General features: G+C 43.7%; 5 protein-coding genes across 12 annotated transcripts; 1 reads left to right on the forward strand and 4 right to left on the reverse strand.

Moving 5' to 3' along the window:
• Window positions 1–8852: 8852 nt before the first annotated feature.
• On the reverse strand, window positions 8853–35294 carry gpr184 (G protein-coupled receptor 184). Of its 2 annotated transcripts, none has more exons than XM_010872973.3 (2): window positions 35025–35294; window positions 8853–10484 (listed from the first exon to the last, which is right to left on the reverse strand). In XM_010872973.3, the coding sequence occupies exon 2, from the start codon at window positions 10463–10465 to the stop codon at window positions 9479–9481; it is 987 nt and encodes a 328-aa protein (XP_010871275.2). In that variant the 5' UTR covers window positions 10466–10484; window positions 35025–35294; the 3' UTR covers window positions 8853–9478. The 2 variants fall into 2 exon arrangements, with proteins under 2 accessions (XP_010871275.2, XP_010871268.2); XM_010872966.4 differs by lacking the exon at window positions 35025–35294 and adding an exon at window positions 27899–28220.
• Window positions 35295–38754: 3460 nt separating this feature from the next.
• prkd2 (protein kinase D2) lies at window positions 38755–73980 on the reverse strand. 6 transcript variants are annotated; one of them, XM_010872922.4, is made up of 20 exons: window positions 73702–73980; window positions 73013–73361; window positions 49459–49597; window positions 48893–49024; window positions 48406–48719; window positions 47771–47954; window positions 47570–47641; window positions 47372–47383; window positions 47066–47228; window positions 46866–46980; window positions 45986–46063; window positions 45261–45576; window positions 44851–44903; window positions 44601–44673; window positions 44395–44501; window positions 43295–43456; window positions 42969–43067; window positions 40816–41083; window positions 40423–40508; window positions 38755–40284 (listed from the first exon to the last, which is right to left on the reverse strand). In XM_010872922.4, exons 2-20 carry the CDS (start codon window positions 73337–73339, stop codon window positions 40063–40065), a joined length of 2922 nt encoding a protein of 973 aa, XP_010871224.2. In that variant the 5' UTR covers window positions 73340–73361; window positions 73702–73980; the 3' UTR covers window positions 38755–40062. The 6 variants fall into 6 exon arrangements, with proteins under 6 accessions (XP_010871224.2, XP_010871215.2, XP_034147794.1 ...); XM_010872913.5 differs by having other exon boundaries at window positions 73013–73367; XM_034291903.1 differs by having other exon boundaries at window positions 48454–48719; window positions 73013–73980.
• Window positions 73981–75908: 1928 nt separating this feature from the next.
• Window positions 75909–90769, reverse strand: strn4 (striatin, calmodulin binding protein 4). The gene is made up of 18 exons (XM_013134389.4): window positions 90331–90769; window positions 85500–85603; window positions 85310–85386; window positions 84794–84872; window positions 84508–84699; window positions 84216–84399; window positions 83571–83727; window positions 82883–82978; window positions 82588–82706; window positions 82102–82277; window positions 81611–81658; window positions 81408–81529; window positions 80368–80535; window positions 80142–80282; window positions 79949–80047; window positions 79721–79807; window positions 79298–79508; window positions 75909–78927 (listed from the first exon to the last, which is right to left on the reverse strand). The coding sequence occupies exons 1-17, from the start codon at window positions 90622–90624 to the stop codon at window positions 79339–79341; spliced, it is 2313 nt and encodes a 770-aa protein (XP_012989843.2). The 5' UTR covers window positions 90625–90769; the 3' UTR covers window positions 75909–78927; window positions 79298–79338.
• fkrp (fukutin related protein) lies at window positions 89970–94421 on the forward strand. 2 transcript variants are annotated; one of them, XM_020046959.3, is made up of 2 exons: window positions 89970–89992; window positions 91843–94421. In XM_020046959.3, exon 2 carries the CDS (start codon window positions 91977–91979, stop codon window positions 93582–93584), a length of 1608 nt encoding a protein of 535 aa, XP_019902518.2. In that variant the 5' UTR covers window positions 89970–89992; window positions 91843–91976; the 3' UTR covers window positions 93585–94421. The 2 variants fall into 2 exon arrangements, with proteins under 2 accessions (XP_019902518.2, XP_010871185.3); XM_010872883.5 differs by lacking the exon at window positions 89970–89992 and adding an exon at window positions 90927–91133.
• Window positions 94422–98368: 3947 nt separating this feature from the next.
• slc1a5 (solute carrier family 1 member 5) lies at window positions 98369–108021 on the reverse strand. Its single transcript, XM_010872872.5, has 8 exons — window positions 107383–108021; window positions 102661–102703; window positions 102460–102528; window positions 102190–102356; window positions 101630–101863; window positions 100880–101074; window positions 100622–100756; window positions 98369–100193 (listed from the first exon to the last, which is right to left on the reverse strand). The coding sequence occupies exons 1-8, from the start codon at window positions 107904–107906 to the stop codon at window positions 99965–99967; spliced, it is 1596 nt and encodes a 531-aa protein (XP_010871174.1). The 5' UTR covers window positions 107907–108021; the 3' UTR covers window positions 98369–99964.
• Between the last annotated feature and the right edge of the window lie 17293 nt (window positions 108022–125314).

Raw genomic sequence — 125314 nt, forward strand, 5'->3', positions numbered from 1 at the left:
ATGTATTTGTGTTGTACCATGCCCAGCATGCATATTTGTGGGCAATGTTGCTTTACCTACAAATGTATAAAATCTTTTTCCCATGTTTTTATTTTGTTGAATGTAGCAGGTGAAGAGTCTTGTTTTTGCTCCCAGTGACAAAGCCACAATGTTTGGTTGTTGATAATGGCATGTGAAAATGTTGTTTTATTTTACATGGACTAACCAATTGAATTTGAGGGACACTACCAAATGGTTTCTGCCTTCATTTGATCGTCAGCCAATGGCACGTGGTAGACATGTACTCCTCCCTAATCTGTCCACACTGTCTCTTTCAAAAAAGCATAAATAGCTGGTAATCTTTAAAAAGATCTGGTCCAAATTTCAAGCTATCTCTACGAGAACAGGAGGTAGAGGCAGAGGGGACTCGCAAGTGATAAGCTGCAACTTCTGCTAATTGCTAAAAAGCATTTCTCTCACACCTTTTCTATGTGCTATACAGAGTCATGGCTGAATGACTGATGTCTGTGTTTTCTAAAAGACTGTGTGTTCTTCTCAACCAGGGTTGGTGTAACAGGGTCAGTGTTCTGCTCATATATCCAGCATGGGGTTGAATCTTGAATGCAATCCTTTCTGCTCAAAATGTGGCAATATGAATGTTTGAGTATGTTAGGAAATGTCTGCACAGCTAGGACCATAAGGTTCTCGTTTCTTTTAAATTAACACAACCCCATTTCCAAAAAAGTACTGTGTAATTTGTAAATAAAAACAGAATGCAATGATGGGAAAATCATTTAAACCCTGTATTCAATGGACAATAGTAAGTCAGCATATCAAATGAATAAAAATTGGAAATCATTTTTGTGAATCATGGACAAAAAGAGGAGAGGGGCCAATCTGTCTTATCAGTGCACAGTTCAAAAGCCAGCATCCGTGATGGTATGAGGGTTCCTTAGTGCACATGGGATGGGTGACGTGCACAGCTGTGAAGGCAACATTAATGTTGAACAATTTATATTTGGTTTTGGAGCAACATATGCTGCCATCCAGATGGCATATTTTTCAGGGAAGGCGTTGCTTGTTTCAGAAAGACAATGCCGAACCACACTCTGCAATTATTACAACAGTATGGCTCCGTAGTAAAAGAGTCCAAGTGCTAAACTGGTCTGCCTGCAGTCCAGACATGTCATTCATTGAAAACATTTGGCGCATTATGAAATGAAAAATACGACAAAGGATACCCCAAACTGTTGAGTAGCTGAAATCCTGTATCAAGCAAGAATGGGAAAACATTTCACTTTCAAAATTATAGCAATTGGTCTCTTCAGTTCCCAAACACTTACAGAGTATTGTTAAAAGGAATGGTGATGCAACACAGTGGTAAACATGCCCCTCTCCCAACTTTCTTGAAACGTGTTGCTGGCATCAAATTCAACATAGACATGGTATTTTTCCAAAAACAACAACATTTCTCATTTGATATGTTTTCTTTGAACTATTTTCTATTAAATATTGGGGTTAAATGATGTGAACACCATTGCATTCTATTTTTAATTTGCATTTAATAGCAGCACAACTTTACTGAAAACGCTGCAATAAAATAATATGTAATTTTCACTAATTGACAGATATTAATGTTAGCATCACTGAATAACCTCTATAAAATGGGTTAAACAAACAGTATAATACGTTTTACAGAACTTTGACAAATACACTGCTCAACAAAATGAAGGGAACACTTACATCACACATAGGGTCTCGATGAATGAAATACATTAAGGATCAAAATCTTTACTGTAGAGAACAAAATGACGTGACAACGGTCAAAGGAAATCAAAATCACCGACCAATTGAGGGCTGGATTCAAACTCACACCGAAAATCAAAGTAAACAATTCTAATCACAGTCTGTTCCAACTTGCGTGAATTTCATCACGGCAACTCATAATGTGCCAGTAGTGTGTATGGCCCCCACATACCTCTATGCACTCGCGACAATGTCTGGGCATGCTCCTAATCAGATGGCGGGTGGTGTCCTGGGGGATATCCTCCCAGATCCTTGATCAGGGCATCAGTGACCTCCTGGACAGTCTGTGGTGCTACTTGGTGGCATCGGATTCACCGACACAAAACGTCCCAGAGGTTCTCAATTGGATTCAGGTCTGGGGAATGTAAGGGCCAGTCAATGGCATCAATGCCTTCGAGAAGGACACTATCAAAACGCAAAACTAGAGAAGAGTCAGTCAGGAAGGATAAGGAGAGAACAATTGTCTGTGGCCACCACCTGCAAAACCATTCCCTCTTTTGGTGTTGTCTTGCCTCTCCAGTGCACCTGTTTTCACTTTAATTTGCACCAAAACAGGTGACATTGATTCACAATCAATCATGCTTCCTACCTGGACAGACTGGCATCCCTGAAGTTCAGCTGACTTGGTGCTATGATTTGATGATTACCTTTTCCCTACATGTTTTGGAGCAGTGTATTTCTTTTCAAACAAACACATTTTATTTTGAAGAAGCCTCTGCGTTCCAAAGGTGGCTATGCGTTTTCTCAAGGCTGATTACACTTGCCCACACACGGACAGAATATTCTCTACATCAACACAGATCCAGGAAGAGGAGTTATAGATGCATGCTTACGTGCCTGTAAACAAAGCAGTCAGGCATTTTTTGCACCATCTGTCAACAAGCAGGGTTATTAATTTATTATTGTTAATTACATTTTCTATAAACTCCTTAACTTTCTCAATTACTGCATCAATTTTCAAAGCAAACAACCTGTTTACCTTAGCAGAATCATGATCTTTACATGTCTTCTTTAGCTGGCTTTTTGCTAAATATAATAGACTTGTCATATAATGGACTTACCTGTGTTTCTTATCTTTTTTAAATGGTTAGCAGTGTTAATTTCCAATAGCAGGTAATTTTATCAATTGTGATAAAAAAGATAAGTTATTTAAAAAATGATGAGACAATATGACAAACGTGCATATTGGAAATACTGCGACTAAGCCTATTTCTTTATCCACTGACAAATAATTGTGAGGTGAAAATGTTAGTAATTGATTATGGACATAAAAATGTAATGAATGATCTGACCTACCAGCTATTGAAAGATATAAAAGATCTAGACTTGGATAAACATATAAATGTATGTTTTCCATACAAACCACACAAGTGTGGGTAGACACTAAGGAGTTATCCTACAGTGCCCATAGGTTATCCCAGGATGCAGTGTCTATGAAACTATATCAAGCGTAACTAGTTGCGATAATGTTATCACTGACTGGTTAGATATTCAAATCAATTTCATTTTTTTATTGTTTTCATTTTTATGACGACTGATGAGTCCAACTGTTTGTACATTTGTTTTGTAATCTACTTGAGTCTTTTAAAAGGGAAATGAAAAAATATGGTAAATTGGTAAATTGTCCAGCATCGCTCAGGTTGTGAGAAGTAATTTCCTTCCTCATTGCACTCCAGAAACTTCCTCATGTGCCTTGGGTGCATGCACAGCTATCTGAACCAGCTGTGAATTCATTGAAGCAGTGAGCGTAGCATAAGGCAGAGAGATGTGAAATGGTTGGGAAGCCATTGGCTGGCCCACCGTGTATTGCCAGACAAAATGGCAAAGGCCCACTTTTGAACTGATGGTAGGTTACATTAACATGCTGACATTTGCAACCAATTATTGTATTTCCACCTTTTAATTAAAAAAGGAATCAGTCAGCCTTTAAGCCTAAGCCAAATGCAGCCAGTCACAGCATATGAATTTTCAGTCAGACTCACAATCTGTATTGGACAAGTTTGCTTGAATAAGGCAGAACAGTCCAAAGGGATAAAAGCCCATCACCTCATTTGTTAAAGGGGGGTGGGTTGATGTTCTTTAAAATTGATCCCCCACGGTCCTCAGGAGATACACACAGGACCACTGACCACAAAAAGCATAATACCAGGGTTGGAGACTTTGGACATGGACGGTCACAACACTTTTCAATAAAAAAAATGTGTTTCTACTTACTAGCTAATTACACTAAAATGGTGTCCCAGGTGTTAATTAATCCATGATTAGGTTTCCTACCACTAATGTACTGTAGCAGTTTCAGCATCTGACCAGTAACTAAAATGTTGAGCAAGCAAGGTGAAAAGGAATCAGTAAATTTGCTCTTGAGCTAGTCATTTAACACATTTCTTCCTGGGATTTAATGCACACATATTCCCAAAACCCATTGGAAGTAAATGTTAGAGAAGTGGAAAATTGGACATTTTGGTATGTGTGTACAGGACCTGTTTCATAAAAGATCAGTATCACAAACAAATTAGTGTCAAAGAAATTATGCTATGATGTTTGGCCACTGGTTGTAAAAGAGTCTCTGTCGCGAGCAAACAGGTCCTCGAAAATGTTGAACCATGTCATGTATCCAGGGTTGGGTATGCTACTTTTAAAATGTAGTCCCTTACAGTTACAAGTTACCTGTCCACATTTGTAATCCGTGATGTAACTTTTTGCTTACTTAAACTCAGTAACGTTATCTGATTACTAATTATTTTTAGATTACTTTCATATTAAGAGGCATTAGAAAACAAATAGGAACAGCCTATAACCAATTGAAGACCTTTTGCAAGATCAATCACAGTTAGAGTTTACATAGCTGGCCAGAAAGGGAATTTGTAATTTACCTTAAGGATTTTCTTATAGCGCCTTTGGAAAGGGTTTCTAAACCATTGCCTTCTACTTCAATATGATTGGGCTACATATCTACATTACACGCTAAAGGTCTATCCAACCAAAACCTATGGATGTGTTATGTTATTCTGTTATTTGTGTTTTATTTATGTTTTTAATAGCTTCAAAACATTGTTGAAAAATACATGGCAATTTCTCGAAAAGATATTGACATTATTGTAAATGAAAATCAAGATATCCGTAGATTTTTGCGCGTACACTAAATATGCAGTAGTCTGATGTTTTGCTCCACAACCACCAACATTGTCAAAACGTTGCAGAAACCCCAGGCACGCGAATGCACATTTGCAATTTTGAACACCCGCACACAAATACATTTTACAAGCGCAAAGGTAACCTGGGTTTATTAGGGCCACCAGTGATGGACCCTAACCCTAACCCTAATGCTAATTAAAGAAATAAACTGTGATTATAAACATGCAGTCTTAGTTTAAAGTCAATGCCGGCACCAGCCAAAGATAACCTATGAACCCAATTTTCTGAGATGCAAAGCAATCAGAATCACATGGCTTACCTGCATAGACGGAGTTGAGTTGGTTACATCAAATGCAATCATCCTTTAGCAGAGTGCTTCCCCACACACATTTTCTCCTCAAATATCATGATGAATTCCATATAATGTTTTATCTTGAAGGCAGCGCCATGTTAAAGCTAGCTGACAAATAGTTGCTTTATCTTAGCTATTCCTGTCAAAATTATTCAGTGCAACTCTTCCTGGCTGTGTTGTTCGGTGCATTTGACAAATGATACTTGAAAAATATATAAAAGGTAGGCCTTTCGCCTATCATTGTTCTGAGAAAGATGCATTGATAGTCGATAACTTAATCACATTTTACATGGCTCGGCTAATATTATCATTGGTGTACTCTGTTTTTTCATCCGATTACAATATTTTAGTTGGTAATGTAATGGATTACTGTTAATCTGTTACTCCACATCTCTGCATGTATCTGCTGTTAAGTGCCCTGTGTCAGCAGAACCATTTACTTTCAAACTTACAGTGTTATGGCTGATATGATATTGATTCTACTTATAGATTATACCTATGTAAACAACATATTACACATCCAGTCCAAAATGGTAGATTTAAAAATACGTATTCTATTTGAAAAACTCCTGCATCGCATTTATTTTGCTTCAGGAGAGAAAAGCAATAACTCCTATGCAAAATGTCATTAGTTTGACTGGTTTTGTGGAAATGAATAACAGGGAAAATGCTGAAACCAGCTTCTGATAATACAGTTTTTGTATAGGGCTTATAAAATGTGGTTGGATTCAAAATGACCATTTCATGTTTTCATGTCACTTCACATTATTACTAACTTACCCTAGATAACAGCCTGTGCTAAATTACAAAAATGTAAATATCTACATTACAGATGCTGTAGGTTTCAGTTACCATTCCATTTAACCCATTTAGGAAAACTCTTGACTTTTGATGGATGGAATGATACTTGGGAGCTGGAATTCAAAGGTGCATGTGTGCTCTAGCAGTCGACAAAAAAGTGAACAAGATCTGGACAACGTTAAAGCCAGACATGGCCCTCACGCTAACTCAGGCCACCCTCATCTTTCCCCTCTCCTCCTCTGTCCATCCTTTTTTTTTATCCTATGACTTTCCTCCTATCTCTATTTGCAGCTCTTCTGGCCCTCACATTTGAACACCACTCGACTGTTTATAAAGTCAACCTTGACATCCATTGAGAAACAGACAGATGCGAACAGAGATAGAGGACGCTGTAAGAGTCGGGGGAGGGCAGCGAGGAGTATTGCAGCCCTACCGCCGGTGAGCCACAGCTTTCCCAGAGCCTTCTCTTTAGTTCTCCTCATAAGCTCCTGAGAGCTCTTATCCGGACTGTGAGGACAATAAGGGCCACAGTCATCCAGCGAACCTCCTGGGTAAGCCCCTTTACCCCCATCTGGCCTGTCCCTTCCAATGAAACATTCATAGAATTGGAATTCATAGAACCACCTCCCATCCTCACCGTCTCCACAGTAGGGGCAGGGAAACCGAGTCCCATCCCCACAACTGCATAACCCTCCTCCGTTCTCTGGAAAATGTGCTGTCGTATTCAGAGTACGCACTAAAAAGGCTGCATTGAAAATGCATCTCCATTGTTGAGCCAATTCATTATTTTCCGCTGTTGTATTTTTGCTCTCTTCAGATTTAGTAAACATCTTTAAATACAGAACTGTGCAAAAGTAGTCCTTAGGTCATTTATTTGGATTGTTTTAATTGAAGAAATAAAATGAGACATTTGAACAGTACTGTATATATTTAACTGGATCGTACTTTGGGCAAATGACAGGAGACTTGATGTCCATATCTTTAGATCAGTCTTTTGTGTCAATCTGTTGCATTATGCATTTTAATAACTTCTAGTTAATAATAACAACTGAATTTCAGGTTTTACAATAAGTGTATGTAAATCTTTAATATTTGGGTAATGTCTTCAATGCGTCTTCAGTGCCCAGCAGGCTTTGGATACTTACTGTGATTTCATCTCTAATCCCATTTTATCTGTACATACTGTACTGTATGGTTATTTAGATTTATATTGAACTTGTTTTAGTTTTTCTTGTCCCTGGTGATCTACAACATAAGGGGTTCATTTGCTAACCAAATATTTACAACATCCTTTGGCCAACCTCGGGAGACACAAGTGCCCTTCAAGTGGTAGAATAGATAGTGTTTAAGAGGGTTCTCCACACCGGTAAGGACAAACACTGAAATGAAGCTCTAATTAACGAACACAACCTATATTCTGACCAACAATTTTGTGTTTCCTGTTTTGCCTTGAGTGTATTAGCTGTCACTCAGTTAGACTGTCAACTACAGAAAATGTGCTAGGGTTTAGATTTAGATAAGGTCTAAAACATAACCAATGTAAAGTTTAGATTTTCATGTTAAAGTGTTACGCTTAAGGAAAGGCTTTACTATTGCCTATCACTGGAATTGACACAGCAACCCTTTGAGGCGTATTCATCCCCAACCACATTTTATAAGAATTACGATTTGAATGTGCTAAAAGAAGTCTAGGCAAATGGAAATCAGCTCTGTATCCCTCTAATGTTCAATTTAGGATCAAATATGTATACTAACCTATTGAATTTACAGGTAATAAATGACAACTTTAATGCTGGGAGATTGGGAAACACAGTATTAAAGGGGTAATCCACCCAAAACCAAGAATTCAGCAGTGCACAACATTGTTTTAAAAGCTTTGTGAAATATGATTGTATGAGGTTTTTACATCTCCAGTCACTAGAACACTGCTGTCTCATGTTCTTTCACAATTTCCAGGTTACAATGATAGACCAATAATGATGTTGAGGAGAATATTTTTGTCTTTTACCCTTTGTCCTAGGCTTACAGCAAATTGATAGGAGTTCCATGATTTGTGTATCTGAGGGTGAATAACCCCTTTAAATAGAAATATTATGGATCACATGATCATCCATCTGAAATATCCCGTCTTGCAAAACAGTCATTGGTTTGGAAGACAAAATAAGAGTGATACATAGAGCAGTGAGTCCCCCCCCCCCAAACGGCATGATGCACACCTAAACCTCACTTTGATTGCGACTGCTATTTCTGGTGATGTGTGGGAGATACAGTGAGATCACTTTTTGAGGACAGTGAGTTTTTGGAGGAGCTCGGCAATTTCCATGGTGTGACCATGTGACCGGTTTGTACCTTGTAAATACATAACCTTTGCATTGCCCTGTAGACTAACCATAAACCGTGGTTTAATGATCTCACTAATGATGGAAATGAATTCTCCACAAAAAACATTAACAACCACAAACCCTGTAATTGACAAGAAACTGTTGCATGTCTATCTTGGGGAAAAATGTAGTTGTTAGTATCTTCTATTATCTCAGTTTACAGTTATTCATGGCCATGCCCACTCCTGGTGACTCGTTCCTTAGAAATTGCATATTCAGAAAACATTGCGTTATTTTTCGGAAACTATGTCAGACACGGTAGATTGTGAAGATACTGTATGCTCAACCTTTATAAAGGCTTTTTGGCTTAATGCATATACCACCCGTTTCTGGTTAACCAAAAATGAAACCGTATTCAATATGTCTGTTTTTATAAAACTTTTTTCAGTTCAGAAAAATCTGACAAAATATGCCAACACTTTTTATATACTGTTTGATAGATGACACAGGCAGAAAAAAATACATATTTATGTAAACATGTAACACAAGATAATGACCACATTTTGAAAATCAGATTTAACCATTGGAAGAAAGATATGAAAAATATATTGAATGTGGTGTAACGTGTAGAATGTGTAGGAATTTCCAAAACATCGATCAGGGATGGTTCTGGGACTGGTTGAAGAGGTACCTTTTGAGGGGTTGGGCGGTGTCTTGTTGAGGCACTTCACAGGTTATTTAATCTTTCCCCATGTGGAGGTTGTAGCATATACACTTAGGTCCAAAAGTAAATCTGGCACATGTAAAACGGGCCGTGTCTCTCATACTGCATTAGAGAGGGAACAGCATCTTCCTCACCAAGCAGGATATTACAAAAACTGAACAAAGGCTAGACTCTTTGTGCATACTGATTGTCCATGAAAGAGAGTTCATATGAAAGGACTTGTTATTAAAGTCACACAGAAAAACATGTTGTCATTTTTACAATGTGCCCAGGAGGGCTTTCCTGCAAATAGGTTCAGGGCATAACAACATGCTCAAGGCAGGCACACACGCCCGCGCACAAACACCCACACATACAAGATCAGATCAAGCTTGTCAAGGTTTTCATTGTCCCAGTGGTGAGGGTTTTGGTGTTATCCCTCTGATCCTGCCTAGTTCGACCGCAACACGGCATAATGTCCTCCCGGACCTCGTCACTGACAAGCACATAGAGAATCGGGTCCACCACACTGTTCAAACTGGACAGAGCCAGCGTGCAGGAGAAGGGGAAATGTACACTCCTCTCAAAGTCACAGTACCTCCTAACGTCCATGTGGTAATACGCCAGGGAGCGTGTCGCCAGGAGGAGGTGGTAGGGGGCGAAGCAGACGGAGAAGATCCCAATCACCCCGAAGGAGAGGAGCCGTACCTTCCTCTTGACCTGCTCCCTGAGCCCCTCGCTCTGCTTGACGTGACCCAGGATCTTCCAGTAACACAGCCCCATCACCAGCAGGGGCAGTAGGAAGCCGACCCCCACCCGCAGCAGGTTGAACATGGCCACGGTCCGTGGCATCGGGTAGGTCTCGTAGCAGCTTTGCGCTGTGTTGTTGCCGTCCTTGGACAGGTTGTCCTGAAACAGCACCAGGCAGTGTAAGGACATGACCACCAGGCACAACGCCAGGCACACCAGCCAGGCGAGGCGGGAGCTGCGGAACGACTTGGACCTCAGGGGGAAGGTGACCGCCAGGCAGCGGTCCACAGAGATGCAGCACAGCAGGTAGATGCTCACGTACATGTTGGAGTAGTATAAAAAGCCTGCCACACCGCAGGTGAACTTGCCCATGTCCCAGTCGTGGCCCTGGTTGTAGTACCTTATCCACAGGGGCATCGTAAGGATGTAGAGCAGGTCAGACATGGACAGGTTGAGTAGGAACACCCCCAAGATGTTCTGACTGCGGACCTGCTGGAGGATGGGGCAAAGCGTCAAGATGTTAAAGACCAGGCCCAAAATAAATGCCAGGATGTAGATGCCGGTCAAGAAGCCTGGGACAGGGCTTTCAGAGATGTCCACGCATGTGCTGTTACCCATCAGTTCTTCTGAAAGGTTTCTGAAAAAAAAGGGAAATAATTTGTTTTTTAATTTTTTATTAATTAGTTGATGTAATTAATATTATTATTATAGCACTAAACAATAACAAGGTCATTTAAGAAATATTTAGATTTTCTTTACTAGAACATTTAGCTCCAGGTTACTTTGCAATTCATCATGAGTAGGGGGCATTGTAGTCAAAAGCAGTTCTCTGTAACTCAGAGTAAGCCTGGGCTATCTCGAGGAAGAAGCCGTTGTTGAGAAGGCTTCTCATAATTTATATGTATCTTTCCAATGATTTTCCTACAGTACATCCTTAAATAAAAACATCAACAACTGTCTAGCCATTCCGAAAGTTAGGGATTCCCGGCCCACGGAACTGTAAAAGATAACAGTGTGTGCAAAGGTTTGCAGTAGCAATACTGCAGCAGCATGATAGACAGCAACATGACAGGCTGCATCCAGAGGTTTCTGATACCGAGACAGGCATCTATAGCACATCATCATGGTCCAACACCGACACTAAAGTGGCTTGCACCATTTATTTTTCTAGGCTGAGATGACACACATGATTTGTTTTTATAAAAGAAAATCAATTTTAATATTCTACTTCTTCACCAACTCATGTAATGGAACTTTCCTTTGAGGTACTGCGCCAGGGCCTCCACCAATAATGGCTGATCCCCTGGCTTTGACCCCATTCTCTCAGGGTGTCTCTAGAATAGCGTGGTATGAAAATAATACATTTTCCAGTTCAGACGTGTAATACATGTATAAAATAAGACCATTGTAGGCAACCATAATTTTTATAAACTCGTCCCTCAAAAGATGATGTAAAACTTGTAATCATAACACAAAAATGTTGTCAATATCTTACTGAAATATCACATTTTACACAAAACTCAGAAAATGTGACCTTAATGACAGGTCCTAGATTGAAAATATGAGTATACACATGCAAGAAGGGTTTCTGACATTTAGTCATCATCTTACAGATATTGTTTTCAGCGTTATTACAGTGGAATTGTCTTACTCCAAATTGCTTATGAAGCTATCTCAAAATGTTTAACTTGTGTGAAGTGTTCCCAATTGAAGGCTTTTTGACAGCATGATAGCAGTTCAGAAAGAAAACACAATTTGTTATTAAAAAGGATTCGTAATAGTCCATCTAGTTTGAAGGAGACATCATTATCAGATAAAATATGTACTGACAGTGAGAATACTAAGCTTTAAAAATCCCCTGCAAGACGGAAAGCCAAAACAACAAAGGAAATGCGATCATGTGATAATCTAAACATCAACAATACATAGTGGTAGAGGTACCACACCCAGACTTTCTCTAGAGATGTGGTTCAGGACCATAATATAGGACACGAATGAGTCAAAGAAATATTGGCTTTCACCCAATGACAAGTTTAAATGCCTATCATTAGATAAATATTTCCCAGGGTAATTGTTCTGCATTATCCTAAACTAGCTGACAATATACCTCAACACATATTGGGATTTGTGGCAGAGCATTTGTATCTCATTGTGACATTGGATACGATAGAACCAGGCTGCGACAGAAATAACTGCACGTTAGGAGGCCATAACCACAAACTGCGGATTGAGGAGCACTTTAACAACAACTCTGAACGTCGACGCATGTGGTAGGACATCCAAGCCATCACAGACCACCGGCCAAAGAACCCCACCCCCACAGTCTCCTTCACCGACGGAGCTAAATCGGTTCTACGCCGGCTTCGACCAGACGACCTCCGCTTTAGACTACCCATTGAGGTTGTGTGGTCTGCACTGGGCAGGGTGAATGCATGCAGGGCTGCTGGTGCTGATGGCGTCCCCGGGGCCGTGTGCCCAGGGCATGTGCAGGGCGGCTGGCCGAGGTCTTTACCGAAGGTTTCTACATGCCACTGGCCCAGGCGGTTGTCCCAATGCGCTACAAGACCGCAACCATTGTGCCAGTGCCGAAAGCAGGCGACTGGGTCTAGCCTGAATTGCTTCCGACCTGTTCACTCACCCACACGATAATGAAGTGCTTCGAAAGACTGGTTCTGGCCCACCTCAAGTCCTGCCTCCCCACAACACTGGATCCCTACCAGTTTGCCTACTGATTGAACCGGTCTACAGAGGACGCCATCTCCACAGCTTTACACTCTGCCCTGACCCACCTGGACAAAACCTACACCTATGTAACAATGCTGTTCATAGACTTCAGCTCAGCATTCAAAATTGGTCATCCCCTCTAGGCTGGTCAACAAATTCCATGACCTGGGGGTCAGCCCCTCTCTCTGCAACTGGACTTGGACTTCCTAACTAACAGACACCAGTCTGTCAGGTTAGACAACTTCACCTCCTCCACCCTGATCTTGAACACTGATGTTCCACAAGGATGTGTGCTGAGCCCCCTCCTGTACTCCCTCTTCACCCACGACTGTGTTCCTGTACACAGCTCCAACACCATTGTCAAGTTCACAGACGACAGCACGGTGGTAGGCCTGATCAGTGACAATGACGAGTCAGCCTACAGGGAGGAGGTCATGTGCCTGGCAGTATAGTGCACTGACAACAACCTGGCCCCTCAACGCAAAGAAAACCAAGGATTACATTGTGGATTACGGGAAGGCTGCAGTCACGCCCCAGTTCTCATTGATGACACTGAGCGTGTGCCCAGATTCAAATTCCTGGATGTCCACACCCCCGAGGACCTCTCCTGGACCCCTCAACACCTCAGCCCTGGTCCAAAAGGCGCAGCAGTGCCTGTACTTTTCGAGGAGGCTGAAGAAGGGCCACCTGTCTCCTAAGATCCTTGTGAACCTACCGTTGTACAATCGAGAGCATTCTGACTAACTGCGGCACAATGTGGTATGGTAGATCCTCCGTGGCTGACTGGAAGGCCCTGCAAAGGGTGGTGAAAACCGCCCAGCACATCACGGGTGCCCATCTTCCAGCCATCTTAGACCTCCAGCGCAAGCGAGGTCTACGTAGAGCATGCAGGATCTTCAGGGACCCTTCACATCCATGCCACAAACTGTTTGCCCTCCTACCATCAGGCAGGCGGTAGAGGTCTCTTCGTTCCCACACCAGCAGGCTCAGGAACAGTTTCTTTCTAGATTCTGTAACCCTGCTGATCTCTGTGATTCTAATTTGTTGTCTAATTATTGGCAAAACCACTCTATGTGATTGGTCAAACAACCTCAGAATAGGGCTGCCTGTGTAAACGCGGACTAAGATCAGTACTCAACAGGACATTGGGAAAACGCACCTCCAAACTCACAAACTGTTTTTTCCCCCTCGGACTCATTAGGTTCCTCAAACAGCAGCACTGATCTGTGATCATACTGATCACACATGAACATTCCAAATGCTCTGATGTCTTTCCATGGACATTCAGTGAACACAGAATATTATTTCATAGACATATGACACTCATATTGTACCTATAATATTCAATACTTGTACCCATTTTGTACATATTCCTCACATTACTCTTTTAAAAATTGCTGCTAGTTTACATGCTCATTTTGTTGTCCCCTCAAAATAACACAACACACAGCCATTAATGTCTATACCGCTGGCAACAAAAGTGGAAATGTCCGAATTGGGCCCGAAGTGTCAATATTTTGTGTGGCCACCATTATTTTCCAGCACTGCCTTAACCCTCTTGGGCATGGAGTTCACCAGAGCTTCATAGGTTGCCACTGGAGTGTTCTTCCACTCCTCTGTGACAACATCACGGAGCTGATGGATGTTAGAGACCTTGCGCTCCTCCACCTTCCATTTGAGGATACCCCACAGATGCTCAATAGGGTTTAGGTCTGGAGACATGCTTGGCCTGTCCATTCACCTTAACCCTCATCTTCTTTAACAAGGCAGTGGTCGTCTTGGAGGTGTGTTTGGGGTCGTAATCATTTTGGAATACTGCCCTGCGGCCCAGTCTCCAAAGGGAAGGGATCATGCTCTGCTTCAGTATGTCACAGTACATGTTGGCATTCATGGTTCCCTCAATGAACTGTACCTCCCCAGTGCTGGCAACACTCATGCAGCCCCAGACCATGACACTCCCACCACCATGTATGACTGTAGGCAAGACACACTTGTCTTTGTACTCCTCACCTGGTTGCAGCCACACACGCTTGTGATAACCACAGGACATGGTTCCAGTAATCCATGTCCTTAGTCTGCTTGTCTTCAGCAAACTTTTTGCGGGCTTTCTTGTGCATCATCTTTAGAAGAGACTTCCTTCTGGGACGACAGCCTGCAGACCAATTTGATGCAGTGTGTGGCATATGGTCTGAGAACTGAGAGTCTGAACCCCCACCCCTTCAAGCTCTGCAGCAATGCTGGTAGCACTCATACATTTATTTCCCAAAGACAACCTCTGGATATGACGCTGAGAATGTGCACTCATCTTCTTTGGTCGACCATGGCAAGGCCTGTTCTGAATGGAACCTGTCCTGTTAAACCGCTGTATGGTCTTGGCCACCGTGCTGCAGCTCAGTTTCAGGGTCTTGGCAAACTTATTTTAGCCTATGCCATCTTTAGGTAGAGCAATGCTACATTGAACAATTCTTTTTTTCAGATCCTCTGAGTTCTTTGCCATGAGGTACCATGTTGATCTTCCACTGACCAGTATGAAGGAGTGTCAGAGCAATAACACCAAATGTAACACACCTGCTTCCCATTCACACCTGAGACTAACGAGTCACATGACACCAGGGAGGGAAAATGGCAAATTGAGCCCAATTTGGACATTTTCACTTAGGGGTGTACTCACTTTTGTTGCGAGCAGTTTAGACATTAATGGCGGTGTGTTGAGTTATGTTGAGGGGACAGCAAATGTTATTCAGTGCATTTGATAAATAAATGTTTTAACTTTGAACTTGTGGGCCTAAATCATCTAATGACATTGTTGGGACAGACAAAGCTCTACAGAGGTGTTAGGGTATGGTCCTAGTAGGGTGAAATGTGTTGGATTCAGAAGGTTATTAGTGATCATGTTATCTTCCTAAAACCAGGTTAAGTTAAAAAATAAATAAATAACATACCACAAGCTGTTTCTGTTCCAGCAGATTATATAATAGATTTACCTGAAGTCTGAATAAACTTAATTAAATCAGTATTCGATTCTGGGCAACAAATGTCTTTTTAGTCAATACTAAACAACACCTGCAATCCTTTATTTAAAGATCACATTTACTCTGCCAAAGAGATTAAAAGTAATTATGTGATTGTAATAATCGAATCTGAGAATTAATTTTGCCATTGAAAGGAACACACTAGATATGCATCACATTCATTGGTACCATGGCTGCTTTTACATAGGCAGAACAATTCAGATTGTGAAACATGTGAAACATCATTTTCATGTTCTTTTCCTAAACTGAACAAAAAACAACAAACGTAGAGGCAGACCACAAAATGAGTGTAACCAAAACACAAACAATGAACGTCAAACTAAAGGGAAACCAGAGCAAATGAAATAGTGACCGCAATCAGGGACAAGCAGTTTATTACTGCAATCACATAGTTATTTCTTCAGCTCTCAAAAACACAACATTCGTTTTAATACCCACATATTTGTTGGAATTGAAAAGTTTTATGTACGTTCTGTTAAAAATGAAAGATAACAGGATATATTTTGCATGTTTTGTTTGTTTTTGGAGTTTATGATGACGTACAGTCTTCCCAGTCCCGGGAAGCCATACTTCCATTATCACATCATTGTCACACCTCATTTAAAGAGCCAGATATGACAGCAAAGGTCAATGAAAGAGTGTCAAATCTGGGTAATACTACATTTAAGGGCTTAATTGCATTGTGAGGCTTGTTTGATGTTGTACTGCTTTGGAAGTGTAATGATATAAGAAGTGCATGTGACAATTATAATATACTTATTGTTTAATTATTTGCATCGCTATTTGTCTTTTCTCACAAATCTGCCATGTTTGCGATTCTGCTTTTTGCAGCAAAACCACAGCAGAAGGGGAAGATTTGAAGAACAAAACACTCCACAGCAAACCTCTCCAAACCTCGCTAAACCTCACCACCCTCTGAACAGCTGCTTCATGTTGTTGCCGTCTGGCCGCAGATTCTGTCTGCCTAAATTCAGGACAAACAGACACAAAAACTCTTTTGTTCCTGCTGCTATAGGTTTTGTTAATAATTCAATGTGAGATGTGGACCTTTGTGTAGTATGTATTTACTTGTGTTCTCCTTCGATAGTGTCTGTTGTATGTATGGCTTATGTGTCGTTTATGTTGCACTTTATTTTGCTGCAAAACGAATTGCCCCTCGGGGATAATAAAGACTCCTTGAACCTTGAACCACCAAACCTCACTAAAACGGTTTTCTACTAAATATGTCGATTTAGGTATAGTGCAGCACCCCCTTAACAAGATAATAACAAAGATAATGTCAAACCACATGTTGGCTAGATAGCCAAGCTAGCTATCTGGATGTATCTCTATGTCTGGGTGCAACTACTCTCAGACACTTATCCAAAACATTTGCTCATTTGCTCAAGTACAGTATAATGCATCTTAACATAGAGACCTGCCATTTACAAAATACAACTGTCCCTGCGGCATGTTTACTTTTGCCTTCTTTCCACACGAAGACCTAACTATGGTTTTGTTATTAGGCTACAGTGTTCCATCCTCAAAATGAGGGTTCATTGTTTTTCACTGTCCAGGAATCGAAATACCTTAATTTCATAAGTGGAGGAAAGGGAGGATGTTCTGATTCCACATCCAGCCACCCTAATTGAGGAGCTATTTGGATGAAGTCACCACTCTTCACCAGTGGGACATTCTTAATTGCTTGTCCCAAGTACTTTGAAAAATGTTTAAACAATATTAAACATTTTAAAGAACATGTATTGTTTGTCATGAACAGTTAAAAATAAAGACCAATCATTAAAGCAATCTAATTGTAAAAATGTTGTGTTTATCAAGGTTAAAAGGCAAGGAACACACATTCCTGTGTTGAGAAGGGGGTCAGTGTCTTGTCTTCCCTGGTCTTATGATCATTGACCAATCTGGATCCACGGAATTTGAGTTGTTAAGACATAACAAGCAAAAGGAAACAACCTACAGTACATGAACTATGTTGTAAACAAAAATGCTTATAGTTACATAAATGATATGTGGGTCAGCATTCAGTCTCCAGTGCAAAATGTTCTCTGTAGTATTGGCTTGTATACACCCCAATGCTTTTTCAGCAACTCTCTCCTCTATCTTTTAACAGTCTGAAAAATAAGCTTACTGTGACCACTTTAGAATCTAAGGACGTAGAATTCCGTTAAAAAGACAGCAACAATCTTTGTTCACTTGAAAGGGGTCTGCAATGGTAGTTATAAAAGGTGAAGACAGAACATTGAGGTTGATAACATGCCACCTGTTGAGTAATGTAATCGTGGAAGTGTTGTTGTGTAATTGTGGTCTGAAAGTTCTACTGACTCCTCACCAACAATGCATGATAACTGCCAATATAAATGTTACCCAAATGAAGGGTTTCATCCAAAACATTATACAGCACAGTATATGCCTTAAAAGAAATAAAATTGAATTGAGAAAGATAGAGAGCTAACACTTTTTTTAAAGTAACTGATTGAAATATTTTACATGGCTATGGTTATTTAAATGAGAACATGCTTTAAAGTCAAGTAAAAAAATTATTGGACAGAGAAACTTTTAATGTAGTTTTAACCCTGTACTCCAGAACTTTGGGACAATAACGAGTATCACTTTAAAAATACTTTTCAAACCCAAATATTGTTCAGATTAATAATATTAAAACATGACAAAAAAGAAGAGCTTTACAAATCAATATTCATGGCATTAATAAATAAAATAGTAAAAGCATTAATACAATAACTGCATTTTGTTGTACTGTACTTGTATTGTTCAATGACAATAAAGTTGTATCTAATAACATTGTATAGAGCAAGAGGAGACCTCTTAATGTTGTATTTACATTTGACATTTTAGCAATTTAACTGCTCACCTCAGAGCAACTTACGTTTAGTGGTTTATAAGATGTTTGATGGAGCTATAACCTTTATACTTTACTATGCATTTATGAATCAGATATGGAAGGCTCATTATAGAATATGGAAAGGTGTTGTAAAGGAGCATTTATTGGTTATCATAATTAATATTGACAAGGCTTCAAACTTTTAAAAGTATGTGTATGCCCCATGTGGTGGTGCTGATTTTCCTGTCATACAGCACACACGATATCACGCTTAACTTGCAAGCTTCTCATTCATTTTAGTGGTGTTCGTTATAATGTTATTTAGCAATACTTTCCCCTGTTAGTAAATGTTGTATGTGTGCTAGCTAGCTAACCAAAGTATTGTGTAAATCAGTTACTGATAATTGGAATTTTCTGTAAATGTAATAAATTATTAATATTCTTAAATCTATCATTTTTTTCAGTTAAAATAAGTTAAAGCCAGACTACAGTATAGTCAATTTAATAGATAATAGTATAGTCAACCAAACAAAATGTTAATACAGAGCCTGAGAAATATATGAATCAGATTTAGAAGGCTCATTATAGAATATGGAAGGGTGTTGTAAAGGAGCATTTATTGGATATCATAATTCATAAAGCATTACTTAATGGATAGTAAACCTTAAATAAATCATTCATTATGATTATTGACAAGAAATTGTCATGGGCTTCAAACTTGATTCAAGTCAGTAAGATTGCAAATGTCTCAAACCTCTTTCATAAAAGTATATACAATGGTCCTCAGAAGTATTCACCCCCTCTTGGTCTTCTCCACATTGTGTTACACCATGAAATCAAAATTGATTTAATTACAGAGTTTTTGCCCCTGATCAAGACAAAAAGCTAAATGTCAAGTGAAAAATAGTATTTACAAATTGGTCTCAATCAAATATACAAAAGAGAAAATGACTGTTGATTCAGATTGAGCATGAGTGGAGATGCACACTGTAACTTCTTAGCTTCCACCAATTCAGCCCTGGTATGTAGCAGCATACGTAATGACTCTGGGCCTGTATTCATCAAGTGTCTCAGGGTAGGAGTGATGTTTGGCTTATAGTTTTGCATTGAACATGGCCTGCATCAACCTTTTAAAAGTACGAGTGCGGATTTAGGACCACTTTCTTTCACAGATCTAGAAAGATACATAGAAAACCTGAGTCTAGATCAGCAATCTTTTTCTTAGCTACTCGATATATACAGGCCCAGATCATACAGTGGGGAGAACAAGTATTTGATACACTGCCAATTTTGCAGGTTTTCCCACTTACAAAGCATGTAGAAGTCTGTAATTTTTATCATATGTAATTAATTAGCATTTTATTGCATGACATAAGTATTTGATACATCAGAAAAGCAGAACTTAATATTTGGTACAGAAACCTTTGTTTACAATTACAGAGATCATACGTTTCCTGTAGTTCTTGACCAGGTTTGCACACACTGCAGCAGGGATTTTGGCCCACTCCTCCATACAGACCTTCTCCAGATCCTTCAGGTTTCGGGGCTGTCGCTGGGCAATAAGGACTTTCAGCTCCCTCCAAAGATTTTCTATTGGGTTCAGGTCTGGAGACTGGCTAGGCCACTCCAGGACCTTGAGATGCTTCTTATGGGGCCACTCCTTAGTTGCCCTGGCTGTGTGTTTCGGGTCGTTGACATGCTGGAAGAACCGGCCATGACCCATCTTCAATGCTCTTACTGAGGGAAGGAGGTTGTTGGCCAAGATCTCGCGATACATGGCCCCATCCATCTTCCCCTCGATACAGTGCAGTCATCCTGTCCCCTTTGCAGAAAAGCATCCCCAAAGAATGATGTTTCCACCTCCATGTTTCACAGTTGGGATGGTGTTCTTGGGGTTGTACTCATCCTTCTTCTTCCTCCAAACACGGCGAGTGGAGTTTAGACCAAAAAGCCCTATTTTTGTCTCATCAAACCACATGACCTTCTCCCATTCCTCCTCTGGATCTTCCAGATTATCATTGGCAAACTTCAGCCGGGCCTGGACATGCGCTGGCTTGAGCAGGGGGACCTTGAGTGCGCAGCAGGATTTTAATCCATGACAGCATAGTGTGTTACTAATGGTCCAGGTCCTGCCGTGTAGTTCTGGGTTGATCCCTCACCTTCCTCATGATCATTGATGCCCCACGAGGTGAGATCTTGCATGGAGCCCCAGACCCAGGGAGATTGACCGTCATCTTGAACTTCTTCCATTTTCTAATAATTGCGCCAACAGTTGTTGCCTTCTCACCAAGCTGCTTGCCTATTGTCCTGTAGACCATCCCAGCCTTGTGCAGGTCTACAATTTTATCCCTGATGTCCTTACACAGCTCTCTGGTCTTGGCCATTGTGGAGAGGTTGGAGTCTGTTTGATTGAGTGTGCGGACAGGTGTCTTTTATACAGGTAACAAGTTCAAACAGGTGCAGTTAATACAGGTAATGACAGGAGGGCTTCTTAGAAGATAAACTAACAGGTCTGTGAGAGCCTGAATTCTTACTGGTTAGTAGGTGATGAAATATTTATGTCTTGCAATAAAATGCTAATTAAATATTTAAAAATGATACAATGTGATCTTCTTGATTTTTGTTTTAGATTCCGTCTCTCGCAGTTGAAGTGTACCTATGATAAAAATTACAGACCTCTACATGCTTTGTATGTAGGAAAACCTGCAAAATCGGCAGTGTATCAAATACTTGTTCTCCCCACTGTATATCAGAAGACACGTCTACACTAGATAAAAACAGTCCCTGAAAACAGATGTATATTTTAAACAGTCAGAGGTGCAGTTGGTGAATCAGTTCTGGCGTGAATCCCCTACAAATAATAAATGTACAGTAGCGATTTTTTGAACAACTAAGGGGTAGGCTGTGGGGTTATTTTAGGTGCTCTTTGAAAAGGTTTTCTGAAAATGGTCAGAGGCTCAACTACCTCTAACCTCAACGGAAAGATGTTTGTGGGTTGTAAGGGAAGAGAAAAGTATGAACAGGACTAAATGAGTCATTTAACATGTGCATTCTTCTTTCATTTTGAAATGAACACCATTGGTTCTTTAAATAAATGTATTTACACTAGATAGAACAAGCATGTTTGCGAAATTATTCATTTCCAATAATGTAAGAGACATGCTCCATTTCATCACAGCTACATGACAGGTTGGTCAAAGATCTGATATAACAGACACAGGTATTAAAACAAAATCAGTCCTGTGTACCGGTGGCACGATGTGTTTGCTTATCTAAGTTTATCATATTAAACTTTGTGATCATTAGAAAACCCTTTTGCAATCTTCCTATGTTTAGTGTCTGTGTTTTTTGCCAATCTTAATCATCTTTTCTTTTTATAGGCCAGTCTGAGCTATGGCTTTTTAATTACCACTCTGCCTACACTGTAAAACATTTATTTCATTTTATGGTAATTTACTTTTATACCATAAAATGTTTTATATTTAAATATTTTTTTTAATTGGACATAAAATCTTTATTCAATATTTGTCCTGGAAAATAACTGGAAAAGACTGTTATGAGAAAACAAGAAATATCTGTTTTTCCACAGACTTTGAATCGCTGTTTACAAAAATAAACTGTTTGAAAAAGGAGTATTTCATTTTTATTATCGATATCCCTGCATGCTTTGGACATGTTCATTTGGTTTATGTTTGTTGTAATTGATATGAAGGTGACAGAGCTTTGTTTTTTGTGCAGTGTTAACCTTTGGAATGTTTTATTTATGTACAGTGTTAACCTTTGGAATGTTCTTGGGGATTATGGTGGTGTTTGTGTGCCAACCATAGAGATTAAGACGATTCCATTTGGTTTTCTTTGCTGTTCTTGGCCGTTACGTGAGGTCAGACAAAGCTGAGCTCTGACTCTTGCATATTTTTGCCAACCTTGTGCCTGGTAGACTTTGATACATTGTCAAAATAGTAATAACTGGCAGATGCACCCCCTTAGCAAGATTATAACAAATATAATGTCAAACCACATGTTGGCTAAATTGCCAAGCTAGCTATCTGTATGTATCTCTATGTCTGGGTGCAATAACTCTCAGACACTACTCAAAACATTTGCTGATATGCTCAAGTACAGTATAATGCATTTTAACATAGAGACCTGCCATTTACAAAATACAACTGTCTGTCCCTGCGGTATGATTACTTTTGCCTTCTTTCCACATGAAGACCTAACTATGGTTTTGTTATTAGGCTACAGTGTTCCATCCTCAAAATGAGGGTTCATTGTTTTTCACTGTCCAGGAATCGAAATACCTTAATTTCATAAGTGGAGGAAAGGGAGGATGTTCTGATTCTACATCCAGCTACCCTAATTGAGGAGCTATTTGGATGAAGTCACCACTTTTTCACCAGTGGGACATTCTTAATTGCTTGTCCCAAGTACTTTGAAAAATGTTTCAACAATATTTTGCAGGTTAAAGAACATGTATTGTTTGTCATGAACAGTTAAAAATAAAGACCAATCATTAAAGCAATCTAATTGTAAAAATGTTGTGTTTATCAAGGTTAAAAGGCAAGGAACACACATTCCTGTGTTGAGAAGGGGGTCAGTGTCTTGTCTTCCCTGGTCTTATGTTCATTGACCAATCTGGATCCACAGAATTTGAGTTGTTAAGACATAACAAGCAAAAGGAAACAACCTACAGTACATGAACTATGTTGTAAACATGGACCCTGAAATGAGAAAAAAATGCTTATAGTTACATAAATGATACTTAGGGTGGGTCAGCATTCAGTCTCCAGTGCAAAATGTTCTCTGTAGTATTGGCTTGTATACAACCCAATGCTTTTTCATCAACTCTCTCCTCTATCTTTCACCAGTCTGAAAAATAAGCTTACTGTGACCACTTTAGATTCTACAGACGTAGAATTCAGTTTAAAAGACAGAAACAATCTTTGTTCACTTGAAAAGGGTCTGCAATGGTAGTTATAAAAGGTGAAGAAAGAACATTGAGGTTGATAACATGCCACCTTTTGAGTAATGTAATCGTGGAAGTGTTGTTGTGTAATTGTGATCTGAAAGTTCTACTGACTCCTCACCAACAATGCATGATAACTGCCAATATAAATGTTACCCAAATGAAGGATTTCATCCAAAACATTATACAGCACAGTATATGCCTTGAATTGAGAAAAATTGAATTGAGAAAGATAGAGAGCTAACACTTTTTTTAAAGTAACTGATTGAAATGTATTGCATGGCTATGGTTATTTAAATGAGAACATGCTTTAAAGTCAAGTAAAAAAATGATAGGACAGAGAAACTTTTAATGTAGTTTTAACCCTGTACTCCAGAACTTTGGGACAATAACGAGTATCACTTTAAAAATACTTTTCAAACCCAAATATTGTTCAGATTAATAATATTAAAACATGACAAAAAAGAAGAGCTTTACAAATCAATATTCATGGCATTAATAAATAAAATAGTAAAAGCATTAATACAATAACTGCATTTTGTTGTACTGTACTTGTATTGTTCAATGACAATAAAGTTGTATCTAATAACATTGTATAGAGCAAGAGGAGACCTCTTAATGTTGTATTTACATTTGACATTTTAGCAATTTAACTGCTCACCTCAGAGCAACTTACGTTTAGTGGTTTATAAGATGTTTGATGGAGCTATAACTTTTATACTTTACTATGCATTTATGAATCAGATTTGGAAGGCTCATTATAGAATATGGAAAGGTGTTGTAAAGGAGCATTTATTGGTTATCATAATTAATACTGACAAGGCTTCAAACTTTTAAAAGTATGTGTCTGCCCCATGTGGTGGTGCTGATTTTCCTGTCATACAGCACACACGATATCACACTTAACTTGCTAGCTTCTCATTTATTTTAGTGGTGTTCGTTATAATGTAATTTAGAAATACTTTCCCCTGTTAGTAAATGTTGTATGTGTGCTAGCTAGCTAACCAAAGTATTGTGTAAATCAGTTACTGATAATTGGTATTTTCTGTAAATGTAATTTTTTATTAACATTCTTAAATCTATCTTTTTTTTTCAGTTAAAATAAGTTAAAGCTAGACTATAGTATAGTCAATTTAATAGATAGTAGTATAGTCAACCAAACAAAATGTCAATACAGAGCCTAAGAAAAGCGAGGATGAAGGCAGGGTACGATATAAAGAGAAAAACACCAGAGGAAAGAGTAGAGATGCAGACAGTTGAAATGAATGCAGAAGGGTCCACCAGTAGTTGATTAGCCTACTTCACAAGCCCATTATCAGAAATTGATGCAATTACAGTGATAAGTAGCACAAATGTTGTTTAGCTTTAACTTGCAATGAGGGCAGGTCCAAGCATTTCACTCATGTAATTGCAAACAAACGGCAGATTGTTATAATAAAAATATACAGCTCTGGAAAAAGTTAAGAGACCATGGCAGCCATTCTATTCCGGTGTCTGTTAAATTCCAACACAAGCACACCTCATTTTACATAATGAGGTACTGATTAGGTGATTATCTGAACCATCTAATCTAACGAGGAAAAGTATGAAAACCACTGCTGTGGTTGTCACTATCCTCTTGCAATAGGACCCTAACCCAGTGCAAGTACTACCTCAAAAGCAATTTGAATAAAACAATAACTATTCAGCATGACAAAAGAGTAGAAAAGAGAAGCTTTGAGTGAGGAAAAGAAGGGTTCAATTCTGTCTGTACTGGCAGAGGGATACAGTGAGCGTCAGGTTGTTTCCATCCTGAAAGTTTCAAAGACGGCGGTTCATAAGAACCAGGTCAAGCAACAGACATTGGGGACAACAAAGCTACTGACTGGCAGAGGGCAAATACGACTGAGATGACCGTCAACTCATTCAAATGTCACTCAACAACCGTAGGATGACATCAAGTGACCTACAAAAAGAATGGCAAACAGCAGCTGGGGTGAAGAGAACGGTGAGGACGGTTCGAAACAGACTCCTAGAGGTAGGGCTGAAGTCGTGCCAAACTAGAAAAGCCCTTCATCAATTAGAAGCAAAGAAGAGCAAGGCTGAAGTTTGCAAAAGACCAAAGGATTGGACTGTAGAGGAATGAAGTAAGGTCATCTTTTCTGACTAGTCAAATTTTCTGTTTTGCCCAACACCTGGTCGTCTAATGGTTAAACGGAGACCTGGAGAGGCCTACAAGCAACAGTGTCTCCTCCCACTGTGAAATTTACCACCATACCACCCCCAGATCAGATATACATTTCGCTCAGCTATTCTGTTTCTAATCACACAGCTCACTCCTCCAAGATGTTCTCAAGTGAACATTCTTGCTGCCTAATTTACAAGAGGTAATGTATAGAGTTGTCTGCTTTGTTTTAGTGGATTTGAGTTGGTAAACACAGACAGAAAATTATTTATTACAGTTTTATAGCATGATGGTTAACTAAGCAAAATACTTTGAGTCAGCTTAATTGGCCATGCCAACGTGTTCTGATAATGACAGAAAAACTATGTAGTTTCCCTACATCAATCATCTTAACACTGCCATGCAAAACCAAAATTACACCGTGGCAGGACAAATGTTTGCTTCCTGTACTTGGTGGTTACCAGTTACACAAAGGAAAGATCCATTTCCTGTATGTGTATTGTGTATGTGTGTTAGCAGAATATTTCTGGTAAATAGTATGTCACAATTTTTCTTTTCTTTAGTTATTCCACTCGTTTGGTCAATCCTGTGTTCTTGGGCTATAATCTTGTGCTAAGGTTAGCAAGAGCTGTGATATTTGCTGGAATCCACAAAATGTTACTTGTTGAGCATTCTCTTCCATAGGATTTATCAGAAGTATGTCAGATTAATAGACCCACTTGACATTTCCCAGAAATGTGCTAGTGCCATTCCCTTATTGGATTGTTCATAATATTAACCTCAAATTATCATTCATTCGCACCTACTATTGTACATTTTAGAAATCCTGCATACTCCTGACAATATCCATTGTATTCTCAATCAGCACTCCGAACCACAGTTCCAGGGTTCCCACAAACACCTACTGCACGTATATAGTTTCATTGTTTTAGCACCTGTGGAGGCAATCACCATGTTTGCAAATGCAAGAGCCCAAAATCAGTCACTGGCTCCAGTCCTGGATGTCTCTAATCATCCAGGACCTTTGTAAGTACCCATATCAATCACGCCACTTCAGCCAATATCTGCATAGTGGTTTTTTTTTGGTAACGTTGCATGGAACTGTATAGGAGCCAAAAGCACAGGTATGTTAAGGCCAGTTATACAGCTGAAGACAGAACATTTCACATGTAACCAGCCACATTTGCTATAATATTTTGCGACATCTATTATGCAGATATAAATCCTTGTAATTTTGATTAATTTGTTCCTGTTTAAATGTCATTGTTTTGATATGCTTAACACCCTAAACTTTCTCATTCTAAAACTCTAATGCGTGGCTTTGTAACAAGCACACTAGCATCCCCTCGCTGATTTGACAGCTAAAACGCGGTTACACATCTGACTGCCAAATCACCAGGTTTAATTGTTTGGTTTACATGCGATTGCAATGCCTGACAAGCTGTTTCACATTGCTAATGGCAAGTTCTTCTTCTTGTTTACAGTAGTCATCCTGTGGCCAGAGTAGAAGAGAGGATGGTGTATTGGTATTAAATGAAACCGTTTTAATGAAGCTAAAAAGCACAGACCTGCTTCTTAAATCCGGAAACATATGTGAGGCGATGAGAACCGGGACTCTCTGATCAATTAGAGGGAATAAACTGCTCAAAAAAAGGAAGGGAACACTTAAACCACACATCAGATCCCAATTAACAAAATATATAAAAATCGAAATCCTTACTGATATTTGAGAACAAAATGACGTAACAACGGTGAACGGAAACCAAAATCACCAACAGACTGTGGACCGGATTCAAACTCACATCGGAAATTTGAGTAAACACTTGAAATCACAGTCTGTTCCAACATGCGTGCATTTCGTCACGGCTACTCGTAATGTGACTCAGTAGTGTGTTTGGCCCCCACGTAATTTTTTGGACCAGAGTAAATTTCAGGAGATATTGGCTTGAAATAAATGAAATAATCTGCCAATGGAAAAAGACAAATTACTTGGTATTCAAGGCATATTTTCTAAAACCAAGCAGTATTATCTAATACAACTTTAGCTTGTTAAGAAAATGTAACTTATTTTAAGGATAGTTAGATTTTTTACTTGTAAAAAATATATTTCTGTATTATTATTTCTGTAGTGGACATCCAAAATTCGCTGGGACACTGGGAAAATAATAGAAGTTTTCTGCAAAATTCTAGTCAGATCCATATTTATTTAATACTTAAATGACCTTCAAACGAATTTCAGATGACCTTCATCAGAACACATCTCCAGTCTCTATTTCTACATTCTTAACAACATCCGCGAAGGGCACAGTTAACCAAAAGTCCTTACCTGTCAATTGTGGGGGTAGTTGTTGACATTGGTTTTTCAAAAATGGGCCAAAACATTCTGTATCTGTCACAAATCCCTTAGGCCGAGAAAAGATCCAGGAAGACTGAGACGATGCGCCAGAACAGTTAACTTGCCACCAGACCAGGACAATTCCACATGGTGAAAGAAAGAGAGCTGCAACGTCCAGATTCAAAATACTCTGATGAGAGCTGAGAAGCAATAGAGTGAGGTTTCCAAACCAGTACACGTCCTCAGGGACATTCAATTGTCAGTCAACTACTCACTCTGTTTACCACTGAGTCTACTACTCACACTCACTCTAGTACAGATGTCAGTCAGATAGACATTTATACTTAGACAGACACGTTTAAGGAAGAGGAAGAGATATTTTTTTTTGGGGGGGGGGGTTTCCTACAGCAGACACATGCATCTGATAGAAACAACATAATAGCGATAGGCAAATTACTAGGAAAACTTGAAACATTCAAATAGAGGAAGGTTTTCTGAATCACTTCTCTCACACAAACTTCCCCGAAAGTACATGTGGATTGTTCTAGCTGAAATATAATTTGATATGGCTGATGAACAATGATTCCCTTTGCAAAAAGAGAGTGAATGGTGGAAACACAAGCTTTAATGAACCAGGAAAGGTGAGTCAACAAAACACAAGAACATTAGTTTCGTTCAAGTGGCTTTTCCTGTGATGTACATGTCCTCAGTACATACCACCCATGGTCTTGGATTGCTGTCAGAGTTCTGGCTTACAAGGGCTGTATGTTCGATTCTTGCTGGGGACAACAACACAAATTATACAAAAGCAATTGCAAGCTGTTAATAGTGGTACAATGTCTGCAAAATATTCTATCTACCACACAGAAACCATTCTGCTCATTAGCATCCTGTGTAACCTGGCTCACCCCACACTCTGTTTACCTTGTAAGATAAACATGTATCTTACCATTATGGTCTTGTTATATTCCAGCAATAGAACTCTTCACCGCTGTTTAAGCGGTTTTAAAGCCCTTTTCACATCAGCAGATGTCACAAAGTGTTTTTACAAAACACCTGGCCTTAAACCCCAAGGAGCGCAGTAGTGTTGAATTTTAGTGGCTAGGAAAATCTCCCTAAGAATGCCAAAATTTAGGAAGAAACCTAGAGAGGACCCAGGCTCAGAGGCGTGACCAGTCCTCTTCTGGCTGTGCCAAGTGAACATATTAAGATTACAATAGTAATAATTAATAAATGCGTGTGGGGTGAGTCTTGAGTCTATTTAAACTTACTCAAGGTTGGAAGTATGACCAGATGGACAAGGAAAGAGATAACACGGGGAGGTGTCAGAACAGTGGCAGATGAAATCGTCAGGCATCATCTCGATCTGTAACACAACCAGGAGGACTCTGGACTGGGACAGCAACGGGTCCAATGGGTCCCCCAATCCAGGTACTCTGCAGATGTGGGCCAGGACCTCATGCCCTCCTAAGTTCAAAATGGGAGGAGACTGGGAAAATTCAGAAAATGTATTCCTCATATCAACAAGGAATTATATTGGAGAAGGAGAACTGACCCTACTCCCCCAGCACAATAATATAGCAGCGTAAGACCTTGGGACTGAGACAGGGGAGGGTCTGGCGACACTGTGGACAGGGCCCAACAGGCAGGAAATCAATCCACCCACATTGCCAAGCATCAACCCAAGGTACACCCACCAACCGCAACCACCCTGAATGAGGGCAGAGTATTGCCAGCAGAGTACAGCCCAATTGCACAAGTGCGCAAAAGAGAGACAACAACAAGCCAGTGACTCCCCCCTGATAGACATTGAAGGGAGGGCAACCCAGAGGCGATGAGAGCCCACCTGGCAAGACAGCAAGGGTGGACAGTATCAAGCCTTTCTGGTCACCTTCACGCCCCTGGGCCAGGCTACACCAAATCATAGACCGTGCTGTAGAGATGAGTCTTTAATAAACACTTGAAAGTTTGCACTGTGTTTGCATTTCTAACCTTAACCTTTTCATGCATGAGTTTCAAATATTCTTTACCGACCCCCCCAAATGCTGGAACTCTCAGTACACACTCATTTGAACAGTCATCTTGCCAGGTAAGGAACACTACATACATTGTATTGCAAGCTTCTCTCGTTGACTCGAATTCTAAGAGCTGCAAAATCTGGTTGATGTATAACTGTAGCTAGCTAACAAACATCAGCTAACCACTAGCAAACGTCAGCTAACCGCTAGCAAATGTCAGCTAACCGCTAGCTAACAAAGCGTGACCTGTAATTCAGTGCAGTGAAATTAATAAACTATATAAAAAGCATAGCGGCGCCCACAACGGTTAATGTAACTTCTAGAAGGTTTTTACAATGGTTTTGATCGGTTGTCAGCTCTTCCAGGAAATGTTAAGATGCTCTATAGTAGTCGCTAATATCATTCGTTTTTGTGTATTAGTGTTGTCTGTCTGTTGGTACGTAAGTAACACTTCTTGTCCCAATTTGAATGCTTTCTACCTGGTTAATATCATAGTGTGGTCTTGAAACAATTACAATCAGGAAATAAAGTTATAAACACTGTTTGAGCTAAATGTGAGTAAATAACAGTGAGGTCTGACCAGCCATTGTTCCGTTACTTGTAGCTAGGCGTGCTAATGGTGCGTTCTAAACAATGCGTTCTAATCACACCAGTGTGATCGTACGCTTCAGGGACCACTCTAAACTGATTACACTGGTGTGATCGTACACGTCAAAGGGTTAATTGGCAAATCATTCCACAGTAGTGGAGCTCTATGAGAAAAGGCCCTGCCTCTGGCTGTTTGTTTAGAGATTCAAGGTACAATTAAAAGGCCTGCATCTTGCGATCGTAGGTTACGTGTAGATATGTATGGCTGGATCATTTCAGCGAGGTAAGTAGGAGCAAGTCCATGTATTGATTTATAGGTTAACAGTAAAACCTTAAAATCAGCCCTAACAGGCAGCCAGTGCAAAGAGGCTAGTACAGGGGTAATGTGTTCAGCACTAATTGAAGTTTATTTATTGATTTGTCAGGGTAACCGGAAAGTAGAGCATTGGAGTAATCTAGTCTAGAAGTAACAAAAGCATGGATTTTTCTGCATCAGTTTTTGATAAAATGTTTCTGATTTTTGCGATGTTTCAAAAATGAGAATGAGCAAATCTTCTAACATATTTTATATGTTCTTTAAAGGAGAGGTAAGGGTCAAGGGTAACACCGAGATTTCTTACAGATTTTTGGGATACGACCATGCAGCCGTCGAGGTTCACAGTGAGATTTTCTAACAAAGCTCTTTGTTTCCTGGGTCCTAAAATGAGCATTTCTGTTTTTCTTGAGTTTAAAAGCAAGAAGGTCTCTGTCATCCACTTCCTAATATAGGAAAAGCATAATTCCAAAATAGCTAATTTTGGGGCTTCTCCATGCTTCATTGAAATGTATATATTGATGGCATTTCTTCCCAGTGACCAAGAGAAAGTTATTGCCCCTGCTGCAGGAGCTGTGCTGGGGGGCTAACAACACTATTGTTTCTTCCTGGTGGCACAGACACAGTTTTTCTCATTCCTACACTAACATAATCCTTGCCTGGCATTTGCGTCTGAAGCCGAGCCTCTAACTCTGCTATCTTTATCTTTAGACAATAGTTTTCCTCCATGTTGTAGCTACAACAATTACAATGAAAAGGCATAGTAATGATAATTCCGTTAATTATGTCCAAAAAGAGTACCAAAATGTTGGGTAAAAGGTCAATAAATAAAAAATATTGCGTTGGTAAAACTCTTGAAGTAGAATTTGACCAATTAGTTTATATAGAGTAAATTCGAGTTTTCAGGTAGCCAGGTAGGTAACAGCAAGCAGCGTACAGCAAGTCAACAAAATGTCAGCCTTTGCCCATTTTTATAAAACCTTTTCAGGTAAAAAGTTGCTTACGGTGAGAATTGTTATTAGGATTATTTGTAAAATGTTGCGTGTAGTGCTACAGCATTTCAACTGATTTCATGCCTGGTCACGGTGTGGTCGCAATTTTTTGGACGACATCCTAGTGTACAGTACCACACGTGACCAACACGTCTCTTTAGTACGAGAGGTGCTGGGAAGACTATTGGAGCACAAACTGTATGCCAAGGCTGAAAAGTGGGAATTCTTCCAATCGACCGTCTCCTTCCTTGGGTGCCAGGTCTCCGTTGCCGGAGTGGAAATGGAGGAACAGCGAATCGAGGCATTGACGACAAATTACTTCCTATCATTCCCGTCGCGAATAGTGGCTCCTGTCCATTGGAATCTCGAAGAGGACATCCACATAGCACTGCCAGCCGACCCCACGCCTGAGTCCTGTCCCCCTGACCGTCTGTCCCCCTGACCGTCTGTCCCGCTGTCCCCCTGACCGTCTGTCCCCCTGACCGTCTGTACGTGCCCACGGTCATATAGGACCGTTTACTCACCTGGGCCCCGCTCCACACCTGCCTCAGGGCACTCTGGGATCGGCAAAACCATCACCTTGGTGGCAGAGAAATACTGGCGGCCTAACCTAGCCCGGGATGTATGTTGTATGTCACCTCATGCGCTACGTGTGCCCAGAGTAAGACCCCTAGACACCTTCCCTACGCTGCTGATCCCTCACCGACTGTGGTTGCATCTATCCGTGGACTTCATTACCGATCTGCCTCCCTCGGAGGGCCATACAACCACACTGGTAATCGTGGACCGGTTCTCAAAGGCTTGCCACCTCCTCCCTCTAAGTGGACTGCTCATTGCTCTGCAGTTCGTAGAGGCTCTCTTTATCCACGTCTTCCGGCACTATGGGACCCCGGAGGATATCGTCATGGGCCGAGGCCCTCAAGGGTTTGGAGGGCCTTTATGGAGCGCTTGGTTGTCACAGTCAGCCTCACCTCTGGGTACCGACCCCAGTCCAACGGGCAGGTGGAGAGGGCGAACCAGGAGATCGGCAGGTTCCTCCGGTGCTACTGTCAGGACTGGCAGGGGGAGTGGTCGGGTTTTCCTGCCCTGGACAGAGTATGCCCAGAACTCTCTCTGCCATTCCTCCACTAACCTAACACCCTTCCAGTGCAATTTGGGTTACCAGCCGGCCCTGGAACCCTGGCACCCGTGACAGACCCAAGCCCCGGCAGTGGACGAGTGGTTTCGGCGCACGGAAAGGGTGCGGGAGGCTGTCTACAGCATGCAATGCACCGGCACAAGTTCCAGGCCGACAATCACCGCAGTGAGGCGCCTGTTTTCCATCCGGGTGAAAGGGTCTGGCTCTCGACGAGGAACCTGCCCCTCCGCCTGCCCTGCAGGAAGATAGGGTCTTTGATTTGTCGGGCCCTTTAAGGTCCTGGGTAGAGTCACAGGAGTGACGTACAGGCTTCAGCTCCCCGCTGATTATCGAATTAACACCTCTTTCCATGTGTCTCTCCTCAGGCCGGAGGTGGCTGCCCCCCCCCCCGGACATTGCGGGGGACCCGGCATTCTTGGTCCGTTCCGTCTTGGATTCGAGACGTCGGGTGGGGCGTCTCCAGTACCTTGTCGAGTGGGAGGTGTTCGGCCCTGAGGAGCGGTGCTGGGTTCCGGCGCGGCTCTCCTTTCGGACTTCCACCGCCATCGTCCAGACTGGCCCGCACCACGTCCTAGGGGTCAGCCCCGGGGCTGGTGCCGTCCCGCTGCTGGAGCAGCACGTCATTGCGGGGTGCTGTCACGGATCCTCCCAGAACAGTGCCTCCCCTGCGCAGGTCCACGTCACCTGCCTTATTGTCACCATCGTTCCCAATCCCTCTCAACACGGCGCTCTTGAATGCCGTGTTCTGCCACACTCACCTGATTCCCATTCCCCATTAGTAGGTGTACGTATGTTCCCTCAGCTCCCCAGTTCATTGTCTAGTATTGTATCAACATCACGCTGTTCGTTAGCTGGTTAAGTGTTCATTTGTTTCTAGCCGTGTCTAGCGCTGTGCACCTGTTTAACCACAGTATTTATTTTGGCCTTATTCCCCATTCCGAGTACCAGCTTCTTTTGTCTGCTTAGGGGGGAGATCCTGTTAACCACCGTTGGTTTGGTGGTGTTTTCACAATTGCTACTCCTTGGCATTTTTGTTCCTGTATCTGCCTTCGTCCTTTTCCCTTACACTGTGACATACATTTTCGCAGGCACACATATTAAGCATAGTCTTGGATTGGATACTCTGTTGAAATTTCCATTGAGCTTGAATTGTTTTGGTCAAGCACTATGTTTAATCTGTTTCAGTCCTAACTCACAGGTGTCTACCGCCAGTTAAATGGACCCCATCGGTTTCTTGGACAGATCAGCTTTTGGTTTTTACAATCTGGAAATTGTCTTGAATGGACTCCGAAATCAGGCAACCAGATGACATGGGCTTTAGTTCTTTACAAGACAGGGTCTCATTGGTGGAATTACAAGAGGTTAGGAAGTAATTATTATTAACAGGTGAAAAATAGAAAGTCGCTAACAGTGGTGACCAACCTTGCTTCACTGATCTGTAATTGACCAGCCCAACAATAGCACACATGACTACAGTATATAGCACACATGACTATACACATGACTATAATAGCACACATGACTTAAATATATGACTATACTCATTTAATTTCAATCCGGTGTTATTGGTGAGATCCATAGTTCACCACCAGCGGAGTTGACATTTCATTTCCTGTTTATTTAACTATATTTTATATTCTTCATTTCCTGTCATATGCACACATACATTATAATGCATGGCTTGTAGACCCTTGTGTTCAGTCTTTGGACCTTAAACAGAAGCTCACACATCCACCCTTGTCATCAGGCTTTCGTAGCTTTACATCTGAGGACAGAAAGTCATCAGGAACCTGCATTTAACTCAGATTAGACTGCACAGCATGAAATGTTGCGACTATCTACTTGTCTTTGACATTTTTTCCTCCAGGGACTGGAACTGAAGGGACTTTCGAATAATGTCTTCCCTGAAATTGACCTGGCCTAACTAGAACAGTCCACTGTGCAAGCTTCCTGCCTGACAGCAGCAATTTGACCCACTAATTAATAAAATTGTTATTCATTGACAGTGATTAAATCAAGAAAGCCAGCTGATAAAATGTTTTAATGTGCAAAGGTAAAGTTTGCCTACCTTAGTGTTGAGGATTCTGGAGGAGCAGTTTTTTTTTGCAGGAAAGTCGTTTATGTGAACACAAAGGCATGCAGTGGCAGGATGGAAAAGATTTGAGCTACTTCAGTTGGAATCTGTCAGTTTTGCCATTTTTGTTTCATGTTGGTCCTTCTCTTTCTCAGAGGAATTGTCACACGGCAGAGTGTCTATGGGTTTTCACTCTATTGTAATTGATCAATTAAGGTCCTTGATTAGTTTGGAACTCTCTGACCTGGTTGTCTCTGTCTTAAATGGACAAAACAAAAAGCAGACACACTTTGTCTTGAATTGAATGAGTTACCCTCATCCCCTCCAACCCTCCCCCATGCTAAACAATTAGGATTTAATGGACAGAGGGTTGAGGCCATGTTCAGCAGAAGCCACGGTTCTCTCCCATTTGCCGCCGTATGTTGGATGTCAACAACGCTGGTTATGTAGGAGCTGATTGACAGGCTGTGAAAGGGCCTTGGTAGCAGGACATGTAAATGGGTTGATTTATTAAGCAGATATTGGACCTGTCAATCATAACAGGACTGAATCTTAGGAGAAAATAACATCCGTACTGATTATTTAGAAGAAGTGAGTCTCTCGCTCTCTCTCTCTCTCTCTCTCTCTCGCCCCCCCCCCCCCCCCCCCCCCCACCTCTTCCCCTCTGTCTCTGGCATCTGGTAAGAAGGATCGTAGGTTTCCCAACCAATGACTACAGCTATCAAATCACAGCTGAATGCTAAACAAGCCTTCGGCTCTGGAAGGGTAGGTACATCCACTATGATTACACACACTTCAGCATTGCATAGAGTATATTCCTTAAACTTTATCAACGAAAATAGTGTGGTTGGTATTTTAGTAACATAATGGTTTAAAGAGTGCAACGTTTCCCAAACATACTGTACCGTATGTATTGTTTTGTATTTACATACTGTTTTATATTTTGCCTCCTTTTTTTCTGGAAATATTCTTTTTAGGATCATTTATTATTTAACTTAATTTCTTGCATAGCCAAAGCCTTTCCATTATTCACTTTGCCAAAATAGCTGTCAACAACTTAAATTACATCTTAAGTCTTTTATTAAATATGGCTTGGACCAAAACATGTCCATTAATACGAACTCTGTAACAGATGGATAGATGTGCAGACGTGATCGCTGGCTTGGTTTATCTCTTAGCTCTAGATTGGAGAAGCTAGAATCTTTTATAACAGGGATGTCAAATACATTTTGCCACAGGGGTGAATTAAGCCTATAATGAGGTCCAGGGGATCATACTAAAAATGTCTGTCTGTTCTTAGCTTTTTCCATATTTTGTCGATAGATTCATAGGTTACTAAATATTCAAATCCGTTTTTTGTATTTATTTTAGCAGGTGACAAGTTTCATGCTGAAAATGGTCTGCTATACAAGCCATTTTCATGAATCTATATAACATTTATTTTTCTTTTATTACTCAAACCGCTAACAGGTTGGACAGGACTCCCTTCAGAGAAGGGTAATTTCCCTGCCAGACATTTTCCCTTCACTGAAATGAAGATGTAATAATGTCACTTTCAGGTCTGTTTATATGTAATGTTTGTTCACGGTTGAATGGAAGGACTTGCAGCCCTGTAACAACTGATGAGTATACAATTGTTTTTTTAAAAGTCTTTGTAGGTGTGAGTATGGTTGAGTTTGTGTGTCCCAGTCTATGAATACTGCATGACTATTCCCAGTTGCCATGGTAGTTAAGAGTCTAGCGTAGTCAATGACACCTAGTGGATGGTGTGAGATAAACTACAGCATTTGGCATGCGCATGAAAAAAAAGTTTAGGTTTGCCAAAAACTGAAAGATAATGTAATTTTCAGAGTTGTTTTCGAGTTATATAAAAATACAAAAATGTCATGGAATAAGTAATGGGTTTACAACGTACAGCTGTTCTGCAGCAGTGGACAATGGAAATGTCTAATTGAAATCTTTGGGTATTAATACTGTCGAATCAGCAAAAGACGGTTCTTCAATGTCTGACACCGACTGTGCTCTTGTGGGATCCAGCGACTTGCACAAAGGGAACCAAAACCCCAAACCAAAATGGCTACCACAGCATTTTGCAGCGTGATGCAGTACCCTCTAGTGTACGTCTAGTTGGTCAGGGGTTAGGGTTAATCCTAACCCAAAACATACCTCCAGTCTATGTCAGAATGACCTTAGAAGAAAAGAAAAAGATGGTAGGCTTCAAGTCATGGAGCAGCCAGCTCCATAAACCCTATGAAGCTGGTTTGGGATGAACTGGGCTCAGGGGTGAAAGCAACGCAACCTATGAGTGTAACACATTTGTGAGTACTACTGCAACAGGGTTGGCAGTGCCAGCTCTAGCCTCTTGTGGCCCCTAAGGAAATGTTTATTTGGTGCCCCCTCCTCCCTATCCTTCGGGGGCTCCCTAGCAGTTAGAGGCCCCCTTAGTGGTCATGGGCCCTAAGTGACCACTTATGTCGCTTATGTCTGGAGCCGGCCCTGAGTGTTGGGAAAACATTTTCAAACAAGATTTAGATTTCCACTGTAGAACGAATAACACGTGTTCCAGCGGTTAAGTCTGCAAAAGTTGGCTGGTACTTTGATGAGTCAAAAGATAACATTTTGTTAAACAAAATAATTCCATGATTTATTGTTTGTCTCCCATTGTTTATTTGTTCTATGCTTACATTTCAGAGTACATTAAGACACTAAACTTCGTGAATTTCAATTAAAAAACTGAAAAACTATGGTGAGATACTTTTGAGTAGTGTACTCACGCATATTGTTTGACTTTCCCATTGATTGACCATACTGTGTGTTTATCTCACTTTCCATTGGGCCCATTTGATCAATTAAGATAACAGATTAGTTAGAAACTCTTTTACCTGGTTGTTTAGATGTACATTGAAATTCCTGTAGACACATGACCCAATGGAATGAGGCTGCCCCCATCCTAGCCATTCTAAATCGTTTAGATTTTTCATGGACAGGACTTGTCCATCAGAATATTCTCTCCAGTCTGCCTGTATATAGGATGCCAATCATACCCATTACGGAGAGAAGATTGACAGGCTGTGAAAGGGTCTTGGAAGGAGGACATCCAAATGGGAGGATGATTTATAGTAATATTGGCCTTGTAATGGTGGTACACCTTCATTCTGATGGTCTCTCTTTCTCTCAATCTGTCCTTCAATCCATAAATATTGCTTGTCACAGGGGAGGCTCAGAACAGTTAACCCCTAATGACTCATGTCTGTCATGAAAATGGATCTGCTAAAAGGAGTCTGTGAGGTGATTTGTTACACGGAACATAGATGCATGATATTGTTTGTGAAAGAATAATATATGATGATGATTTAAGTAATTTGAGAGTGGTTGTCATACATTTATTGTTGAATAATTGATTAATTGGTATTACTCAAGGGAATTTTATGATTTCCATTAAACTTAAATATGGCATAAGTAGGCCACCAGATCCAAGTTTGCCATTGTTAAAACAGTGTTATGATACCTGTAGATGGATACTGGACCTTGCATGCATGGTACAGGCAAAAAAAAACTTTGGTACTCATTTTGTAGCCCAGAATGGTTTTCTTCTTTCTTTCCTGTTGGTTCTGCAAAGATGGCAACTTGGGAAGATTTTTTCCCCATTACTATGATTGTTGTAGTCATCAATATTTTATCCTATACACAGTCAATAACAAAGAGGCAAAAGAGATAAACGAAAGACATGAATGAAAAACTTTATGCAAAGGTACATATAAATGCCATTTGCTTCCATACTGTAGACTTAAACTCCACAAGCATGCAGAGATGGATATACATGTACATAATGAAAGTCTTCTTAACTATGTTCTTTACATTTTCTAATTGAAACTATTATAATCATAGCCATCCCACACATTAGCACTGACTCGGAGGATAGACAGCTGTCTGTCTATTGTAACTACAACAGCAATAGCATTTGCCAAACTGATTGACATTTGATAGAGGCCCTGACAAACTACAAAATGCTCATATTGTAACAGTTTTATGTCTACAGGTCTCAGAAACCCTCAAATCACCATGGCAAAGCATTTGATTCTCAACAAAAACATGAAAAATGTAGACAACAGTTGGAACAAATTATCACAAGGAAGTCCATGATGGGTCTTCATTAGGATTTGAGTCTTCAGTAAAGGATGCCGTTTAAAAGGCTAATCGACAGATGCTACATCCATTGTGTGAACTGAGGTTTTAGCTTTTGAAGACAGCAGCTTGGTTCATTAGACACCATGGAGACGATGGCATCCAACTTGCGCTGGTCGGCATCTCACCGTTATAAGACCTTTATCTATGTATTACAGACCCGGGGTGTTTTGTTCTCTAAGGGCTGCATTGCAGAGACAGGGCACTTCCATTCATTACATCCTACGGAAATCTAAATGTTGGGATTAGGATTCATTCATGGCTGTAAGTTATGCATGTTGGTCCCTCTATCTAACTCCGTGCCTTGCCGGCTGACTGCGCACTCTCTCCCTTTCTCTTTTCATCCCAAGAAGAGTGTGGGTGGTCCTCTGTGCTACGCCATGCTTCGGAGATGGGGAAAGTGTTTTGTGTCATCGCCAGGAGTTTAGTTTTACAGTTTCACCAAGACGAACCTCTGCCAGCCTGTCACATTGCAGTTCAGACTGAATGGACCCATTGAGGCGTGGCTACTCTACACACCCTCTGACCCGTTACCTCCACCATGTCCTACTGGGGCACAGGCAAGCAGTTTTCTGCACCCAAAGAGATCAAGGGTTGAAAAGCTGGACAAATAGAAGGGGGTACAAGGATGGGGCCAGGACAGTAGACAGGCTTGGGCCAGATGCCACCTCCCTAGTAGACAGGCCATGGTGGGGTGATTCTCTACCCGGTCACCCTCAACCCTCCCACTCCACAGCCTCCCATCAGCCCCTCGCTCCCTCCACACGCTCCCCCCACTCCACTCCTCTGGTCCGCTCAGTCCCCTGGACCCTCAGGGGTCATGGTTTCTTCTGGTCCTGCTGTCTTTTTAAAGGATGCTGACTCTCTCGGTGAGCCCCTGCATGTCTGTGTCCTCCCCAGCCTCGTCGTCAGAGCCGGTGGCAGGCGAAGGGGCCACAAGGTGGGCTGGGTAGGGGAGGGTGTGGTCATGGGCGAACATCTGCCAGCGGCCGTCGTCACTCTCGTGGGTGATGTAGCGCTCGCCTAGCTTGGTCTCAAGCTCCCGCAGGTCCAGCCATGTGTGGTAGTCCTGGAGGACAAGGAGACGGAGGTGGAGGGGATAAGGAGGAGGAGAAGAAACAAGGGAGGGAAGACGATGAGATTAGCGGTTTGAGCACATAGGATAAGAAGCAGGCCAGAGAGGTGCACTGTAGTGATGCTGACACACCTGTAGGTAGGAGTGGCTGAGGCTTTTGTCCACACTGTAACGTTTCCTCATCTTCACCTGCAGCAAGTTGTTTATCAGGTCGATGGCTGGACAGAAGTACAGGCAGAGAGCAGGTGAATACCACAGGCGTGCCATAATCATTGTATATTTAGCTATACTTACTGATGCTGGAATAAGACACTTGTATGAAAAGCATATATACTGTATTTGGGTTAGGGATTATAGGATAGGTTACAGGGTTAGGTTTTGGATTAAGTGTTAGGCTTAGGGTTAAAGTAAAGTGTATGTGTTTAGGAAAAACTGGATTCAGGATCTGGGGATTACCACAACGATAATAAAATGTAAAGTGTTTGTGTGTGTGTGTGTGTGTGTGTGTGTGTGTGTAAATCCTACCATCAGGTGAGATCTGTTTCCAGGGGTTGGGTGGGTACATGAAGGCAGCGTTGTGGATCTGGTCGTTGATATCCTCGTCCTCATTGAAGGGGAAGGTCCCACTGAGGCTGACGTACATGATTACCCCTACAGACCACATGTCCAGAGAGCGGTTGTAGCCCTGGTTGAGGAGAACCTCCGGGGCCAGGTAGGCCGGGGTTCCCACCACGGAACGCCGAAACGACTTCTCCCCAATGATACGGGCAAAGCCAAAATCACAAAGCTTTACCTGAAGTTATACAAAGGCAGGGAGGGATGAATTAAAGACAGGGAGCGGGAATAGAATTTCTATACATATGTACCATTTAGTAGATTGGGGACAAAGAGTCAAAGCTGGGGTTAAACCAAAAACATTTTCTGTCTCCCATTTTGAAAAAAGTTATTTGTCTCAGGTTTACAGTTATAGGTTTACAGTAAACGTTACCTTTGGAGTTAAGGTGAAAATTAAGGGGAAGGTCCCCATTAATGTATAGACAGCAGCCAGTGGTGGCCGCCCATTTCAGCATAAGGGCACCACTTTTAATTGTAAAAAAAAAATATATATATATATATATAATGGACATTTACTTTTGTTATGGATTACATTACAAATTATGATAAAACGTTTGTAGATTTGTTTAGATTTTACAGATAACAAAAATATTGTTAAAAACAAGCTTTTTAGTTAGCTACCAATCTGTCTCACAGAAGCTCTACTGCAGGGATTGGGCATAATGCCCAGTGCTAATATTGCATGTCAATTAATTGTCAATGCAGAGGGATGCACCAATGAGATACAAGGGATTTCATCACATTAATTTTACATCCCAGTGTGAATGGACCACTTAGGGTATTGAAATGAATTACCATGTATTCAATAAGATAGCGCTCTACATCAGGTTTTGCCTAGAGGGCGCCAAAGTGCAAGCAATAGTCACTGCTGGACAAGATGCATTTGAATCAAACAAGGTGCAGCATCAAATGGATAACATAAGATAGAGAAAAGAAAAATGCTCATAAGAAAAATATTGCCGTTACTGGAATGGAAGGAAGCATGGCTATGTGGCTGCACTTTTCGGGAATACTTAGCAAAGCTAAGCTAACTATAAACAAACCTGTTAGCCAAAAATAACAAAGCATACAGCTAGACTTGGCTGTAGAAGCTTTCAAACAAATTGACTATCAAGTTCTTTTGAGCTGGCAATTAATAAAGGACAAGAAAGCCAGCATTAAAGCCAGCAATTAACCTAGATTGTTCTCAGATTATGGAATATGGGATTTTGGACAGTTAGACTGTCTCGCCATAATGCCAGGAAATAACTCAATTGATAAATTTTGCGGAAATATATAGACATATTTGTTTAGCTATAGCAATCCAAAAAAGAGATCCCAACTAGCAGTGAACTATTGGTCTGCTGGAGGAGCGTTGTCAGTGGACTGACCTGGTCGGATCAGCTGCATGCTGTAATTAATAATTGTCCCGCCTGTGTTTGTTCAGTGGGACGTGGTGGACCGTCAACTAGGCAGACAATTTTTGCTATTTGGGTTGTTGTCAAATGTGTAATCATATTTAGCTAGACTAACCATGCTTAGCGTTGGGATCAGCTTGAAATTGTTATTACAAATCCACATAATTCTGTTGTCATTACTAATCACTGCTGAGATGACACCCTGGCTTTACTTAACTAGCAAGGCAACCTCAGCAACAATGTTGTATGAGGGATTATTAATCTTTTAATAACCTTAATATGTGAAGGGTTACTTCTGGTTAGGCAAGGCAAGTTGTGTGGATCAGAATCCCTGGTTGGCTAGTTATTGTTCTGGCTTTCTAACTAGATATATGTTCTGTCAAGCTGCCATTTAATTGTTTTTTTCTGTTCAGTACAGTATAGTACACAGTGTCAATTTGTGGTCAATATTTATTATATTGGAATATGTATTCCACATAATACTTTTATGTCATTATGTTGCAAACTAAATTCATGCTTGTCACTGCAAGTATTATATATTAATGCCCTTCATGTTAACAGAGCAAAACATTTTAAGTTATTTGTCACCCTTTGGAACCGGCTGTACTACATAGCTAATCAGGAGCCACCAATTACAGTAGTTAAGTTAGACATCAGTCTGTTAACCTGTGGGAAGGGTTCGGCAGAGGCCAGGAGGACATTCTCAGGCTTCAGGTCACAGTGGACGATGTTCTTAAAGTGCAAGTGCCTCAAGGCTGCCAGGATCTACAGACACATACACAAACATAACACGCACACACAGAACAAGTTCATTTACATGATATAAAAACATTAGGGGACACTCGCACACAAAATCAACTTAGTGAAAATATACAGTATAGCTATAGGAAACACAAATAGATAAATATTATATAGCACATCATTAGGAAACATAAGTATTTAGTGAACAATTGACCAAATACAGTGTCAAACAGTCACACACACAAACACACCTGGGTGATAAGGAACTTGGTAAGCCTCTCTGGAAGCCTGCCTTTCTCACTGGACAGAATCATCTCCAGCATGTCTCCGTGAAGCTTCTCCATCACCACAAACACCTTTTCTGGAGTCTCAAACATACACTCCAGATTGACTATGCCGAGGTGACGTAGACTCTGGGAGAAACAGGGGGCAGACAGTGAGGTAGACAGGAAGAGACCGGAAGAGGGTGGAAGAAGAGGGGAAAGGACAGAATATGAGGCAGGGAAAGAATGGACAGATGGAGAGGTGACAACACGGAGAGATGCCGAGTGGAGAGTATGAAAGAGTGACAGGCAGAGCGAGACAGAGCAGCTGTTACCTAGAGTGTACTGCCAAGGCTGTGTTTATTTGTCACTTAACCTTTATCTCAGGACACCGGTGGAGACGATGATTCTGTTGCAGAACCTGCCACTGTAATTAAATTCAGTTGTCATGACAACCACGCGGCGCAAAAATGGACCCTCCGTAGGTGGGAGCCTGACTTAGAATACGTTCCAAATGGCACGCCATTCCCTACATTAGGGGTGGTGCACTACGTGGAGTGCCCACACTGTAGCTAACGGACAACGATGTGGTGAAAGACCACAGAGATGGACAGAGAACGCATCCTTCGAGGCCAACTTCATTTTTCCAGAAGCCATTTTGGGCTGAACCATTTCGATGACTTGAACCGGGTCGGCGTAAAGACTTCCCCACGGTAGTCCCATCCAGTTGGCGAGTGTCACAGAGATGGATAGAAGAGGCCACCCTATCGACAACATCTCTATATTTAACGTTATGTCATCAGTAAGCACGGGCAGCAACACTGAGGGAATTTGCGCTTTTAATGTGGGTCAGCTGGGTAGAGCATCAAACCTAATTCCCCCGACTTAAACCGTGACATTAGGAAGAATAAGCGACCGGAAGCCTTTTTGAGATGTTTATCATAAACAGGGATTTGGTTCACTGGTGACTATTATCAATCTCTGTGCAGGAAGTCCTCAAGGCTAATATCCATGCTCAAATGGCCTGTGGTTCACTAGAGGCCTCTGTCATTCTGAATGTACAGTATCCCCGTGCCAGTGATAGTTACCTGCAGTATTGCCACCTCGTTCCTCAGCTGACTCTCTTGTTTGGTGGGAAAGCGCAGCTTGTCGATCACCTTCACTGCAACATCACGACCAGTCTTCCTGTGTTTCCCTGGGTGTGGATGTGAGGACGGGAGAAAAATCACTGGAGTCCAACAAACGGATATTCAACACATCAAAAAAAGAGAGTTTAACGATCAAAGACACTCACCCCCATACACCACTCCAAACTGTCCAGAACCCAAAACTTCATCTGCAAAGATCTGGTAGACCATGCCAATGTCCTGCAGGAGACATTGAGCGAAGAATAACAAACAGTAATATTAACGTAATCATCATGATCATTGTCATCAGTGTCATAGCCATCATAATCATCAACAATAGATCATCAACACCCCATGAAATCTTTGGAAATGACAGTGGACGTATGACGTGTCACGATGTTTGGTGACGCTGCTCACCACATTCTCCTGAATCACACTGTTGGACACTGAGATGCTGACAGATGCCTGTCCTGTGGATCAAAGTAAAAACATGTTGACCGTCACTGTTACAATATTTTGCTCTTCCATCTGAGTCATTTTCCCCTCTGGGTTATGCTGGGTCACCAGAGAGAAGGAGCTTAGTGGAGAGAGAGAACAAAGAGTTCTGTGAACAGCTTCTGAGTCAGTTCCCCAACCTTTGGACTGCACACCACTCATGAGCCTTTCACAGCAAATCTTACACAGCACCAACCATCCCCTGATACCAAACAGCAGTGCTGCTAATCTAGCCTCAGTCCCAGAATGAGACCAAATCCAGATCCCATGATCTTAACTGGAACTAAGGAACCTATGTGTATCATGTATTGTAATGCTACTGTAAATCTTACTGTGAGGGGTGTGCCCTTCTGCCGGTGGTGCATCCTGGAAAATGACTGGCATGAGGGCCTGGCGAATGGCACTCTCCCATGCTTTTGCCACCTCCCGCCCCACTCCGCTATTGGGAGCCACGTTGTTTGGCAAAGGAGGTGTTGGGGGGAAAGACTGGGGGGTGGTGGGGGGCAGAATTGGGATGTTGGGGTCCTCTCCTACGAAGTAGCACATGGTCCCTGTGATGATCTCAAAGCAGTGGGGGCTGGTGCCTGGGGGAACCAGGCTGAAGTCACCGGCGGGGCGTACCTCCAGAACCTCAGACAAAGGGATCTCCTGCAGAACAGGGATGAGGATGTGAGGTCAGGGGTCATAGACAATCAAGTACTTTTGTTAAGACACACCAGGACATTCCAGTGATTTTTTTTTCAAGACATTCCAGTGAATATGTAAAGACACACCATTAAATATATCTAGACATACCAGTAAATATGTCAAGTCATACAAGTGAATTTGCCAAGACATTCAGTGAATGTCAACACACAGAAGAAAATCTGAAAATGTGGAATACATTGTGTAAAATCTGAATACCATTTTAGATCGAGTAAGTGATAGACCAGGATTATGTAGCACCTCGGAAATGCGGCGTTGGGATTATTCAGTCCAAGTGGTCATGGACAATGTAGGAATGTAACTCTGGATAAGCGGATCATCTAAATTTCTAAAATGTAAATGAATACTTCACCTTATAGTACTTGTTGGTGGTGTTGTTCTGGAACAAAATGATGCACTTGCAGTCCAGGCGCCAGTAGTGCCGTTTTCTCTGTGGGGATGCAGGAGGAGTGGGAGGGGGGACAGGGAGTTAAAGGGTTCAGGGGTCAACCAGGGTTCACTCAGGGGTCAAAGGTGAGCCGGTGGTCCAGGATGAGTGGACAAGGTGAAAGATGAGGAAGGTAAGCTGAGAGGTAGAGGAGAGGAATATTAGGAAGAGAAAAGGAGAAAAGAAACAGTCACTGTTAAAGAAGTTAGCAGAAGTTTCTCAGGTGGGAGTTCAGGAAAACAGAAACACTTTCTAAGTGGAAGGAGAAAAAGTTTTGTGAATGCCATGCACGTATCTTGAGTGCTTTTTAGAGTGAAGTAGAAAGCAGGTACATGCCATCCATCACACTCACCAAGAAATACACAAACACCCTTTCACACCGATGAAAAGTAAGATAATTAATGGCAAAAGAGGTGTACATTTTACAGGTGAGAGAAAGACTCAGACTCTGATGTAGCATAGACTAGAGGGGGGGCATTCTAGTCTGGACATCAAAGCCAGTTCCATACATGTTTTATTGACCTGAGACACCGATTGGGCGGAATTATGATGAGGTAAAACAGAAAACCAGCCGGCTCTGGACCTCGTAGTGTAAGATGTGAATACCCCTAGACTGGAACCTTTGTCCATTATATTGTAAGTCAGTCAGTCAGCCCGCCAGCCAGTCAGTCAACTAGCCAGCCAGGCTGCCAGTCAGTCAGCCAGCTAGCAGGTTAGTCAGCCAGCCATTCAGCTAGGCAATCAGTAGCCAGCCATTCAACTAGCCAGCCAGTCTGCCGTTTAGTCAGTCAGCCAGTTGTATTACCAGGGTGTCCTTGTTGCTGTAGTGAACCATCCAACCCTCTTTGATGGACGTACTGGACCGCCGGGTGGTCTGCCTCATTGACTGAACCACCCTCATCAACGGGATGAAGAGGGCACTGATGAACAAAGGGACACTGTTAGCGTGTGTGTTGTGTGTGTGTGTGTGTGTTTGCGCATATCAGCGGGTGGGCGTGTGCTGACCTCTGGTCCCCACTGGTCCCGTCCTGGCTGCTCTCAGGGGAGAATGAACCTGGGATGCTGCAGGACTCGTCCGAATCGTCCATCACAGAAGACTTGTCTGAGTCGGCGTACTCACTGCTGTAGTCCATGGGCACCTCTGTGTCCACACTGGGACTCAACATGTCTGGGGGACAGAGAAGGACCCAGCCAGACACCAGACAGCCATGTTTACGGAGAGATCAGGAGACCAGAAATGAGAAACAGGATACCACCACCTTCTATTAAAAAAGCCCAGTTATAACATTTATGTCAGTAGGCAGTACTTACCGCTTCTGCTGTCTGAGAAAATACAAAACATTTGAGAAGTAGTAAGTACTATAATATGCTGTAAGTAGGTGCAAATTAGTTATGAGTATGTTGTTACTAAGTCACGCTGCATTCTAATGTGATGTGGGTTATCAAAAGTTTAGCAAACCACAGCCACCCTCCAAACAACATGATTCAACAACATGTGTAACTCTTTACCTCCCAGCGTCTCCCCCAGGCAGTCATTGGGAACCTTGTACGCACAGCGCTTGTGGCAGTTGAACTTGCAGTCTACGACAGAACGGGAACAATCAATGTAATTGTTAAACAGCTCATGTCGGTTCCTCTTCTTACAGTGAACACACACACCCTCTTGGCGTTCCCAGGAGCCCAAACAGTGACCTTTGACTCCACACTGACCTTTGCACTGCAGCCCCTGTCTGAAGAGTCCCCGAAGCAGTCTCTTGCAGTACTGACACACAGTGGGGCGCGTGTATGAGTGCACGGCGAACGTGTGCGGCACCTTGACCTTGCTCATCAGGATCTTGTCCAGGTGCACAGGTCGTCCTGTGTAGAACCGCCGCGCCTCACTGGGGGTCCGCGGCTGGGGACGGGAGGAGGCGAAGGAGGGGGAAGAGAAGTGGATGGGAGGAGATGAAGGAGGAGGGAGAGCAGCTTGATGGATCTTACTCATTTTGTTGCTATTTTTGAAGTGTTTTTGTTTTTCTCAAGTATTCTGCTGTTATTATTATTAACTTAGTTTTTCGCTGTTGTTTTTTATTATAATTCTTCTTGAGCGGGAATCTGAAAGTAAAACTATTGTTTTGTTGTTGGCCTTCAGTATCATATGCGTCTCACCATTCAAACTTCTGCTCTTTCCATTTTCTGTGTAATTCTTGACATTCCACAGTTACACAGAACCAAATTTAGATCAAGACCAATCAACCTCAGGTAATTCAGAGAAATAAATGGACATATTTCCTGAAAATAAATGAGTTATTTCCTGCATTTACTGAAATGGAGATGAGTCAACCCGGCACAGGGAAACAACACACCCAAGGAAGATACTGTTGATGAAATACCATCTGAGTGTTAGCACGGACCATGGGTCTGGTGATGGAGGAGCTGCTGGATAAGCCCAAAGATGTTGATGCGGTACAGGTGGAGTTAGGGACCATCTGGGTGGTGTGAGAGCGGACCAGACTGGCTTCCTCATTGCAGGTGCTGACTGAGACAGTCCCCACACTGCTCAAGGAATCGGTGGTGGACAGACGTAGCGACTGGCTACTGGACAGGCGACGTTTGCGAGCCCCACTGCAGTTGTTTGGGATGCTAAAGGCACAGCGCTTGTGGTAGTTCAGTCCACAACCTGCAGGGGGAGACAGGGAGAGGGAGCGAGAGAGACAGGGGGACTGAGCTCACCTAGAAGGGGAAGTACCTAAACAGCTAATAACAGCATGCACGACAAACCACAAACTCATGCATTTGCTTTTACGCTCTTGTAAATGTTAATCCAGCAGACAGAACAGCCATCTCTAATACCGTCACATTTCAGGCCCTGCCTGACCAGCCCAAACAGCATCTCTCCACAATGGTCACAGAAGGCAGGCGCGCGATACGAGTGCACGTTAAGGGCGTGAGGCCGGATCTGGAAATCCTCAAAGGTGGCCGCCGCTGCAATATGACAAAATACAGAAACACAGTCAGTCGGAAAACATAGAGAAACACCAGTCAGAAAACACAGAGAAATACCAGTCGGAAAACACAGAAACACACCAGTCAGTCAGAAAACACAGAGAAACACCAGTCAGAAAACACAGAGAAACACCAGTCAGTCAGAAATCACAGGGAAACACCAGTCAGTCAGAACACACAGAAACACACCAGTCAGTCAGAAAACACAGAAACACACCAGTGAGTCAGAAAACACAGAGAAACACCAGTCAGAAAGGTAACATAGAGAAACAGCATGTCAGTCACTTTAACAATGACACTGTATTATGTCAAAGCAAAATAAGGTAAAGGCAGAAGGAAGATGAGGATGATAGGTGGATGCATGAGTCATGAAGTATGTTAGAAGATGAGAAAGGGAGAGGAGTGCTACTGACCAGAGAGAACCACTTCCACCAGGTCTCCTTCCTGGATGTCCTGGGCTGACTTGACCAGCTGCAGGATGTTGTGAGTGCCTGTGTCATGTTTAAACAGCAGGATCTTGTCATATATGCCATAGAAGCCACACTCTGGGAACTGCATCAGAAGGAAAGATGTATGTATATATTCACTAAACATAGCCTTGTTAATGACTTGAGAGGCAGCCATTAGCAATGAGAGAAAATTAGAGGAAGCAAATACAAAATATGGTGGAAAATGAGCTGCACTTCCTAACCTGCCAAACATAAAACCACATTACAGACACTCCCTCACACAAATAATTTGACGGCACATCAAAAATGAACTCCCATGTCTGTTAGGGAAAATACCACAATGTGTACCACAGCATCCAGATCTGTTATCAGTTTCCATGAGAAAAGCGAAAAAATGAATTTAATACTGCAACATTAAAATATGTTATTTTAGTTTTGCTCACTAATTATGTATTGAACCTGTTGGAACAATATTATTATAACACTGTACTGAGCCAATAGTATAGCATAATGTCTTTATCTTTCTGCGCCCATTCTGTGTGATTGTATGTAAAGTAACTTTAACATTTCTGATTTTGAATTTTTACTTATTTTTATTTGACTTTTATTTGGAGTTTGTTTCTCTTGGTATGGCAAATGTAAGCCTGCTGTATTCTCATGCCAATGAAGCTCTTTGAATTAAATTAAATGACGTGTGGTATTGAAAAATACCTGGTTCATGTATTTACACATTTCTTTTTTTTATTTCATAAATATAATCGGCGAACGATAAACAGTATGCCGAGGTCTCTGGTAGAACCATAGATATGGTGTCATGCGGTGTTGGTGAATAAAATATTAAAAACAAGAAGTCAGGACAAACAGTGTTTTTGCATAGTGACAGGCTACAGGTGTGGGCCCAGTGGAGTACTCTCTTCACTGAAGCATTACGGAAGGAGGGGGCACGCACACGCGCGCACACACACACACACCCACACCCACACACACCCATCTGGCAGCAGGGTGGTGAGTTGGGGGTAATTCACAGTTTCCTGTTGTGTGTTGAAATACTGTATGAGTTAGTCTCTCTAATTCTCTTCACATGACACACCCACACAGACAGTCACACACAGCTGTAACATAATATATTTAATCTAATGATCCAGTAATAAAATAGTTTAATAAAATACAGTTTATATAACGAGTTTTATCAATATTAAATTGAAGCGTTGGCTTGGCAGGTGTTGACTGAACATTCAGACTGTTAGAAATTACTTGCACAACAAAACTGAGAAGCACCACAACCTCTAATCAATCATGTGTAACATTAGAACGGCATGATATGCCAATGGGAACCCACACACACACACACACACACACACACACACACACCTCTCTTTACACCTGCACACCAGGACAAAAACAGCAGTTGAGATACCAGTGACCAATGATGGGCAATGATGCTTAGCAATAAAAGCATATCTTAATTGAGCAGTGTAACAATAAATCACACAATCACACACACACTCACTCATAGACACACAGTCACAGACCCACGCTCACAGACACACGCTCACAGACCAAAACATACAACCTAACTGAGACAGAGTCGTAACCCTATCTTTATCAAAGACACACGCTTGCCAACCCACGGTCACCGACCCACAAGCCAAAAACACAAATCTTATTGAGACTCACAGACTAATGCTCAAAGACTAACACACACAGACATACGCTTACACACCAACTCTCACAGACCCATGCTCACAGACCCACACTCACAGACCAACACACACAGACATACGCTTACACACCAACTCTCACAGACCCATGCTCACGGACCCACACTCACAGACCAACACACACAGACATACGCTTACACACCAACTCTCACAGACCCATGCTCACAGACTAACACACACAGACATATGCTTACAGACCAACGCTCACAGACCCACGTTCACAGACATACGCTGTGCAGGTGTGAAGATAGGTCTGTGTGTGCATGTGTGCATGCACGTGTGGCTTCCCATTGGCATGTTGTGCTGTTTTGTTGTTAAATGTGATTATATTTGAGGTTGAGGTGCTTCTCAGTTCTGTTGTGCATTTTCTACTCCAAGACTAGGTTTAATCTATGTCCGCAATACTGACCCAACATTTGCCAATTATTATTATAATATTTTTTACTAACACACCAAAGTAACCAACAAATCTAAAAAGATTTGGATGCTTTGTAAATTTTACCTTTGTCAAGAAACAATATAGCTGTTGTCTACTTTTCTGAGAAGTTTCAGTTATAGAGGTAAAACCTTTTATTCCAACAATGAGTTTCTATTAAACAGCGGGCACAGCCCAGTGAAACGAAATCTTTGTTGGGGAATCCTATTTACTCCGTCGGTAATGTTGTTATTGGAGATAGACCTATCTGGGTCATCTCAGGGCGTGGCACAAGTACGGTCAACTCAATAACCAGCCTTGTTAAATGACTCTGAGGACAGAATATGGTTAATTATTAACTAGAAAAGTATAGAGTAGGCCAGCCTGCTGGACCTGACATAACATGACTTCAGACTACTAGATCTGATCAAAAGGATGTAGTGCCTATGACAGACCTCCTCTTCTTCTACCTCTCTACACATTTTTCATCTCTGTATCTACCCCTCTCATTCAAAACATAAATAGTACGTACAGAATATTCTTATACACAGGAAATATAATACGGCACTTTAAAGTAACTTGTAAGAAAATAAATTGGACTGTTCAGGCCAATGAAATAAAAAACAGCATACAACACATCAAGCTGTGAAATAAGGCGGTAAGAAATGTATGAGCCATTTAACATTAAACAAAGAACCTTTTCTGTGAGGTAGCGCTTCGCTTAGGAGCTGGCAGATTTTCTGTGTCAAACGAAGTGGCTACTGTGGGACTAATGAGCCTCTACACCCTAAATGACTCCATCTCCCTCAGGTTTAGGACACTTGAATGTGCAAATGAGGGTTAGGAGGATTCATGCCTTTCTGTCATCATGTTCTCTTTCAGTCACTCCATTTCACATTCTGCCTCCATCTTGTTGTTGTTTTTACCCTAACTGGGTCCTGTCGGTCCTCATATAGTCTTCAGGTCAGGTCTCTTACACTAACAGAGGAAGGGAATCCTGCGCTCTGGCTCAGAGCACGCCACATAAACACACACACACACACACGCACACACAAACACGACACACAGAAAAACACAAACACATATACACACGGACACACACACACACGGTTTTCCTCTGTGCTCCACAGAACAAATACACCCTCTCTGTTGCTCCCAGAGGGAAGTCAACTAAAACACATCTAAGGGAGGCCCAGAGCTTGGATTGCCTCCCTGCCAAAGAACACAGAAAACCACACCCAGCTGGTCCTACAGCTACTGAACACCACAAGTCAACCACATAGAGTGAGATACTCCACAGCCCTGCTAATTTACATTGACTCAACTGTTCTGCTTTACATGGACTCTACTGTGCTACATTACAATGACTCCACTGTTCTACTTCACATTGACTCTCATGTGCTAGATTACAATTACTTAATTGTTCTACTTCACATTGACTCTAAAGTGCAACTCTACATTGATCCGACTGTCCTACTTTACCCTGACACTACTGTTCTACTTTACACTGACCCTACTGTTCTACTTTTACATTAACCTAACTGTTCTACTTTACATTAACCTACTTTGCATTAACTCTGCTGTTCTACTACGGTATACACTCATTTTGCTGTTGTACTTTACATTGACCCTACTGTTCATTGATCCTAATGTTCTACTGCCTAGAGCTGCATATTGTTGGTACAGTACTGAGCTTCCCAGCAGACTGTATCTAAATGCAGGTGGTTATGTCAGTATGTATGGAAGCAGGTTTTTAGAGCGGGTGCAGTCATATCTGCTGTTAGTTTGCCTAGAGACAGGGCTGCGTCTCTAACAAGGGTCTTTGTGTTGCCATGGATCAGGTTTCCCGCCTGTTCTTTCTCAGGCCATTGCCTCCATTATGGGTGGCTGATGAATTATGCCCCCCCATCTTGCCATTCTCATTCTTTCCTTTTCCAACCCCTTTCTAAGTTCCACGGTTGCCTCCTCTCTCCCTGCTTCTCTCCTCTTCCCCTCTCCTCTCTACTCTTCCCCTCTCCTCTTCCCCTCTCCTCTCTCCCCTCTCCCCTCTCACCGCCCTCTCCTCTCCCCTCTCTCCTCTCTCCTCTCTCTTCTCTCTTCTATCTTCTCTCCTCTCTCTTCTCTCCTCTCTTCTCTTCCCATCTCTCCTCTTTTCTATCACTCTCCTTTCTTCTCTTCCACTCTCCCTTTTGTCATCTCCTATTTCCCTCTCCAGCCCTGGTTAAACACTCCATCTAGTGACTACCCCATACCTCCTCCATCTAGTGACTGTCCCATACCTCCTCCATCTAGTGACTACCCCATACCTCCTCCATCTAGTGACTACCCCATACCTCCTCCATCTAGTGACTGTCCCATACCTCCTCCATCTAGTGACTGTCCCATACCTCCTCCATCTAGTGACTGTCCCATACCTCCTCCATCTAGTGACTGTCCCATACCTCCTCCATCTAGTGACTGTCCCATACCTCCTCCATCTAGTGACTGTCCCATACCTCCTCCATCTAGTGACTGTCCCATACCTCCTCCATCTAGTGACTGTCCCATACCTCCTCCATCTAGTGACTGTCCCATACCTCCTCCATCTAGTGACTGTCCCATACCTCCTCCATCTAGTGACTGTCCCATACCTCCTCCATCTAGTGACTGTCCCATACCTCCTCCATCTAGTGACTACCCCATACCTCCTCCATCTAGTGACTACCCCATACCTCCTCCATCTAGTGACTGTCCCATACCTCCTCCATCTAGTGACTACCCCATACCTCCTCCATCTAGTGACTGTCCCAAACCCTTCAAGTCTCTAAAATCCCCTGGCCCTGTTATACAGAAGGTAAATGGGTAGATGTGTGTTTCCCAGCGAGGTGAGTTCACTATTAGCAGATGAAGTACTGCTGCCGTTTTCTGACTGTGGGGAGGGACTGACTCTAGGCAGCTCTGCGGTGTCTGAAGGGAACCTTATGTTAAAAGATACCTACCTGGATATGATTAAACTTAGAGACATAGAATGGAGCTCAGGGAAGAATGGAAAAATAATTTGACTAAGAAAAACAGAGAATGCTAGTTTTATACTATATAACTGAGTGCCATATCTCCCACTCTCCTACAGACACTCCAGGATTTGGCCATGTTGATACTGTCAGTAACTACAGCCATCTTTATCATGGGCTGAGGGTGGATTGTCCAAACATGAGTAATGAAAACACACACAAATAAAAAAAGATATAAATGTCAGCACTCCAAACAAACACAGTGAGGTCATGGGTACACACGCACACAAACAGCAGACGCAGAAGCACGCATGCATGCACACACACAGAACACACAGGCACGGTGTCAGAGTGAAATGAGAGCTCAGGGAACATTGTATTATATTCACACACAATGACGACCCGTTTCCAAAGGGGTCCATTCCACATCGCAGCTCTCAGTCTGTTTGGTTGTTTGTTTGCTTGCCTTTTCCTTTGAACAGGCCTATTACCTGACCTGCTGGCCATGTGGTCTAGGCTGCATTATATACCTTCTGGCAGTGGGTCCTTTGTCCTACTGCACATGCTAAGAATATTTGGAAGTTTGTACTTTCTCAGAATATTGGGAGTTACTGCATATAGTACAGTAGAAAGGCAGACATTATTTTGGAGAGTGGCCTTGGGTTTTCCAGTGGTCTAAGGTGTTCTGGGTTGGTTTGTCTAAGTGGTCTTGGGTGGACAAAGGTGATCTGCAAATCTCAGGTGATCTAGGCTGGCCCAGTCATCTCAGGTGGTCTAGGCTGGCCCAGTGATGTCAGGTGGTCTAGGCTGGCCCAGTGATGTCAGGTGGTCTAGGCTGGCCCAGTGATGTCAGGTGGTCTAGGCTGGCCCAGTGATCTCAGGTGGTCTAGGCTGGCCCAGTGATCTCAGGTGGTCTAGGCTGGCCCAGTGATCTCAGGTGGTCTAGGCTGGCCCAGTGATCTCAGGTGGTCTAGGCTGGCCCAGTGATCTCAGGTGGTCTAGGCTGGCCCAGTGATCTCAGGTGATCTAGGCTGGCCCAGTGATCTCAGGTGATCTAGGCTGGCCCAGTGATCTCAGGTGGTCTAGGCTGGCCCAGTGATCTCAGGTGGTCTAGGATGAGAGCTGTACCATCTACAGTGTGCTCCTTAATACAGTACAGTTGTGCTCAAAAGTTTGCATACCCTTGGAGAATTGGTAATATATGTACCATTTGTAAAGATTTTTTAATTTCTTATGGGATTCACATTCAACTGTAGGTCATAACAGAATGGCACAATTATAAAACTGTTCAAAAGTTTGCATACCCTTAGTTCATAATACTGTGTATAGCCCCCTTTAGCATCAATGACAGTGTGTAGTCTTTTGTAATAGTTTTCTAAGAGGCCCCGAATTCATGCAAGTGGTATAGCTGCCCATTCGTCTTGGGACCTCCAGGTCATGCAAATTCTTTGGTCGTATTGCATGAACCTCACGTTTGAGATCTCCCCAGAGTGGCTCGATGATATTAAGGTCAGGAGACTGTGATGGCCACTCCAGAACCTTCTCCTTTTTCTGCTGTAACCACTTGTGCTTAGGATCATTGTCATGCTGGAAAGTCCAAGAGAGTCCCATGCGCAGCTTTCGTGCAGAAGAATGTAAATTGTCGGCCAGTATTTTCTGATAACATGCAGCATTCATCTTAACATCAATTTTCACAAGATTCCCTGTGCCTTTAGATCTCACACACCCCCAAAAAATCAGTGAGCCACCACCTTGCTTCACAGTGGGGATGGTATTCTGTTCACTATAGGCCTTGTTGACCCCTCGCCAAACAAATGGTTGTGACCATGAAGCTCTATTTTCATCTCGTCACCCCAAATTAGTGTGCCAGAAGCTGTGAGGCATGTCAACGTGTAGTCAAGCATATTTTAAACATGCTTTTTTGTGGCATTGGCGCAGTAAAGGCTTCTTTTTGCCAACTCGACCATGCAGCTCATTTTTGTCCAAGTATTGTAATATTGTGCTCCTTGAAACAACCACACCGTCTTTTTCCAGAGCTGCCTGTATTTCTCCTGATGTTACCTGTGGGTTTTTCTTTGTATCCAGAACAATTCTTATGGCAGTTTTGGCTGAAATCTTTCTTGATCTACCAGACCTTGGCTTGGCATCAAGAGATCCCTGCATTTTCCACTTCTTAATATGTGATTGAACAGTACGGACTGGCATTTGTAAGGCTTTGGACGTTCCATTACCTTGTTACGCTGGTCTTTTGACAGTTCTTTTCTGCTCCCCATGGCTCAGTATCTAGCTTGCTCAGTGCATCCACGTGAGAGCTAACAAACTCATTGACTATTTATACAGACACTAATTGCAATTCAAAAGCCACAGGTCTGGGAAATCCACCTTTAATTGCCATTTTCACCTGTGTGTGTCACCTTGTGTGTATGTAACAAGGCCAAACATTCAAGGGTATGGAAATCTTTGATCAGGGCCATTTGGGTGATTTCTGTTATTATCATGATGGCTTCATACGAATACTATCCACAAATAAAAGGATAGTATTTTCCTATTTTCAAAATCCTTACCAAAACACAATTTCAGCCAGGGTACGCAAACTTATGAGCACAACTGTACATCACGCTTGATAACTTAACTTCCCTTTCACTACACGCTAAACAGGTTACAAGGCTACACATCAAAATACAATAAAACCTGCTAACCGCCACCTCAGAGTCCAACATCCGACTCCATCCTGCGTTTAGACCTGCGATCGGTTTATAGACACACCAGCAGCCTTCAGTTATAAATAGCCTGTCTAGGTGTGAAGCGCAGAGCAGAGGCAGTGGGCCTACCAAGGGGTTCAGCTTTTCAGCCTCGCCACCACTTCCTTCCTGCTGCTCAACACGGTCCACTCATGACCAACAACCGGCAATGCCGAAGGGGACGGGGGAAGATGAGCTGCAAGCCACAGCCTCGCCGACAGCCTAGTCGCAGAGCGGAGTCTCTGCGCGCCGAGACCGGGAGGAGGGAGGCCCGCGCGTGAACTCTGATTGGGGGGGGACTTGTAATTCATAGTCTTTGTGGTGTTTAGTAGGCTCGTTAAAGCACGGCTTTGAGCTCACGGCAAAACAGAGCATCTGTCTCTGACCCACATAGAGGGCAGGGGGAGAGAGACGAAGAACATGGCGCGTTGGAAAGAAAGATCTGTCGACGGCTTCACAGAGAGTTGGAGCGCTGTCTGTTTCATCAGCCGAGAGGACGCTGTGTGTCTGTGACCTCACAGACGGAGGGGAAGTTCCTGAGCAGGAGGGAGGACAGCAAATCACACAGTAGCAAATCATACAGGGGGAAGTGTATCGTCAAGGGAGATAAGAGCTCATTCACAGAGCCACATTCAGAGATTGTCATGTAAAAAACCCAGAAGGAAATCGACAATGTGGGATTATTCCCTGAGCAAGATCTCCAGTCATTCTGACACTTAGATGGCCTCAGTGATGATTCTCTGACATATGATCAATGATAGCATGGACTAAGTGTCTTCATCCTTCCTCAATATTATGCAACTGTGATCTAAAGTATTTTTTATCTATAACATCACAACGTAAGACTGGGGTTGTGAACAGGCTAAGAACAATAGTTTGAGAAATAAACACGGCTTTCCGACTGTCAGAAGGGTTATCCCAACGAGCGCGTGCCCATGTCGTCTGAAGGTAAAAAGATCACAGAATTCTCTAACAGCCACCATTGTCTAGCTCTAGGGTTAAACACATTGTACAGCTCCAGTACCACCTGTTCTCGTCACTGGGAACCTTGCTAAGGATCATGACGCTTGACGCTTGCAACACACGTCTTCCTGGTTTTGAATCCCATACCCTGGATTAGAGTGCTTCAGTGGAAATTGAGAATGGAGCAGAATTCAAGCCCAAAGAACACAGTCTTGTTAAGGGACCCAGGTCCTGAACAGAGGGGCCATGTGAAAGACTGCTATGTTGCCTCTCTAACGGGAGGAGGTGTTAAATGAAGAGTTGCCACAGTGATCAAGGAGTGAGAGACGTCAGCACGCCGTCCCTGTTCGCACATGGCAACGGCTCAGCTATTCGCAGGAATTTTTGCTTTTGTGTTGTTTTGGCAGCATGGCGGAACTAATGTGTAAGCTATATTTAACCTGGTGAGGTCACTGTGACGGTTGGATGGAACAAACAACAGGAATGTCCCCATTCTGCCCAATATAGTCACCCAGACGGGGATCACGACAGCATGGCCTCTGACGTTAGAGTTCACAGAGAGAGGGAAAGAATGCAGCATGAACGAAAGACAAAGTGCAGGGTGGATTCAGGAATTGGACCCATTGTTATTGGCCTCACATGTGTGTAAGTGAGAGTGACAGAGTGTTGTCAATGGGGAGTCTACAGCATAGCTGGGAGAGAGAGTGGAAGAAAGAGAGAAAGGAGGGGCTTCCTTGGATCAACTTGAATTCAAATAATATCAGTCTGCATGAAAACCTCCAACTGGCCCTGAGTTTATGCAGTTCTGCACAGAACAGTGGCCTATGTCCTCCCACAGCGCTGTGATCATCAACCACAGAACAATTTGGTTTCTGTGAAAACCAGGTGCTGTAATGTATTCACAGCGGGGACAGTGTGTTACAAAAAACTTTGTTTATAAAATGAAATTAAATAACTATTCAAACATGATGTTAATTGCCCACTCAGGTTCCCATTACTAATTATTACATTTCAGTTGAAAAGCTCACAACCAAGACAAAAATATGCAAAAACAGAGACAAAAATCCGAAGGGGGGACTGATACTTTTTCCATGGAACACAGACAGTCAAACAAACGCAAACACAGAGAGAGAGAGAGAGAGAGAGACACACACAGAAAGAGACAGACAGACACCGAGAGACAGAAAGACACAGAGAGACAGAGGGACGGACAGACACAGGTAGTCAAACAAACACAGACAAAGAGAGACAGATGGACACAGACAGAGACTGACAGACAGACACAGAGAGACAGACAGACACCAAGAGACAGACAGAGACACAGAGGGACGGACAGACACAGGCAGTCAAACAAACACAGACAAAGAGAGACAGACGGACACAGACAGAGAGACAGACAAACACACAGTCAGACAGACAAACACACAGGCAGACAGTCAAACAAACACAGACAAAGAGAAATAGACAGACACAGACAGACAGACACAGACAAAAACATGCCCCTTTCATATAAATGATTCTGTGTTCTTTGTTAGATATGTAAGGTATGCTAAGAGAAACAAATCTACAAATCCAATACATATCTTTCTTGCAACGGAGGTAGGCTATTTTACCGATTTCATTCGGCCTCTGCTTTGTATGAATGGGGCAGTATAGCGCTGGTGGTTTTCTGATGCACTGCGCTTTTTCACGCTGTGACTAGAGTGACCTGGAGTAATTCTTGCGTGGCTAAAACAAACAACATTTTGGAGAGACGTTCTGTCTCAAACTTTTATTTAATCTCAATCATAGCCCGTTCACTGGCCTTTATTTTTCGTGACAGACGAATGTGTCTGTTGGCCAGAAATAACCAGAACATAGGCACCATCCATGCTTGGTCCCTGACCTCCATCTCTGCAGAAAACGGCACGCTGGAAGGTGATGCCCATCGGACACACCCTTTCACGTCATTCCCACTTCTCCTTTTCGAAAAATCCCGTCCGCCACGGTACACTGCAGATAACCCGTGACGCCAACACTGCGTTAAACGTTTCTCAGTATAAATGCCGACCACCTAAAACATTGGCGCTTTATTCCCTGTAACAATGCCGAAACATTCCTGCATTTTTCTGCGTCACAGCAACACCGGAAAGACGAGCCTCGGTCTGGCTGCAGTAGAACCGGTTTCGGAGGGAAATCCTGCATTTGCGCCATCAGGGTCTCACGTGAAGCAACAATGGGGAGAATACACCACTGACACACTAACAGCGCACAGTAATGTGACCTACATGGAACAAACGATGACGTAATCAATTATAATAATAATAATAATGCCTGTTATTTATATGGCGCTTTTCAAGGACCCAAAGACGCTTTACAAAATGAACATGAAACAGACAACAAATACCGTGAGAAGACCAAAAGAAAACAGAGTGGGATTGGGCATGGCCATGGGTAGGTGATTTTGAACAGATGAGCCTTAACGCGTTGCTGGAAGACGGGGATAGTCTCAGAGTCACGGATGGTTTTGGGGAGAGTTCCAGAGCCTGGGAGCCACCCTACGGCATGCCCTGTCCCCAAAGCCGTTGACCTTTGACTTGGGGATTATGAGGTAGCCCTCAGTACCGGAACGGACTGAGTGTGTAGGTTTATATGGAAGAAGAAGGTCGGAGAAGTAGGCAGGGGCGGTATTGTTCAGGGGACATGTTAATGTTTGCACAGCAGCATAATGGTATATAAAGATGCGTTCCAGTGGTCAGGGAAGGTAGGAGACATTAATCTGACTGAGATCTGGGGACGGGAAGACTCACAGGTTGACATTCCTGACATGGCCGCCACTGCCAGAACACGCTTGTAAACCAGCAGGACAAAAGAAGGTGAGGAATGGAAACACAGATGGCACACACACGCACACACACACACACACACACATGCTTCCGCAGAAAAAAGCAAATATGCACACGTACTGATTACGCATGGACCGACACTGACGCAAACACAGAGGACGTAGAAGCACCCAGAAAACACTAACGCAAAGGAGAAACACCCACGTGTTTCTGTAGCCTAAACCTCCTGTGAACATTCTGGTCACCGACTACAGCTCAGAGACAACCCTTGCTAACTACCTGTAGGTTGATAGCCTCTCTGTCTTCTGGCCAGTTGATTCTTGGGAGATCTCTAACAGATGCACCAGGTAATCACAGGTAAATACATTGCCAATTCAACCACATCTAATACACATCTGACTTCTTACTCGTACTGGAGGCTGTTAACCCATTCTCGCAAATGCACACACAGCCTGTTTGCAGTGTATTACAAGGCCAGTCAAAATCTACTGCCAGCTGGTTTGGTGAATCTGGGGTGGGGGGGATTTCTAGTAGCTACAGGTTAGTGATGTGTAGTAAAGGGATAACACCAGGTTAATGATATCTAGTAGATAGGGATAACTACAGGTTAATGATATCCAGTAGAGAGGGATAACACCAGGTTAATGATATCCAGTAGAGAGGGATAACACCAGGTTAATGATATCCAGTAGAGAGGGATAACACCAGGTTAATGATATCTAGTAGAGAGGGATAACACCAGGTTAATGATATCTAGTAGAGAGGGATAACACCAGGTTAATGATATCCAGTAGAGAGGGATAACACCAGGTTAATGATATCTAGTAGAGAGGGATAACACCAGGTTAATGATATCTAGTAGAGAGGGATAACACCAGGTTAATGATATCTAGTAGAGAGGGATAACACCAGGTTAATGATATCTAGTAGAGAGGGATAACACCAGGTTAATGATATCTAGTAGAGAGGGATAACACCAGGTTAATGATATCTAGTAGAGAGGGATAACACCAGGTTAATGATATCTAGTAGAGAGGGATAACACCAGGTTAATGATATCTAATAGAGAGGGATAACACCAGGTTAATGATATCTAGTAGAGAGGGATAACTACTGGACATTAACGGCCAGGAGGGAGTTAGGGTTGTGTTCATTCTGTGTGAGTATGTTTGTGTGCATTTTATTGGATTAGTGTGTAGAGATGGATGGGGTTGGGTGGGGGCTCCAACACAAAGCATCTCATTCTGCTCCGAGTGAGCGGGTCGGTAATGTGAGCGTGCTGGCAGGCCGGGGAGGGTGAGGGGCGTCCGGGGATAAAGAGGCAGCACTCAAAAGGGCTTTTGTGGGCGCGACTCTCTCTTTCTCTGCCTCACCCACTGCCTGGCTGGGCAGGTAAGCCTAAAGAAACCTGTCCCTGATCCCCAGGGCCTCCCTCCACACACTCACACAGATTTTGTTCGTCTTAACCAGACAGGAGAAAAGAGAGAAGGTGGAGGAGGAGGGGATATGATAGCTCAAGCATGGCGACAGGGGAGAAGTGGGAAGAAAGAGACAGAGGGCCACCAGATGGACAACATTCAGAAGACAGATAAAGAGGGCCATAACGGATGTCAGAGCTGTTTACTTCTCAGCGGGTGTCTATTTCAGAGAGATATTACAAGAATACAGCACAGCATGAAATTGCTAAACAGTCCCAATGTGTGCTGAAGTTTGTCACACATGCAACTCCTCAGTCACCATCCACCCAGGGAGGCACCGTGCCCTCCTCACCGGGCCACCCCCTTCTCTGTTCCTTCTCTCCTTCCTCCCAACCATAACCAGGTCTGGTCTCTATTTTGCCCTCTCAGAACAGAAAAGAGGGTTCTTTTCTGATCTGTTTTATAGGGGGAGAGGCATTGGAAAACAACAGAGAAAAAGAGAGAAGGTGAGAGAGAAAAAGAGAGAAGGTGAGAGAGAGAGAGAGAGAGAGAGAGAGAGAAGGTGAGGGAGAGAGAGAGAGAAGGTGAGGGAGAGAGAGAGAAAGAGAGAGAGAAGGTGAGAGAGAGAGGTGAGAGAGAGAGAAGGTGAGAGTGAGAGAGAGAAGGTGAGAGAGAGAGAGAGAGAGAGAGAGAAGGTGAGAGAGAGAGAGAGAGAAGGTGAGGGAGAGAGAGAGAGAGAGAAAGAGAGAGAGAAGGTGAGAGAGAGAGAGAGAGAGAGAGAGAGAGGTTTAGTCCCACAGTTCCAGTCACCAGACTATTCTATGTGCACTGCTCTCAATAAACTCCACCTCTAGAAAGAGTTTGGCTTAAATCCTACAAGGACCGACCGACTGACAGACAGAGCATTGCTGAATAGCGTAGTGGTGAGAGACAAGGACTGCCATGCAGGCGACCGGTGTTCAATCCCCGATTCATGACGAAAAAGTCAGGTATCGTCACCCATATTGATAGTTACTGCATTAAAGTAATTCACGAATGAAAGAAAAACGAACGTTGTTGTGTCATGAAATTAAATAGCTTTGGCAGTGTAAAGGTCATCTTCAGTCTCACTAGCGATTGCGCAGTTCTTATGACTATTCCAAGTACTAAGCAGATGCTATTAAGCCGATTACTGTCTAAAAAGCTGTTAAAATGGCCAGTGGCAAAAGCCATACAGTTCATAGATGCTATTTGTGGTGGAAGTAAACTTAATAAGAAACCTTAGTCAGTTTAACACAATGCTTAATTGCTAAATATTCAAATTTGGCGTGATGTTAATGCATGAAAAAATGACCTAATGTTGAGATGCAATTTTATGATGAGGTAGTTTGTCCCAATCAGTCCCAATACTGGCATGCTAGCTTATTATATATAAAACCGTACTTCACCATCACCTGCGAAGTATGTACTTTTAGTACATAGTATGTAATATGCAATGTGAGATTCAGCCATTGCATTGGATTTACATAGTAGTTCACATAGCGTAGAGGTTGGCTGTTCAAATGTTCAATTGTTTTCTAAAGAAACAAACCCGCCATGTCTCGACAAATCGGTTACAAACAATGGAGAAGTATACCAACACTCTGCACATGTGTAGCTTAGGGGCGTTGTGGTTAAAGACAGCCTGTCACATAGGAAACTCCAGTTTGAATCCAGCAACACCCTTCATCTCTTCTAATCGCAGGCTGGCTGGCTGAACTAGGCTTGCCAGGTTCCTTTTCTGGTTTTCTACAATACCAGAACTTCTTAAATTCTCACTTCACGTCGGATTATTTTCTCCCCAACCTCTCCAGCTCCCTCACAGGTTCCCTTCAGTCTTTCCATACCGAGTGTTGTGTCCACAGCCCTGAGGTCATTTGTTTACCTACTGAGGTAGCACCGTAACACGCCTCCTTTCCTGCCCACCTCCTCACCCCATCCCCCCAGGAAGAGCAGGGTGAACCCACCCAGCCATCCCTCACACTGACCCATTATCCTCAGTTCTGCCCGAAAACAGCCCAGTACTAAAACACCAGAACTCCAACAAACACTTCTTGTCCTGTGGCAGTCATTAGGGGTTACTTCACTTTGGATTATAATGTGGATATGAAACTACTAGCATTTCGGTAGAATTGATGACCTGAAGTTCCTGTAATAAATGTGATTTCCACTCAAACCACATGGTAACAGTAAACAGAAGAGTGGAAGTACTAGCTGAGATTAAACATATTTGTCAGCCCGAGGTAATTTGTTTGGGTTCTACAGCTTTTCAATGTGAGGTCAGTTGGATTAAAGCACAACACACAATAATCAGTTCCCACTGCTGCCCCTGGCAAAATACAGCTGCCACTTGTGACCCCATAAAAACGCCATTCTAAACTGTGATGATGGGAGAACACAGGACTCTACCCACCTGTCACCTGAAATTCAACACTACTCTTGTTTGCTCCTTGGGGTTTAAGGCCGGGTGTCTCTGTAAAAGCACTTTGTGACAACTGCTGTTGTAAAAAGGGTTTATAAATACATTTGAGTGATTGATTGACAAATCTCAAATTTTACCCCCAAAAAAATGGGAAGATGGAAGTCATGATCAGTTTTATATTTTACTTGAAAACACTGATACGCAAAATTGACTATTGTAAGGTTAGTTTTAAGTTATTAGTTTGATGTTGGGAAAAAAACTCGACTTTTCCCATTCAAAGTGCCCAGTTCCCAAAGATGTTACCCTAATTAGGACACAATTAGTTGAAAACCGTTGAAGTTGATGTTACATTTTCTGGATTAAACGGGACTGTTGAATGGTAGACTGTGAATCTGATGGAAAATAAAGACCAGAGAACATTCTATATTAATGTGTATTAACAGAAGTGTATAAGTGTAGATTAGGAAAATACCCAAATATTTGATATCCCAAGAAGCACAGTTCAAACAATAATCAGGAAGTGGAAAATGCATCACACCAACCAGGCACACCCAAGAAAGGGACTTCCAATGAAAGCACAGCCAAGAAACATCTGTGCCGCAAAACTTAGAAATAAAAAAAGAAGGACACTTATAACAGAACCCACAGAGGTAATCAATCACTTTGAAGGAGCTACATAGTTCAGTGGCAGGGTGTAGAGTAATCGCATGCGCATTGATTAACTGCATCAAGAGCTAATTGGTAAATACACAGAAATGCAGCAAGGTTTCAGGTTGCTAAAAATGAATTTACAGTTTACCAGGACAATGATATAGCACATGGCCAAAGCTATACTGATGTGGCTTTAAAACAAAAGTACAATATCTAGAATGTCCTAGAGTAGACCAGTCAATGTCCTGATCCATTTGAGAATATGTGGCACTATTGTAAAATTGTGGTCTACAAGCGTCGTCCAAGGAACATGTACAAACTAGAGTAAATCTAACAAAGAAATGACACTATGGGCAAGGCTAGAACATAATCAAAAAACTTGGAATAATTTTTTTCCACCAAACATTTGTGTGAGGGTTGAATACTTATGCCAGGCAATATAGCATTTTCAGTTTACATTTTTCAAATAGATTTATAGTGTCAGTGTTTTAAAATAAAATATCATCATATTTGAAAGTAGTATGGGCTATGCAGTGAAATTAGAGAACTGTTGAGAGGTTTGAAAGAGTTTCAAGGCAATGTAAATGATAAAAACAAATAGATTCCCGAGCAGTAAAATTCAAATATAAACTGTACACTGTCATCCTTTAATGCTGCCATTGCATAATGTTTGTACCACAGTATCACCACAAAGAGATTCAAACAACACAGCCGCTATCCAGGCAGGGTCCATAAAACACACAGCTTCTAAGTGAGGAGCCGCTCTACAGGGCTGAAAGTCTACCAACAGGGTAGTTGTCTAAAGACATGAGAGCAGAGAAAATCCACAGGGTCTGTTGGCCCGACGTGGGAACAATTCCCCAGCCTTGTAAACCTGCTCGGAGGGTTCTGGGCTGTCACATGCAGAGGCGTTGCTAGGCATAGGCAACCTAGGCGGTTGCCTAGGGCGCCACCTGCATGAGGGGTGCCAATTGGGCGCCCCACCCGCCCTTAAAAAATATGATAAAATGTTTTAAATAAATAATATATATTTAAATATATGGGGGAAATCAATCGATATGTAGTTTTAGTTATTATAAAAATAAAACAAATCATAGATTAAGTCAAGACTTATTTATTTGTTATGAGTGAGATGATATTGACGTCCAGGTGTGGACGGTGGGTGAGTAAGTGAGGCAGGGCGGGGCCAGGTGTGGACGGTGGGTGAGTAAGTGAGGCAGGGCGGGGCCAGGTGTGGACGGTGGGTGAGTAAGTGAGGCAGGGCGGGGCCAGGTGTGGACGGTGGGTGAGTAAGTGAGGCAGGGCGGGGCCAGGTGTGGACGGTGGGTGAGTAAGTGAGGCAGGGCGGGGCCAGGTGTGGACGGTGGGTGAGTAAGTGAGGCAGGGCGGGGCCAGGTGTGGACGGTGGATGAGTAAGTGAGGCAGGGCGGGGCTAGGTGTGGACGTTGGGTGAGTAAGTGAGGCAGGGTGGGGCCAGGTGTGGACGGTGGATGAGTAAGTGAGGCAGGGCGGGGCCAGGTGTGGACGGTGGGTGAGTATGTAAAGCATCTGTCTCTGGGTTAAGCTATTTGAAATGTAGCCAACTAAGCTAGCTAACTAGCTAAGCTAGTAACGAGCTAAGTTAGAACTACAAGGAGTAGCAGTACATACATAGCATTTGCTCAGGCAGTAGGCAAAGGGTGGAAGTGGAACCCTAAAGGTCAGATCATAATTCGGACTGGTTTTAGAATTTGGCAGAGAAAATTGCAGCAGTGAACTGGTTAGTTGCAGAGTGTTTGAAACCGCTGGGAATCAAGTGCAATAGTGGTTTTAGAACCTCTGGGATTCATTCGTAAGTTGCATCTAATCTCGTTCCAAATCATTGATCTGAACTGGCAGTCAGATGTATCTTTGTTGTTCTGAACATTTGAACTTTAGAATGTATTATTTTGCAGTCAAATACGACAGATGCTCTCAAGATATCCTATGACGAGATCATTGTTTTGCAGCAAGGAAATGGAGGAGTGTCCAGTTTTAAGACAGAAACTGCCCTTCATCTGCTGTAATTGCACAGAGAATACGATTTTGAGTGTCTTTTTTGATTACCCAGTTCATGCACCAGTCGTTAAACATTTGTTTGAACATTAGTAAATAGTTTTTATTTTGTCTTTATTTATTTATATTTTTTCTAACAGCACACTATGTTCATTCTCCTTTGTTTAAAAGGAGAATCAACATAACTGCTATCGCACTTATAAAAGTAAAATTAAGAAGTGTTATTTTCCCTGAAGTTGGCTTATTTTTTGGGGGTGGCAACATTTAGAGATCTCGCCAAGGGCACTAGATTTCCCAGAAACGCCTCTGGTCACATGCCACCGAATGGTACTGCTGCTTATCCTCCTTTAAAGATCCTTCTATTGTTGAACTGAACTTTTTTCTACACAGCTCAAAGACATCGAACCTGTACAAAAAATGTAAAACACATTTAGACCTAATTTCCCCAGAAGACAATGCATCCACTCCTATTAAAAATGTCATCATGCAATTGGTTACTACCTACACCCTACCTGAGCAGTAGGTCTTGCTAAGTGGATTGGTCAACTACAACCTTGACTTCAAACTCAGCATAAATGGATTGACACACACATAGTATATTCTAGCAGCAAACAACAAGAACCTTATCTTATGCTTCCTGACTCTCTCTCTCTCTCACACACTTTCTCCCACTCTTCGTCTCTCCATCACCTCTCTTCCTCTCTTCTCTTTCTCTCCATTCTTAATTTTTTGATTCTCTACCTCTTTCCTCTCTGCCACATTGTCTCCTCTATTTCTCTCTCTGCCTAAGCAGTGTTTTAAATAACATATTCAAATGGAGTAATAGACTGACTGCTAATGGAAGACAGGAAGCGTATCCATGCAAAGCTGCCCTGAACTGCTCCGCTACGATGCAAATAAACAGCAAAGAAGAGAAGAAGAGAGGGAAGTACGCAGTGTTTGGTTGACTTCATTGGCGGCAGCTGACGTTTTGATATGAGATGCTATTTCCTCTGGACGCCTCAGGGTTAATACTGAGGTTCCCCACCTGTTTGTCAGACAACACCAACTATATGTTATAATGCTCAAAACACACCCTGAAATAAGCCTTTCTGTGCATTTTACCAGTAGGTATATTGCCTCATTTGCCTTCTCCTGCACCAGGTGGCCCTAGGCTGGGAACCAGTCAGATGTGCAGGGCGTGTGGCCTAGTCAAGCTGTGTTAAGATAAATGTGTGGCTCAGAACATTGTTAGCATGCTGAGTCACTGGGCTGTAAATCTGCATGACGGGTTTAACTAATTAATTAACTAACAAATCTTTGGTGTGATTGGCAGGGTAATAGGTATTAGTAACCCAAAACACACACACACACATACAACTACACACTGTACGCACAAGAATAAATGCAATGTGTCAGCTGTCTTTCAGAGTGCTGGACTGGTTGATAGAAAAGCCCAGATTAGACTAAACACAAGAACAAAATATCATTGTGTGTGTGTGTGTGTGTGTGTGTGTGTGCTTGACTTAACTCTATATTGGGGCCAAAAAAGTCCCCAAACTGGTTAAATCAGAAAAACTAGACTAATGGTGACAATTTTCCTGCCCCCATTTTGAAAAAGCATGAATAGGTTTAGGTTAATGAAAATATGCTTTGGTGTCCCCATTTAGGCAGCTAAGTAAACGTGTGTGTGATTGCATGAGTTTGTCATCCCTCCCAATGTGAAGTCATCTGATCAGCAACACTCAGTAAGACAATTGTTTGTTGAGGCTAGCACTTGAATGTTCCGGTAAGGGAGAAGTGAGGATATGTTGGCATGCTAGGCTGAGAATCATAGACACATATTTGAAACCCTAAATAGCAAGCAAACATCGTTGATTTACAGTAGCAATCTGTAATCCTGGTTGAGCCTGCGAGACTATTTTCTCTGCGTATTACCGGAAAAAACAATTAAGGCCGGGTTTGTCAGTTTATTTTTGATTTACTACCCACCCCTGTCCCAAGGACCTTCAAGCCTGTCCGCAGTCACACAACACACCCACACAGCTGGGCTATGAAGGCGTTATCTACTACAGGATTCACACACTTTCATCTGGTGTTACAATTTTCAACTCCAGCGCACAGCATGGTTCAACTTCCCACCTGGCACAGACAGCCAAGTCAGGCCTGGGACTCAACGTTTGATCCTGTAGGTTTACAGTCTGGCCAAATAAAATAGGAGAACACCATATGTAGCAACTGACCAATGGGAAGGTGGGATCTCGGTGAGTCATGGCTAGCGCATGGGCCTGGGCAACACACAGGAAGTGGAGGCTCTATAAACTTTCATTGTCCTGAAACAATGAGCGAGAACTACCAAATTCCCCCAACTCTACCTCTTCTTCCTCCAACCGCAGAGATAGGGAAGACGCCCTGGTGGGGAGGAGGAGGAGAGGAGGAAGAGGCGGAGCAGAACGTGGATCGCCCCCGGGTGCAGAGGACTCCGAGAGGAAACAGGTCTCATTTCCTCCTCTTTATCCCTCAGACAATGGACAGCTGACGTGCCTGATAGCACTAGCACGGGATGGATGGAGAGAGACCACAATGCACTGGGGAGGGGCGAGAGGAGTGGGGAGGAAGTGGGAGACGGACAGGATAGGAAATAGTGGGAAGAGGAGAGAGGAGGTAACTGGAGGAGTAAAATGCCTCCCCACAAATTTAACGAATGAACCATCAAGTGTTCTGTTGTGTCAGGGTGGAGCAGACACACCACCCATGTCTCTGGGGAGCAGGTAGTGGAGGGTCTATAGGGGTGGGGGCAGAAAGTGTATTTCTTATGTACTGTAGGGTCTGAAGTGAATGGAAAAACGTGTCAATGGAACACAGAGATTTTGGCAGCCTGGTGAAAAAAAACCCACAGAGAGAGAGAGAGAGAGGCAGAGAGTGAGAGAGGCAGAGAGAGAGAGAGAGGCAGAGAGAGAGAGAGAGAGAGAGAGAGGAGCGTGGCCATGGTGACTCAGAGGGAAGAGGAGAGCTGATGGGAATTATGGGGGAAAAGGTGACAACATTCCTTAAACTCATACATGACTGTAAGCCACCATACACAAACACGCGTTAACCCAGGCACAAAAACACACACACACACACACACACACACATACATACCCACACCCATTCAGTGGATATTAACTAACTGACTGAGCGATTGACTGACAAACGGAATAACAGACAGACAGACTGACTGACTGACTGACAAACCCACTGAATGACTGGATTACTATTTGACTGACTGACTAAATGACAGGTGGGTTGTCCAGACTGTTCTGACCGCCCCATCATGACTGACTGGCTATACCTTGCTGGAGTTGATCAGGAGAACAACATTTTGTCTGTTTGTCTGCCTGGTGCCTGCTGGCCAGTGTTGGGGAACTTTCAAAAGTAACTAATTACAGTTAGTAGTCATAGTTCCCATAAAGTAACTGGTTACATTACTATGCTACTTTCTGTAGAAAGTAAGGCGTTAAGTAACGTAGTTATTCCCGTGTTGGTTACTGATGCCCGGAAGGCAGACATTTAATGGGCTGTCGTATAATTACACAGTCAGGCATTGCAGTCATTGTCAGTCACCGGCATATAACATTATCAAACATTCATTATCACACAGCAAGAGTGACCAACCCCATTACCTCAAGTAATCATATACCATAACGAGAAGCAATATTAATCTCTTAAATCAATAAATGATTTTGTATTGCTAGGGGCCTCCACATTTCCAGGCCAGGCTTATTCAACCGCCTATATGTACAGGCTTCAAAACTAAATAGATCCATTGCAGTGAAAAATGAAATAACAGCTCTAGCATTGTACACTGATAAACAGTACAGTAAACAAAACTACAGAAACTCTACAGTACACCACAATACAGTAACTCCCTCCCTGACAACCTCAGATATGCACAGATAGTCATGGCTTTCAAAAGCAGGCCTTAAGACACACCTCTACACACACACACACACACACACACACACACACACACACACACACACACACACACACACACACACACACACACACACACACACACACACACACACACATATATGTATACATATATATTTCATATTCCTGTCTGATAGTCGTTTTATTTATTTAATATTTTTATTTTATTATTTATTATTTAATTACATTTTTCATGCACTTTGAGATGATTCATCATTTTACAAATGTAATGAATTCATATTATTAGTAGTGATGTGCCATACGCTAAAGTACAGAAAATTACACTACAGTACACTACCACAGATCCGCAAACTGTTTTCTGTAAGTGTAGTACAATGCATTTCAGTACAATAGAATACAGGAATCTAAAGAGTATATGGAGAGTCCTAGCATAAAATCTACAACTGACAGGGGCTGAGAAAACTGTCACATGGCTGGGAGATTTGTTTCGACAACAAAATCAGATGGGGGTGAAGAGTGATGGAGGCTGAGAGAGTTCTTAGACTGCAATATTCCCTGAAACTATTTGCTGTGGCAAAACAATTTAAACCATTGTTAGCCAACATCTTGTGACTGTCTTTGGATATTTGGTTACCTAATCATTTTACAGATTAGTTAATCTTACAGATTCAAAAAAACACCTCTCACACTAAATTATTTCAAAATTAAAAAGAGAAGAATTGAACTAAGCACAAACATTTCGTCATGAGTTCATTAGATATAAGAAGTCTGTTGAATGCAGATATTGTGGGAAATTAGGTTTTTAATTGAATGTCAGATATGATATAGTCTTTCACACAATATATGACAAATGACACCTGTTTTTAGATCATTTAGCTATGTATTTCATCAATAGTAATGTTTGGAGAAAAAAAAACGAATTACCATCTATATATGGGTATGGTTTATTAAATTAGCAGGAACTTACTCTACCCAGAGAATGTGTTAAAGCTCTATCAAATTTAAAGATCATTTGTTCACCGCCTTACAGTCTCCAGTCACCTGCCACCATTGCGTGTTCTCGAAGACGCGCAGCATTTTTAGTCACAGCATTACGACATCAAATGAAACATTGCCGGCACTGTGAAATACCCCTGATGCTCAATCAAAATAGATTACAGACACATTTGGTGAAAGCTCCCTAACATTCGGCCCTCTTCCGTGCTTGTGTTAAACCGTGACTCTCCTACGCCTCACGTATGTAGGCATAGCACGTGAGAGAGAGACACAGTTGGTGAGAAATACGGGTGGCTCACATACAAGCTCTTGGGCTCATGCATGCGCATGCGCACGCGCGAACACACACACACACATACACACACACACACACACACACACACACACACACAGCATGTGCTCTCACCTTAGTGTCGACGATGGAGCAGGCCATCTGCTTGACGTAGGCCAGGTCGTAGTTCTGGGGCAGCAGCACGGACTCCCTGCTCAGGCCGATCTGGATGATGAAGGAGACGCCCGCCGGGGTGGGCGGTACCGGGGACATGGCAGCACCCACCGGGCCCGGCCCGACCCCCAGGTCTACAGGGGGGAAGCCGCCGTACACGGGGGTGGCCGGCACTGCCATGGGGGGGCCCGGCTGTATCACCACGGAGCTCGGGGGAGATGGGCCCCCCGGAGGGAAGAAGACCTGGGACATGGGTCCCGCGGGCAGGCAGGGGCTGGCGTTGGCCATCGCTCACTGCACACCGGCCTGCCTGGACCTCAACACACACACACACACACACACACACAGACACAAGCTCAAGCTCTGTCAAGACAGCAAGTGTGAGGGTGTAGACACGCGCACACACACACATACACAATCCGACTGCCGCAAGGAGTCGTGAGGCTCTTCACTGTCCTGTTTCTGTCCCCTGACAGAGAAGTTCAGAAAATATCTGTATCCAGGAAGGCCTCTCTTTACTTCCCTTGGACCTCTTGCTTTTTGTGATCGTTGTCACGCTTCTTTAATGACGCCGGTAGAGCTAGGGTTTGCAATGTATGTGAGAGCCTCATAAAAGAGTGGCAGAATGAGAAAGACTGCTACCCTCCTACCTTTCCTGTCCTGTCCTTCACTCCACCTCTTCTCTGGCAAAGAAGTAGTTCTGCAGGGGAAACTGTCAACTTTTGCAGGAAACACTCAGAAGAAAGAGAAAAAGACTAAAAATCCAAAGGTTTGTTGTTCTAAACTCCAGGTTGTACAAAATGGCCTCCTTGAGCAGGAAACTGCGAGAATGAAGGAGAATGAGAGCCTGGTGTGGCTTTTCTTTTTACGAGTCCTGCCCCGTTTCAGTTTCAGCCTGAGTTAACTCTTTTTTTTTTGTTGAAAAGCAACACAGAGAGAGAGGGAGAGAGAGCTGTATGAGGGATGGTTACCTCCCCCTCCTTGCAGCCCAATCATTTCTGAACTAGCAACAGCCAAGCAGGAAGTGAGATGACTGACAGGCTCTCGGCCAATGGAGGAAGAGAGTAATGCATAAGCTTTGGGTTAAGTTTGGGTGATGTCATGGCAGCCCATCCCACTCCTTGGGCTCCTCCCAAGATAAACCCCTCCCTCTTTCTCTATCCACCCTCTTCCTCTCATCATGCTCTCTCTCTCTCTCTCTCTCTCTCTCTCTCTCTCTCTCTCTCTCTCTCTCTCTCTCTCTCTCTCTCTCTCTCTCTCTCTCTCTCTCTCTCTCTCTCTCTCTCTCTCTCTCTCTCTCTCTCTCTCTCTCTCTCTCTCTCTCTCTTTCTTTCTTTCTTTCTCCCTCTGTGGGGAAATAAGTCTTGTTTCTCAAAAAGACCAACTTTTTTTTTTTTGTTTAGCCTGCAGGGAACTGTTCACAAATCTTTTTCTGTCTTCTTTCTCTCTCTCTCCCTCTCCTTTACCTCTCCCTGTGGTCGGGTGGACTGGCGGCTGAAAGCTTGGCATAGGAACGCGTGAAGGGGACCTCCGCTGTCAGGGCCCGGTACTTGGTTGGCCCCCTTTGATTTGGGTGCCTGGGAGGGGGTTTTGGTGTAATACCTGAGACGGTCTCCTCAGTGCCAGGGTAGTGTCATTAGTTGTGGAAAGTGTGTGTCAAGTTGGGGGGGGGGGGGGTCTTCGCTGTATTGATTTTTTGAAAAGTTATTCTTAAGGTGAAGGAACCAAATGTGCTGAAGTGTTTGTTTCTCTCCCTCTTCACAGGGACCTGGCTCTCTTTACCCATGCTCAACAATTTCACTCTTCTCTGTGGTTTGGGCTTTTTGGTTGTCTGCTCTGCATTTCGGCAGACCGTGTCTCTGTCTGTCTGTCAGTCTGTTATGTAGGACCACACCTACAGTACAATTCCACTCAGTGAAGTAGAGCACTTTAGGGCAACAGACTGGGGAATGTCTGTCTTATGTGTAACACTACATCTAGGGTTCAGACATTAGCTGGCCGCAACAATGAACCTGATTTAGATCAGTTAATCCTCACGGCCCCATTGCACCTCATTAGTGTTGCAAACCATCTGCCATGATGGATATGTGCATTGTTTTTGCTACGGCAAAAACAGCACTGCTCGCTCTCTTTCTCTGCTATTCAAAATAGCTTGACCAAGTCAGGGAATTAAACTTTGTTAGGTAACTCACTATATTTAAAAGATTGCGGGTGTTCCTGGACACCTACGCTTACTTTAAATAATCTAGCTGAAGACGACGCAGCTCAACATTACTTTACTTCCCAATAAGGGTAGGGACCACAAAACAGGCCCAACCTTAAATACAGTGGCTTCTGAACTGTTGCATCTAGCATGACCACCAGAGGGCAGAGACCGTATTGGGGTCAGCTAAATTATTATCATAAAACTGGACTGACCCAAGGGTAGTTTGATTCTTATCAAAGCATGAATAAAGCTGAATAAACTAGATCTGCTCTACAGAAGGCAACAGAAGTATAAGTGGTGGCCATGGTCATGTAAATGTGCTCATTAGAAATGCCACTTGCTTGTTGTGGGTCATTCATCTTGTGATCCCAAACACTTAACCGAGACCTGTAAAACCTGTCTAGCTGCAGAACCGGGGATACATTCCGGGGGCGTGTTCTGCATTTTGGAACGCTCAGAACAAGCATCTTGAAGATGCTATATAAAAAAAATTATGTAGGCTGTGAAAAAATCCAACAATATCCAATTTTTTTTGCAACTGAATGTGTCTCTAGTCAGGGCTAAGAGCAGCTGAGGGAAGAAGACGATATTGTGATGTCCATTAACACTCACAGTTCATCATATATAACAACAGAGTGGACAAGACACAGCTTCTGAATTCACTGTACAAAATTGTTATTTTATTTTTTTGTTTTGTTTTCTTCTTTATACAACACGAGAGCCGCAAAGTAAACAAAACCAAAAGAAAGGAAAGAAAATCTGTAATTTGATACAAGCTAGAATGCAGTTCAAAAAATATATATAATAAAACAAACTCAATAAAAAGCAAGTCTCTTATCCCTTGTCGTTACAGGAAATTGTTTGAATACAGCCTTAATATGATGTACAAAATATCACACGGTGATAAGTTGCTATTAAAAAAATAAAAACACAAAGAAACAAGAGTCCTTTACCTTGGCCTCGGACTGATCACCTTCAATGTTTTTAGGTCTTTTGTAATTTTTCCTCTTTTTTTTTCCTTTTTCCCCAACATGGTATACATTGTCAATATCAATCACAAGCAAGTTCTATGCAAAGAAGAATTATTTCACTTATGATACTACAGTATTCTTACATCTTTACAACCATAATAATAATAATAATAAAAGCAACAAAAACAAAAACAATGAATGTGGACATAATGGGCGCTCTTATGATTTACAGACATTTCTTTCCTGATGTCATGTTGAGTTTTCTATCCTCAGTAGGACTGATGAATCTATTCCTCAAGACTACAAACCTACATGTGTACAGACTCACATAGGGTGTAGAGTTCTTCCAACACAGTCCTGCAATCTCATGTTGATGTGACACTTAACTACAGGGACGCTCTGGGTCTAGTGCTGTATACAGCCAACCAACCGTTACTTTGTTAGTCTAGTTAGGCCGCAGTTCGTGCGACTGTCACTCAAAACATTACCGTACAGTAGCTCCGAGGCATTCTCTGCACCTCACTCAATTCAACATACTGTGGCAGTAACAAATCAATGAAGCGAAAGCAACCACGGAACGCTGTTGTTTACTCAACCGAGCCAACAGACCAAAGTGTTTTCTCATGAGGTTTTTCGGTGGAGCGGGGAAAACTTTGATCTGTCTTGGTCATTCTGACCAGTAACGTCTGGTGCTTTGACCACGTTGCATGGAGAACTTTAGGCCAAACGTATCCCTGGTCACAGACCCAGTGTCCGACCCCCCTAACCCAAACGGGGGCCAAACCATTCAGGTAGGCAATGCCATGTGGTCACGCGCCGGAAGGGACCCGTTACTCATTGACATGCTGCTATTGGACCATTCAGTCTTTACTGTCCGTGTGGTGGAACAATGTCGAACCATGTTTCCACAGCTAAACAGCAGCCTGCCGGGCTCCCGCCTCTGATACACCCTGGAAAGTACAAATATAGACCAGGAGCCCAGCCACCCAACGACATCACCTCTGACCTAGACCGTCGGCTTCGGCGGTCGCCCGCGGCTCCCAACAGCTCCGCACTACGATCGCCCACGTTGGTTTTCCCTTGCCGGAAAAGAAAACCGGTCCACAAACATTGACGAACCAAGTGACCCCGGATGGGAAACGGTCAGTGACCCTGTCCAGTTTGGTCTTTGAAGGAGGCTGAGGATTTGTGGGTTAGGTAGTGTTTGTTCCTCTCCATAGGGGAAGAGAGGAAAGGAGGGGTGAAGGCTCTTCTTCTGGCTGCTGTTCCAATGTCCTGGGGCCTCATTTTCTCTGCTGGCTCCATTAATGCAGGAAGAGATGCCAGTTTCCGACTATGGGACAGCTGGACCATGCAGTGTAGTCAAACTGACACACGCCCGGCTCCAGCAACCTCATCAACACCATTCTTTTCAATGGCTTGTCTACAAATTGCCTAAATAAATAATAAGCACAAAGCCCATACTGACTAGATGCTATGGAATGGAGAGAACACTGGACGCCATCTAGAGGCTAAAGTGGGGCCACTAATTATGTCCACATACTCCTTCACAGACCAGCCATCCTGATGTCAATGGCCAACACACACACACACACACACACACACACACACAAAACCAACGGATAAGTGTTTGCTTAGAATGTTAGTCTTCCTGTGAAATAATAACGACCAACACACAACCTGGCCTGGAGAGACGCCTGATAACACACTGGACAAACAAGACACACTCAGCTCCAACGGGCTCTCGACGGACGAGGTCATAGCACCAAGATTATACAAGTGCAACATACACAGTGCAAAAACTGAATCGGTGTCCGCATCTTGGGCCCGGTGTCAGAGCCAGTAAACGGCGACAACCAGGAACCAGTACCAGGTGGGATGGAGACAGGTGATATCGTGCCACATGACGACATTGTTACTTCTCTCATAGGAGAGGGACTTAGTGAGCCATTGTGGGTAGTGTAATAAACTATCACACGCACGCACGTACTCGCACGCACGCACGCAGGATACCTGTGGAATGGAGGACCATAAAACACCGGACACGGAGCTCTCTGACTTTAGAGTCTTAACGACGAGGCTGAAATTAAAGCGGTCTGTTCCGACAGTGACTGGAGGGTGTCTCCAAAGCACACAAACTAAAATACCGGGAAGTCTTTGGAATGAAATGCGTCGTTCCCACTCTGGCTACCGCCATCACTGGGCGGAGACGGGGCTTTGCAGCTGTTATGTACTTACAGTGGAAGTGTTAGCAACAAGTGAGCTAAGCATTTTTATAAAAACATAAAAATAAAAGAAACAAGCTTCAAAGTGAACGTCAGCCGGTTTGTGGGTGTGGTTGTAGTAGGCGACGCATGGACATGCACAGTCATTAAAGTCAACAGACATTGAGTCCACACAGTGAGTAGAAGGAGAAATGAATAGAGGATCGTAGTGCAGTAAACTGACCAGTTATAAACCCAGCAGTGCTTAGAAAAACAGAATGGTTAGTATCACAAAAGGTTACTGAGGCATTCTTGGACAGCTAGAGAACTCTGGGTAATGTAGTCCTGTGACATTAACCCAGCCAGTGGGGTGCAGGACAGTTGTGTGTGTGTGTGTGTGTGTGTGTGTGTGTGTGTGTGTGTGTGTGTGTGTGGGCAGATGAGGTCTGTCCATTAGAGTCATCAATCTCTTCTGGTCAAGTTGTGTTTGTCGGGCTGTAAAGAAAAGAAGGGAAATGTTGTCAATATACTGAACGGTCCCAAATAATTAACTGGATCAAATACCGAGTTCAAATACTGAGCTAGATTTTAGTAGGAAATTGTGTGCAGACAAAACTACACAATTGTTCTAATAGAATGAGACATGGATCTCTACACAGAAAAGTCCAGTGACCGGCAGTACCACGGTTTTAAGTCTGTGCTAGGAGCCACGGAAAACACTAAAATCAATACGCTTATCACAACCCTGTCATGAGACAGGACTTTGCCCACATCATTAACTGTAACATTGCGTGAGAACGGCAAAATGCCACAGAAACACACACTCTCTCTCCCTCTCTCTACTCTACTGTCTTTGCATCTTCACCAGTGAGGATGACGATTGGCAGGCCCTCTCTGTGAAAACTGTCAGACGAAGATCTTGGCGAGCGCGTCTGCTCCGGCCGAGGCGATGAAGGGCTGCGAGGGGTGGAATGCCACGTCGTGGATGGCCTCGTCATGCTTCTTCCTGTGGGCTGTGATCTCCTGCACACACGTCCGGTTGTCCAGCATCCACAGGCGCACCGAGCAGTCGTGGCCTGCAGGGGGAGACGGAGAGCTCGGTAATAGGACCGCTGAATCATTAGCATTACGTGGTCCAACCAGTGTTTCAAAACTCCTAGTTCTGAGCACTTTTCTCCCCCCTCCGAGCATCAGAAACACTTGGATTACTGGAATTCAGATGACTAGTGGGAGACAAAAATCAGGAGTCTGACTTCCAGAAGACAACCGGAAAGGACAGGATACGTACTGCCAGAGATGAGGTAAGTGCCTTTGGGGTCCGTGGTCAGACAGGTGACAGCATCCAGGTGGGCTACCATAGAATGGATCACTTTACCTAGAAACACGCACACACACACGGCAACGGTTAAACCAGGGGTTTGGACCAAGTGATTGGGCCAGGTGATTGGGCCATGTTGACCCTGATAAGACACCCGTTGCTGGTTCAGTTAAAGACATCACCCAGCAGTGGACTGACCTGTCTTGTTGTCCAGATAGCGGATAGTGCGGTTCTCGTGTGCAGTGATGGAGATGGGCTCTGAGGGGTGGCTCACCACGCAGTTAATCAACTCACTGCCTGCAGGGGGCGACAGAGACACTCATCAACACACCACACAAACACACATTCCCCACACACACACCGGAGAATTGGGACGTGATCCGGGACTCACCGTCCTTGGTCCCGGTCTCGAGGGCCATAACGATCTGCTCTGTGTTCAGGTCGTAAAGCAGCGTCTCGCCTCTGTCAAACGACACCACGGCCCGGTCAGGGTCGGAGTTGACAAAGGCCACTGAGGTGGGTGTGCCATGCTCTGAAGGAGAGAGCGAGGAGACGGAACTAGGTTATAAAACCCCCACACACACAAAAAAGGCAAACATTGGGACGGACGCGCGCACCTTTCTCCTTGTTGAAGACGGACAGACATGGGGAGGAGTTCTGGGGGTCCCAGATGCGGACGGTGCCGTCAGCAGAGCAGGAAGCCAGACGGTGATGGGAGGCAGAGTATGTCAAACCCCACACAGAGTCGTCATGACCCGACAACACACTGCTCTCTATGCCCGGGTCTACACACACACACACACACACACACACACACACACACACACACACATTGAGCAACGTGTGGATTAAACACGTTGCTAAATGCAATTCTATATATTTAGACAAGTATTTCATTCAACTATAAAGACCAGGAAGACGCTTGTAAAAGCATAACGATGTTTTAGAATCATCTCTTTAAGCATAACCAAGTTAATAAGTAACCAGTGGAAACGTAATGAACCACTGAGACACGTTTAAGATTCATTCGGAGCTGCACCCTAAGGCCACTGGTGATTTAAAACCAGAGTTCAGTGGTTTTGATGTGGGAAAACTGAGTAAGGATTAACCACATTGAAGTGCCTTCATAATAATGGCCTAAAAGACAAGCGAGAAGAATGAAAATATAGAGAACATACATTTTACAAAACACGCATTCGATATGCCACAAGGCAATGTTTGGGACAAATCCAAAACCAAAGGTGCCAGTGGTTTCACATAGGAAAAGGCTGGGGGGTTTTAAGAGAAACTGGAAGCAGATAGGCAGAAACATAGGCAAAGCCCTAGAGGAAAACTTGCTTGAGACGTGACAACGGCACAGGATTTCACCTTTCACTAGCACAATACAAAAACACAAGGCCAAATCTACACTGGAGTGGTTTACCAAAAGAGGGAATGTTACTGAAGTTTTGACTGAAATTTGTTTAAAAATCAATGTCCACCCTTAATTACTGTCTGGCTAAGATCTCAAACACCTTGACAGAGCCTGAAGAATTTTGGGAAGAAAAAAGGAAAACAACGTAACATCCAGATGTAAAAAGTCCCAATAGACTAACCCCAGTAGACCACCTGGCTGGAAACATTTGGTAACCCAACACAATGTGAGTCCTGCACTGACCGTAATTGTCATAGGGGTCCACGTTCAGGTCCGGGATCTTCCAGCAGCGCACCGTCCCATCTAGACCTCCACTGAAGCATGAGTCTCCATCCACACCCATGGCCAACGATAGGACTGCACCACTGCAGGGATAGATCACAGGCTAGCTATTAAAACCAGAGATGATGAGGTCGAAGGTCACCGTGTGCATGGCCTGTGGTCACCTGTGGGCTCTGAAGGTGTAGATGGGCTCAACATCCAGAGCTGCGTTCCTGAGGAGGAAGACACGAACATCTGTTTACAAACACATCCACACACTACTAACACACCATTAACGCATAACAGAACAGTCCTATAGAACGCCAAAGACCGTAAACGATAGCATAGGACAGCAATCGTTCCATTGTGAAGAATCAATAGAGCACGTAAAAAAGATTCCTGGTTAAAATGGGGTCTTATAATTACATTTAAATTAGGGTAGCAGCTGACAGTGCAGGCGAGCTCAGAGATGTTCTCTATGGGTGAGGTGAATGCCGAAGGGACAACATCAGGCAGCCATTGGTAACTAAACAATTGTAATATTCTGAGACTTGTGGCCGTTTTTCCCCCTAATCAGTCTAAGGACATATATCTGACGTGACAGGGAAATGATTGGCACCATAATTTCAGCACACCTGTTCTCATTAAGCTCAACGAACATTTCTAAGGTTCTTACTTCTTAGAGTGCATGGCCTTGTTCAGGTTCCACAGCTTCAGGGTTCCGTCTTCAGAGGCTGTGAGAAGAACCGCCTGGCTGGGGTGGAACGTCAACCCTCTGATGGCATCAAAATGGCTGCGCAGCGTGAAGCGAGGGTTCCATGTCTTCTTAAACTCCTCTTGGTTATCTTGCAGCTACATTCAGACAGACACACACACACACACACACACACACACACACACACACACACACACAGGATTGTATGAAGAGTTTTGGCAGGTCAATCAACTGTATTTATAAAGCCCTTTTTACAACAGCAGTTGTCACAAAGTGCTTTTACAGAGACACCCGGCCTTAAACCCCAAGGAGCAAACAACAGTAGTGTTGAATTTCAGTGGCTAGGAAAAACTCCCTGAGAAGGCCGAATTTTAGGCAGAAACCTAGAGAGGACCCAGGCTCAGAGGGGTGACGTGTGTGTTCGTATGCACGTGTGTTTGTACTTACATCCACAGTGAGGTCGTTGTCGTTCGCAACCGTGAGGTCAGCCAGCTCTCCTAGGTTCATGTCGCTGCCCCCAACGGCGTCCAGGATGAAGACGTCAGAGGAAAAACCCAGAGCGCCACCTTGAGGAGTGCATTGAGAAGAGCACTGAATAATGAACCACCAGGATTCCTCATAGTGAAAGACGCTAGCTTCCTTTGCCACTCCTAACACAGCTATCTTTTCATAGCAGTATCCCATTACATGATGGACAGGGGGAGGGGGGGGGGGCGGGGTTTTGCCAGGGGTGTTCTCTTACCTTCCCCAGAGCGAGACTGTCCTGACACAGAGGGGGGCGGGGAGGGTTTGGGGGGGAAGTCCGACATCATTCCCTGTAACTTGTTCCTGCGGTTCTCTGAACCAAGCCAGAGGAGAAAGACACAACACACCCAGTCATGCATAGAGAAGGAGGGAGGTGACAGAGGGAGAGAAGGAGAACACAGCCATGCATAGAGAAGGAGGGAGGTGACAGAGGGAGAGAAGGAGAACACAGCCATGCATAGAGAAGAGACGATGAGGGAATAGAAACAAAGACACGGCTGGACAGGCCAACAGCTGGCGGGCACACAAAGAGGAGAGCTATGAGGAGACGCTGAGGAGGAGGCTGACACCAAACATCTGCACACTAAAGAAGACAGCTCCAGATGGACAGAAGGGAACGATACATCGAGAGAGAAGAGAGAGAGAGACGGAGAAAGACATGGATAAAAAAAAAAGTCACACATCCACACACAAGAAATGTGATAGCGAGAGACCCAGACGATGTTTTGACAAAGGCAATGTTTTATTGGCAGTAGAGGTGAAAATACAGAACAGAGAACTCCCTGGAAAGACAGATAGGGAGAGACCAAAGACATGTACAGAGAGACAGGGACAGACAGATACAAAGGAAAGACAGACAGGCAGAAAGACAGGTGGTTGAGGTGGGTGTTATGACGAAGGCGTACCTAACTCCCGGCCGTCCCCTGAGATACGGGCCTCTCCCGCCCCCTCCCCCTCCTCCCCTGAACCCAGGAAGTCAAACTCGCTCAGGGCATCCTCTGAGTCGTCTTCATCCTCCTCATCATCAGGGTCCAGGTCTGTCGTCATAGGCTCAGTTCCCATCTACATACACAGAAAAGTGCTTTAGTAGAGAAGGTCTTTAACACAGACACACACACACACACACACACACCCACACAGACACACACACCCACACAGAAAAGTGCTTTAGTAGATAAGGTCTTTAACACAGACACACAGACACACCCACACAGACACACCCACACACACACACAAACACAAACACACACAGACAGAAAAGTGCTTTAGTAGAGTCTTTAACACACACACACACAGACAGACACACACACAGACAGACAGACACACACACAGACAGACAGACACACACACAGACAGACACACACACACAGACAGACACACACACACAGATAGACACACACACACAGATAGACACACACACACAGATAGACAGACACACACACACAGACAGACACACACACACAGACAGACAGAAAAGTACTTTAGTAGAGAAGGTCTTTAACACACACACACACACACACACACACGCGGGCCTGTTGTTCAACTCTGACCTTAATGCGGGGCTTTTTGTTCTTGTTACGTTGGCCGTCTATACAGTCCGTGCCCATGCCCTGGAAGTCATCTTCCTCATCACTGTCATCCTCATCATCATCCTCACAGCCGTGCAGGAAGGGGATCTTATCTAGCATGGAGCCGCCCATACGCTCCTTAGAACCATCTTTCCCTGCTGCATTCCTACACACACACACACACACACACACACAGGGTCAAGAAACAAACACAACTTACAGTAAAAACGTAATTAGATTTGGGATTTGAGCAGACAGATGGGGGGGCTCACACCTCTTGATCTGCTCTTCTATCTGCCGGACCAGCAAAGACTTCCCCCCGGACAGGGGCTCTGGGTCGGGGCTGGGCTGCTGCTCTCCGGCTGGGGGTCCGTTGGCCTCGGGGCTGCTGCGACCCAAGAGGGAGCGCACGCGCTTCGAACGCATGTCCAGGATGGTGTCTGAGTAGCCAACCTCCTCCAGGTACCTTCGTACACACACACACACACACACACAGTCTTCATTTAGACTCAACAGCTCATTACTCATCCAGGTCGGTTGCTAAGTGCAGCAGGCCTTACTTGCGGAGTAGCTGACGGCCCTCCTTCCACGACATCTGATTGGCTGGCTCAGAGTCAGACTCTGCCGGCCCATTGGGCACTGCAGGGTAAAGAAAGAGTCAGCCTGAGGAGGAACGCATGATGTAACACAAGGCAGGAAAACCTAGTAACCTGTGTCAACCTAATCTCACACACACACAGTTAAATGAGGCAAATGTGGAAACAGAAGCCTAGGGACGTTACTCTATCTGCTTCAGCATTAGCTGGATGTAGGTTACCTAGTCAACCAATCAATGGTCCAATCTTTGGACCCTCCAGTCATTATCCAACCCAAAACAGTGGCACTAAATGAGCTGACCATGCATTCAATCCCCTCACACCATTTCCAAACCTAGACTGAATCACGCAGGGCCAGTATTGCATACACAGCCTAGTCCTAGACTATAAAATCCAGAACAACAAAGATTCTCCATTGAGCTTGATTTGTTAGTCCAGGACTAGGCTTAGTCCGTTTCCGTGGAGATAAGGACAGCGCACCTAGTTCTGCCTCCGTGTCGGGTTTCTTCTCCCCAGGACTCAGGTCACAGCCTGTCTTCAGCTTCTGATGTTTAGACCTACAGGGACAGAAACAACCTCTGGATGGAAGAGTCCCTTCAATATACTGCCGGCGCGTAGGCGTGCGTTTTGTCAGTGCGTTGTGTGTGTGTGTGTGTTGGGTTTGTCTCACCTCTCCTGTTTGAGGGCGAATTCCAGCATCTTGATCCGTCTTACCAGGTCCTGCTTCATGTTCTCCTGGCCCTTTCTCTCACCCTGGAGGAACGCCACCTGAGCCTGCACGCACACGCACACAGACACACACAGACAGACACACAAACACAGACACACAGACACACACCTGCTTAATATTGAACCTGACAAGCAAGCACCACAGCTGAATTCAGTAAACCAGTTAGGCAGAGGACAGTGGTTTGTTTTGACCATAGACAAATATAAAGTACAGCGCATGAATTCTGTTTGTTTGGTTTCAACCAATGTGCCAGGCTAAGTGGTAGGTTGTGGAGGGAACAGCCTTCTGTATTTAGAACTAGACCAAACCCTGACATCTGGAGTGAAAAACAACAGGAGGAAAAGAGGATAAACAAAAAAGACATCTTACAGTGTTTACAGTTTGTTTTTCCCTTCAGGCCTCCTTCTGCTAAATCACTCATCCACCAGTGATCAAGTAATGTATGCTAATGTTTACCACTCACAGATTGCCCTTTCAAAGATTACAGACAGAAAACGGTTCTTAATGTGGCATCTGAATTACTTTAGCACCACCTTTTGGACTGAGGAGAGAATTGTACAACATTGGAATTCAGAGCATATAAAGTTTTGATCTAGCGCTGTCGAAAAAACATCCTTTAATCTCTCAATAGTTCTCTTTCTCTCCAGACTCTCCCTCTCTCTCCCTCTCCCTCCCACACCCACTCCCCTCCCACCACGCACACACTCATGTCAAAGACGGCCTTTGATGTGCATGCTCCCATTCCATTGCTATTCTGAGACAGAAAAACACACTCGCTCACACACAGAGTCTCAGTAAAGCAGAGCAGTGTCAGAACGCCGTCTCGCGGGACCGCCGCTGCTTGGCCATCCTTCAGTCTGCACACGCCAGGACAGTCGGCCCTGTTACCATGTACTAAAGGTTGCCGGGCGGAGGAAGCATGTTCAGTCAGATCACTGGGACTGATTGGCTCCATTGGCTGCGTCCTTAAGCTACGACGGCCCATCTACGATGATTCCATCTACAGACATGCAGCACTGACACCAGGTCTGCATGCCACAGAACAACCCATTCCCCATGTAGCACACTAGGTTTGCAGGGGGGCCACGGCACCACATAGGGAATAGGGTGGGGTTTGGGACGGCTCCCAGGTGTCGAACTAGAAGGGATACATGCTTAGGGCTGTGTCTGTCTGGGCTAGCTGGGGAGCCGTGGGAGGAATCAGACACACTGTGTTGTACTGAGGGAGGGAGATCTGGAATGTATCATCCACGTTGTTCTGTTGCTTCTCTGACTGAGGGACAAGCTGTGACCTGTCATTCTATCAGTCTTCACACACACACACACACACACACACACCAGTAGGGTTCAGTATTAAGGTGTGGACGGGTAATTTTAGTACCAATAGAAATAACTATTTAACTTATCCTGTAACCCTAAACCTAATCCTAACCTTAATCTCGAGAACCAAAATGTTATGCATAAACCTATCAACACCAAAGGTTAACCACAATCTGAGTGTAATTTTAACCCTAACCATAACCCAGAGTTAGATAAAGCTTCTTGTCAGTGAGGACCACAGGAACACACACACAAACAAACTTCTTTCCCAGATAAGCCATTATAATTACTGTGGTGCTCTGTTCCTATTGTTCCTGGAACAAGACAAGTTCCTACTGGCCTTTGCCAGAGAACATCACACTCGCAGGTCATGTCAGGAGGACCAGCCTGTGTCTGTGTGTGAGTGTGTGTCCAACCGCTCAGCCCACACTGGGCGACAACATGTGACAGTGATGAAATGTCACTTCCTAAAAGACATTTTGCTAAGAAAAATACGATTCTCCATGTTCTGAGTTGTTCGGTGGAGTCTTCTTCTAACAAACCCTTAGCACTTTGTCCAAAAGTTCATGAGGTTAAAACGTTACACGTTTGTAAAAAGCACTGAGGTCTGTCAGCAGAGCGGGGCAGGTTTCTCACAGCCACTTTGGATCATTTTCAGGTGGGAGACCCTACTATGTGTCAGAGAGTTTCCTACATCGGAATGATAAACCATGAAAATCCTATCCGCACCCTGCCTGAACAATTCTGTCCAATCAAGGACCCCATTCCAGCCCATCAGAATGCTTCCTTCCTTCCTCACTGGGCTGAAGTGCTGACAGAAATAACAATTACCACAGAGGAGTGAGGTAAGGTGGCATTTAAAATATCAGAGTGAATGCTAATTCTGAGACTGTTGCCAGTAGAGATGAGGAAGGGCAAGAGAGAGACTGAGAAAGACAGGCAGACACAGAGAGACTGAGAAAGACAGGCAGACACAGAGAGACTGAGAAAGACAGGCAGACACAGAGAGACTGAGAAAGACAGGCAGACACGGAGAGACTGAGAAAGACAGGCAGACACGGAGAGACTGAGAAAGACAGGCAGACACGGAGAGATTGAGAAAGACAGGCAGACACGGAGAGACTGAGAAAGACAGGCAGACACAGAGAGACTGAGAAAGACAGGCAGACATAGAGCGTAGACAGACATAGACATACAGAGCGGAGTAGTATTCTGCAGGGCATTAGTTTACTCTGAGATCATGCTACCCTACAGACCAATGACAGTTCAACCACACCAAGAACCATATCCATGAGTACGGTTTACATTTACCTAAACAAACAGCAGCATGTCTGTCCAATGTCCCCCAGTGAAAAGAGCAAGGCTACAGAACAACCTTTCTAAACATAAAGCCCCACAGCGACTTCAGCACTTCCCATGTCCCTCAAACTCAACCCTGGACATCCAGGACAGTTCCACTACGTTTTCTCATTTCAACCCTCTAATCAGAGACTGCAGACCTGGGATCCCCAGAATCAACCAGTCAAGTGCTTAACAATTAGTAGAGCGGCGGATTCTGGGTGTGCAAGCTCTGGAATACATCTTATACATGGATCTCCCAGGAAGAGGTTGGAGAACCAGGGATGTATGGTCACCACTGCTCTGAGGGCCACGGGTTCCTGAGTGTCCATTGCTTTAATGCAGTAGCTTCTTGCTCAACAGACTGTATACCCATCATAGACTAAGTAACAGGACAAGAGCCAAGACAGCTGTATGTCTACCTACTCAGCCATAGACGGTATTGATGTGTCCTTCCTCTACAGTCACACAGCTGGACCAGAGCTCACCACACTACACTACACCCCCCCCCGATCTCATCTGATTGGATGGACATAGGCAGGGGTTACCAACACATGGCTTGGTAATCCCCAGTGATGAATAGCAGAGCCCAGAGGATGCAGGCCCACCCGTCTGTCTGTTCCCCAGACCCGTCTGTCTGTTCCCCAGACCCGTCTGTCTGTTCCCTAGACCCGTCTGTCTGTTCCCTAGACCCGTCTGTCTGTTCCCTAGACCCGTCTGTCTGTTCTGTGGCCAGTGGACTCAAGGGACCTGGCTACCTGACCCGCCAGGCACAGAGGGGGGCTTGTTTCAAGGAGCCACTGGGATTCTTATGTGGGTGGCTGGGCCACTGTTTGAGCAGATTGTCCTCCTGCTCCTCTGTCTTTTTCTCCTGCCCAAGTCCTACTTTTAATTGGGCCTGTGAAAACCAGACCACACTCACAAACGCATCCACATTAACGCATGCTCACAAACACACACACACACACACACACACACACACACACACACACACACAGAGACATCCTTCCAAGTAAGAGACTAGCAGTGGTGACATACTTCTGACTTTCATTCCCGCTATAACAAGATCAACACTGCCATTAAAAAAAAAAAAAAAAGTATTAATATTTCATCGAGTTCCTATTAATAAATCTGTTCACCACATGAAGAGGGTGCATAGTGAGAGACAGCCGAAAACACTGACAGCAGTGGAATGGTACTGTTTTAGAAATAATCAAGCAAGAGCCTATATCAAACAGCCCATGTTAATTCAACAAGGTTGAGAAATTCGTGCTGACGGGAGAGGCCGCGTATGGGAAGAGCAACACACAAAAAAAAGTATTGTGTTCCCCAGGTAGCAGAGGGAAAATGCGAATGTGTGTAAATGACAGAGACCCCATTACGTCATTGGCTGCTGTGCGTGTATGGCTCAGGAATTTACAAACGCATTCGCATTGCTAAATCCCAGTTGTAATTGACAGCGAGTCACGTGACCTGCCATAATCCTGCACAGAGGAAACCCAAAAGGGGTGCAGACACCGCGGAGCTCAGACACACAGGCAGCCAAACGCCCGCCAACACCGTGGAATCTGGCCGATTTAGCCTTTTATTGACACATCCACCTGTGTGATCCGCTATAGCCAATCTCTGACGGGGGGGGGGTTCAGGGGGTGGCTTTGACAGTAGGCTGCTGTTTCTCAGTTTAACAGCGCAGTCCTTAATAAACACACTAAAACGTACTGTGGCTGAGACATTTATGCAGATTCGCAATAGATCAAGTGATTTGGAGTACAATGGTGAGGTACAGAGTTATTCTTTGTAAATGACCAAATACTGTACGCTTTGATCAACAAAGAACGCATGCGTCTAAAACCACATCAAATCATTAATGTCCGAAGCAGATTGAAAGTGTTTTAAGTACAGTAATCGTAACATCAAAGCGCAAATGTTGTATCGCATGGTGTTTATGGAGAGGAAAAGCTTTTGAGGAGCGGTCGTGACTTCATTGGGATATGGATATGGCAAGGCTAGGCTAGTTTTTGTAAATCGTAGCTACTGTAGCTAGTTAGCGAGAAATAAATACATGCTAAATATAATAGCTAGCAAGAAAACTAACCAATAACATTATAATTACCCTGAGTTCGTCTCTCTCGGCTTCCCAGCGATATTTCTCGGCCTGGAAGCGTCCCCATTCGAACTGGATAAAGTGCAAGATCCCAGGAAGCGATAGGCCTGCGTCACCGTCTTGTGGTTCCCGAGGCAGCGACGACCCAGCCATCGGCCCGGCTGCTGCTGCTGCTGCTGCCGCCGCTGTTGTTGTCGCCTGCCCGAGTACTGATTTCGGCCCGTTCGGGTTGCGCCCCACGCCGCTGCCTCCAGAGTTCTGGTTCGTTCCCCCAGTCACTCCGCCGGATCTTTCCGCCTCCATTTTAATGCTCGAGCCTTCGCCAGGACAAGGAGGTGGAAACAAGCAGCGAGAATAATAATAACCCCGTCCCTTACTAAACCCCGCACTAGGACTCTACTCTTTCTTCCTCTCACGTAATCGTTAAGAGCAATGCAAGAACTCATATGGGGAAAGGGTGCCAGAAAATGCGCTTAGTGCAAAAGTATTACAGCGTCGACGGGAATATTTTTTTTTCGTTACATTGGTAACCAGGGACGTCGCTTCCTGCCATATTGTGATCTCACGCAAGCGTCCTGAGATAATTTCCGAAACAGTAAAGCAGGGTTAAATTGTATCAGTTCGCGGTAGCTATTGATGTTTGTTAACAATATATTAACGCAAAGTATATATATATATATATATATATATTTTTATATATAATTTGTATTGTAAGCTGTAAGTAATAGATATTGCACTTGTGACGTCCAGATGTTATACTTAGCTCAGCCACCCCTGCAGACAGAGAGCTTATTCGATGTGGGCGCATTATGGTTCGTATGCTGTTTTTATTCCGACGATTTAGTTAGGTGTATAATGCTTAATGGTTTACCTTTTAAAGACAGATGCGTTCTGCATATTAAGCGTTTCAAATGGCAATCGTCTTTGATCTATATTAGCCTACATTGTTTAGGCTATTGTGTTGTATATCATGATTAAAATATATATATTGTTCTGACATGGGTGCATTAGTTCAATGGTAATCTTGCATTATAACTTGTAATTTATGAACGGAATAATGAAAGTACAGCTTGCAGACAACATTTTAGGTACTGGAAATGTTGTATTATGGCTGTACAAATACTGTGTTTACTGTGCCAACGCTAGAAGGGATAGGCCGATTGGTATATTAAGAATTTTTTACGTGTCTTCATCCTCTGTAGCGCTTGGCCTGCAATATACAGTTAGGGATACAATCCAGGTTTTGGCTGAGGACAGCTACGGCAATCCAGTTCATGGGGGTTGGGTTAAATGCAGAATGCCAAATATCTGTTGGATCTTGTGTGCAAAGACAAATATCCTAGCTAAGCTTCTAGACTAAAATGATAACTTGCTAGTTATGTCAAAACTTGTTGCTGTATCTGTTTTGGATCAGCTGTATCAGAAAGAATATTGTTGGCATCATGAGCAGTGCCCACAAGTGCATTTAATCCAATTGTTGGATTCCAATTGTTTGATACCTGTGTTTTTTGTGTGTTTCAGCAATTATAGCAGCTGGCTATTATCCTTCTGAAGCACATACAGATGGTTTCCTGACGTTTGTGGACTGGCTTCCTGAATAGAGATCTCTTCTACACCTCCTTTCACTTAGCCAAACAAAAGCAGAGGGAGGTGCCATGCGGGTGAGTTTCTGCCAGGGCCTTCTGACTGGAGCCATTGCTTTGAACCTGCTCATCCTCTACTATGTGTCCCGAGCCCAGCAGCAGATGATGGAGAAACGCCGGGACCCAGGGAGGGGCTCCAGGAAGGCTGCCTTACCAGCATCGGGGCTGGGCGGAGGCATGGGGGGTTTGGTCGGGGCCGTGGGTGGGATGGCTGGTGTTGGAGGCACTGGGGGAGAGGGGAACGGCCGTGGCCCTCGAGTGACAGTCCTTCTGAGGGAATTTGAGGGCTTTGAGAACTACGTTGGGGAGGTGGCACGCTCCTTCCTGCACCAGAGGCCTGAGCTTCCCTTCCTGGCAGTGTCTGACACCCTGCCCTACCCCCCTCTGGCCCTCCCCGAGGGGGCCCGTCTCCTGGTGCTTTCCCCCAGCCCAGAGCAGCCCCCGCAGGCCCACCGTCCGGAGTTTCATGTCCAGACGGAGTTCGTGCTGCTGGTGCCTGACGGGGTGGAGCTGGGGCAGGGCCGGGCCGTGGAGAGACTGATCCGGGAGCTGGAGGGGGAGGGCGGGGGCCCCGTTCGGCTGGTAGCAGCCCCCGTGGTGGCCCGCTCCGCCGTCCAGTGCCTGCACCTGCGGGTCAGCCTGAGGGAGTGGACGGCCACCTACAGCCCAGCGGCGTCCGGGAGCAGCGGGAGCGTGTGCACAGCCCTCCAGGGGGACGCGGTTGTCCTCATTCGCTCCGAGGACCTCTTCAACCTGTCCGTCCCTCTGGGGAGGCCCCTGCTGCCCTCGCTCTTCATCCAGACCGCGCTGCGTGGCTGGAAGGTCAAGCTCCTGGAGAGCCCGTGCTTCCCGGCCAGCCACCGGCCCCTCTTCAGCTCCGCCCACAACCAGTGGAAGGCAGACAGCCGTCTGAAGGAGGCCACCAGCCGGCTGATGGGGGACTTCGGGCTGAAGCGCCTCCTGCTGCCTGATGGGAAGGAGCAGTGGCACGGCTGCGGGAAGGAGACGAGCCGGTGCTTTGGGACGGTCCGCGATGACACCCCTGAGTACTTGTACCTGGAGCGCTGGACCCCTCCCTGCTGCCTGCGCGCCCTTCGTGAGACTACTAAGTACGTGATCAACATCTTGGAAAGCTCCGGGGTACGCTACTGGCTGGAGGGGGGCTCCCTGCTCGGGGCGGCCCGCCACCAGGACATCATCCCCTGGGACTACGACGTCGACCTGGGAATCTACCTGGAAGACGTGCCGAACTGTGACCACCTGAAGAACCTGGACTCTGGTTCTCTTGTGGACGCTAACGGCTACGTGTGGGAAAGGGCTGTGGAGGGAGACTTTTTCAGGGTGCAGTACAGCGAGGCTAACCACCTCCATGTGGACCTCTGGCCCTTCTACCCCCGAAATGGTGTCATGACTAAAGACACGTGGATGGAGCACAAACAGGACGTGGAGTTTCCTGAGCACTTCCTGCAGCCGCTGGTGCCCATGCCGTTCGCGGGCATCACCGCCTACGGTCCAAACAACCACCGCGCCTTCTTGGAGCTCAAGTTTGGGGAGGGGGTCATAGAGAACCCCCAGTACCCTAACCCTGCAAAGAAGAGGCTGGACAGGAGCCGGCTGTGAGAGAAGCATGTGGCTGGAACCTTTAGTGTTTTTACGTTGGAACTGAAATGGACAAGCCATTTAAAACATATTTGCTGCAGTGAACAGGTCTCTGGCAGCCACCCTGTGAGAAAACTATTCAAAAGAGTGCCAGGGTGATGCACCGATAAACTACAAACCCTAGCATCCATCCAGACTGGATGTCAACTGAAGACTCTTGGCGAAAGTCCACTATTTGATTATTTGGATCCTGATTAGGAGACACCAGGGCAACTGCTAGTGTTACAGGAAACAAAGGTGTTACAGGAAACAAAGGTGTTACAGGAAACAAAATGTTTTGTGCTTCCCAGGCAGTACAGAAAAATGTGAATGTAAATAAAAGGATATCCCATTACATCAAATGTGACATTACGCACATGTAATGAAACAGAATATGAATACCGGAAACTAAAGATGTATACCTTTGCAAAATATAACTGTATTAATTTATCATGATCCCAGTAACCTGTAAATTAAGTATTAACACATTATTTATACATAAACAATGGTGGGTATTGTTTAAATGGTAATTACACTGTGATAATATTTTTTTGCACTACTTTGCACTATTAGCTGCAAGATGGTTATCAATTGTTTGGAATTATTTATATTACTACCAAATATTTGTAATTATTACCACACAGTTCCCCAGTAAATATCAGGTAATCATTAAAGTGCTACCAGATATCCAATGGCACATCCCGTACAATATCAGCTGCTGTTAAGAAATATCCACATGCTGATATTTTGCATATGTACAGTATCTCACAAAAGTAGTACACCCCTCACATATTTGCAAATATTTGATTATATCTTTTCATGTGACAACACTGAAGAAATGACACTTGGTTACAATGTAATGTAGTGAGTGTAGAGCTTGTATGACAGTGTAAATTTGCTGTCCCCTCAAAATAACACACAGCCATTAATGTCTAAAAGTGAGTACACCCCTAAGTGAAAATGTCCAAATTGGGCCCAATTAGCCATTTTCCCTCCCCGGTGTCATGTGACTCATTAGTGTTACAAGGTCTCAGGTGTGAATGGGGAGCAGGTGTGTTACATTTGGTGTTATCGCTCTTACACTCCCTCATACTGGTCAATGGAAGTTCAACATGGCACCTTTTGGCAAAGAACTCTGAGGATCTGAAAAAAATAATTGTTGCTCTACATAAAGATGATTGCCAAGACCCTGAAACTGAGCTGCAGCAGGGTGGCCAAGACCATACAGCAGTTTAAGAGGACAGGTTCCACTCAGAACAGGCCTCGCCATGGTCGACCCAAGAAGTTGAGTGCACGCGCTCAGCGTCATATCCAGAGGTTGTCTTTGGGAAATAGACATATGAGTGCTGCAGAGGTTGAATGGGTGGGGGGGTCAGCCTGTCAGTGCTCAGACCATATGCCAGTGGCAATCTGTGAAGCTCTGGTGAACTCCATGCCCAAGAGGGTTAAGGCAGTGCTGGAAAATAATGGTGGCCACACAAAATATTGACACTTTGGGCCCAATTTAGACATTTTCACTTAGGGGTGTACTCACGTTTTTTGCCAGCGGTTTAGACATGAATGGCTGTGTTGTTATTATGAGGGGACTGCAAATTAAGACTGTTAAACAAGCTGTACACTGACTACTTTACATTGTAGCAAAGTGTAATTTCTTCAGTGTTGTCACATGACAAGATATTATCAAATATTTACAAAAATGTGAGGGGTGTACTCACTTTTGTGAGATACGGTGTGTTAGTCGGCTCTGTCCTGATGCTGTTGTTGATCATAGAGTAAATGGGTAATTAGGTTACACTGGTTCACTTCCTTAGTTCAATACATTTTTACGAGATATCTGACCTTTGAAATGTCCAATTGTTAACTGATGCCATTTGGTGTGCTGTGGCATGTTCCAGCAACATGCTCAGGAAGACTTACTCCTAATAGTAAAATTAAAATATTTATTTTTAAATACTGACTTGTATATTAAAGAGGCCATCGCTCTGTCAGTCTTACCTCATATAGCTCAACGGGCAGCCGCACTGATCCTGGAGTCGTAGATATGCCATCTGCCCTGAGACAGTGCCATCAGTCCATGCAGGTGCATTGAAATTCCAGGTGTAAAAAAGTCTAATCTGATTCTACCCAAGTTACCCATTTAAAAGTGTGTGCCATTGGTGGAGTGATGGTGTCACAGTGTTCTGCCTCAACTGGAAAGTAATCTGATTTGTGAGTGAAAGCGTGATATCTGCTAGTTTCCACATGTTGAGTTTAACCTGTCATTTATCAAGTGACGAGACAATCACTAAAATATCTTCCAGTGCAATAACCATATAAATATGTGTGTTTAGAAATTATTCTAAAATGCATATTTTGTACTGATCTTGTCAGTTTACATTTTGATCTGGGGCCATATTCACAAAACATTTTATCTCACCACTACGAGGACTCCTAAACAGCAGTAAAGGTTCCTGGCTAAGAATGACCTCTTAAACAAAGGTACTAAAACCGGCTTTTACTAAGGAATGGGGAGAAATCTTAAGCTAAGCGAAAGGGCGGGGTTGACCCCGTTGCCATGGGTGATGTCGTGTTTCTCGAACGAAGTTTACTTACTATGCCCACAGTGATTGGCTGGTATGGGAGGGGTTTCCGTCAGTGAATTCATCATAGCAATACTGTAGAAGGATGTATGATGTTGCCATATTGGAATAAAGATAATGAAATAAAAATATAGGCTGAGTCACTGATTAAACATGAAACCAAGAATGATATACTGACTAGTAAAGATATGTTCAGCTAATTGTCAGCCTTTTATATGTAAGGCAGCTCGACACGTTCATATTTTGATGGGGCAATCATTTGTGCAATATGTCCAATCTGTAGCACCAGCTACACCGGGTGGTCCAGCTGTGGCCATGAAGTCGGCTTTTTTTTTTAGTTGGTGAATGAGGAAACCGAATGATTTTGTCGGACAATGGGGTGTGGAGAAGGCATTTTTTGTATGATGTAGTATACTACTGACAGGTGACAGATATACGTAGTTCGTTCGCGCTGCATAGCTGCATTTTCCCTGTGGCCAAGAAGCGTAGAGTTGTTGCAACCTTGATGTCCGATGTTATTTGATTGTTTCTGTTTGTTGGTTTCGTGACAGCTTCCCTGACTAGCTATACTTATGATCATAATACCCTCACGATTAAGGTGATACCTTGTTAAAAGCTCAGTATCATTAAATGTTTTTAAAACGTCGACCTGTTTACGAGGCGGATTGCTGCCAGCAGCCCTTTTAGGATTGTTTGTGATTTGGTCTTATAACTAGGAGTCCTCTTGACTACTTTTCACAGATTTAGGAGATAGTTAGCGCTAAAGAACGCATTGACACCAGGTATAAACGGTGATTCGGTGTTACTTCTGTGTGTTTTTGAGATAAAATGTATAATTACTAACAGTGTAACTCTGAATAAGAGCATCTGCCATATTACTAAATTATAACAGTTTGCAAAAATGTCTGGATTTAGGTATGCACCTCCTCTGTTCCACCACCAGGTTGCAGAATAAGCTTAATTAACGTGCTCCTAGGCTTCTTTACCTCTAAATGATGGACGAGATGACATGTAACCAGAAAATACAAACTACTCAAAATGAATTGTAGAAATTCTGATTTAAAAAGCTCATCTCTAGAGACATTGAATGGGTAACTTCTGAATATTGTGGTGGGGATTACCATCTGAATCGGAATTCAAATCAGAGATCAACCTTTTTTTCTACCTTTAACTGGGGACAATATAGTAATTCACAAGGGAGAAGCAAAACCTATAAATGAGAAAATATAAATATTAAAATATTATATTAAAAAGCTGTGCAATATCATTTTGCAATGTAAGTGATTTATTCCTTGGTCACCAACATTTGAGCCTAGACCACAGAATTAAAATGCAGGCAGAGAAATAAATAACACTTAAGCATATGCAACATTATACACGTCTTATAGCAATGACCTTTTAGCAGTGGGCTATAGATCAAAGCCCAATAGATTATAACAGAATATTAAGCAGCCCCTGATAATCTCTCAACTCTCTGTTCCTTCCTTGACACTGACCAAAATAAAGGGACACTGACTCCCATTGCAACATATTATTTCTGCTGCCTACTACCACCACAATCGGAGAAACTAAAATATTATCTGTCTTTAAAGCACATGCTGTCTTTAAAGCTGATATTAACAAAGCAACTCTATCAATAAATGTTACTACTTGTGAAGCCACTTGAGTGGAAAAGTAACTTTGTGGTGTATTTAAGTTTGGACAGTGACACATTACTTAGTAATAAAAACCGACAAAGAATGTTTGACTGAAAATATGACAAGAAAGTTATTGGTCCAGTTGGGCAATTGACGAGATCTGCTTGCCCCACACAGGTTATCCCTGGCCCGGGCCAGCAGGCCGTCATCAATGTCAGACCCTGGTAATACATAAAACCACACAGCTTACTCCTCTTTACTTTCCTTGGAGGGGAAAGTAAACCGTTGGCTGTATTCAAAATAGACCGAAGTCACATCTTTGCTGACAGAGGAACTGATTATGTCTGAAAAGGGCTATATGTACAATCAGCCCACCTACACTAAGGCTAAATGTGCACTGCATTTGTAGGATCGATAAGCCATTTAAATGTTGACCTATGGGTCATGTCATTTCCTGCAACATGTCCTTTATTATTCACAACATGTCCAAATGTGTTAAGCTTACATTCAAATCCATTGGCCTTCATTATAAAAGTGAAAAGTCCACACGTTCATTGTAATAATGGTTTATTTCTAATTATCACCATTTTGTAAAGCTAGTACCTATGGTGGTTAACTAAACAGGCCACCAACACCCTGTACATACACCCTGTACAACTGTACATATACAGACACACACAACACACACACACACAGCACTTTAGTGACCCTGTGGAATGTTGTTTTACCAAATTTTCAGAGAACCAGAGAGAAAAGGCAGACACATTTTTAAAAACAAATGCCAGTATACATTGTTCTGTTTTCTTAGCCTTAAATACAAGCACAACGGGTAAACAAGGTTATTCCAGGCCTCTGAGGTGAGGCATATCAATTCCAGGAGGGCTTTTAAGGTCCAGAAAAATCTAACCAAACAATGAAAAAGTACTGACATTGTTCAAATGCCTTTCCAGCAGTATGGATGCAGAATATCAATGAATGGATGTCACAAATGTCAAGATCACATAACATTATTCATTTACAATGAGGGGAGGACAAAAGCACTCACTCAACATCTGGACAAAACATTTATGGAAAACAAAAAAAAGCAATAATGATAAAATAAAAAAACTAGCAAAATACACCTATGAACAAAACAAGTGAGTTCATGATTTGGAGAAAGGACATCCTTCACTTAATGAAGGGAAACTAATTTGGAGACAATTTATAACAATTGGCTGAGTGTTTCTTTAATGTCTGAATCAAGGAATAAATACAAAAAGACAAATTAAGAGTCAATAAATACATATTGATAAATGGCTTACAGCCAAGGACCCTTCCTTTAAAGATTAACCCTTGTCAGAGATAAATAGAATTTAACCCTGCTCACAAAAATCCCAAGCCACAATAAATACAAGACATTTAAAATCCGGTTACTGTTACCAAGCCTAGTGGATGCCACACGGTTCAAGGAGTGAAACACCGTTCATTAAAACGAGGAAAAGAAAAACCAGTAGGCGAAAAAGGCCTTCATTTTGACGGAGCTTTTTAGTTGCCTTGTACTAGGTAAGAACAACTGCTGGTTGAATTGACACAATGTGGGATAAAAAAAAAGGGAAATGAGGAGTCATATTACATGGAAAGTCTGTTGCATTAAAAAGTTCCTTTTTCCAGGAGCAGAACGTCTCTTAGGATGGTTGTTCATTTGGTTCATCATACTGGAAGCCAGAACATACAGGATCGTAGTGTCATAACTTTGGTTTCTTCTTCATATACAGAGCGATGCAAGATGGCTAGTGTGTCGCTACTTCATACCATTTTATGCACAAAGAAACATAAGTAGGCACCGTTATTGAAAACATGAGAAAAAGACTATATAGGGTGGCTACAGAAATATTAAAGAGCGAGAGAGACAGACAGGTCATGGCCAAAGGGTTCCAACCTTAAAAATAAAATACTGTCACTTGTAAATGAGAACATGCAGCTCCCACTCCCCTTGGCCACACAACCTGATCTTAGTCTCTTTTAAAGAGTGAGGACACAAGGAGAGGAATCATTTTTTGAATGGAGAAGTCTTTGAAGATCCTCTGCCTCATTTCTGTATGGGTGGTCAAGTATGGAGAGGCTCGGTTCAGGGGGTCAACCGGAGGGGTCATAGATTACATAGCATCTACATGACCGACTCTTTATCAGAGATGTGGACATCGGCCTTTTCGTTGCCAGCACCCCTGTGCTTCTCGATGAGGGGCGACTGCTCCGGCTCGGCCGGTTCGCCGCCCTCCATCTTCACTTCCTTCAGCTCCACCGCGTCAGGCTCAGAAGAGCGATCCACGTACCACTGTAGCAGCCCGGCTCCAAAGGCGTCACTCTCCACGTTCAGAACAGTGCAGGTACGGTCCCTGGAAACAAAGTGTCAAATCACTGTCAAACCAGAGCAAAACTCAAATAAGGAAGCGGGGCTATCCATAAGGATGCGCCCATCAATACGAATGGCTTTTACAATGGCTTTTACATTGTCTCGACAGGGAGTTCTATCCCTGTCGAGACAACAAAAAAGCCATTGTACCCTAACCGTAATAACCCTAGTTCTAATGCCTAAACCTTTAACCTAATTTCTTACATAAGCTCTAAATGTCTGACCCTAAACCTAACCCCTAAGCCAGAAATGTACTTTGTCCTTGAGTGGACCGGCAAAAGATCCTAAAAAAGGTTTTACACTCCTTGTCCTTATTCAATCAGTTAAACCTAACCCAGACAGACACACAGCTTATGCTAGCTTTATGATGGAGAATCTGTCCCAGCAGAATGCCACAGAAGAGGTACTCACACGAGCCAGTCAACTGCGAGGATGAGTGAAATGTCATTGGTGGGCAGTCCAATAGCCTCCAGGATGATGGCCAGGGTCAGCACCCCGCCGGCTGGGATCCCTGCCGCTCCCACACTGGACGCCGTAGCTGTCACCCTGGCAAAGTGGGAAGGACAGTGAGCCAACCGCAGCACAGCATTTGGTTTGAGGGACACAGAAACTGAATCAAGTCCCCGCACTGAACCAAATCCCACTGAACAGAGACAGAACGTGACTCACAGGATGGTGAAGACATGGATGAAGTTGAGTGGGGTTTTGTTGAGCTGAGCGATGAAGACCGCCGCCACACACTGGAACAGCGCGGCGCCGTCCATGTTCACCGTGGCGCCGATGGGTAGGATGAAACGGCTGATGTGCTTCGACACTCCGTTATTCTCCTCCACGCACTTCATCATCAGGGGCAGAGTGGCCGAGCTGAGAGACGGTGAGAGCGTGAATGTGTTTAAAAGGGATATGGACATTCAACACTTGACATTAAGACGCTCTTAGTTACTTCCCCACAAAACATGAGAAGCCACAAACAGAACCTTCAACTAAAATGAAGTAAACAAGCTAGACAAGCAGACCTGTCGCCCCAAGCAAAGTCTAATGACATTATAGCAGCTACTAGAACTACAGTAGCTCATTTGCAGCCTGCCGATGGACTGGAGAAGTTGATACATTTCTGCAAAGAACGACAGTCCCTCACAAAAGGATATTAATCAGCCCTCCCTTCTAATTTCACATTTTTACCATTCCATGTTTTTGTTTTAATTAGATTTAACTAAAGACCAATTCTTTATTTAACATCTACAAATGTTCTCCCAATTTAAGCTCTGATCATCATTCGTTAGTCAAAATAATCAACGACAAAACTCTTAACCAGGAACGACAGCATCATCAGTTACATCGCTGCCCTTGAGCCTTCACCGTTGCACGTTTTAAAACGTCCACGAGAGACGCGGACGCGGTGGGTGACCAGAGCCGTACCTGGAGCTGGTTCCGAAGGCGGTGGCCAAGGCTGTGAAGATGCCCCACAGGAAGGTGTAGGGGTTCTTGCGGGTGAAGAGGAAGTAGATGCCTGGCAGGACCAACAGGCCGTGGATGGCATGGCCGATGATACAGCAGACAATGTACTTTCCCAGGCTGGCAAACAGCATGCCCACATCCTCCATCTCCACAATCTTCCCTGCCACTAGAAACATAATACCCAGGGGGGCATACCTGGACAGAGAGACGGAGAGATCAGGCCTAGATTCAGATTCAGACCTTAATAGAAGGTTTTGCCTAGCTACTGCGCGCATCCATTTCTTGTTGTTGCTAGCACTTTCTGGTGTTAGGATAGGTGCCTGTAGAAGGACACTGACAGCGACTAATGTGAAAAAGGGGTTTATCAAATAAATGTTATCAGTCACCACACGTAGCCAACCAATACCCCAGCAAGTCTTTAGACAAAGTTGGACACACGTGTGGTGGTAAAATGTCTATGTCAGTGTTTTCCTGGCACAGATGTAGTCCCAACAGCGCTGCCAGGCAAATGGCTCCCTCACCACATGATCCAGGACACAAGCACCATGGTGGCCTCGTTAAAGGAGTTGAAAAACTTGATGAGGATCTCTCCCTCCTCTCCCATCTTCCTCAGGGCCACACCAAACACTATGGCAAACACCACCAGACCCAGGATATTCATGCCATCTTGATCTGTACCGAACGGAACCTAGAAGCACACACACACACCAATGCAGGTCAGAGATGCATGTTATAGGCATTTTTAAAAATGTAAACCACGGTGTAACTTCACCAAAGACACGTGAACTCACCTTCTCAACTGTGATGTTGGGCAACCCATTGGTGCCATTTTTGCTCACAAACTTGTAGCTGGTTGCATACTGCAGGAAGAGAGAACACAGTCATTGGTGGCCCTTCGCACGCGGATGTAAGACATGTTCTGTATAGCCGTGTGAATGAAATGACAAGTTTTGTCTCACTTATGCCTGTTTGTAGTACAAGAGGATACTCACTGACTGAAAGGCAGCAGACACCAAGTTGGAGGGAAATAGGTTTCTGAAGAAAAGAAGACGCATTCAGTACAGCTCAAATCAAAACAGGTAAGATAACAGGAAGTGACCCAGTAATGGCTGAAATAGAAGCGGTCACAAATATCTCATTTACCCCCACACACACCCCATTTGGTTAAGGCAAGAATTTCAGCACAGCTAATCTGGTCAGGTTTGTGCTTAACTCGGTTCTCTAACTTCTAAGCAGACTTTCCAGGATTCATGCTGACTCAGCATCTTTACGTCGCCCTTGGGCTCTGATGCCTCACCAGGGTGTTAACCAAACATTCTCATGGGGGTATAGCTGGGAGAATCATTGTATTAATCCAAAAATGACTGCTGATAGGATTACAGGCCCAAACAACGCCCACACATCTCTGGAGAAGGCAGAGTACTGCTGCTAAAAACAGTCAGTAATACCACCAACAACACCAAAAAAAAAAGCGTGGTCACATGTATCCCTCATCTCTTTCTGACCTAAATATGAGCAGGACAGGATATAATTCATTCTGGGATTAAATGTTACCATTGAGGAGACTGAATTGCCCTTGAAACCAATTTCTAGGAACTGTGACCTTTGGAAGTGGTTAGGGATAGTGGGAAACATGGGGTTCATAACTGTGATATGTTACCAAAAAGGAAGTTGGGCAATATACCATGTTTCCTCTTAATAGTAATATGCAGCGCTCTTTGCACATGAACATTACACAGCTTAGGAATTTGTGTTAAGTGTTTTGGAGGGGTATTTTGGCGGGTAAAAATGAAAAGTATCTGAGTGACCGACAAATTCCCTGCTCTCCACAGGCATGATGGTCCCACAGCAACAGGAAGAAGTGATGCTGATATCATATTTCACCAGTCACAGAGCAGCACAGCCTGTCCAAAACACTGGAGACTACTTCGGTTAACAACCCTCCCACCACCCGCCCATTTCCTTATTTCTACTTCCTGCTATGCCATGTCATGACAACCCAATGCCAACACACCCGTGAAGGAGACATTTCACGCATAAGCACTGGGCGATGAAATACAAAGAAGGAATGATCGAAACCCTACACATGTTGCCATGTCTAGGGTGGAATACACCTGTACTCCTTCAGACACGCACTAGTAGCCTTGTCTATTCCAAAGACCAATGGAAAGATTGATATGAGCCTCTTTTTGCTTCAGCCATTTAGCATTGCTTTAACCCAGGAAATCTCCACATTGTACTTTAGTTGGTCACTGTTGTTTCTTTCCCAGCCCAGTCCTACAAGGATTTGAAATGCTTGCTTCCCTGAAAAGCTGAGCTGTCCAGGAAAACTAAACAATGCTACGGTAAGGTTTAGTTTTGTGTTATTTAAAAAGTTGAAACGTTGCCGTCAGGGCAGCAAACACACCTGCAGTGCACATTCCTACGGTCTTTGGTTAACAAGCAGACAGGCGGTGAAACACACAGAAAACACAGATCGCCTGAAGCCCCGGGGATACACGACCATGTGGCAGCTGAGGATGGGGGGCGGGGTCGGGTTTATGTAACGTCAACGACGTGTCATTTTCATGCGGTCACGTTCACCACTACCTGGTCAAACCGGATCAGCCAATGAAAGGCGAAAACCTTGGCAGCGGCACCCAGAAGTTATTTGCAAACCACTGTGAAAACAATCCTTTCCCGGCCCTCCATTTAGACCAATGAGAGTTCAGGGAGTTCCTGGCTTGATTTGGTTTACAGACATATATAGTACATACTCCGCTGCTTCTCTAGATTTAGCGGTGAGCCAAATGTCAGAGACGAGCTGTGGAGGCACATTGGCACAGCACAGAGGCTGATGCGACACCCTGTTACGCTGGTTATGTGGCCCTGCCCTCTAATCATGAAGCATTTTCAATGTGAGTAGTAAAACTAACTTTTGACTGGTACTGCATATTGCATATATTATATAGGATCCTAATAAAATCCAAACGACAAAACACACCTGTCTGTTAATGTGATCTCATTGTTTTCAAAGTTTGTCTCACATTGTGCATAGTCTCAGGTTAGACCGCTATGGCAAAGGGTCAGGCAGTGAATACACCATTGACCCAAAGGCCTCATTGATGAGGAGGAGTCACTTCCAATACAGTGGCAGACCTTGGCCAGTAAACAGACAGAGGTTACAACACAGCCTGCACCCGGATACCTGTGAATGGAGTATTTACCTGAAACGTGGGAAAGCCAACACTTTCCAGCTGGCTAGAGATACGGAAGGTTAAGTAAAGAAGGATGTGAAGGGAGGGAAAGGGGATAATTGCAGCTGGTTTTGTCCCTGAAGCTGGTTTATGGCACTTAAAACTAGACTTACAGGCCAACGTTTGGGAAGTTATTGACTTATTAACACAGAACTATGCATACAGTTGACACGTGGCAGGTTCTTCGGAATACGGTTTTATGGAATGCGGAAGAATGAGGGAGGGAGAATGAGTGACAATGGGAGGGGGAGAGAGCTTGCATTCGTGATTTAAAGGCCTTTATATTTACTGTGGTAAATATACACTCTCCTTAGCCAACCGCTGCTGCTGTTGCCAAAACTGGACCACGACAGACGTGTTGCTTTAATGAGCCAAGTGTCTCAAAGCTGCCCAATTAACAGGCTTTTTGTCCCTGTGAATTTGTGTTCTCAAGGTTGACAGGGTTTTGTCAGGGATTCCCTGCTGAGAGCCGAGCGTATCCAAGACAGACTAATTTGATTTAAAGATCAAAATGGGAAAAAAGAACCACCCTCTATGAATGACAGTATGAATTAGATTTCACAGAGACCACCCTGCTGCAGATAGTTGTCCAATCCTCAATCAGGTATAGCATCAAATAAAATATAATTGGCTATCAAACTATAAAAATGTTACGCTTTATGACAAGAATGCGCAGAATGAGGAAAGAGCAGTGGGCCAGAGCCCAAGAATGCAGTGTATGAAATCTTATGGTGAATTGCAGAGAGCACATGAATAACAAAGAAGTCTCTGTAGATGGAGTACTGCTTTTTGAAGTCCCCAACTCTTACTGAAAACACAAGGTTCTTTAGTTCTGTTTAAGCCCTGGAGAATAGGCCTTTTCTTCTCCCATTGTTGCATAATGTTACAGGATAAGTGATTGGTGTGAGGTTTAGCTTGTAAAAACTCATACCCATTAGTCAAATTACCAACAACAAACTCAGTCTGTGATTTCCATGCCACCAAAACCACTTGCTTTAACATGCACATGTCAACATATCACACATTCAGCCCAACACGGGAGGTCCCAGATCTTTAATATAGCAGTGGGCATGGCTGTCAGAATGACTTCCCTCACCACACCCATGTGACACAGGTCAGGGGTGCCGGAATTGGACACCCGTATGTCTTTTCTGTGATTACTTTCCATCTGATAGAACATCAGTGTATTTGGTTTACAACACCGGACAGTGGTAAGTAAATTGTACGATATGTAGTTTATGGTTAGTCCTGTCCAGGTAAAACATCAGACAGGTTTGCCTCTTCACATCGCTGTCTAATGACTTATTTTGATAGGTCATGCTCGTTCATGGTTGTTGGCTGGAGAATGACTTCACATAGTGAACCAGCAGAGCCTCCTGGTTAAGCAAGCAGTAGAAGAATCAGAGCCATCCATAACTTGCTATGGAGTTGTAATAACAGGGTAATAACCATCAGTTGGACATCACCAAATTGGGAGAGGGAGAAAATTTAGGTAAAATACGGGTAACAATAAGACAATAGGTAGAACAATATACTGTACCCTCATCCATTCATCTAGCAACAACTATCAAACCGCATTTTGAAATTTGAACTTTCAAAAGATGTCATCTATGAAGTATAAATTGTAATGCCGTTGTATTTCACTGCTGCGATAATAGCTTTACCCATAAGAAAGACTTATTCAAAGTAAGCGTAATCAGGAACGGAATGTTCTAGTATTCGTCATAGGGTTAAGACATATGGCGGAACGGGAAATGTAATACCGTTTTTGGAAATATACGGGGCTGTCCCCTATTAAAAAAAAAGTTTAGCGCCAACCATAAAACTAACCCAGAATAACGCCCCAACCCACAATGTTTTTTTCTACACGTGTCTTTGAGGAAACTCTTACGCTCGCACGCACGTGTTCTGTAGGTTTAGAATACACTAAACGTGATTTACTTTTCTCCGATAGTGGTTGTAAAGATAGGGTTAATCCTTAGAATGCCAAAATGAAAGCTGTCAGACGTGATAGTTTTGTCGTTGAACGCTGGACAATAGCCTAGTCGTCTACACAGCCGATAAGCCGACTGAAACTAGAGATGATGCAACTACTCGCGCGTCTTACACAGCGAATGCGGGATATCATTAGTTATCCTAGTCAGCAACTACTACTTTACATAGCTATTACAGTACCGAATTCTTGATTACTGACCTAGCCTACACATGTACCCATTTTCTACGCGCACGGATGTTGGGGACAAAACGATTTGAAAACGTTTTAACCGGTTCATATAAAAACGTTGAGGAATAGCCGATGAAAGTGGGCTCATTAGTTTGGTTACCAGGGGTCTGCCACGCGTGTGCAGGTTATTTTGTAATTAACAAAGGACCAGGACAAAAGCAGACACGTGAACTGCCGCCACTTCACCGTAACAAATTGTGGCAAGTAGCCACATTTGTTCTAAGGTCAAGCTGTTACACCACACATTGACCTACCTGATTAGGTCCAAAAAGGAGTCCACCACTTCTTTCGACTGAGGCAGATCACCGTCGTCAGACAATATCGGTTTGGAGCCGGTGTTTGATCCGGGGGAAATGATGAAAGCCATGGTCACCCCGATGGCTGACGCAATTAAGGTGGTGACCAAGAAGAAGAGCATGGCCCAGCCGCCCAGCTTGCCTAGGGCTTTGGGGTCAATGCTGGCCGCCCCGGACACCAGACTGCACACAACCAGAGGGATGATAATCATCTTCAGCAGCCGGATGAGCAATTCACCTGGAAAGCCCACGTAAAGGATTTGCGTTCTGTTCAACTCCATTTGGCGCACACCAAGTCCAATAAACACCCCGATGATCACTCCGGTCACTGTGAGAATCACCAGCAAGTTCGCCAGGAATAACCGTTTAAATTTCTCAGATTTAGTCTCATTGTAACACTTCTTGTGGCTTAGTCCGTTGGCTACCGGCTCCGCGAGATGCGCTTCTCCGTTGGATGCTTTCCCCTTTATCTTTTCTGCCATTGTGTGAGCCCCAAACGTACCTTGGTAACTAAAAAATATACCGTTTAAATAAATACCAGACTTCTATGAACACAAGCACAGCCAACGCCGGGTCCGATAGTTATCTGGATTGTGGACTGAAACGTCACGTTTTATAGTCTCGTGGAAAACCTTAGTTGATGACGCGTCCAGTCCGGGCGGAGTCAATGGTTGCGTCACCCATTTCTAATTTAAAAAAAATAAAACAGTGACCCGTTCTAACACTTAAACCACACAAAGTCCAAGGAAATAATAATAATACAATTTACATTTCCTGAATAATTACACAATTATCCAATTCAATATGGACGAGGATTTAGCTAAACGAAATGTGAAAGTAATCAAACATATTTATCCTCAGAATAATTTACGTTTACTTTTTATAGATTAAAACACGTTTATTTTAATCGTGAAGATTACCTCGAGATTATATGACACATTAGGGGTGGATTGCATCAGCGATGTATTGACATTAGGCCTTTAGCCATGCACTCCATATCTCATTGTACTCAACCATATCTTCCTCAAAATGTTTACGTTGACAGCTCTATAGAAAACAGCACCCGTATACTGTTGTCATTGATATTTTATTAGAATTATTTAATAGTCTATGGCCCGGCGGCAGGGTTGCCAGATGTCATTCACTGTAAACACGCTTCATTCGCGGGCTCCACAAAAAATCTGCACGGACGCTATATTTTCTATATAACCCTATTTGTAAATCGACCCGCCCAAGCTCATGCCCGCACACTGTCTTTAAAAATAGACCACTTTTCGGGAAACTACCCCATCTGGCAACACTGCCTGGTGGCCTTTCTTAACTTGTTTTCCACCAGGTTTATTTCGTTTCAAACCCATCGTTTGATTGAATAAAAACCGGTGTACATCCCGGTGTGCCGTTGTGGCAGTATGTTTAAGCGAATGCACGTGGAGTAATAAGGATTCGTTTTTTGCATTTCAAATTAATTGGTTTAATGAAAACCCAAATTAAAACTAGGCTACTTTGAAAATGCATCTTCAGGGCCATTGCACTTTCAACATAGGATAGTGCGGGGAGACTAGCACCCTGGGGTAACTGAGTGAGTTGTAGTAAGATGGACCAGCCGTCTGCCTTGTGCCCCCGGGGATGAATGAGTTAGTGTTTTGTTTAAAAGTAAAATGTTTTGTTGACTGTTATCTTTTTTAAATGCATTTTTATAATTAGAAATTATGTTTTATATACCAAGAATGCATTTCATAAAGGATTAAACATGTTGTGTAACAAACGTATTTGGTTATATGTTGTAACGCTGAAACATTACAACTTTTGGAGGGAGGAACAGTAAAAACGTTTTTGTAGCCAGTATGTTAAGCCCTGATTTGTGTCGTGTCATTCATCATTTTCATCAAAAAATCTATTGATTGGAAGGCCTATAGTTTATTACAATATACATGTTTTCTCCCAGGAGTTTAAGTCAGGTCTGCTGTTCAAGGGTATGTGTTACACCTTGCCTGGAAATGCCATGGTGTGTCAGATGGCATTTCCATAATCATATAACATGTCTGCTACCAGTACAATTAACATGAAACCATGGAGTTAAGTTAATTATTTTTAATGCTACAAGTGTCTAATTCATTAACATTAGCTGCGTCTGGCAAACATGTCATGCCTTTGAATAGAAAATGAAAACAAATTTCTGTCAATATAGTGTTTTGAATTCAATATCAGTTTCAAATAATATATATATATATTTATCAACAAATCTGTTGGTTGGAGTCTTCAACCAGTAACTGAACATTTGCTGGGTTTTATCCCTGAGCCTGCAAGGACAAAAAAATGAAATCTGTCACTGAGCCAGACAGTTAACCCTTAACGCTCCAAGGTCTAAGAATGAGAATGTGTTCTCACCATACTTACCTGGTAAAATGGCTTAAAAATTCCCCCGCAACCTTTTACAATTAGCCCCATGATTGATTGCATTCTGCCACTGCCAATGGCTGTTGGCTGTCACACCAGCTAATCAGTAACATAAGTGAGATCATAAGATTGTAGCGTTCACTATTAGTTACTCTTGTCATACTCCTGTGGATGTAGTGTGTGTATACTGTAGATAAAAACCAGCAAGGACACGTGGGCAATGGTAGACCAGCTGTTACTGGATACGATGGCCAGGGGATTTGTGTTTAGCAGTGTTTGCTTCCTAACACGTACAGAAACGATACAGAATTCTGTTATTGTTGTTGATACATACAGTTTCAACTTATTGATAAACATCTAATGACCAAAGAACTCGGTCAGTTGTCACACCCGTCACCTTAATGCAGTGGTACTGTATGTGCAGCAAGGTTTAGAATATCCCTATGAACTGGCTTTCAGACGGAGCATGGTGCCGAACTGCTATCGTCAAAATGTTATTGTTTCTTCCCTATTTCTCTCACATAGAGTGAGGGAGAGAGTAAAAGTGGCTGTGTGTGTGAGAGAGACATTCAACCCATGATTCCTACACCGCACCTAGTCTTTCACCAGCCATGTTTATGGAACCATTTAAAGAGACTGAATCTCATTGTCTGGGAGAAGGGCGCCTGTCTCTGATAGCAGGCCGTCTCTGTGGTGTGCCAGAATCTTCCAGGTTAGCTTATACTGAGATAACAATCAGAGCCTTCTTTCAATCCACCGTCAAGAGAGCACATTGCTGGGAAAGGTACCCTTTTCACCCGTAGAAGTGCCCATTCAGCCGGGCGAGAGCAGTAGGAAGCTCCCCTCTCCCCTGGCTTCTGTTGTCTCAGGCTGTGTCTCTTTCGCACCCCACCGGGTGAGTGATGTTTGGAAGAATTGCGGAGCCCCTGTGAAATGGTGCATTCCTCTGTGGGACTCCGTGAGTGAGGTGCGTTGGATGGCTGCGGCGCCGTGGGAGTTTTGAGAAGCAGGGGCCCACTGACACACAGGGAGAGAGGACTCACTCGACGCGTATCATAACAGCATATGCATGTTGTGAAGAGGCCTCTGGGTCAACATCGGCCCCTCTGAAGCACACTCACGCATATGTTCCCATTACAAAAAAACGCTTTCCATAAACTTCACTTTCATATATAATATGAAATATTGAATATGATCTTGGTATGTAAATCGGTCTGTTGTCTGTGTGAGTTGTGGTTCTGGTTACCATTGACAGAGATAAAGCCCTTTTATCAATTAGTTATCGTCCACATTCAGATTATTCACAGCCATTCATGAGGTGTTTGATTAGATTTTTGATGTTTTATTCAATGGACAATACAGCATTGAGTAACAGACCTTCAGCAGCTTGAGGGCCATTAACAAATTGCCCCCTCTGAAAGTTTCTATAGAGATCCTTCCTTAACACTTCACTCCATCTGAGAGGGTGTGATTGGTACACTATTTATGTAAATCGCCCAACCAGCTCATCAGAGGACAAAGGCGGTGCTAATATATTAACAACTTGATTTGACCTGTCAGTTCCTCTCAGATCCCTACTAGTTCTTAGGGTACAGTATTTACAGGACCATTTGCGATTGGGCCCGCAAATCCAATGGTCAATTTTAATTTAACAATGTATCTTTGGTGTGGGGGAGACGTAGCCCTATTACTGCCCCATTTTAATCTTCAATTTACTTTTGCTGGGTTTTCAAACTGATGAATCCAACAGTACACCTCATAATACCTGAGAGGAAGATTGTCCTGTGGAAAGCATTGCTGTCAGACAATGTGTTAACCTGTTAATCTGGTAACATGCCGGTAGGAGATCAGTGATCAGTAAGAAACAGACACATAGTCCCTTTCACAGCTTTACAAGAAGACCATGGACAACACAAAGGGCTGGTTTTGCAGACACAGATTAAGCCTAGTCTAGGACTAAAAAAACAAGCTCAATGGAGTTTACTATTGAACTTGATTTTTTTGTCCTAGAGCAGGCTTAATCCATGTCCACAAAACCGGCCCAAAGAGTTTGGCTGTCTTTGTGTCTCTCAAGCATTTCTTCATATCCTTTGTTAGTGTTAAGGTTGAAAATGGGCTTGACACAGTACTCTGTGTTCTCAGGTGGCATGGGAAAACAGGAGAGGGAGAAGAGGGCTTGCCGAGCAGAAACCCAGGATGAGGTGGGTAAGGAACTCAATCCTCTGTTTTCAGTCCTTTAATCTAGCAATCCATGCTTTTCTCTTGTTCAGCTACTACAGTAGACAAGGACACCAGGACAAAGGGGCTTTATTTACTGTGAAACTAGAGGAGGTGTCAGTGTCCCAGCAGGGGCACCATGGGTAAAAAGAAATCAAAATGGTCGAAGGAGGAAAAGAACAAAAAGTGCTGTCAAAAATGTTAACTAGCACACAAGATGATTTGATAAGGATTTGGTAATTATGCTAATCCCATACAGTAGGCTGTAATTGTTTTCTAGATAAGAACCACAACCACAATAACAGAGAATAATATTTTTGGGAGAACTCTTCTCTTTTTTCTGTACTGTAACATTACAGTCACTGTGACAGAGCAAGAGAGAGCATGAATGGGGTGTGTCAATAAGCCTTCATGCCTCAGGCGGCTGAAATGCTGAGTCACTCTTACTAGAATCCTTAAAATGTCTTAAAATGAATAATAATATGAAACAGAATTAGCAATTTACACTATAATTGGCGCAATGTGGATATCAGAATCAGAATTAGAAAGGGTTTATGTGGATATCAGAATCAGAATTAGAAAGGGTTTTATTACATCAACATCAACATACCGTGACACCCTCTTCCGGCTTGGATCCGCAACTTTGCTCCCGCGGTCAAGAACGCACTCCACGCTCCACTACTCCTGAACGCACCCCAGTCAAAGCTCTACAAATGGGATCTATCTGTCCTTCTATGTCTCCAATGGCCGCCAGTTTCTTTTTTGTGGGTAAAAAGGACCGCGGCTTAAGACCATGTATCGATTACCAGTCACTGAACGATATCATGGTGAAAAACAGCTACCCTCTTCCTCTCATCGCCGCGGCTTTGGAACAAGTTGGGAGGGTTCAAATCTATACCAAACTCGATCTCCGCAGTGCGTATAACCTGATCCGGATTCGCGAGGGAGACGATTGGAAAACACAGTTTATCACACCCCGGGGGCACTTTGAATATGAATATGCATCACTCTTTGTAAGAGAGGTGATGTTGAGCTCCCACTTGAAGTCCTGAGCAATGGTCGTCCCCAGAAAGCTAAAGAACTCCACAGAGTTGACTGGGGAGCCACCCGCGGCGGTGGGGGGTAGGAAATGGAGAGATCTCCCACCTGTAGGCGGACTCGTCTCCATCAGAATTCAGTCAAATGAAGGTGGTGTTGATCTGCAAACTTCTGGAGCTTGACAGAGTGTGGTGAATGTAGGTGTAGCTGTTGATGTACATGGAGAAGAGTAAGGGGGGACAGGACACAGCCTTGAGGGGAGCCGGTGCTGATGGTCAGGGGTCAGACAGGTGCTTCCCCACCCTCACGTGCTGTTTCATGTTGGACAGGAAAGACTGTGAACCACCTGCATCTGGACTCGCGCACTCCCAGTTGAAATAGCTTGTCATATAGCTAAGCAGGAATTATGGTGTTGAATGCGTTACTGAAGTCCACAAACAGGATTCTGGCGTAGGTTCCAGGGGAGTAAAGATGCTGGAGGATGAAGTGAAGAGCCATGTTGACCAGGTCGTCCACAGACCTGTTGGCTCCGTGCGCAAAATGCAGTGGATCTGGCAGAGGGTCTGGGATGGCCTTGAGGTGGGACAGTACAAGGCGCTCAAATTACCTCATATCCACAGAGGAAAGGGCGACGGGTCTATGGTCGTTATGTCCTGTGAACCTTGGCTTCTTGGGGACTGGGATTAGGAGAGAGGAATTGAAACAGGCCGGGATGCAGCATGTCTCCAGTTAGGTGTTGATGATGTCAGTAAGCACAGCAGAAAGCTGATCTGCACAGTGCTTTGGGGTGGATGGGGAGACACCGTCAGGCCCTGCAGCTTTTTGTGGGTTCTGTCTCTTGAATAGTCTGTTAACGTCCCCCTCCAGGACCGAAAGTTCCATTGTAGTGGCAGTGGTGGAGATGATTGGGATGGATGACTGTGAATGGGCCACAATGGTGGGGGATTTGTGTTGATGGCTGGACACACAGGGAGAAGGTATGTTGGGAGAAGGACTGCCCTGTTGTCAAATCTGCAGTAGAACCCATTCAGGTCGTTGGCAAGTTGCAAGTCATTAATGGAATGGGGGGATTTAGGCTTGTAGTTGGTAATCAGTTGTAGGCCTCTCCAAACAGAAGCAGAGTGGAAAACTGCTCTTTTAGTTTCTCCCCATACAGGCGCTTGGCTTCTTTGACTGCCTTACCAAAGCTGTATTTAGCCTCTCGGTACCTGTCTCTGTCCCTGCTCTTGAACGCCTCCTCCTTTTCCAAACACAGCCATCTGAGAACCAGGATTTGTCGTTGTTGTAACTCACCCTGGTCCGTGTTGGTACACAGCTGTCTTCACAGAAGATTGGACTTCCATGGATTGGACTTGTTTGTCCAGCACATCCCACAGATGCACGATTGGATTGAGACCTGGGGAATTTGGAGGCCAAGTCAACACCATTCAACTAATTGTTATGTTCCTCAAACCATTCCTGAACCATTTTTCCTTTGTGTCAGGGCACATTATCCTGCTAAAAGAGGCCAATGCCATCAGGGAATACCGTTGCACATGGTCTGCAGCAATGCTTAGGTACGTGTCAAAGTAACATCCACATGAATGGCAGGACCCAAGGTTTCCCAGAAGAACATTGCCCAAAGCATCACACTGCCTCCCCTGGCTTGCCTCCTTCCCATAGTGCAGTTTTGGAGATGCTCTGACCCAGTCGTCTAGCCATCACAATTTGGCCCTTGTCAAAGTCGCTCATATCCTTACGCTTGCCCATTTTTCCAGCTTCTAACACATCAACTTTGAGGACAGAATGTTCACTTGCAGCCTAATATATATTTTTTATTTTTAAATTCACCTTTAATTCACCTTGTCAGTCTGTAACAAGGCCAAACATTCAAGGGTATGGAAACTTTTGATCAGGGCCATTTGGGTGATTTCTGTTATCATTATGATAAAACAAATGGCGTCATATGATCATTATCCTTAAATAAATCAATCAAATCAATGCCAAAATCTCACAATTTCTGCCAGGGTATGCAAACTTATTGGCACCACTGTGTGTCTGCTGCCCATCGGCATGAACTTCATGTCATGTAAACAGGTTGGTAAAAACACGCGTATCCATAGGCGACATGTCCTTGTGTTCCTCGGCTGTTTCCTGGGTAGTCATCAGTTAGCAAGAAAGATATTTGACCTGTGTGCCAAGAACACGAGGGAGCTGTTTTTTCCATACCCTCCATTTTGTTTTTCTCAAATAACTTGATGAGAACAAATGGGCTGATCTGTGGGTAAATTATTCTCAGAGCACATGCCAAACATAGGTCATGTATTTTGTTTGGTCGGCGCACTCGTCCCTCCTATTGAAACCCCTTGTAATTTCAATAAACATTAACATCGTCATAGTTTTCCATTATAGCACAAGTTGAGCAGAGTTGTCATTGGTGATGTGTGAGAAAGCATTGGTTTAGTTTCCTGCTTATTCCCTTCCAGATTCCAATAATGCTCAAACCGGCATATCGGGAAAAGCAGGGAATTTATTGAAAGATCCCAAGATTTTTGAAACCCTAGTCTTGGCACAAGCAGATCAGACCGTGCCTCCTGAATTGGTAACATAAGGGAGCTGAGGGCAGATGGCTGGAAATACAGCAGATACAATCACTCAATCAAATGTATTTCATAAAGCCCTTTTTACATCAGCAGGTGTCACAAATTGCCTTTCCAGATACCCAGCCTGAAACCCCAAAGAGCCAGCAACAAAATGAATGCATACCATCTGACACAATCATCTGCAAAGAGACAAAGGAATCACGTGACTCCTGTCTCAGATGTGTTTCCCACAGCCATATAAGTGTACATTATACACCTTGTACTGCCAGCATGCCCTCTGTTTGTGGATGAGTGAAGTGAGAGGTGTTTGCGATGACCTTGCCCACAGGCTTCCTTCCCGTGGAGACGGGTAGGACTTCGCCGGAGGGCTGTTGGCAGCCAGTGTCCCTTTCATCGATCTTACCATTTGTTGCAATTGACCTCTGCTGAGGGCAGATGCTGACCCAAACCCGGGCTGGGATAGAGGAGGCGAGGACTGGGATAGAGGAGGCGAGGACTGGGAGAGATGAGGCGAGGACTGACTCAACTGAAAGCAGATCCGGTCTGACTGTATATTTATTAGTGTTTTTAGTAACTAAAGGCGGTACATCTGCTGGCTTGCCACCTTAGTGAGGTCAGTGTTTTTTGAACTGCCTAAGATTTTCGGGAAATGGTGATTTCTTCCTGGAAGGAAAAGGAAGGAAACTTACAGCTGCCTCCTCCTCCAGGGGGTAGAGAAAATGGCGGAAAGTGTGTGGGGTATATTTTCCTGTCACATGTTAGGTCCCTGCATGCCAACCCTAACTGGGTAAATCTCCTAATGGTTAGTTGACCGTTTGTCACATGAATACTTCCAGCAGGATTATGGTGCATGTTCACTTCACAAAGTAAACTTTTGTCTGAAAATGGCTACAGTGACATGAGATTGGTTAACTTGAAAAGCCCGTGGAGGACCTCGACCCAACGCCACTCAATACATGAGTTAATGGTAGTAGACGAATAGGAGGCTCCTGACAAAATATACAGACACTAAGTCCAGAGAACGTATCGAATACAGAATAAATACAGTAAACATCAACCATGAATGTCTGGCAATGATGAAAAACCCTTAACACACAAGCAGCTCCCCAACAGTCTGAATTCCAAACAGCGTTGCCCCAATTCTCAATCTTCCTGCTACTGAATATTACCGTGGATGCTTTCCGGTAGAACGCAGCGGTAGACGGGCGCTGAGTAATCACTGCTTGATTACTCACAAACAGTGGGCTCTGTAATTCACCATTGTTAAGTCATTATACTGAATGTCTGCTGTAAAAGACTATGAAGTCCCTTCCTGCCTCCTGTTACATTTGTTACATTGTTATTCCACAGGGACCAATGGGGCTGGTTATTTTATTTACAGCGCCGCCCCCCAGAATGTCTTCACTGGGTTTAAATAGCACACGGATGCATATCAACAAGCTATCTGAGTTTCCCCCATTGCCTCACCCATGTTCAACGAGGTTAACAGTGTATCTCGAACCTTCTAACGAAGGGGTTAATCAAGGTGTGTTTATTTGTAGAAAGGATAACAGACCCAATGTCTGCCAATCAGGCCCGGCTAGTTGGAACACAGCCTTACATTCTGTCTGCCCTGAAATGATTCCTAACACTGTTGAAAGGAGACTTAAACACAGGGCAATAAAAGCTCTTATGTGCACGCAATGTCATTGCGACTGTGTGTGTTTGCGCGTGTTCCAATGTAGGTATGAACCTGTATGCAAGTTATGTTCATGATTAACTTGACCCCTAATTTGAATGAGGTCAATCAATAAGAATTTGACCGAATCAATCAGACGCATTTGTCTTCTCATTGTCAGTCTATGTAACACAGAAATGCCTAGTTAGATTAACAGGCGGCAACACTGATATGTCGCCCTTTTAAACTGCTATATATCTGATTAAATTAAATCCCCTCAACACTTCCACCCTTGACATTTTCCTTCCTCTAAATATCACGGCAAGATACTCTCTTCATTGGCAGCAAATGTGGAATCTGATGAAGAAATCAAATATCACTGGTTCCCTTTACCCAAGCACCCCCTGCCTCCTCTCCTTTTTCCCACACCCTTATTCAATTCTTCTTTTTACCACTCTGTCTCCCTCTCTTCTCCCTCTCTTCCTCCCCCCTTGCTCCCTCGCTCTCACGTGGCGTGGCAGTGAAGGCCAAGCTGTGTCTGATCTGCAGAGGCCTTTTGACATTCCCAACATGCATGGTGGACAGGGGGGACACAAACAGATCATTGATCCCAGCCTGGAGGCTCTCAGCTCGGCCTTGTCTACTGGAGAGCCTGTGGGGCCTGAAGAGATTCATGGCCCCAACAACTGCACCTGCCTCTAATGTATTACAACACCCTGACCCTGAATAATATAATAATATGTGCCATATTTACTGAAGATTAGTCAGGCTGTTCTGGTAAAAAGGGGCGAGTGTCTGGCAGAATGCAGGTTAAATGAGTCACTGGGCTCAGAGGACAGTTAAAGGGTCATCACAACACTGAGTTAATAACCAAAATAAAGAAAACATTGTGCTTTATATCCATTAGGTATTATGTTCCATGAGTCAGTTCAGCAGTTTGCTGAAGGCCTCAAATCTCCAGGGACATTTGTGTCTTTAATAATGACAGTAATAATAGTTAATTTAGTTGACTATCACAACCCAAAGGCGCTCAGCAGCCAATCACCCTCAACACAAACCAGGAGTTCAGAAAGGCCACAGACACTTAGCAGCCAGTCACCCTTAACATAAACCACGAGTTCAGAATGGCCACAGAATCATTACTTAAAGCGTATTGTCAACAAGATGAATAGGAGGCAAAAGGTAAGAGACGTGTAGAAACAGCCAGCCAGCTTGTTGGGAACACTGTCTTCTCAAAGAAAGCCTCAAGGGAACGGCTTGCCTGCCTGCCTGCACAGCCCACCCACTTGTAATCAGAACCAGGAGGAGGACTGTGATTGGTTGAGATAAACACGCCCGCCTCACCACTCCCTCCCTCGGCAGTCATATAATATGACCTCAAGAGAAAATTTGCACGGTCCATACACGTTTTCCCCAACTTTAACCAAACCTACCCATCTGTCTGAGAATGTGTATTTGAGAAATTCTGGTGTGAGTGTAAGAAATACGATATTCTGAAGGAAATGTGGAGAACAACAAGGAAAGACTGTTTGTTTTTCCACCTTTCATTCTTCTCTCCTTCTATGTTTTCATAATCAAAACAGAAAAGTAAGAAAGCAGGCGTAAAGAGCAAGCAGAGAGATTGTGAAGAGATCCATGTCTAAAAGAGAATTACAAGTGAAATATTTAACACACAGTGTCTTCTCACAGCTGACGAGGTCAAATTATCCCAGGGATCACACCCAGTAAACCACAGGAGCAAAAGCCATGCAATGCATATGCAGTGTCTAACCTGTTGTGTCTACCTGACTCAAAGTTTTTCAGCAAGTCTGGAATAAAGAATTTTAATGCTGATGAAGTGTTTCCCCCTACATTTGTTTGTACAAGCTGGGGTGTAAACTGACTTTTGATACGGTCTCTGCCCTGTTTCAGGCTCAGATAACACATTACCAGGTTTGTTAAGCGAATGGTCATTCTGTTTGTACTGACGTGGAGGACTCAATGTCAGATGATTCATGCTTGTTTTTCACTGCCCTTGTTTGGTGACCTGTGTATACCCCCTACATTTTTCCTCCCCTCTTAATGTTGGTTTTGTCCTCGCCTCATTACAACAATTTCAGATTGTTTTTTTTTCAACCGTGATACATCTGCCGCTAAATTGTCAGAGGACAGCGCATTCCCAGGCCAACAGCCATAATTAAGCTTGCAAATGCATAAGGAGTAGCTAGTGTGCAATGAGACGAGGTCACCCTGTACGACATCACCCACCCACCACGACATCACCCACCCACCACGACATCACCCATCCACCACGACATTACCCAACCACCACGACATCACCCACCCACCACACCATCACCCACACACCACGACATTACCCAACCACCACGACATTACCCAACCACCACGACATCACCCAACCACCACGACATCACCCACCCACCACAACATCACCCACCCACCACAACATCACCCACCCACCACATTACCCATCCACCACAACATTACCCACCCACCACAACATCACCCACCCACCCACCACAACATTACACATCCACCACAACATTACCCATCCACCAAAACATTACCCACCCACCACAACATCACCCATCCTCCATGACATCACCCATACACGACTGGCAGCACTGAGGCAATTTGCACCAGCCTGTAGAGTATATATTTGTCATGCAAAAACGTGCCCCTAGGAAGATCTTTCCAGTGATCACGACTCCAACTCCTGGCCATAATGATGCAGCTGACTTCCACTGCTGGTCTTCCTGAGTGCAGACAAGCCTCTGGGCTACTGTTTGGTTTTTTGGGGGGAAGGATCAGGGGTTGATGAGGGAGGTATTTATGATGTAAATCATCTTTGCTGTCCCGTTAGGACTCACCATCTATAATCCTAGTGATGACAGGTGATCCAGATTGCAGCCATTTCAGAACAATTCCTTGAACATGGATGGCGTTCAAAACGTTGCTGTTTGGGTGGTGCTTTAAAGTAGCTTACTCAACAAATCCAAAACAATGTCACTTAGGGTTGGCAGTAACGTATAAGTCCAGTATTATTGGCAACGGCCAGGGAGAAAACACTGCCAAAGAATGTGTGTGAAGAGAGGGATGACCTGTCTGCTGGCCTAATGCACTGAACATACACACCTGTCCTTATAATGGAGATGGAGGGAGTGATTAAGTCATCCACAAATCTTCATTTTCAATGGCGACCAGGCATGCTTGGGCTTGCACGCATTCATGTATGCATTTACAGTATGAGGTTGTACGTGTGTGTGTTTGCGTGTGTGGGAGTGTACACCCATCCAGGGTGGTCAGAGGTCATTTGGGGTTGTGTGTGTGTGTGTTACACAACCTGTGTGGTTGCTGTTGAAGGGACCCAGCTAGGTTTTTGCCACAGTCTCCTGTGGCTGTTATCTGTCCTGTGACTGTGGTCAGGCTGTCCTTGACCAGCCTTGACTTTGTTGTTCAACTATCGTCACAAGGAGCACCACTCACAGTGGATAAGAAGTCCAGAATTGGTGTGATAAAACATGGTCCATGGAATTTCTTAGGAAGCAGTGAAGGAACCTTGTGGCGTTGCATTATATCCGCCTGTGGCATGTGATGTGGACGTCATAGAGGCATTTTAGATTTCGCAGTAAATTCCAAGCACTCTGGATTTTACAGAATACAGTGTTTAATGAGCCAATTTTCAATATCGGGGGAATATTTTAATCAATATCAGATGGGCCATTTTGAAGTGACTGCACATTTTGTACACAGTCCAATGTTTTCGGGTTTGTATGGATGGGTGTGTGTGTGTGTGTAGAGGGGGTCAATAACACTTTAATTTATATTTTCATCATATTTCCATAACTCTGGGCATGAAGGGCTGAGAAATTCATTTGGTCTTGGAGCCCGCACATGCTGTTTCATATCCTGTCATTATTCCCCATAACGAAGGGATTCTATTCAAAATTAAAATCCGACTCGCTGAACTGACAGCCAAATCATCCAATCCTGGCCTGTCTGTTCTGGATTCCCCGTACCCCCACCACCAGCGTAACCCCAAATCCAAACACGCATACTTTCTCTCTCTCTTTCTCTCTGTTTATATCCCTCCCCCCATTTCTGTGGCTAAAACTGCTTGTCACCCAAATCCCTTTAGAGTAAGTGATAATTCAGTTTGGCTCAGGCTACTGAAGCTGTAATGCAGTCACTGCTCCCGTTGGCCCAGTTTCCCCAGGGTCTAATCCTGCCCTCACTGCCCTGGACAGGTTCAAATGTTTTCTGGTGAAATGGAAAGCCAGGGCTGCCTGTTGTTTGGATCCTCATTCACCTTTTATCAAGCTTTTTTTCGGAAAACAATGTTTTCGAGGTGTATCGTCCCCCGACAGAAGGCCTCAGTCCAACAGCCACAGTTTTCCACTGGATGAGAAGGGGGATGTGGAGGAGGACAGGACAGGGGCTGCACACAGGCAAGGGGCTGGGCAAATGGGGCCCACTAAGGGCCCACCAGTGCTATGGGAATCAGACGAGGGGGTCAACCTGTCTAAGCCTCCCTGGGTGAGCGTTGCCCCAGGGCATGGTGTTGAACCCACTGGCCTGTGAGAACAGCTAGAGAACCTGCCTGGCTGTATTAACCCGATGCACCCCGACAAACTCACACATACACATGTTGTCTTTACTTATTGAAACTATTAAAACTGTTCTCTGTGTTCCCTGTCGCCTAACCCAGACCATAGCCTTATCCTAAACCTTGCTGTGACTCTCGTCTAACCTTCACTTGACTAACCTTAATTTGAACGTTTTCAATGTTTCTTTTTGCCCTAACCTGACCCCTGAGTGGGAAATAGTGAACATACAGTAAAACCTGGTTCACACACACAGCGATGTCCCCTGAGCGTGTTTCAGAGTCAAGATGAGAAATCACCATGACAACTGCTGGGGGTTAAAGGACAGAGATCACACAGACACACTTGAGGAGGCATACTATTGATTAGAACTGACCCCCACATCCTTATGCAAAGAGAGATGTGAACGATGCCTCAGAATGGTGAAGTCATTTCTTAGACGATTGTCTGCCGCACGAAAAACAGAAGGTAAGCCAGCTACGTGACTTAAGAAGAATGTTTATTAAAACGGGATTCAGAGCCAGACATCACATTTCCTGAGCAGGCACATTTCAATGCCACAGCAGACCGAAGAGCAATGAGAGACTGCCATCGCTTTTTCTTGCTGTGGAGGGTTCATGTCAGACAACCACATTGCATTATTTTACTTATTTAAATTAGCAGACACTCTTCTCCGGAGCGACTTACAGTCAATATATTCACCTTAAGATAGTGGGTCAACCGCATATCATAATTGTATAAATGACATTTGCTCTCAGTGAGTTCTCAGCAAAGACGGGAGACATTAAGACATAGGATATAGATTGAACATAGGACATAGGACATAGGATATGGATTGAACATAGGACATAGGACATAGGATTGAATGGTGTCATGTCACCAGCGTCTTGCTCACTCAGAAATATTCATAGTAGTGTTGAACGGACCTCCAGTTGACATTGCATGTGTTTGTTTTCTGATAGTAAAGGTTAATACATTTCATCTGATATCTCGTCAAAGTTTCCAAAAAATACTGATGCAAATATATCTATTATGTCCCTACTTCTCAAATGACAAGATGTTGTAATTCACACGCACATGTTCGCGCACACTGGTACAAGCACATTCTAATCCTATGCCAAGTCCATTTTACTGATGGGGCTAATCCATCATTAACCACCTGCAGCTCAGTCTTCAGAGGGTTGATTGATAACATGTCAACACAACATATCACAAGGAAGACAGTATGACAGCAAAGAAAGGCCATAAGTCGTCCATTACAAACCCATCGTCATTTTCTGTTAAATGTATTTTATTTTTTTTGTAATACAGAAATCAGATGCTTATTTTAGTTTTTCACGAAACCAAAGATTTGAACAGACAGACTGTGAAGCGCAATACTCTCCAGAGCCAAACGCTGAAAATAGGAGAGCTGGTCAGGGAATATGCTATGGAGCTTAGACCTGGAGTCCTAAATGGTATGAGACCATGTATGAATGCCTTCCCACCAGTCCTACCAGCCTAAGAGCAACATTACACTACTATGGGTTTTATCTACATTAACTTCATTTACGGACAGATTTGTGTCGATTTGGTCGGAGATGATTTTAATTGTGTAAACAGGTGGAGAACCTTAATTGTCGCAACCTACTTTCCCAAGGTAACATGGTCCACATTCCTGACAGATACTCCCTGCCCCTACTGAGGCCTAAAGACAATATCTCGCTCAGTGTGTATTGGAGTGGAATGAGCGATGATGTAGTCTGGTCCTGCTCCATGTATACTCAGAATCAGAAAACTAAAACGCTGTTAGGAAGCAACTGAGAACATCTGATATTGGTGTCGTAACAATTCTACCATCACCAGCAACAGCACTTGTTTGATGGAGAGCGCCGTGTAATTAACCAGACAAACAACATTGTCAGTGAGTTCATATGCCTTCCTGGTCAGTGGTCTGGCCAATGCGCTGTGTTTGCGTATGTTTTGCCTCAGGGCGCAACAACAGTTTCTCATTGATGTCAGTACCGTATGTAAAAGCCAAATTGAAATGTTTAGAACTCTCAAGGTCATGGTGAAGGAGGTTGTTGACTTTCTATAGTTACTATGCAATGTCTCTGCTCTGCAAATACCTGAAGAAGTAATTGTTAGGGAGGTTATATTATTATCAGTTTGTCCCTGGCCCAGAATGGGGTCAAAATTAAACTATAATATTCAACACTGGCAGTTAAACAGGTCTTTAACATGACTTTCGGACACAAGACATTGCATATTCACTACTGGTGAAGCTCTTTATGCTGCCACCTTTGGTCCTGTTGCTGACATAAAGTTTTACGTTTGTGTCTATTTACAATGTGATAGTTTTATTTAGGTAATGTTGTTCAGATAAATGTTGTAGTGTAAATAGACCCATTGTTTAGTAGTTATTCAGTAGAAATGTTAAATGGCATTTTGCCGCTCGTTAATAAGTTGTACTTTAAATGAGAGTCTGCATAGAGAGCGAGAGAAAGAGAGAGCGAATATTGGATGTAATGTGAATCCCACTCTGTCCTTTGTGCCAGAGAGAGGAATGCCTTTGAACTCTGCTGTTTATACATGTGCAGAATTTCCTCAATAATGACAGCAATGCAAAGTCAGTCCCGTCTTTGAATCCAGAATGAAAGAGCTGATACCAGCACACTCACAGAGGCTGTTAGAAACTCCTGGTCACAGCCTGCACATGGTCAGGTGCTGTAAATGGACTGTAACTAATTGTGAAGCTTCATGCTTCTACCTAACATTCCATAAGGACGTGCCAATGTTTATGATTTTCTCTGCTCCATTCAAGGCCACACTGGAAGATAACTTAGGTGTTTTGTGCTTAGAGAAGGACAGCTTGTTCTGAGTTGTAGCTTTGGGCACGTGTCGAAGCAGCCTACTGTATGTATTCTGTTATGGTCGGTTATGTCTTTTTAACCTTATACATATAGATAGTGGGTCTTTTGCATCCAGCATTTCTCCATGTAAGTTCCCCGTAAGGCATGTAGACACATACCTCTGATTGAGCAAATACCAAGAATAACAGGTGTTGACTTCCACTGAGAACTCAGCTTTATGTTATAATGGAGAGAGAGGAAGAGAGAGGAAGAGAGAGAGAGAGAGAGAGGAAGAGAGAGGAAGAGAGAGAGAGAGAGAGAGGAAGAGAGAGACAGACAGAGAGAGGAAGAGAGAGAGAGAGAGACAGAGAGAGGAAGAGAGAGACAGAGAGAGAGAGAGAGAGGAAGAGAGAGACAGAGAGAGAGAGAGAGGAAGAGAGAGAGAGAGACAGAGAGAGGAAGAGAGAGACAGAGAGAGACAGAGAGAGAGGAAGACAGAGAGAGGAAGAGAGAGACAGAGAGAGAGAGAGAGAACGAGAGAGAGAGAGAGAGAACGAGAGAGAG

The sequence above is a fragment of the Esox lucius genome, chromosome 1 (genome assembly GCF_011004845.1).
Source record: "Esox lucius isolate fEsoLuc1 chromosome 1, fEsoLuc1.pri, whole genome shotgun sequence".
NCBI classification, from domain to species: domain Eukaryota; kingdom Metazoa; phylum Chordata; class Actinopteri; order Esociformes; family Esocidae; genus Esox; species Esox lucius.

Excerpts from the sequence above, each read along its gene's own strand:
- strn4 (XM_013134389.4), bottom strand. The coding sequence starts at position 90,624 with ATGGAGGCGGAAAGATCCGGCGGAGTGACTGGGGGAACGAACCAGAAC. Across the intron at positions 83,728-84,215 it reads ACAAAAAGCCCCGCATTAAG|ATGGGAACTGAGCCTATGAC; the intron begins GTCAGAGTTGAA and ends CTGTGTATGTAG. Across the intron at positions 82,707-82,882 it reads ACAGTCTCGCTCTGGGGAAG|GTGGCGCTCTGGGTTTTTCC; the intron begins GTAAGAGAACAC and ends GCACTCCTCAAG.
- fkrp (XM_020046959.3), top strand. The coding sequence starts at position 91,977 with ATGCGGGTGAGTTTCTGCCAGGGCCTTCTGACTGGAGCCATTGCTTTG.
- slc1a5 (XM_010872872.5), bottom strand. The coding sequence starts at position 107,906 with ATGGCAGAAAAGATAAAGGGGAAAGCATCCAACGGAGAAGCGCATCTC. Across the intron at positions 102,357-102,459 it reads CCAACATCACAGTTGAGAAG|GTTCCGTTCGGTACAGATCA; the intron begins GTGAGTTCACGT and ends GTGTGCTTCTAG. Across the intron at positions 101,075-101,629 it reads GCCTTCGGAACCAGCTCCAG|CTCGGCCACTCTGCCCCTGA; the intron begins GTACGGCTCTGG and ends ACCGTCTCTCAG.
- prkd2 (XM_010872922.4), bottom strand. The coding sequence starts at position 73,339 with ATGGCCAACGCCAGCCCCTGCCTGCCCGCGGGACCCATGTCCCAGGTC. Across the intron at positions 44,904-45,260 it reads AGAAGGGCACACCCCTCACA|GACAGGCATCTGTCAGCATC; the intron begins GTAAGATTTACA and ends TTTGATCCACAG. Across the intron at positions 44,502-44,600 it reads GTTTGGAGTGGTGTATGGGG|GGAAACACAGGAAGACTGGT; the intron begins GTGAGTGTCTTT and ends ATCCACACCCAG.
- gpr184 (XM_010872966.4), bottom strand. The coding sequence starts at position 27,954 with ATGTTTTGGCCCATTTTTGAAAAACCAATGTCAACAACTACCCCCACA. Across the intron at positions 10,485-27,898 it reads ACTACCCCCACAATTGACAG|AAACCTTTCAGAAGAACTGA; the intron begins GTAAGGACTTTT and ends CTTTTTTTTCAG.